Raw genomic sequence first — 144,179 nt, forward strand, 5'->3', positions numbered from 1 at the left:
CGACTGATTCACAGAATCAGTTACGCATAGATATTCCTAAGACCTGGCAGGTGTAATTGTTTTACACTGCCGGATCTTAGGATACAGTACCGCGGCCGCAGCTGGGAGGAGTTTGTGTCGTAATCCAGCGTCGGGTATGCAAATGAGGAGTTACGTCGATCCTCAAAGCTTTTTCGAGTTCGATACGTCGACCGCTACGTTAGTTTCCCGTCGCTTAGTTACACTTTTGTGAGGCAGCCCTACTTTTACACAGCAGGCGTTCTGCTGTGTAAAGTATGGCCGTCCTTCCCGCGTCAAATTTTTTAATTTTACGTCGTTTGCGTAAGCCGTACGGAAATACGCTACGCGCCGCTCAAAAAATGACGTCACGTCGGGAAAAAAGCGTTGGGAGCACGCGCGATACGTCCGGCGCGGGAGCGCGCCTAATTTAAATGGGATTTGCCCCATTTGAATTGGCCCGCCTTGCGCCGGACGGATTTGAGTTACACCGCCGCAAATTTCCAGGTAAGTGTTTTGTGGATCGGTACCTAACTTAGTAAATTTGCGGCAGTGTAACTTAAATTTAAAAAGATACGTTGCGCTGCCGGGCTGTGGATCTGGCCCATAGTGTATTTTTCAGAGAATATGAATGATAACACAAAACATTTTCTTTCACTCATGGTTAGTGTTTGGCTGAAGCATTTTATTATCAATCAACTGTGTTTACTGTTTTTAAATCATAATCACAACAGAAACTACCCAAATGACCCTGATCAAAAGTTTACATACCCCAGTTCTTAATACCGTGTATTGCCCTCTTTAACATCAATGACAGCTTGAAGTCTTTTGTGGTATTTGTCGATGAGGCTCTTTATCTTCTCACATGGTAAAGCTGCCTATTTCTCTTGGCAAAAAGCCTCCAAAAAGTGTTATCATTCATATTCTCTGAAAAATGGCCAACAAAGTATAAATTCTGCCAGGGTATGTAAACTTATGAGCACAATTGTGTATATATATATATATATATACTGTATAAATATACAGTGTGTGTGTGTGTGTGTGTATGTATATGTATATATATATATGTATATATATATATATTTAAGCAATAATTTCTGACAGTTCTTGGCTGCATTTCAGCCATTGAGAACTACTGTGATAGCTGTGATTGGCTACAGCTATCACATAGTATAGGGAAGCAGGGCTTGGCCCTCTACCATGTGGTCATCATGACCTATCACAGAGATCAAAGTAGTTCTCAGTGGTTGTATGCCATGTTTAATTCTGGAAATGTGATTGCTGTGATTGGTTACAGTGATAACATGGTACCAGGGCAGAGAACCACTGTTCATTGCTCACATTGGTCACAAGATCACGCCGATCAACGCTTGTCCTGCCTAGCCATTTATATGCAGTGGCTGGATGGGTAGCATTTAAAGGGTCACTAAAGGAAAAAGTTTTTTTAGCTGAAATGACTGTTTACAGGGCATAGAGACATAATAGTTAACTGATTCCTTTTAAAAATGATTAAAAATAGATAAAAAAACAATCATATAATGTGCCTGCAGTGTAGTTTCGTTTTTGCTGTTGTTTCCTGGTTCTCTGATGTACAGAGAGCCACTAGAGGGCAGTCAGCCAATAGAGAGCAGTGATACTTTGTCTAAAACTCCTCAGCACCAATCCAGTTTCGTTTTACACACAGCTCCTTGATTAGTGACCACCGTGAGAAATCTCCCAGTACTGTGGTTATCAGGAAACAGGCAACCAGGATGTGTCCAGAACAGAGAGGATTTACAGAAACATGAAAGCAAAAACGAACAATGAGGACATGAAACCAGGACTGCAGTAAGGTAAAGGAAGCTATTTAGCTAAAAAAAAAAATTCCTTTAGTGACCCTTTAAGAAACCAAAATACACTCATAAGCATCACCTCGTAATACAGTTGCCTTCAGTTTATGTGATAACATCACTAAGCTCCACACTGGTGCATTTCGTCAAATCCCTTGTAACTTCCTCAAGGGTAACCAAAAAGGTTGGGGTGGAGTTTAGTGTTGTAATAATGTAGATGATTGAAATGCTACACAAGTGCTGTGAAGTGTAAATAAATAATCCCAGAGTATTTTTCTGATTTGGCGATGTCTACCCTAACTGCATATTTTTTTTAGGATTTTTCAGCAAATTCAGATACATATATTTTTATTGTCTTGAGTTTTATTAAAAATGTATAATACAAAAATAGAAAAAATAGCATTTCCTGACGCATTCATGGCAGCACACACTGGGTTGTGACTCCGCCCCCACAACCTGACAGGATTGGTTGGCTATAAATTTGAAGGGGAGACACCCGGCATTATTCTCTTTTTTTATCCTCACCTGACAGGACGTGGACGTACAGCTTGTCTCCTACCGCTATCGCCCCAGCAGGTTCAGCCTCTCCTGTTTGGAAGTCCCCCTTGTACAGTCTCTAATAGAGCTTTATAGGGGGAACCCCGCTCTGGTGATCTCAGGGGTTAATCCCGACACAGATTCCTGGCATATGTACAAGCTTTAAATAAGCTTAAATAGGCAAGTGTGGCTCCCTCTCTGCTTCCTGGGTGTTTCTTTCCCCGTTTTTATGCTTTCAAAATTACTCTTAGGCCCCGTACTCACGACCAAACATGTCTGCTGAAACTGGTCCGCAGGCCAGTTTCAGCAGACATGTTTGGTCGTGTGTGGGCGCGAGCGGGCCGAATTCCAGCAAACATTTGCCCGCCGGGCCTTTTCCCAGCAGACAAATATTCCTGGACTTGTTTTAAAACAGTCCGCTGGAATTCTGCCCGCTCGGACATGTACGGTCGTCAGTACAGACCTACCGTACATGTCCAGGCGCCCGCCGTCCCTCGCATGCGTCGAATGACTTCGACGCATGCGTGGAAGCATTTTAAAGGCGGGCCGCCCACGTCGCTGCGTCATTGTCGCGGCGACACCGCGTCATCGACGCGGCGACACCGCGGACACGCCCCGCGTATTGTTTACGCGCGGACTTCTGTACGATGGTGTGTACAACCATCGTACAGAAGCCCTCTGGCAGACATGTATGGTGAAAACGGTCCGACGGACCGCTTTCACCATACATGTTTGGTCGTGAGTACCCGGCCTAACTGTTCCGTTTTTATTTCCCTTTTTTTCAGTACTGTAAGCAGTGTTGTATGCCCTTTACTGTGTCCTTATTTACATTTACTGTCTTGCTCAAGTCATTGTACCTTGCCTGGGTCCTTTTCCCCCTCCAGGCAGCGGGCTCTCTGGGCCATGTAGTCCTCCATAGCCCCGCCGCGTCTCCCGGGCGTACGGCGCATGCGCGCAGCATGGTGATGACGCCGGCGGTCTCCTCGCCCTCATCCAAGATGGCGCCGGGACGCTACTGCGCATGCGCGAATGCGTCATCAGCGCCGCGACGGCGGCGCCGAATTCAAAAAGGCTCAAAATTCCTTTTCCTCCCTGAGGCTGCTGCTTTGCCCAAAACACACAGGGTTTTTTGCCCAGGTACTTATTTGCCTCTCCCCTTCTAGGCTCTCCTTTCTTTTTTTCATTATTCTTTATTTTTAACCATCTTCTGCTCCCTTCCAGCTATCCACAATCTGCTGTTTTCCTGTACTTCCATGGAGCCCACTGCCCTCGCAGACCACTACCAGCAAACAAGGTATGGAGGCCATCATGTTTAGGTAAGTAGAGAAGAGACAAAAAAGAGAGCCGGCCGCTAAACACTGCCTTTTTGTTGCAGTCCCATCAGGCCAAGAGACGCAAGCCCACGGCGCAGGGAGAGGTCCAGGCATGCATCAAGCAGGAGGTCCCGTAAAAGTCGGTCAAGATCTTCCTCCCGCTACCATCGATCCAGGCATAGCCGATCACGCCGCAGCCGCTCCCGTCATAGCCGGTCTCATCACAGACGGTCTCCCTCATTTCACCGCCAGCATTACCATACCCGTCCTGCAGCAAACGCTTGCTGGGTGTGCGGTGCTACTGCTTTGCCAGGAAAGCTAGCATGTCGTACTTGCTTCAATGAAGCAACCAGAGAAAAGGAGACGTACGCCAGGATGGCCACAAATCTCTCTTCCCAACACCACATAGAGGAGCCTGCACTGGAACCAATCTGGACCGCAGATCCTCTGGCCTGTGATGAGCCCACCCCAGGCACTTCATCCGCCTCTGGCCCATATGCCCAGTTAACGGAGGCCTTTTCCGATCATGAAGATCGAGAGCTCGTGTCTGGTTTTGACTTTGGCCTGGTCGAACCTTTTGCCCGCTCGGTTAAGGAGACGATTGGTTGGGAAGAACCCGTGACGGAGCCACTGAAGGTTGGGAAATACTTCCCCGAGTTAAGGAGGGATCCCGAACTGTTTTCCTTCATTGAGGAATTGGAAGACCTCATTAAGGAGGAGTGGGAAAAACTGGACAAGCGGCCCGGTCTGTCAAATAAACTGGCTAAATTGTACCCTCTGAAAGATTCTAAGATCGCTCCCCTCATTAATGCTCCCGTGGTGGACTCGTCTCTTATGCGGCTCGCGAGGCACGTCACTCTGCCAATTGAGGACGCAGTCTCGTTCTCGACCGCAAGATCGACCTGGAGTTGAAGAAGGCATACTCCACGGCAGGGGGAGCATGTAGACCAGCTATTGCCACAGCGGCGGTCGCTAAGGCCATTTCCGTATGGGCAGCCAGCGCTGAGAAGGCTTTACTAGAAGGTACTGACCGGGGGGACGTAATTTCCTCCTTGCAGGAGATCAGGCTAGCCGGTGACTTCGTGGCAGGGGCCTCGGTGGACGTCATTCGTTCTTTGGCCAGGTCCATGTTAGCCTCAGTTATGGCCCGTAGAGCCTTATGGTTGAAGCCTTGGGTCGCTGACACGGCTTCCAAATCCAACTGGTGTAAGATTCCGTATGATGGCTCAAACCTGTTTGGCACGAAATTGGATTCGGCAATCTCCAAAGTCACTGGGGGGAAGTCCAGGCTTATTCCCTCCGACAGGAGGCCCAAGCCGCAGAAAGGTCCTGCCTTCAGGCGTAATTTACCTGAGAGGTACAGGGAAGCCAGATCCTATCGCCCCGGGAAGGAGTTCAGAAGGGATTGGAGACCTACTCGCCCTCCCTTTTCGAGGGGCCAGAAGCCCAAGGCCATTTCTGCAGGGGACCAGCAAAAGTCCTTTTGAAGTATCGCCTGCCCACCCAGCTCAGGTGGGCGCCAGGCTCAGCAGTTTTGCACAAATATGGTCGGAACACATAAAAGACCCATGGACTCTTTCTACAATAAAACATGGTCACAAATGGAACTTTATGGGGGCATTGCCTCACGCTACCTTCCAACCCACCAAAATACCGTCTTCCCTAGACAAAAGGAAACTACTCATTCAATACATCCTAGAGCTACTTCAGAAGGGAGCTATCGTGGAGGTTCCTTCGCACCAAAGGGGCAGGGGGTTTTATTCCCCTCTCTTTTTGGTGCGGAAGAAATCAGGGGATCCACGGCCCGTACTGGACCTCAAGCGGCTCAAAAAAAGGATTCAAATAGAGGCTTTCAAAATGGAGAGTCTCCAATCCATCCTCCTGGCAGTGAATCTCGGGGATTGGATGCTGTCGGTAGACCTGTCAGACGCCTACCTTCATGTGCCAATTCACCCCGCATTCCAGAAGTTTCTGCGCTTCTCCATCGGCCAACATCACTTCCAGTTCCGATGTCTGCCATTCGGGATCTCTTCAGCTCCCAGGACATTCACAAAGGTCCTTCTCCCCCTCATAGCGTTTCTCAGGGAGAAGGGGTTGCGGGTACATCATTACCTGGACGATATCCTGCTCTTAGCAGCAAATCGGGAGACTCTAATCCTCCAGCGGGAGATTCTAATCTCGACCCTCCAAAAGTTTGGCTGGTTAATCAACTGGCGGAAGAGCAGCCTGCAGCCATCACAGTCTATGGTATTCCTGGGGGCAGAATTGGACACAAAGCAGAACAGAGTACAACTGCCTTTAGAGAAAGTGGAACCCTTAATACGGAGTGTACGGATTCTATTGTCCTCCAGTCTCACGTCTTCCAGATCCTGCCTCAGTATACTGGGCTCAATGTCATCAACCATACCCATGGTACAATGGTCCCAATGGCACATGAGAACCCTGCAGAACACCTTCCTCAGACAATGGGACGGAGCCTCAATGCACCAACCCATCAGCATCCCCAGCCATGTAAGGCACTCTCTGTTGTGGTGGACTTACCCTCCCAACCTCAGGAGATTCAGGCCCATAGCTCCTCCAAAGCCGGAGATAGTGACATCAGACGCCAGCGAGAGAGGTTGGGGGGCTCATTACCTGGATCAGACAGCCAAGGGTCACTGGCACTTCCCTGCTCGAGGGACGGTCTCGAATATACTGGAGCTCCGAGTGGCATTCCAGGCCCTCTTAGCCTTTACACCTCTGCTACAAGGGAAGAGCGTCCTAATTCGGATGGACAACAGGGTGGCGGTGGCCTACATCCAGAGACAGGGCGGTACCCGGAGCCACACTCTTCTAGAGGAAGTTCGTCCCATAATGGAATGGTCCCAGGTACATCTTCTAGACCTAAAAGCAGTCTATGTTCCAGCAGCACAGAACACGCTAGCCGACTTCCTGAGCAGGGAACTGCTATCCAACAACGAGTGGTCTCTGAATCTCCGGGAGTTCTCCGTTCTGACGGAGGCATGGGGGGTTCCGGAGATAGACCTGGCAGCAACACCAGCAAATGCCAATTGCTCAAGGTTCCTTTCCAGAGTACCCTTTCCGACAGCGGAGGGGACAGATTGCCTTCTTCACCCATGGGACTTCAATCTGGGATACATCTTTCCCCCGACTCCTCTAATAGCGAGGTTTCTATCCCGACTCCGAAGGGCATCGGCCACAGTAATCACGGTAGTACCATTCTGGCCAAGGAGGCCGTGGTTTACGACGCTCCTACAGCTCAATACCCGACCCCCAATCCACCTACCAGTGACACCGGATCTCCTACACCAAGGTCGGTTTCTCCATCCAGCCCCAGACAGGCTCCACCTGACAGCCTGGAGGTTGAGAGGGCTAGACTAAGAGAACAGGGATGTTCCCAAGCGGTTATAACAACTTTAATGCAAGCCAGGAAGTCCTCCACAAACACCATTTACACCAGGGTTTGGGAAAGATTCGCCCAGTTGGCGCAACTCAAAGGTTGGAATCCCATCTCGCCCGATCCTTACCAGATCCTGGAATTCCTGCAAACGGGAATTGACAAGGGCCTAAATTCAAGCACCCTAAAGGTACAGATCTCTGCTCTGTCTGCCAAAACTGGCATCAGGTGGGCCTTGCATCCCTTGATCATCCAGTTCATAAAAGCATGCATGAAGATCAGGCCGCCCAGAAGACCATCCTTCCCGGCCTGGGATCTTTCGGTGGTCCTCGAGGCGTTTTCCAAACCACCATTCTTCCCGCTTAATTCGATTTCTCTATGGGATCTGACCTTGAAGTTATCCTTCCTCATTGCCATTACCTCGGCAAGGAGAGTTTCGGAGCTGCAAGCTCTCATGTCTAAGGAGCCATACCTGGTTTTTCAACCCGACAGGGTGATACTGAGACCTTCAGATCGTTTCCTTCCCAAAGTTACTTCGGCCTTCCACTACAGCCAGGACATCGTCTTACCATGCCTTTCGGACGACAGTGGCGAACCTCATGCCTTGGACATTAAGTCTACAATTGCCAAATATCTGTCGGCTACTACCCATCTTCGGTCAACAGACGCCCTCTTGATTATACCTCATGGGGCCAGGCGAGGCCAGGCGGCCACTTCCCGCACCATCGCCTCTTGGTTAGTCAAGGCTATTGAAAAAGCGTATTCCACTCAGCAACTGGAGATCCCGGAAGGCGTCAGGGCACACTCAACCAGGGCAGTGGCAACCTCTTGGGCAGCATATTGTGGTGTTTCTTCGGAAACTATATGCAGAGCAGCAACCTGGTCTTCCAGGCATACCTTTATCTCCCACTACAGGGTGGACGCCGCTCTCTTGGCTACAGCCGAATTTGGCAGATCTGTCATCAGGGCTAATTCTTCTGCTCTCTAGGGAATAAAATACTTTTGCATTGAACCCTCCCGACTGGCGAGTTATTTCCCAGTGTGTGCTGCCATGAATGCGTCAGGAAAATGGAAAATTGTATACTTACCTTTCCGTAATTTTCCTTTCCTGACGCATCTTCATGGCAGCACGCAGCTGCCCACCCTACTGTTCAATGATGATATTTAGGGAGAATAATGCCAGTGTGTGCTGCCATGAAGATGCGTCAGGAAAGGAAAATTACGGAAAGGTAAGTATACAATTTTCCATTTTTCTGTAATTTTGCCAATGTAATGTTTCCATTGTTTGCGCCCCTTCATAAATTTACTCCAAAATATTATCAATAAACTTGGCTGATTAAAATGATATCAAATTCTTGCAACTTTTACGTAATGTAGCAGAATGGTAACGATCAAAGTAATTGTATGCATTTTACTTTAGAGAGCTTTGCATTCAATGTATGTAAAAAAAATGGTGGGTTCAATTCACAAAATGTTATCTGCCACTTTAAGATCGGTGTAAAAGTAACTTATAGCATATATATTTTTTTGCAATTCATAAAAAACCGCATGTGCTATTTTTGAAGTGATGGGACCCGACGGTGCCCTTAACAACCATTGAATAGCTAGTTATTAAGGCGCTGGCACTCACTGGCATCCTTAACAACCAGAGAGTAGCTGTTTGTTAAAGAGCCGGCGTCTTTAACATTTTTGGCTCATCTGCTGTCACTGGGATTCCCAGCTGACCGCAGAATGTAAACAAAAGAACAGCCTGAATTAAAAAAACAGAGTGGGGTCCTCTCCCAATACATACCTGACCCTTTAAGTCTGGTTTTGATTTTGGGGGGAACCTCATGCCAAAAAAAAAAATGTCATGAGGTCCCCCTAAAATCACTGCCAGACCCTTATCTGAGCATGCAGTCCAGCAGGCCAGGAAAGGGTACGAATGAGCAGAAGCACTGAACCATACCAGGACACATGCCCTCAACATGGTGGGTACTCTCCCCCTAAAAGCACATTGTCCTATTGAACACTCTTTGAAACCATCAGAAGCCTGTGAGCTAATTGTTTCAGTTCCTGGGCTTAGTGCTGGATGCTGGCTGTCACAGATGCTGGCATTTCCAACACTTACCCGCACTGGGACTTGTAGGAGATGCCGATCTCTGCCAACATTTTAAAATGGCACTGGGATTAAAAACCTGCTATCCCAGTGCTGTTTTAAAATGGCACTGGGGACTCATGTGGTTAATAAGTAGAGGTTATTCACTTGGGAAAGTGAATTTTCAAGAGAAAAAAAACGAGAAAAATAAAAAAAACGAGACGTTTGCTTAAATGTGATTGCATGATAGAGGTGAACACAGTTTCACCCTATTGACTAAGCTGAGTAAACATTCACGTTGCTAAGTGAACAGTCTCTAATTTTTTAGGATATGAGCCCTGTTGGGCTTTCTGATTAATTAAATTAAACGTAATGTCATTGTCATTTTAACACTTATGAAATGCTTGTAATTATACTTCAGTATACCATAGTAACATCTGACAAAACAATCTAAAAGCACTGAAGCAGCAGACTTTGTGAAAATTTATATTTGTGTCATTCTCAAATTTTTTGGCCACTGCTAAATTTCATCACCCTCCCAGGCACTGCAGCTCACAGTGGTGTCAATACAAAAAGCAGTGGCCAGGTACTGCAGCACATATCTTAACTTTATAGGAAATCTATGGTCACAGCAGACATTTTAATTTCAAAACACCAACACTTCAATTACATTACAAACAATAGTTATTTTTGACAATCCAATAAAAGCTTACTTGAAACACATTCTTTCATATTGTCAGCCTGTCTGCTGGTCATCTCTTTCCACAACTTCCTGGTTTCCCTGCATGCTTTGCAGCTCCTCCTCTGCTGTTTACTTTCCGTTTCTAAGGACTAAGATCCCACGGTACCTTGCTGCGATTCCTGTACTGACTTTGCCTCCTGGAACTCCTCCTCTCAGCGCCTCTGTAGTTTAGAAGGTAGGCTCTGTGAAATGTGTGACACAGCAGTGCCTACCCATAGGGCATAGTGAATACGTGTCACCGAATTCCAGGAAATAAATGTATAGGAGTCTTTACAAAGTAAATTTACAAAGTTTAAAGTGTAAGTCCAGGCAAAACCTAACTAACGCTAAACCTGATCCCTGCCACATTCTAATCTGTCCAATCCTGCAAAGCAAAAATTGCTGTACTTACCTATTCTGGAGCCAATCTGGCCTGGTTTCCAGTGGCAGAAGCTGTGCGCAGGAGAGGACCAACAGCGGCTGGGAAGTGATATCACCCATAGACATACTACGGGCATAGGCGTGCGCGGGGTGTGTGCTGGGTGTGCCTGGGCTGCTTGAGGTGCAGATTCCCCCTGCTGATATTGCACCAATGCCCACAAAAAAAAAAAAAAAAAAAGATAAAAATAATAAAAATAAAAAGCTACTGACACTGTCCACAGCCCTACTAACCTCTGCTCTACTGACAAGTCCACTGCTCTACTGACACCGTCCATGTTTTACAGTAATACATTTGGAGTGCACACTCTAATGCAATAGGCTGGAGCGCACACCTATGACTAGTTAGATATAATAGATTAGGTTTAGAATGTGGCAGAGAGCAGGTTTAGCATTAGTTGGTTTTGCCTGAACTTCCAACATTGTTCAGATTAATTTCAATCATCGTACTAGAAATAATTGAAATACAATATGGAAATGGAGATTGTATGATTTTAAATTTTGACCATAGATGCACTTTAAATGCACGCACAAATGTTACACAGAAGATTAGGCTAGTATTGTCTGTCTTTCTATTGTGAGGCCAAGCACATGACAAAACATCAATTTACAAAAGTACAAAACTAAAGGAAGTTTTTTTAATATTGTTTTTAATTTATATTTAATAGTTGAACTCCGGGCAGATATTAAATACACATTAGCACAGCTTTGTAATCATTAATACATTATTTAATGTATTTTTTAAATGCACCAGAATTTGACCTCTTGCAGTCTACTGCACAGCAGAGCTAAGAGAGAGTGAGGGAGAAGCGGCATGAGGAGCCAGTTAGGTGACTTTTAGTAAAAGGAGCATGCTGATGAGAAAAAAGAGCAAAGCGACAAACTCATTGATCTGCTTATTTTCTTTTACTTTTTTACTGTAAAATCACAAGGTGGGGATAGATAGGAGACCTGTAAGTAAAAGTAAAACTTCAGTTGAGAAACACCAGGTCCTCTCCCCTGCATGACTGTGCTGGGGCAAAGTGTTGTGTAAATCTAAGGACTGGGTGGGGAGAAATATAAATCATTTGACAGGAAAAACTCTCCTATATGTACTTTGTCTGTATTTGTCTGGAGTTTCATTTTAGGCTTGCTTAAAAAATCCTGGAAAATTGTTGAAATGCTGAATTCATATTAGAACCAGTGACAGCCAAATACCAAATTGATTACAGTGGATTAAACAGTTAAAGTTCCTGAATAAGAACGTGTGCATTCCCAATCCCAAGTACAATGGATAACATCTCATGTTTTCCTATTTATTGGTTTATTTAGCATTGACAAATTCCGCATCCATTTACAAAGCTGACCAGTTGTATAAGTCCTTACTTGGGAGCTTAGAATATACTGTCCATATGACATTTGTACGCAGGTCCTGTCATCAATGTTTTCACCCAATAGTCATGTGAATCCTGGGTGGAATTTGTATATTTTCTAATCACATCTTATGAGAATCATGGATGATAATATATATATATATATATATATATATATATATATATATATACATATTATATATATAGTGGTATACCCTTATGGTTCAGCAGCCTTATCTGCCTACTGGATGGTCAGAGCTGTGTTTAAAACACCTGTGAAATAAACATTATTATTTAGGAAACAATGACAATGTAAGTAAGATGTATATGTGTCACCTTCTTAGTGCTGGTGTCATTTGTTAAAGTACATGTGCCCCAGACAGAATACTGTCTGCATCCTCTGACCACCTCCTGTACCATGTCCACATCTTCTGACTACCTCCTGCACCATTTTCGCATCCTCTGACCACCTCCTGTACCATGTCCACATCTTCTGACTACCTCCTGCACCATTTTCGCATCCTCTGACCACCTCCTGCACCATATCCGCATCCTCTGACTACCTCCTGTATCATATCCACATCCTCTGACCACCTCCTGTACCATATCCGCATCCTCTGACCACCTCCTGTACCATGTCCACATCCTCTGACCACCTCAGTCAGACGTGTGGGGACTATGGAGAGGAAACTATAGGTTAAAACCCGAGACCCGCCAACCTGGAGCTGTCTGACTGTGTCCTGCACAGTGCACCTAAGAGGAGGGCAGTGACAGTGCTGCCAGGCCAGTCTTGGGGGGAGGGGGGCATAAGGAGAGAATGGATACAATAATGTAAGTGGACACTGAAATAAAGGTTCCCTCTTATATCAGTAACCCCCCCCCTTACCCTAGTGCAGGGGTTTTCAAACCTGTACTCAAGTATCCCCAACAGGCCATGTTTGCAGGTTTTCCTTTATCTTGTACAGGTGCTTTAAATCAGAGTCAATGGCTTGGTATTTTGGACGGCTATTTTATTTGAGAAGTTCCCAGAACATGGCCTGTTGGAGGTACTTGAGGACAGGGTTGAGAAGCACTGCCTTAGTGTATTTACTCTGCGGAAGGTGGTCTCTGGTCACCAGAGTCTCCCCCACATCAGAGTTTCTGGGGTTCCCCTTTAAATCAGAGTCTGCAGGATTCCCCCTTACAGTGCAGGGGGGGGGGGGCTCTGTGGACACTGATGTAAAGGGAGACTCTGATGTAAAATGCAATGCTGCAGACACTGATGTAAGTGGGAACTCTGATGGTCGCCAGAGCTCCCTTACAGAGTTCCCCCTTAGATTATGATCTGCAGCATTCCCCTTTACGTCAGAGTTCCCCCTTGCACTGTAAGGGAGGATCCTGCAGACTCTGATGTGTGGGGGAACTCTGTGCTGGCTGGGTTATATTAACATGACCTTCATGTAAATGGGGAAATATGTTTTTTGACTTTTGTTTAATTAAACACATTGTTAATAGCGCCAGGTACATGTTTATCATTTAAATATTGATATTTACACTGTTTAGCACTGAAAATTGAGATTTTAGGTACTTTTTTGCCAGTAAAAGATTTGTGCCGTTTGGAAATTTTGGTGTCCTCTCAGTAAATTTCACTTTAGGAGGTTGGCAACACTGCCCAGGTTCAGTGACATCCTGTCAAAGTAATGGCTGCATTGCGAGCAGCCATTAATTTAAGAACTGCTGTACTGCCTATAAGAGAAGTAAAGTAGAAGGGGGCGGGCTTGGGTGGCCATTGAGGCTGGCCGGCCAGCCGGGGGGGGGAAACCTGTCATCTGCACTGCCCATCACCTCACTTCAATGTACACAACCCGGCTCAGCCTCAGCGCCGACACATTGCTGAAAGCCAGCCAAAGGCTGTGCAGCAATGCTGGTTTCTGAAATTCCAGCCAATGAGGCTGTAGCAACGTTCCTGCATGGCATTAGCCCTCCAACTTCACGCAGTGATGTGAGAAGAAGGAGAAAAATACAGAGGAGAATAAGTGAAATAATAAAAGAGGTGAGTGGAATAAAATTAAACTCAAATAAGTAAACAAAGAAGACTGCAGCTGCTGATACAAAGGTGCTAAACCTTAAAAAATGAAGTATAGAAATAATAACAGCGCTAGCGGAAAATAGTGCCAACATATAACACAATAAAATTAATAAGGTGCTGTTCATAAAGCGCTGAGTGCTTTCAATGGTAATAGATAATGATGAATATCGGTATCCAATCGTGTTGTCTCCCCTGTCGTAGCCCCACTCACCAAAAATGATGGACCCTCAGCTTTGCAGTTCCGGGGTCAAAATAAGCTTATACGATGTATCCAAAATTCCGGAGATGCTTCCAAATACTCTCACAGTAAAAGGCAGAAGAAAGAAAAGGCACAAATGTGAAATACCGCTGGTTTAAAGGTTACTCTGCTGCTAACATGTGTAATTCATGAGACAGCTATGAAAGACAGGCATAAGCGTGTTCTGGGTTCGCATCAACAGCAAGTGTTCCACGAATACTGGAAGTAGCGTCACTGGTTAACAAAACCGGAAATACGGATTTCTGGTTTTGTTAACCAGTGACGCTACTTCCGGTATCTGTAGAACGCACGCCGTTGATCATCATTTTTGGTGAGTGGGGCTACGAGAGGGAGACCACACGATTGGATACCGATATTCATCATTATCTATTACCATTGAAAGCACTCAGCACTTTATGAACAGCACCTAATTAATTTTATTGTGTTATATGTTGGCACTATATTCCGTTAGTGCTGTTATTATTTCTATACTTCAGAGTATATTTTCAGTTACAATTGTTTTCTTTATTTATGACACCTGCCATTAAACGGAGTGTAACTTACTGCCATTCTAAAGGCGTCTGTAATGCTGGAATGCATATTTTTCTCTAAATAAAGAGTTAAAAAAAGCCATTTATACTTACAGTGAAAGTGTCATCTCTTCCGCGAGATGATAAGTGGGACAATGTCAAGTCAAGGCCACGAGTTTCTAAAGGTGGGGGGTCAAACGAAAAAGAAAAAAAAACATTTAAAATAAAACATCAGGCCCCTTACATGTGTAATGCCTGTACCCCACTGATGGCGGCCCTGAATCACAGGATGGGATGGGAAAGAAGCCTGTAAGTGAAACTGCAGCAGGGATCAGGCCACCTCTGCTATTAGACAGGACTGTGTTGTGGGAAAGAGCAATCTAAATCTCAAGAGGACTGGGTGGGCAGAAATACAAATCCTTTGGCGGGTAAATAGTTCTCTCATATGTATTTCTGTGCATTAAGCTGTTAGCCTGGAGTTCTTTAAACAAATATATTTGCCATTTCTCATACTTAGAGCAACTGCCTAGCCTACCACTTGTATTATTTAATAGCGGCTGACAAAGTATAGTATTCCATTGCACTGCTGTTAAGAAGTTTTGAAGCTTTAAGTGCAATGAGTAGTTCCAAAACTGCAAGACACATTACTGTTGATATAATTAAATATATATATTTTTTTACATTCACAATTTCACTTTTTCTCCTGTGTAAATTAATAAAATATTAACTATCATCTCCTTGTATCTATATTTTGAAACAAACAACTTAGTAACATTTTAAACAAATGTCTCAGAAATGGAGCAATAATAAAGACAGAATGGTATAACATTTACAACCAAATACAAAAAAAAGGCCTATGTTTGTTTTAGTTTACAAATGTCATTCTCTGGTATTCCATGTACATTTTATAAAACAGGATTTATTGATCAAGACACCATAAAAAAAAAAAAAGGAAAAGGGAAACATGCTCAAGATTACTATCACAGTTTTTCATTATTTGCTCTGGTTCTCTTTAGCTGTTGTTGAGGAGGAAGTAGATGATTCTCTGCCATAAGGATTACGAGATGCTGGACCACGTGTTGCTATAGAAAATAAATGAGAAAATATGAATTTCAGGCATAAAGGACACATTTTGAATTTACACATATATATATATATATATATATATATATATATATATAGACTTTGAAATCACGCTAAAGTAGCGTGATTTCAAATCTGCATTCAGTGTGAACCAAGGCTAAGTGATACAGATAAATGAATATACACTGACCTAGTTAATAGTAAGATCAACGCTAAAGTGCACATTAGAGCAACTTGTAGGAAACACTGCAATTTATTTTCATTAAAAAAAAAAAGATCACTGGAAGTAGAATTCGATTTCTCTTTTTGGGTTATTGCATTTTATCTTGTTAAATAAAGTCCATAGTAATGCTCATTTGAATATTTCCAATATTCATCAAAAAAGGAATATAGTAAGTTGTAATTGTTATGCCATTAAAAACTGCAGTGCAGCTCTTGAAGGAATCATCCACTAGAAAACTACTGATGGCTGTCATTCTCAGTGGATGACAAGTGAGCTGCTTTCAGAAGTCACTTAAAGGTGTTTATGTACAGAGTCACACATCACTATGTCTGCAGCAAGCTGTACTGTAGTATAAAATGAACAAATAAGGAATCTTACCTCGTGGCCCAAAATGTAAAAGATAGCAGTTGTTGCAATATGGCCTGTCATCATACTGAAATAAAGGCAAACATTATAATACATAGACAGAACACTCTTTACATTTTATATCAAACTGTTGTCAACTCCTACCCATAGCCTGGCCCAGATTCAGATTAATTTGTTCAAAAGAACCATAAAATGAGAATTTTTAGATATGGTCAGTCTTTGATACTGTATACTGTACACGCTCTTACTATTTTCAGAAGTTATTCTTTCTGCACTTATCGATACAGCAAAGAGACATACTGTAGTACTATGTAAAATATAATCTATATTGAGAGAAATATGGAGCTGATATTGTTGCCCCTGATTTTATTGATGCAGCATGTCAGACTATAATAAAGTCCTCAGCTTAATATTCTAGGCATGTTACATAAAAAGTGTTAAAGCTCGCGAAGGTGCATCAAAACAAAAGGTGTGCAAAGTTGTATAGTTTATTTTCTTTAAAAATAAGCCACATCTTGAGTAGATAAGTCTGTGTCCTGCCAGTATGCTGTAAAGAAGGACCCTTATTCACTGTATAGAAGGAGACCTCTGTATACCTTTTGTATTTAACACATCTAAAATGTATTTAGGTGATTTAAACTGAAAGCCATGGGATCTGCGTTGATAGCCTGGCAACTAGCATTTTCAAAACAATATCAGCAATCCATAATCGTTTACTGAAGTTTTCCTATATATTGGTATTATATTGACCTCTATATTGCAATGCAGGGAACTCATCACATGCAAACACATTGCAACAAAGGAGTTCATAAAGTGATAAGAATTCCAATGAAACCGAGGGTGCATTTAAACATTCACCGTAATGGTATGTGAATCTCAGACAAAGCCTCCACCTTTGTTCATCCAGGGAGATCACACTGCCATGTATCGGCCACCCAGGATGGGATGATCACATAATAACCCCCGAAAAGAAATAAGGCTTCCATTGTGTAAAATCTTTAGACATTTTTAATAATAAAAAATAGTTTGCAGTTTGTGAGATCATACTTTTTAGTATTTGGTTGCCACACTACGATTGGGTATCAAAATGCTAAAAGTGTGTTTACTTTTTCATAGCGATAGTTGGATGATATTATAGCTAATCTGTTGTTGCTCTGTGTGTAATAATCTATTGTCAAATTTAGAACAGCACGATTAGCTATTGAATCTCTAGTTATTTGTTTTTCATAAGTGTGGGTATTGCCCTTTTTCAAAATGGAGTATGGCCGATGTCGACTGCCCAAAGCTCAGAATGAGGTGCAGTTGCTATCTGTATTGTATCTGCACGCCACCCGTTCCCCAGGACAATGGCATTTTGTGACAAAATGCGTAAAGAGAAGCGACGTGCTGACGTCACTGCATTTGCGCAGGTCCCCGAAGGATGGGCTGCTATAGCGAGCCAGCCGGCTTAACTTTTTTAATGCGAGATTTAACCCTCTTTCTTGTAAATGCAACCTATTTTTTACTTTTAAAAACATCTAAAGATTTTACACTATGGAAGCCTTATTTATTTTCAGGTTTATTATGTGATCAGCCCTTCCCGAGTGGCAGTGTGATCTCCCTGGATTAGCAAAGGCCCTGGCTGGGTTTATAGCCACAAGTGGGAAAGACCTCCCATAATAGGAGGTCATAAGGAGCTGGTAAGCGGCCATTCATATGAGGTGAAGGCTTTTTCTGAAATTCACATACCATTCTGGTGAATTTTTAAATGCTCCGTCGGATTCATTGGATTTCTTATCACTTTATGGACTCCTTTGTTGCAATATGTTTGCATATGTTTTTTTTTCCTTCATTATTTATGTAGTAAAACTTTATTTTGGACTTGTGCTGGGTGTGACTCACAAAAAAGTTGCTGCTTTTTGAAATTCACTTATATGTTTATTTGGCACAGCTCTGTATTACCCATTATTTTTAATTCTGTCTAGGGAAGTCATGACGCTTTAGTATTTTTCTGGTTCATGAAATTAAGGGGTTTATGAAACAATTTGATTGGTTAATCGTTCTATAGTTAACATGTTTTAATCCCTTAGCTTCTTAAAAATACATTGTCATTTTTTTTACACCTGTTAAAAAATTTAGCTTTTGATGCAATACCAATCTTCTTCCCAGCATTGTCCAATAACTGTGGCTTCACTTCAAGGTTAAATTACTTTTAGTATTACAACACAATTCCCTCTGTCACCATGTCCTGGGGAGACAAATGGCCGACTTTAAATGTGCCACAAGGAAGACATACACTGAAACTTTCAATAAAACATCATAAAATGTTTTGTTTTGGAATAAATTTGTACCAATCGAGGTTGGTTTACTAAAACTGGAAAATGCAAACTCTGGTACAGATGTACATGGTAGCCAATTAGCTTCTAACGTCAGCCTGTTCAATTAAAGTGGATGTACACCGAAATTGTTTTATTCTTTGCTGTCACAATGTACAGTATAAGATTTCATATCATCTGTGCCAAGTCTTGCCACACAGAGTTAATTTAGCTCTGAGCAATCCTCTTTTATTGTTCAGTGAAATAAAACGGACTTACAGAGAAAAAACCTTAGTCCGTTCCGCTCCCTTGCTGTGAGTGACAGGTTATTTACATATCTCATGCACTAGCTTGGAGACAGGCATTGTTTTTTAATTCCCACCTACACTCCTTTTCTGAAGTCATGTGGTTACTTTTCTGGATTTTGACTGGATGTTAGTGATCATAGCAGAATTTAGTGTGAAGCCTCGTACACACGACCGAGAATCTTGTCGTAAAAGAAACGTTATTTTCCTCGACAAGGTATTTGTCAGGCTTGTCGAGAATCTTGTCAAGCTTTCTTTGCATACACACTGTCAAGACAAAATCTGGTCGTTCGCAAACGCAGTGACGTACAACACGTACGACGGCTCTATAAAGGAGAAGTTTGATTCCACTGGCACAACCCTTGGGGCTGCTTTTGCTAATCTCATGTTACTGCGTGGTAAGTATCATTTTGGTGAGAGACGATTTGCGCTTTTCAGTCTGTTACAGCGTGACAAATGTGCTATCTCCATTACGAGCGCTACCTTTATCGAAGGTGCGCTCCCGTCACATACTTTATTCTGAGTGGGTTTCTAAGCATACACACGAACGTGTTTCTCGTTGTAAACCAGCCCGACGAGATCGTCGAGAAAACCGGTCATGTGTACGAGGCCTGAGGGGAGTGTAGAGGTAGGCGGGGAGTCCACCCACAGGGCTCCAGACAACAGACCCACCCACAGAATCTGCAGTTTTTCAGTTCTTTCAGTGGGGAGACATTTGACAGGTAAGGATAAATGCAGGAGGCATGTATATCCTTATAGATCAGCACTATGGAAGTAGTTTAGAAAGGATGAGAGTGGGTTTACATCCACTTTAAGCTTTGACAATAAAACCTGGAAGCTGATTGGCTTCTATGCAGAGCTGCACCAGATTTTGCACACTCCAGTTTTAGTAAATCAACCCACATAGAGGTTAATTTACTAAAACAGGAAAGTGTAAACTGTGGTGCAGATGTTTATGGTAGCCAATCAGCTTCCAGTTTTTATTGACAAAGCTTAATAAAACAAGCTGAAGTTAGAAGCTGAGGATTTGAGTGAGTGAGTGAGTGAAAAACACATGCAAACTGAATCGCCTCATGGCGCTTGGTATCCATTCCCTACTATCTTTTGCCTTCAGAATAAAAAACAAACCACATTTTTTTTATTCATGTCCACTGAACGACTTAACGGTCATTACATGATGGCACTATCGTTTGCGCTCACGACCGAACGTTCGTTTTTCGAAAGTTTGTTCGGACGATTTTTCGTAGAGTGTATGGCCAGCATTAGAGACAAATATGTAGCTTTGTTTAGGTGGAACAAGCCTATCCATTAGATGCTTTCAGAAGGGCAAATTGGGGACCATAGCCAATTTCCACTTGAGCACTATCGCCTTCCTGGAAAAAAAAAATAAGAAACCCAATAGAGTACACATAGCCCTATTAACGGCCAAAGAGTCAACTAAACCCATCAGACTGAAGAAGCAAGGTTACTGGAAAATGCATTGATCCACTACGCCATTTTGGTAGCTCCATTCATGCACCAATTTAGCATGATCACATACATGTATGACAGCTACGTCTTTGTGACTTTTATGATGTTTTAACTATGTAATAAAGATGCTGAATAGGTTTTATTGAAAGTTTCAGAGCATGCCCTTCTTATGGCACATTTAAAGTCCCACTTATGATTTCCCTCTCCCCAGGACATGGAGACTGGATGTACACATCACTACTGTACTCTGCTACTGGATTGAAGCCAAGGGAGAGTAATTCAGATCTTCCAGCAGCGCTAATTAGACCTCAAATGTCAAAAAAACAAACAAAAACACCATGTGCAGGGAGTTGGAGGGGGAAGGGTTAGTAAGTTTTAACTATGATTGGAATTGGGCTTTATTGACTGTTTAAATTCAGCTTGCTGTTGAAATTAATTTGTCTGGTTTTCAACTAGGATCATAGATAGTTGCTAATAAACACAGTTCTGAATGTCCAAATGTACTTTATCAGATCAACAATGACTGTAATTTGTTACTACCATGGTTACCAACCACCTATATATTTGCTATATGCTACAATTTGCAGCATATACACATAATAGCTATCAGGGAAACTATGGCATTTTAATTATCAAAAACTTTCATGAAATACATATGTGGTTATCTCCTGAATAGAATTATCATCACGGGTTTGGTGACTTACCTCAGCATGCTGCCCTGCAGTAAGTTGTCTTTTACACTGAAAGCATTTAAGGCAAAGGGGATGGTAATCTTTTCCTAAAGAGCGCTTTCTTTCAGCTAATAGGGAAGAGATTCGAAGATGTAAGAAGTGTATGAAACCACAATAAAGACTAAGCTGTGCTCATAGTTAAAGAGAAACATTGCATTTTCCTATTCATTGCAAAAATGACAGTATCTGCACAGAGCCCACCCCCCTCAGCCATGTATACTTACCCAATCCCTCACGACCTCCCACCACAGTTCCTGTTTGAACTGGTGTTACAGTGTCAGGGCTGGCTCCTGCTACTTTTTCGAGCAGCTGTTTTCTTTCAGTGCTCAAAAGCTGCCTCATTAATCCAGCCTAGTGCTAGACCCTTTTTACTATTTAAACAGCTTAGCTCATTTCCTCCTTGCCCTTGCGTGGTCTATGAGCTCTAAGTACATCCCTTCCAGTGTTCCTGTGTATTACTCAGCCTGGCTGACTTCCCTTTGGTATGCGGGAGGCACCAGTAACGGCACACAGACTGAGGCAACAGCACATAATTGCCATAGCTTCAGTTTGCTTTAGTGCGCATGTGCCAATGACATCTGCACATGCAGGGGACAGGGGATATCTCCTAAACAGTGCAGGTTTAGGAGATATCCTCGTTAGCTACAGGTAAGCCTTATCATAGGCTTACCTGTATCATAAAGTGATTGTAAAGAGTTTACAACCACTTTAACCACTTCATTACTGGGCACTTAAACCCCCTTCCTGCCCAGACCAATTTTCAGCTTTCAGCGCTGACACATTTTGAATGACAATTGCGCGGTCATACAACACTGTACCCAAATTATATTTTTTATCATTTTTCCCCACAAATAGAGATTTATTTTGGTGGTATTTGATCACCTCTGCGGTTTTTATTTTTTGCACTATAAACAAAAAAGACACAAAATGTTGAAAAAAACACTTTTACTTTTTGTTATAATAATATCCCAATTTTTTTTTTTAATTTTCCTCAGTTTAGGCCGATACATATTCTTCTACATATTTTTGGATAAAAAAAAATCGCAATAAGCGTTTATTGATTGGTTTGCGCAAAAGTTATAGCGCCTACAAAATAGGGGATAGATTTATGAATTTATTTTTATTTTTATTTTTTTACTAGTAATGGCGGCGATCTGTGATTTTTGTCGGGCCTGCGATATTGCGGCGTACACCATTTTGACACCATTTGACACCATTTTGGAACCATTTTTGGAACCATTCACATTTACACAGCAAACAGTGCTATAGTAATGCACTGATTACTATATAAATGTGACTGGCAGGAAAGAGGTTAACACTAGGGGGCGAGGAAGGGGTTAAATGTATTCCCTGGGAGTGATTCTTACTGTGGGGGGAGGGGACTGACTGGGGGAGGTGACCGATCTGTGTCCCTATGTACAAGGGACACAGCATCGGTCTCCTCTCTTCCTGACAGGACGTGGAGCTCTGTGTTTACACACAGAGCTCCACGTCCCTGCTCTGTCACTGCCGATCGCGGGCACCTGGCGGACATCGCGGCCACCAGGCACGCGCATCAGCATCTCAGCGATGCGCTGGGCACAGTTTTTCCCCGCTGCACGCCCCGAGCGGCGTGCGCGGGGAATGCAAATAAAAGGACGTCCAGGGACGTCCACCCGGCAGTTGAGAGCCGCGCTGTGGACGTCTTTCGTCTACAGCGCTGGTCTCAAGTGGTTAAAGGTGTGATTTTTAACTGTACTTTCTGGCTGGTTTATGGTTCCTGAAATTATGCAGGAGCCATGAATTCAGAAGATGCAAGCAATCCAACTTGTAATATTTTTTCCAGATTGGACGAGCAGGACCACTGCATTGATCAGTTTGCCATAGCGCTACAGACCAGACCAAATTACATTCATATTGGAGAATAGAGCAAATATATCAGTATTAAAATATTACAAAAATTCCAACATGTCCAAGGCATCACATAAAGTCAAGCCAAAGCAAATTCTGAAATTTCCTTTCTTCTTTTTGTTACACATATCTAGCTAGATTCATGAAGACTTACGAGGGGCGTATCAGTAGATACGCCGTCGTAAGTCCGAATCCGTGCCATCGTATATTTAAGCATATGCTCAAACTGAGATACGCTTAAATGTTGCTGAGATACGACCGGCGTAAGTCTCCTACGCCGTCCTATCTTAGCTGTCTATTTACGCTGGCCGCTAGGGGCGTGTACGCTGATTTACGCCTAGAATATGTAAATCAGCAAGATACGCCTATTCACGAACGTACGCTCGCCCGTGGCAGTAAAGATACGCCGTTTACGTAAGGCGTTTTCAGGCGTAAAGATAAACCACCAAAAAGATGGCGCAGCCAATGTTAAGTATGGACGTCGGACAGCCGTTGAATTTTTCACATTTTACGTCGTTTGCGTAAGTCGTCCGTGAATGGGGCTGGGCGTAAGTTACGTTCACATCGAAAGCATTGACTTTTTGCGATGTGATTTGGAGCATGCGCACTGGGATATGTCCACGGACGGCGCATGCACCATTTGTTTGAAGCGTCATTTACGTGAGGTCACTATTAATTTACATAAAACACACCCACCACTTCCATATTTGAATTAGGCAGGCTTACGCTGGCCAATTTACGCTAAGCCGCCGCAACTTATGGAGCAAGTGCTTTGTGAATACTGCACTTGCCCATCTAAATTGTGGCCGTGTAGCGTAAATAACATACACTACGCCCGCAGAAAGTTAAGCCGCCGTACGTGAATCTAGCCAATCATCTATACAACATAACAAGCATTATACACCTCTACAAATGACAAGAACAGACACATAAACAAACAAACAAAAAAAAAGAAAAATGCATTTTCAACCCACTAATCCAGTATTCACACAATGTAGTAAGCTATATACCTGTGTCTATGAAGAAAATTCACACCTTTCTTATCTAGCCACTGGTATGGCAATCCATCCCCATTTTCCTTCAGAATACATACTTACTATCGCAAACCAAAATTGATCCCACTACAAAGAACCAACAGAGGCTAATGAAGATGGGGTCAACCCCAGGGCAGATAACCACGTTTTTCACAGTTTATTTAAATTACTAGGTATGCCCCTATTACAATAGATTTGTTGTTCCTTCAGAAAGTTATCATTTACTTGAAGACACCATTCCTCAAATGAGGGTATACTCGGAGACATCCATTTTAAGGCAATTAACTTATGTGCAATTAACAATAATCTACTAATGGCTAACTAAATCGCAATGGGAAAAAAAATCTTCATCGAGATAACCCAATAAGCAGATCCATATTAAGTATAAAAGTATAAAAAACCTAATTAATTGTAGTCACCACCTCTCGCCAGTATCTAATCAGTTCAGGACACTTCCACAGCACATGTATTAGATCAGCTGGAGATTTTTGGCCATGTGGACAATCCAAGGTATCCTGCCCCACTTAAAAAGCTTTACTGGTGTTTTATATACCCTGTATATTTTGAATAATTAAAAACAAACATTATGCAGGTGATAATGAAACTAAAGGCACCCTTTTCAAAATGATTTGCCAGACATAACCTGAAATATCCCCTAGGTCTATCTCCCACCCTTTTCTACCCAGGTTAGCACAATTATATTGAAATGACCTCATAAGTTGGCCGTATAAAGATGAGATAAGGCCTTTTTTCTCTGTCGACACTGCTAAAGAAGTTAAGAGTGGCATCGACCTTATCACTATCTTTTCCCCTTTAAACTGAGACTGTACCGCATGATGTAATTGTAGAAATGTAAAAAAAAATATGATGAGGCAGTTAATAAAATTCTAGAAGATCCTGAAAGGAGCACAGAACTTTATGTGAATACAGCTGGGCCATATACTGAAACCCCTGGGAACACCAACGCTTGAATCCCTCCAATTTACATAGTTCTTTATAATGCCTATTCCCCCAAAGTGGTGAATACTGCGAAGCCCCTTCAAATTTCATTATACACCTCATTTCCTGTCAGACACTATCCGTAAGTGCAAATGTTGGACCTTTACAGGTATAAGCAAAAGCTCCTGATTCCAGCTGAGTCAGAAGATTTTTAACAAGAACAATGACTTAACAATAGGGCCTGTATAGGATCTTCCCAATTCACAACTCCCCAACCAGCAAAATGCTGAAGTTGGGAGGCTAGGAAATATAGTCTCGGCTGGGGCACCACCAATCCGCCCCATCCCTAGCTGGCTGGAGAATTGATAGATTAATCATATGATTTTTCTTTTCCATAAAAGCCTTCGAAATAATGATTTTTATTTTTTTGAGCCATTTAAGAGATATCCATATCGGCAAGTTATGAAGGACGTACACATTTTAGAATGGGGTGATGCCATGGTTCAATCCCCCACACATGACACTGTTTGGCCTGGTGATTGGCCACTCAGGGCCACTAAATCAATTATTAACAGGACTTGCCATGTAAATCGCAAAAGGAAGGGACAATGGGTCATAAAGCAAACATATACAGCAAGAAAATGTTGGCCTGTTCCCCATATATCCATATATCCTTCACGTTAAACACCAATCTTTATTGACAGGCCAGGGCAAGGGGTGGGCAGGAAGGGAAGCTGTCATGGGCACAGCAGTATACTATATAGATGGGGCACTGTGTGGTGAGTTAATTATGATAAAAAGCTGATAGAAGTAGTGACAGCTGCATCACTACTCATGTCATCCCAGCACTGGGAGCAGCGAGGAGAGAAGGAGAGAGCCAGGAAGAGGTGAGGGTTGTGTTCTCTCTCCCCCGCCTCTCTCCTGACAGTGCAATGCTCCAGCATCGGCAGAGATATGTACATTATACATGAGAGCTGTTCTGACAGGAGGGAGGAGAGAGAGAGCGAGAGAGAGAGAGAGAACACAACCTGCACCACCCAGTTCAAGAAGAGGCAAGGAGAGGGGGAGAGAGCCGGAATGAGGCAGGGGAAGACTTCTCTCTCCCTCCAGGTCCTCCCTCCGGTCAATGCATAGTTCCTGTATTCCTGTACACACAGCTGCAGGCTTCTGAATATGAGAATGCTGTCAGATCAGGACAGTGCCAGGTTTGCTAACCAATCCACCCACATCTTTCTTCTAACATCTTACACTCCCTGCCACCTACTTCCCATATTGGCAGCAGAAATTGAAGGTAGGGGCAGGTAAGCAAACCCTTTAAAGTCCAGATCTGTCAGTGCACTTGTATCAACAAACAGCCAATACTATCCTCTGGGGATTACTGGTATGAATGGCTGTGAGTATCCTCAGACCCATTGGTTATGTTTGAATGGGTTTAAATGTAAACAAAAGAAAAAGATGGGAATGGTGCGATTATTCAATAATGTGCCATAAAGTAATATACTCAAAGAAAAAATATGATGAGTATCCAAACATACAAATTAATAAATAAATGTGAATAAAGTCCAACTAAAGCCCAATGGTAAGGGTTTGTTCATATAAAGGCAAAAATCTCATAGAGATAACTTGATAGAAGAAAAAAACAGATAAAACATCTATCCAAGCATCGACTGTTAAATTTATGAATTGGCCGCTCACCTCCAACAATGACCCAAGGGTCAAACAAGGCTCATCAGATAGTCAGATAAGGAATCCTGCTGATGGATCTGTAAAGGCATCCAGGTTCTAGGCGAAGACAAATAACTACGTCCAAAACTTGGCATTAAAACATCTTGTGTAATTCCACATATAGAGGAAACAGCTCACTCAAAGGAATGGCACTTCTTGTATAAATTCCTGAGGAAGTCACGTGACCAGTGATGCAACACGTTGGGGGGAGCCTTTATTTTTATTTTATTTTCACTATATTCACTGGAGGTTGATGGTTTATATTTACTTAAAAATTAGAACATTGTAGCGTGCAAATTTTTCTCTTATAAAGGTAAAAAAAAGCCGTCTATATCAATGTAGAAAGCTGAACTGAGGACAATTGTGACTGACCACTGTACTCACATCAGAGATCAGAACTATGAATGGATTTGCTTACAAACATAAATCCATTCATTAATATTAAAAAAAGGAATTATATAAACATAGGCATAAAATAGCTTTTGTGACTTTTAGGGTGCGTTCACAGCAGCAGCTGCATTACGGCACAGTGGCTGGTGTGCGTTGGGATGACAACAGTGGCAATTTGACAATTGTGGTCCATCACACTGTTCACTTTTTCAAAACAAACTTTACTGAAATGTCACACAGTGTACAAATCTCCCAAATACCCTGGATTGGGTGGGACCATCCCTAAATTTCATTTAAATCCTGCCAATCCATGCTTAATCACTGAGCCGTTCCAGCAATCGCCTCCTATCTTCTGTGTCTCCCCTACAGCTGCGCTTGTCACAGGTAGATACAGGGGAAACAATGGTTGTTTATTCTGGGGAGGGGGCAGGTAGTAAAGAGCCGTCACAGGGAGTAGGGAGGTGGGGCTGTAATTGAGAGTGATTGACTTTGTACAAGGGAGGGGATGGGGCGCTAAAGGCTGGCACAAAAGTGGGGGCAGGGCTGCAAGCTAATCATATCCCCAGCTCCTACTCACCATGCCGTCCTATAGCACCCACCCCCTCCCTGACATAAACCAGCAGTGTTTCCTCTGTAGCTGCCTGTAACAAACACAGCTGTAGGAAAGACACAGAGAGAGGATTAACTTATGTCTGTTCTTCTCCCTGGGACTCTTTGCAGTACTCGAGGTAGTGTAACTTTGGTTCTTCCCCCCCTTATCCCTTTTCCTGGTCCAATGGGTGGGGCTATGAGTAGGTCTGCCTACTGGACCAGGGAAAAGGAGAAAGCGGAGAAGAGTTGAAGCTGCAGTATCCTGAGTAGAGTCCAGGAAGACAGAGAACAGAAGTAAACAGTGGTGCAGAGGTGAGACAGATTGCTACTTATTCCTGCACACTGTATCACTGCTGACCCTTGACCTCTGCCTCACTTAGCACTGAACTTTGAACTAAGATTTAGTACTGACCTCTGAGCTCCACCTCACTTAGCACTGACCTCTGAACTCCGCCTCACTTAGCACTGACCTCTGAACTTTACCTCACTTAGTACTAACCCCTAACCTCTGCTTCACTTGTTAACACTGACCTCTGAACTCTGCCTCACTTAGCTATGACCTTTGCCTCACTTAGTAATGACCCCTTAACTCTGCCTCACTTAGAACTGACCTCTTAACTCAGCCTCACTTAGCTCTGACCCCTAACCTCTGCCTCATTTAGTACTGACCTCTGAACTCTGCATCACCTAGCACTGACCTTTGAACTCTGTAGTAAGTGACGCAGCTCTCAGAAGTTACTCAGGGGTCAGTAGTAATTGAAGAAGAGTTCCAGGGTTAGTAGTAATTAATGGAAAGTTCAGAGGCAAGTAGTAATTGATAATCAGGTTGGCTTTCAGATTAATGCAGTGCAGTTTTCCTGCACCATGGGTGCAGCACAGTGTACCCGTGGTTTTTATGTAGGTTAGCTGCACTTTTGCAATAGACTTCTATTATGTCCCATGGTTTTAATGTACTTTCTGAAAGCGCAAAGCGCTTTAATTTTTTTGTTTCACAAAACACACCAAAACCATGCGACATAATAAAAAAACATAATATAAGTCAAACTGTAGCAAACAAACATAAACTGCACTGCACCCATGGTGCGGGAAAAACCACACCTCATCAGTGTGAAAGCGCCCTACTGGGGGATAAGGAGAACCAAAAGCATATTTTTTGGTTACAGGAAGGTTTTTGTTTTATTTAACCATGTCCAATTAAGCACCTCCCACTGTAAACACAATTTGGCCACACCCACCATCCATCGCAGCTTTGAGCTTTGGTGTACATACCCTAATGCAACAGGCTGCGCACGCCTATGGTAGGCTACATGGGGAAGTGACACACAAGATATTTAGGTTATTGTTAGAAAGGAGCCAGTAATAATGTGCAGGCTACATGGGGAAGTAATAACCAAGATACTTAGCTTATTGTTAGACAAAAAACAGAAATATTCCGTAGGCTACATGGGTTAAGTGGTACCCAAGACACAAAGCTTATTGTTAGACAGAAGCTAGTAATAATGTGTAGGCCGTATCGGAAAGTGACACCCAAGATACTTAGCTTATTGTTAGACAGGAGCCAGTAGCAATGTTGGGACAGGAGGAGAACATGGCTCGGTAAGTATTTATGTTTGGAGGGGATATTTTATGTATAGAAATTGTCACTTTGCCCTGAATGGCTGTATAGCCTCAAACTACTCATATGATGGTGGCAGATAATAAAAAAAAACACTATGGGGCAGATCCACAGAGATCTGCACCGGCGCAGCGTATGGGAGATACGCTACGCCACTGTAACTTACTTTGCCAGACTTCAAATACACAAATTTTTCGCGCCGTAAGTTACGGCGGCGTAGTTTATCTCTGGCGGCGGAATTCAAATCGGCGATTAGGGGGCGTGTTTCATTTAAATGAAGCGTGTCCCCGTGCCGAATGAACTGCGCATGCGCCGTCCCTAAATTTCCCGCCATGCATTGCGCTAAATGACGTCGCAAGGACATCATTTTTTTAAACTTAGACGTGAATTACGTCCATCCCGATTCACGGATGACTTACGCAAAAAAATAAATAAAATTCAAAATAAACGCGGGAACGACTGCCATACTTAACATGGCAAGTCTAACTATGATGCCAGCTTAAAAATTGAGGCTGAACTGGTATGAGACTACTCTCATGAAAGAGATATGTGCTCTGAGGGCTAGGGGGAGGGGCCCATGGTGAGCCCCCCCTCCTTATCTGGGAGGAGTAAACCTTGACCCTGACCTATCAGCACAGGTCTGCCGGTCCACATGTGTGGGTGTGTGTGTGTGTACATGTGTATATATATTCCCACAAACACCACGGCGAGGGAGCACTGCAGACCACTTAGCTCTGAAGAAAGGGGTACGCCCCTGAAACGCGTCAGCTGTAATATTGACTGTTGGTTCAAACGATTATTCGTGTTCCACTGATGTTGCTGGACATCTGCTGTACTCATTTTAAAGCCTGATTTTAACTCCAATTTTGTGAGTATAACTATTGATTTTAATATTTGAATAAATACATTTTATCAGTATCAAACTAGGTCGGTGCACCCTCCGCTCTTTTTTTTCTTTTTTTTTTCTCTTTTATAAGTCTAACTATACGCCGCAAAATAGCAGCTTTAACTATACACCGGAAAAAGCCGACTAGAGACGAAGTAAGAGAATGCGACGGCCGCGCGTACGTTCGTGGTTCGTCGGAAATAGCTAATTTGCATACTCAACGCGGAAAACGACGCAAACTCCACCCAGCGGACGCTGAAGTATTGCATCTAAGATCCAAAGGCGTACGAAGCCGTACGCCTGTCGGATCTAACCCAGATGCCTTCGTATCTTTGTTTGAGGATTCAAACTAAAGATACGATGCAGGAAATTTGAAAGTACGCCGGCGTATCAGTAGTACTCTCTCTGTGGATCTGCCCCTCTACTTCCAAATACAGGGAGTGTACATATGTATTTAAACTGATTTACTAGAGGATTTGAAAATGTTGCACAATAAAATGTGTGAATTTTCACTGCAAATATCCAATCATATGAAAAAAAAGCTCTATTTACTTACTGTGTTTGCACAGAAATAGATATAGATATTGGAAGTGAATCTACATGGATTTTATTGTTTGAACATTCTCAACCCTTTACTAAATTAGTCTCATTGCATAAAAATATTTCATATTGGTAAAATAAACCTTTATTAATCTCTTCCTGTCGATGGTATATAGCACAGTCACCGGTGGGCACCGTTAACCTCCCGATGCATTCTTGTGATTGAAGAATTTCCAATTATGTGACTGCTGACAGTCAATCATAGTGGTCACATGACTTGAATGTCCCCCAGCATTTAGAAGCTCTTAAAGGGCTGGGAGGCAGCAGTGGGAAGAGGTTAATAGTAATAGGTTAATAGTAATACAAAGTCTGCCATTGCTGATTACTAGGGATGAGCTGAACACCCCCCCATTCGGTTCGCACCAGAACCTTCGAACGGACTGACCGTTCGCGCGAACATTTAGAACCCCATTGACGTCTATGGGACTCGAACGTTCGAATTCAAAAGTGCTAATTTTAAAGCCTAAGGCCCCGTACACACGACCTAGTTTCTCGGCAGAATTCAGCCAGAAACTCGATCGGAGCCGAGAAACCCGGTCGTGTGTACACTTTTGGCCGAGGAAACTGACGAGGAACTCGTCGAGCCAAATGGAGAACATGTTCTCTATTTCCTCGTTAGTCAATGAGGAAACTTGGCTCGCCGAGATCCTCGGCGGCTTCACAAGGAACTCGACGAGCAAAACAATGTGTTTTGCCCGTCGAGTTTCTCGGACGTGTGTACGGGGCCTTATATGCAAGTTATTGTCGGAAAGCAGGTTTGAGAACCGGGTCTTGCCCCAGGGAACATGTATCATGTATCAAAAACGGTCGTTTTTTCTGGAGCAGTGATTTTAATGATGCTTAATGTGAAAAAAAAATAAAATGAAAAATTCCTTTAAATATCATACCTGCTGGGTGTCTATAGTATGCCTGTGAAGTGGCACATGTTTAGAACTGTCCCTGCACAAAATGAGATTACTATAAGAAAAAAGTAATTTAAAACTGCTTGCGGCTTAAATGTAATGTCTGGTCCCTGCAATAATTTTTTCCTATATTTAATTGTTATTTACATAAATATGTATTGTATTTAATACATCGATCACCCAATACTTCTTTTGTTTTTGACGGTTTCATAGTGCTCTGACTTTTTTGATTCTTTTATCATCTCTTGATTTTTACCTGTGACCATACATGTGTGATCGGCTGAGTTTTCGGCACTTCACTCATTGTATCCACAGTTAACCGGCACATACATGTTTCCATCTCTTACATCTGAATTCTTGTCATATGTGTATTCATAAAGATGGTCTCTAGCGAGCATACGTACTGGGGCATTATTGTCACTTGCAAGTGACTAACCAATACTCTTTTTTACATATTGGCGATGACATGCACATTCATATTAAGCTTTGGCTAGATTTCTTCATATACATTCTTATACTTTCATATGTGCATTGCTTTCACTCTTAAGAGATCTCTCCCATATATTAATATCGTTTTTTTATTCGATCAATGTATTTAATTTTTACGACAGGGGGTGAGCGGTGGGGGGTGGGGTGTGGGCGGCAGTGGATGTACATCATGATATGCACGTCTATATTTGCATTTTCGTTTTGTGCATCTTTTTGCCTCCCCATCTCGTTTTTTCCATCGCTCATTTCTTCTCTCCTTTTCTACATTTACATACATATATATTAGCTATCCACACATATTTAAACACACATATTTTGTCACTTAAAGGTTCACACTTTGCGACATTATTATTTTTTCTAGTGAACAGATACATTAATTATTTTTTCACCTTCATCACTTTTTACATCATTTTCGTCCATCACACATTGTATGCTTCTTCACAGAGATCTACACGTCTACTTCCAGATTTATTTAAATGTATTTTGTCACAACGTTTTACAGGACGAAATTCATTACACACACATATATAATAAATAATAATAATGTTTGATTCATCACTGATTTGTGTTATAAATGACACTCTTCGTTTGTTTCACACCTATACTAATTCTATGTATGTATACCAGGTTCATTAGATTTTATTTAAGTCCTATTTTTATTGATCTTTTACTTTTACTTTTACCATTGCTTGATTTAATATGTGTTTCTTTCAATGGGTGTGATTTATTCGTTCGACCTTCTCCCGCAGGTGATTGCCATCTTCAAAATTAGCGATAGCCAATCACAGGCGGGGCGGACCGCACAATGTTTTTAGAGTGACTTATATATTTGAAATGTATTCATTTTGTTTTTAGCTATGACTAAGCATTGAACTTCAATGCGAAACGTGTCAGCTTTATACCCCACTGCTTGCTGTGTTTTGTAGTGCCTTTTCCTTTTTTACCATTAAAGGCCACCTTTTTAAGGTTTATTGGTGTTTTTTTCAAGTTTTTGTCCCTGCAATATGGATGAAAATCATTGAGAAAAATAGCATGGGTTTCCCCCAATTCCCCCCAGGTCATTACAAGCCCCTTTGGCCCTATATACTTTGAACAGCAGTATATAGGCAGTGCAAACAAGACAGGGACTGTAGGTTTGTTGTTAAGTAGAATCTGTTTGTAATTGTGAACTGGTACTTTTTGAAAGTGTATCTCCAGCCATAAAATGTATTATTAAGCTTTTCTGAAAACATAGAGAAGGGTTATCACCCCTGTAACATTTGTTTTGCTGTCTGTGTGCATCTGTTCAGAAGATTGCAATTCACTTTCTGTCCCAATGACAAATGATTTTTTGAAAATTTGTTTTTTTTTAGTGAAACAAGGATTGGTGATAAAGCATCAGTGGACAGAAGACACCTCTTATAGAAGAGAATTTCCCTTCCTAGGGGTAGATTTCCTCTCACTTTATGTTGTCTCCTTCCGTTTGCAAGTAGGAGTCGTTTGTAAGTTGGATGTTTGAAAGTAGAGGCCTGCCGTATATACTCTGCATAAATTTGGGCCCTAAGTGTTGGAGTTGCCACAACACTGTAAGCCCTCACAGTTAGTCTTGGTGGGCGCTGGAACGCCCTGCTGTGTGAACTATTATATCAAGAACTGTAATTACATGTCATTGTTGAACAGTGGTAGAAAAATTGTGCCTTTGGTGCTGGCGCTGGTGCCACAACACTGTAAGTCCTCACAGTTACTCTTGGTGGGCGCAGGAATGGGCCCTGCTGTGAAATATTAGATCAAGAATCGTAATTACATACCCCTTTTGAACAGGGGCAGAAAAATTGGGCCTTTGTTGGTGGTGGTGGTGGTGCTGGTGCCACAACTCTGTAAGCCCTTACAGTTACTCTTGGTGGGCACAGGAATGGGCCCTGCTGTGAAATATTAGATCAAGAATTGTAATTATATGCCCCTGTTGAACAGGGGCAAAAAAATGGGTCTTTGTTGGTGGTGGTGGTGGTGCTGGTACCACAACACTGCAACCCCTCACAGATACTCTAGTTGGAGCACAGGAATGAGCCCGCTGCAAAGTATTGCATCACAAATTGTAATTACACGTCCCTGTTAAACAGGGGCAGAAAAATTGGGACTTAGGCTCTGGTGCCACAACACTGCAACCCCTCACAGATACTCTAGTTGGAGCGCAGGAATGAGCCCGCTGCAAAGTATTGCATCAAAAATTGTAATTACACGCCCCTGTTAAACAGGGGCAGAAAAATTGGGACTTAGGCTCTGGTGCTGGTGCCACAACACTGCAACCCCTCACAGATACTCTAGTTGGAGCACAGAAATGAGCCGCTGCAAAGTATTGCGTCAAAAATTGTAATTACATGCCCCTGTTAAACAGGGGCAGAAAAATGGTATGAGTGCAGAAATGAGCCCGCTGCAAAGTATTGCATCAAAAATTGTAATTACACTGGTGCCCAGAACCAAAAATGTTCTTACAAGCTATCAGCATTATCATTGAGGAGGAAAAGGATAGTCACTCAGCATAACAGGATAGTCACTCAGCATCAGCATAGGCAGTCTTGAAGGGATCTGACATTTAAAAAAAAAATATTCAGTTACATCAGCATCAGGTGCTTGGTAGCTGGTGGTGATCCAAGCCTGATTCATTTTTATGAAGGTCAGTCGATCGACCGAGTCGGTGGAGAGGCGCACCCTGTGATCGTTTACAAAGCCTCCAGCAGAATTGAATGTGCGTACTGAAAGAACGCTGGATGCAGGACAAGCCAATAGCTCAATTGCATACTGTGCAAGCTCTGGCCAGTGATCCATCCTCAAGACCCAGTAAGCCAGAGGATTTTCGGTGGGAAAGGTGTCCAAGTCTGATCTTGCCCCTAGGTATTCCCGCACCATGTAAAACAGACGCTGGCGATGGTTGCTGACCTTGGGGCTGCGGACTAAAAAATTGTCTGAACGCATCGCTCAGATGGCCACCTTCTCCACCGCTCCTTCTGTGACTGACCGAAGCCTCAGCAACACGTTCTCCAGGACCAGGATTTAGTAACCTCCCAGTATGGGAATGCGTTGCACAGACCTTTCTGCAAGGCCTCCCGAAGATGTTTCATCTTCTGCTCCCTCTGTGCCGGCAAGATAAGGTCTGCAACCTTAATCTTGTAACGTGGATCAAGGAGGGTTGCCGGCCAGTAATGATCCCTATCCTTATTAGCACGAATACAAGGATCCTTCCGCAGGCTTTGCATGATCAGGGAGGCCATGCAACGTAGGTTTGCTGAGGCATTCGGTGCAGAGTCCTCTGGGTCACTGAGGATGACATGATCCGCAGCCACCTCGTCCCAGCCACGTACAAGTCCATGGGTTCCTTGGGACTGTAATTGATCCCTTGAAGATTGCTGCTGATGCTGAGTGCTAGGCTCCACCTCCATTCTGACACAATCCTCCTCCTCCTCGTCCTCTTCCTGTGTGAAAGGCGGGCAAGCAGGAACACTGTCTGGATAAAGGGGGCCTTGAGAGGTAAGGAAGTCCTCCCTCTGTTCTGCCTCAAGGGCCCTGTCCATTATTCCACGCAGCATGTGCTCCAACAGGTGAATAAGAGGGACAGTCTCACTGATGCATGCATGGTCACTGCTCACCATCCTCGTGGCCTCCTCAAATAGTGACAGGACAGTGCATGCATCCTTGATCATGGCCCACTGGCGTGGGGAAAAAACCCAAGCTCCCCTGACCCTGTCCTGCTGCCATATTGGCACAGTTACTCATTGATGGCCCTCTGTTGCATGTGCAGCCGCTGCAGCATGGCCAGCGTAGAGTTCCACCTGGTGGGCAAGTCACAGATTAGGCGGTTCTTTGGCAGGTTGTATTCCTTTTGGAGGTCTGCCAGTCTAGCACTGGCATTATATGACCATCGGATATGCACACAGACTTTCCTGGCCTGCTTCAGGACATCCTGTAAGCCTGGGTACCTGCCCAAGAACCGCTGCACCACCAAGTTAAGGACATGAGCAAAACAGGGCACATGGGTCAGTTGTCCCTGTCGCAGGGTGGAGAGGAGGTTGGTGCCATTGTCGCAAACCACCATTCCTGGCTTAAGCTGGCGTGGCATCAACCACCTCTGAGCCTGCTCCTGCAGAGCTGACAGAACCTCTGGCCCAGTGTGGCTCCTGTCCCCCAAGCACACCAGCTCAAGCACCGCATGGCATCTCTTTGGCTGCATTCCTGCGTAGCCCCTTGAACGCCTACGGAGCACCGCTAGTCCTGAGGACACATCAGCACAGGAAGAGGCTAAAGAGGAAGAAGAAGAGCAGGGGGTGGAGGAGAGAGGTGTGTCACAACCAGTAGTAGCATTTTGGAGGCGTGGTGGCCGAACAACCTCCAACACTACTGTACCTTGTCCTGCGTCCTTCCCAGCTGCCAGCAGAGTCACCCAATGCGTCGTGAAAGATGGGCAACGTCCCTGTCCATGCCTGATGGACCATGAGTCCGCGGTAATATGCACCTTACCACTGACCGCCCTGTCCAGCGAGGCATGGACATTGCCTTCCACATGACGGTAGAGAGCCAGAATCACCTTCCGTGAGAAAAAGTGGCGTTTGGGAACTTGCCACTGAGGTACCGCACATTCCACAAACTCACTGAAGGGGGCAGAATCTACCAACTGAAAAGGCAGCAGTTGAAGTGCTAGCAATTTAGCTAAGCTAGCATTCAACCGCTGGGCATGTGGATGGCTGGGAGAGAACTTCTTTCGGCGCTGCAGCAGCTGGGGCAGGGAAATTTGCCTGGTACAATCTGCCATCGGTGTACCGATAGTAGATTGCCCGCAAGTACTTGGCTGTGACACACCTAATTCTACACCTTCAGTCCTATCAGGGCAGGCTTCAGAGAGGACTGAGAGTATAGTGGGGTTGGAGATCCCAGCTGATGAGGAGCAAGGGGAGGTCCGCTTTGTTCTTTGGTGTGGGTCTTTGAGGTACGCTTGCCAACGAACTGCATGGCAGGTCGACATATGTCTGGTCAAGCATGTGGTGCCCAAGCGGGTGATGTTTTGGCCACGCGAGATACGCTTGAGACATATGTTGCAAATATCAGCGGTGCGATCTGATGCACTTGTCTCAAAAAAGGCCCACACCAAAGAACTTTTGGAATAACGCTGAGAGACAGCAGCTCCCTGCAAATGCGTAGGTCTGCGTTGTGATGCAGTCGGTGTGCTGCCCTTAAGCTGGCCCCTGGAGGGCATCCTGCCTCGTTGGTGCCTGTGTCTCCTCCTTCCCCTCCTCCTCCCCCTCCTCCTCCTCCCCTCTCCTATCAGGCACCCACGCGGAGCCAGTGACCTCATCATCCCCTCCTTCCTCATCACTGTAGAATACCTGGCAGTATGCTGCAGCTGGGGGAACATGACTGCCAGATTGCTGTCCTTCTTGGGCACCCCCTCTATCTGGGCTCACGAAACTGCCTTCCTCTAGCTGTGTACCATCATCGGAGCCTTTAAAACGCTGCACATCCTCATGCAGCATGTACCCAACACTGTGGTCAAACAGTTCGGGGGACTCCTCAGGAGGACATGGTGGAGCTAGGGAAGGAGTGACTGATGCCATTGAGCAGAGGGAAAAGGCCACCATGGCAGCTGCTTTGCCAGACAAAGTAGCCTGAGCCTGGGTGAGAGAGGATAAGGAGGATGAGGACAGCTTGGTCATCCACTCTACCAAGTCTTCGGCATGTTGCGGCTCAACGCGGCCAGCTGCCGAAAAAAGGATGAGCGTGTCCCACGGCCACGTGCTGATGAGGATGCACCGTGTCCACGACCAGTACTGTTGCCTCTAGATGCAGAGCCTGCTTGCCCTCTTTTATCGGCTTGTGACTCTCTGCCTCTACTTGTTGTCCTTCCAGGCATACTAATGGCCTGCACACTGCAGAGGACCACGTAGCTTTAGGTGCACACTGCAGAGGACACAGGCAGTACACACACCACGTAGCTTTAGGTGCAAACTGCAGAGGACACAGGCAGTACACACCATGTAGCTTTAGGTGCAAACTGCATAGGACACGGGCAGTACACACCACGTAGCTTTAGGTGCACACTGCAGCAGACACAGGCACACTGCTGCCACATATATTGATCGATATGTCCTTTCCATCTACCTTGATGTAAGTGTTTCCTAACTTTTATTAAAACTCAGTGCCTATGGTATTACACTATGTGCGCCTTTTCTCCTTCACACATTGACTGTATGGGTTTGACCGTCTGAGAATTACCATCTTCAAGTACCTGTCATCCTCCTTTTGTTTGGTGGTTTGCCATTAGAAGATCTGGTCTTGCGGTGCCAACAGTCTACATATTCACTCTGTTTTATTGACCCTCTGGGCGTATGCTCATCTGGGTTCAATATATTCGGTAAGCCTCTGCTGTATTGGTGGCGGGTTCATCACCTGTGTGTATCACGCTCAAGATTGAATCACTGTTGATTTGGGACAAAACTCTCAGTTTTGACAGCAATCAAGTTTTCACATTTCACACATGGACTCTCTTTGTTTATTTTCTGTTCACATATCAGTTATTTAATTGTAATGGGTACCAGGTTACCATTTTTTCACATTCAGCGCTACTTATTGTATGTTTTTGTCTGTAATTTTTCCACTGTTTACTGTTTTTTGTAGCTGCTCACAGTATATGTTTTGATAGCGCGGAATTATTTTGGTTAGTACACACCACGTAGCTTTAGGTGCAAACTGCAGAGGACACAGGCAGTACACACCACGTAGCTTTAAGTGCAAACTGCAGAGGACACTGGCAGTACACACCACGTACCTTTAGGTGCACACTGCAGCGGACACAGGCAGTACACACCACGTAGCTTTAGGTGCACACTGCAGAGGACACGGGCAGTACACACCACGTAGCTTTAGGTGCAAACTGTAGAGGACACGGGCAGTACACACACCACGTAGCTTTATGTGCAAACTGCAGAGGACACAGGCAGTACACACCACGTAGCTTTAGGTGCAAACTGCAGAGGACACAGGCAGTACACCACGTGAGAATACTGCAGCTAGCACAATCACCTGCCTGCCAGTAAATTAGAAAGAGCAGATCTAGCTATACTATACAGTGTATAAATGTATATACAACACCTGGGATGCATACATATCCTCTACACACTGTAACTTTAACTGACTTTTTGTTTTTAATCCACACAGGACCCCATGGAGCCCCATGCTTCTGCCTGTTCTTCTCTTAGCATACTTAGTCACTGCATATAAACATTTGTTGGTAAGGTCCTTTTAGTTCATTTAATTGTTATGTGTTCACGAGTAGGGATGAGCCGAACACCCCCCCGTTCGGTTCGCACCAGAACCTTCGAACGGACCGACCGTTCGCGCAAACATTTAGAACCCCATTGACGTCTATGGGACTCAAACGTTCAAATTCAAAAGTGCTCATTTTAAAGCCTTATATGCAAGTTATTGTCGTAAAACGTGTTTGAGAACCCGGGTCTTGCCTCAGGGAACATGTATCAATGGAAAAAAAAGTTTTAAAAACGGTCGTTTTTTCTGGACAGTGATTTTAATGATGCTTAAAGTGAACAAAAAAAAGAAAAAGTCCTTTAAATATTGTACCTGCTGGGTGTCTATAGTATGCCTGTGAAGTGGCATGTGTTTAGAACTGTCCCTGCACAAAATGAGATTATTATAAGAAAAAAGTAATTTAAAACTGCTTGTAGCTTTAATGTAATGTCTGGTCTCTGCAATATGGATGAAAATAATTGAGAAAAATAGCACAGACACAGACAGTACACACACCACGTAGCTTTAGGTGCACAATGCAGAGGACACAGGCAGTACACACACCACGTAGCTTTAGGTGCACACTGCAGAGGACACAGGCAGTACACACACCACATAGCTTTAGGTGCACACTGCAGAGGACATGGGCAGTACACACACCACGTAGCTTTAGGTGCACACTGCAGAGGACACGGGCAGTACACACACCACGTAGCTTTAGGTGCACTCTGCAGAGGACACAGGCAGCACACACCACTTAGCTTTAGGTGCACACTGCAGAGGACACAGGCAGTACACACCACGTAGCTTTAGGTGCACACTGCAGAGGACACGGGCAGTACACACCACGTAGCTTTAGGTGCACACTGCAGCAGACACAGGCACACTGCTGCCACATATATTGATCGATATGTCCTTTCCATCTACCTTGATGTAACAGTGTATAAATATATATATATATATATTTACAACACCTGGGATGCATATATATCCTCTACACACTGTAACTTTAACTGACTAGCCTGCCTGCCTGCTCTATCTACCTACAAAAAATTACACTCTTTCTCTGTCTTCTCTCTCTCACTGCAACACACTACACAAGGCCGACCTGCAGGCGGCCTTTTATAGTGTGGGGTGTGTACTAAAATGCCTGAGCCATAATAGGCCAAAGCCACCCTGGCTTTGGCCAATTATGGCTCTCCGTTTTTTGCAAGCTGTGATTGGCCAAGCATGCGGGTCATAGTGCATGCTTGGCCAATTATCAGCCAGCAATGCACTGCGATGCCGCAGTGAATTATGGGCCGTGACATTTGTCACAAACGGCCTAAAACGTTCGGAATTCGACGAGCGATCGAACATACGATGTTCGAGTCAAACGTGAGTTTGACTCGAATACGAAGCTCATCCCTTTTCACGAGTTAGCTAAAATTTGTAGAAGATTAATATGGCTCGAAAGTACAGCATCTAGTGCAGAGATCACATTGCCATTGTTTCTGTAAAATGTATGCCAAACTTTTTGCTTCCACCTCTACTGAATTCTTCATAATGAAAAATAAAAATCCATAGAGCGGTGTTTGCTTGCAAAGACACAATATGCAGGCCTTGTGGTTTAAATGTAGACTTCTAACCACTTAAGAGATTTAGGAAAGCATTTCATAATTTCACTCTCCAACTCCTACTAAAAAACGGTAACATAAGATATTTCTGCATGAATTGTCGTACATTGTTGCTAGCATAATTAATAGTTTCCATGTGCTGTGGATTGTAGTCTTGTAAATTAACGTGTGGGCTCAGCAGGCAGAAGTCTCAGGCAGAGATTTTTAATGTATGTGACTACAATTAGCTAATCGGCTAATCAGTTAGGTTAGAAGGTTTTCTTTATTTTTACCTTTCAATAAAATTGTATTTAAATTTCCTGTTTACAATATAGGAAGAGAGTCACAATGGCCAGAATCAACATAAAAGCTTGTGCATAGGTTGTGCATCTAATACAGGTGCAGAACATAAAAAATTAAGATAAATCAATGAGATCCAAAAAGTTCAGTAATTGCAATTTTTCTTAAAAAAACATAATCATGGATATCCTGAGTAGTGATGGGCGAATGTGCTTGGATTAACTTTTCAGGCACATTCTGCATGAACATGTCCAAATACCTGCAAATTGCAAACCTCAGTAACCACTTCAGCCCCGGAAAAATTGGCTGCTCAATGACCAGGCCATTTTTTGTGATTCGGCACTGCGTCGCTTTTACTGACAATTGTCGTGAGACGCTGTACCCAAACAAAATTGACGTCTCTTTTTTCCCATAAATAGAGCTTTCTTTTGGTGGTATTTAATCATCTCTGCGATTTAATTTTTTGCACTATAAACAAAAAAAAGAGCGACAATTTTGAAAAAAAACACAATATTTTGTACTTTTTCCTATAATAAATATCCCCATTTTTTTTAAAAAAAGCTACCGGTAATTTTTTTCTCAGTTTAGGCTGATATGTATTCTTCTGCATATTTTTGGTAATAAAAATCGCAATAAGCGTATGTTGATTGGTTTGCGCAAAAGTTATAGTGTCTACAAAATAGGGGATAGATTTATAGCATTTTTACTATTATATATATATTTTTACTAGTAATGGCAGCGATCTGCGATTTTTATTGGGACTGCGACATTATGGACACTTTTGACACATTTTTGTGACCATTGGCATTTATACAGTGATCACTGCTATATATATATATATATATATATATATATATATATATATATATATATATATATATATATATATATATATATATATATATATATTATATATATACTGATTACTGTAAAAATGTCACTGGCAGGGAAGTTGTTAACACTAGAGAGCAATCAATGGGTTAATTGTGTTCCCTGGTGTGTTTCTAATTGAAGGGGGATGAATGGGACTGACCTAGAGGAAATAACAGATTGTGGTTTCTAGCTATTAGGAACTCATGATCTGTCATTCCTCAAAGAACAGAACAGGGATTGGGACTTGTCCCTGTTCTGCCTCTCGTGCCTGCAATCGCTCAGGGCTGGCAGTTATCACGACCACTAGTCACGAGCACCGCCACCCCCGGGATGCGACTGCTATCCCGCTTAAAGGGACTGACGTACAGGTTAAAGTCAATAGATGTAAAATCTTGAAAATCAATTCTCTCCATTTTCAAGACTAATAGACATTGTCAAGCAAAGGAAGGACGCTAGGCACTGCCATGGCAAAGCAACTGCATGCCATATGCCAAGCAAAAAAAAAAAAAAAAAAACTTTTATTTAAATGCTGTCTTTTAATAAGGCTTAAAGTGAAACAATAACAATTTACAATTTCTTCAAAAAGCATGCTTGGGGGGTGCCTTAAAGACAGCATTACCACAGTACACACCCCGCATTTAGGCTGTAACATGTTTCCAAGCAACCCCTTCCCCCTCCCCGTGACGGTGTGCAGATCCCTGTGAATGAATTACAAGTGTTGTGTGCTTACCCTGGCAGAAGGTCTTAGTTCTCAATGGAATATAAGTGCAGTAATCAGCATACTCATCAGCACACTCATAGGGAGGTATTTACGAAAGGGAAATCCACTTTGTACTACAAGTGCACTTGGAAGTGCAGTCACTGTAAATCTGAGGGGCAGATCTGAAATGAGTGGAAGCTCTCCTGATTTTATTATCCAATCATGTGTAAGCTAAAATGCTGTTTTTTTATTTTCCTTGCATATCCCCCTTGGATCTAAAGCAACTGCACTTCCAACTGTATTTTCAGTGCACTTGTAGTGCAAAGTGGGTTTGCCTTTAGTAAATCAACCCCATAGTTTGTTGACACTTCATCCAGCTCTGCAACTGAAAGCCCATACAGAGGTATGGCAAAGAGATGTAGCAAGAGTTTGCAGGAGCCTGACATTGCACCCTCAATCTACTGATCATGGGTGCAATGCTATGCAGGCTCCTGTAAAAAAAAAAAATCTGCAAAAGAATTTAGCCTTAAAAAAATTTCTATAAGGTGGCACCTCTGTAAGATGTACTAAAGCAAAGTTGAAATCTAAAAATAAAAAAATACCATTTGTTGCTAAATGACATTTCCCAGCCTGGCTTCTTTCTATTTGTAAACATTTTTATTTTAAGGATAATAAGCAAGGCATTGTCAAACCAATGGCATAGAGAGCTAGGTCCTGTCATGGGGTTCCAATTAGTTTTTGTTGAAAAAACGTTTATTGGGGGGCAGCTCCTTTAATAAGGCTTCAAGGGCAACATTAAACTTACCGTATTTGCCGGCATATAAGATGACTAGGCAAATAAGACGACCCCCTAATTTTCCATCTAAAATTTTGGTTTTGGGATATACTCGCCGTATAAGACGACCCCCTTCCTACTAGTCTGTCTGGAAGCTGAGGGGTAGCCAGAACAACCGCTGACAGGAACATGCTTTTTTCAGCTTTTTAAAATCTCACTGTGCCCATTACATGCCTCACTGTGCCATCAACATGCCTCACTGTGCCATCAACATGCCTCACTGTGCCATCCCATGTCTCACTGTGCCACCCCATGCCTCACTGTGCCACCCCATGCCTCACTGTGCCACCCCATGCCTCACTGTGCCACCCCATGCCTCACTGTGCCATACCTTTAGTCCTGTACTGCGGGCATCCATTATTCAAAATCTGCGCCTCCTCCTCATGCTGTTCCGTGATAGGCGCCTGTGTTCCGCCTATTACGGAGGTCCTCTCATCCGAAGCTGAGGATGAGAAGACATTCATGATTGGCGGAACACCGAACAGAGGCTCTGCTGGAAAACCAAGTGTTCCGCCTATCACGGAACACCACAAGGAAGAGGCGCGGCTTTTGAATAATGAATGCCCGAGGTCTGGTACCGGCGTATAAGAGGACCCCCAGGTTTTGAGGCAAGTTTTTAAGCCCAAAAAGTCGTCTTATACACCGGAAAATACGGTATGTAATTTCTTTAAATAACATGCTTGGGGGATGCTGTAAACCTACACCTAAACTGACATTATGTGCTAAGTGACATTTACAAAGAAAATAATACCATTTAAATTGTCGCTAAATGACATTTGCCAGCCTCTTCATTCTGTTTGTAAACAAAGTAGCCAGTACCCCCAGACTACCAGGGACATACCAGGACTACCCCTAAAAAAACATTCCAGGCTCCTTTTCTTGATGAGGGTCTGGTATAGTTTTGAAGGGGGACCCTATGAAAGAAAAAAATATTTAAAAAAGTTGTGGTGTCCCCTCCGAAATCCATTCTGGAAATAGAAAATGGGGGGAGGAGGGTCAGCAAGTGTGCACTCCTTGTTCCTAGAGACAGATTTCATTGTTTTTATTTTCTTCTAAATGCAAATGTTTGCTCAATGTGTAGATTCATTCTCATTATTTGTTCTGACGACCAGTGTCAACTAGACAGAAAGAGATACGAAATCCAAAAATTTGGAGCTGTCACCAGAAATTGAATATTAAAATGGAGACACTTGCTCTAAAGATGACTATATATGAAAAGAATTCCCTCACTTTGTGGAACTTTCCTCTCAATTTCTTTCCGCACAAAGAAATAAAAAAGACAAATATATTTATTACTCTGATTGCATTATAATAGTAAATGTGGAAGCTTTTATTGGGGTTTGAAGGATTATTTCACCTTTTAAAAAAAATGAAAAGATGAACTAACACCCAACCCCAGGTTCCCGCTGTACTTGAGCTGCCAGTTCCCCTGAAGCTTGTGTAGCAGTCCAGGGATTTCTGCACGATTTTCAGGATGGATCAGAGCGATTCTCTGTGCTGGAACTGGGGGGGGGGGGAGGGTTTGGGTGATACTTCACTTTTATTTTTTTTTCTGGAGTTCTTATCCATCTTTAACAGTTTCCTTATAACAACTTATAGCTCTAGTAAATGAAAACTAATTAAAATCTTCAAGTATTGTGTAAAAAAAATACATACCCAATAGAGGAGGCAGGGTAGGCTTGTCATGCCAACCGTGCAACCAAGTAGCTAGTTTGATAAAGGTTAACCCCTTTATGATGCACCACCACATATGTATAGCAGCAAAAAGATGGGCTTTAACACCCACACAGTACACAGCTGCTGTTTATGTGCTGAGTGTGCACTCATTGTACTCTCGTCAGAAAGACAGAGCTTTACAGGCAGGCTGGTTTCTGATCATGTGACCAGTGTGATTGTGGTCACATGATTGTTGATCCTTCCTCTGTCATTCTAAACTATTTAAAGGATGACTCACCCTATAATCTTTATGAAATATCAACACAACACCTTTAGAGGGAGGGTTCAGAAACCAGGGTCCTCCTATTGGTTTCATTTTTAATGGTTTGGTATTTTATTTGGGGGTGGCGGGTACTCAAATAAGGGCATGTTGCATTTTCTTCTAAGGTCTGTGTTAATGAATCATTCATTGGAATAAACAATCCCATGACAAAAAAAAAAAAATTTTGATTAGTAAATAGTTATAAACATGTACAAATCTACTAATGCTGCTATTACCATCATTTACTAAATTCATGTTGCATGGAATGTGGTGTACTGTTGAAATATGAATCTGAGTAGTTCCAGTGAATATGTTGTCAACCTGGAGTGTGCGTTAAAATTTTCTAGACACCGTCACACCAACTGTCAATTTAATGATATCCATCAAAACCCAAGAGAAATATTGGTTTATCTAGCAATCCAAAAGGTTACAAAAACTTGATTGTGAGTCCCCACTTGGGAACCTGATTCAAAGGCTTTGCACTTCTGCCTAAGGTACATATAGAAACTATAATCATAACAAAAAAAAATATTATTCACATTTCCCCAAAGCCACAATGATGAGCAGAAAATTGAAGTAAAATATTCACTCTTATGTCAGCAATTATGCAGTCTGCTCTACATTCTCTTAACTGAATATGCTAGTTAAATAGGCACTCGCTGATGTGCTTCTTACCCACAGGAGTCCTTCTATCAATTAAGTCAAATGCTTTAAAGTATTCAAGATAGAACTTTGGGAAACATGTGTCTGAAGTAGAACATGATCACACAGCATTTAAAGTCATGACCCCAGCAAATAATTGAAATGCTAAAAAAGAAAGAGAAATCATTCAACTTAAACATAGAACTCCATGTCTTTCTTATGCTTACATTTGACACAAAAAAATATTCAGATTGTACAAAGGGTATTAATATGTACGTGGGGATCTTTAGTGGTGCATAACTAGAGCAGCAAATATTTTTTATAGAAATCCATTGAATTCATTTTAAAGCTGTCTTTATATAGAAAACGAGTTGAAAGTCAATTAAATGATCCTTTATGTTGTAAGCATTAAGCAAGAAAAATGTATATATACGTCCCAAAATCCAACCCAAGGCAGCCCAAAGATGCATTTGCTTTTTCATTTAGAGAAGTATGGCATTCTCTTTTTTTTGCTAATCATCCTTAAAGTTATACTAAAGCTTTGCATTTTTTTAAATAACAAACATGTCATACTTACCTCCACTGTGCGGTTCGTTTTTCACAGAGTTGCACTGATCCTCCTGTTTCGCGTCTCCTCCCCGCAATAGCTAACCCCCTCTGGGAAGCTCTCTCCCGAGGGGGTTACCTTGCGGGCACGCTCCCGTGTTATACACTCGGTGTACATAGCCGCCGAGTGTATGATTCGGCACCACCACCCTGCTGGCGCTTCATTGGATTCGATTGACAGCAGCAGGAGCCAATGGATGTGCTGCTACCAATCTATCCAATCAACGCCGAGACTCAGTGGAGAAGAGGACACCGGGGATGCGTACAGCAGGTGAACAGGCTCAGGTAAGTAAAATGGGGGGGCTGGGGGGGCCTGTGTTTGCCAGGTGTTTTTTCACAAACACAAACCTTTACAACCCCTTTAACCAAGGTGGATGCAGCATCAGTCCAATGCTGCATCTGTCCCCCGGCAGCTCTAACACTGAGATCTGAGTGTTCAAACACCGCTAATCACTCGGTTCTCACAGCTACGTCAGTCACTGGCTCTCTGCTCTGCCCCCCTGCGCGCACTGGAGCACTGGGCTGTAGAAGGGGGAGGGGATAACTCAGGCTCTCAGCGGCTCACTGAAAGGCTGAGCCCGGTGCTGGTTCAGGCATGTGGGTGGATCCTGACCATATGGACCGGCTCTGTGACGTCAGCCGACAGCAGGCTTCAGCCTGAAAACGAGTCATAGGCATGCAGAACAAACTGCACTCCTGTGATCCACAGGAGAAGTGCAGCCAAATGACCTTTGGCTGTACTTCTTCTTTAACCAGTGTGTTGAGTGGAAACCTGACTAAATTCCCCACACTAAACAATCAATCTACCGATTAAATTCTATACACCTGTTCTCTACACCCATTCGCCCATTGGATTTTCTCCACTCAATCAGCACTGCAAGCTATAGCCTGCAAAGTTGATCAGTGTATTCTGATGACAGGGAAGTCTCCCCGCTGTCAAAATACACTATCCCAGCGGAGAGACTTCCCTACCATCAGAATACACTGATCAACGTTACAGGTTTTAGCCTGCAGTGCTGACTGAGTGGGGAAAATACGATGGGGCGGTTGCACAGAAGTAATTTAGTAGATCTACTTTGCAGTGCTAATATAGATGGCATATGTAATCGAGCAGTAATATACAAACTTCACAACTGAAAATCAATGTGTAATGTATGTATTTGTGTAGTATGTAGAATGTTCACCCAGAGTGAAGGTATATTGCAGTCTACAATCAAAATTGAGATGCATTGAGATGAAATTGAGATGCATAATGGGCATAATGAGCCTTATGACTCAGTATTTAGGTTATCATTCTAATTTATCTGTAGTAAACCAACGAAACCACAAGCATCAATGAAAAATGGATGGTGGTTATAACCTTTTCCTACTCCTATCCAAAACTGAAAAATGTTAGCTTAATTTTTTCTTTAAAAAAATATTGTAGGATACATTTTGTTTCCTCCAAATGTGTATGCAATCCATTTACAATTTGAATATATGACACTTATTTAACAATGAAACATGCAAAGAGTGCAAAAGAGTGGGAACTGATATCATCTCACTACAGTAAATTATAATCTGGTTGATGGGGGTTATTACGCTATGCACATAAACTTTGTGTTTTTCACTTAAATAAGTTGAAGAGAATGTCTTTATGCAAAATGCATGTCAATAGCACAGCTCTCACAGCAATATACTTTAAGAAACAACAGTATACTAAGAGAAAAAGAACTACTGATGTTTCATGACAGCAAGAGCATAAGGCAAGCCATAACATAGCATCTCTGAAAACTGTCATATGAGCTAAAGGAGAGACTGTCTCCAATTACACTTGATAAATGTCACATAAAATCAACAAGGCATGTAATGCAGTGTACGAAAAAATACCATTATGCTGCAATGCAGTTTTGTAAATCTAAACACAAGGACAATCCCAAAGGACAAATATGTTCAGGCAGTATTATGAGTACATCTGTAGTCTGTCATACAACCTTGTTATGCGAAGCACTGAATATTCAGGTACTCTCTGTGCTACACTGCTTTTATTCCAATTACATTAGATTTATGTGTTTTTGTATTATCATGAATATCACATTACTTCATTTACACATAAATGATCTGTGTTGGTTGCTCCCTCTACCTGGATGAACAGTTTTTTAATGCACAGCAAAAAAATGATTTGGTTGTTCTGCATTTCCTTTTATCAACACCTTGTTTTTTCCACTTCTTTTAAAGTGCTATGTCATGTGCTTCAGAAAGAATATATATGTGTATTACGTGCTTTCTCCTCAGTTGTGGTTTCATTAATGTTTTGTTAGGGTTGCATAATACTTTTGGATTGTGTAGTGCATGTTTACTTTTAAGCTGGGAGTACTGCCACCCATTCAACTATATTATTTTCCCTAGTGAGCTCCTTATTACTGAATGCAATAAGGCGCATGGGCAGAACAACATTTAGTTGAATTTCTCAATAAATTTAGGTAAAGGGTCTTTTGTCAAATTCTTGTGTATTGTTATCTGAAAGGAGTCGTCTTGCCTCCATCAGATAATCAGTTTTATTTTGTACGCTAAAAGAATCCAAAAGAAAAACACTGCGCTAGATATAAATGTGAAATTAAACACCAAAATATGTGTAAATTAAATTAATAGCTGCCAGTACCAAAATTTGGGATTACAAAAAATTCTAGAACATAAGTAATAAACAGTACAGCGTTCAAATAAACAAAGAAGTGAAAAAAAAGATATAAATAAATTGATCTTAACATTATAACTGTGATGTCAAATGAATACTGAGAAATATATTTTCCAGTTACAAAAAATGCCTTGTGAAAAAACAGTTTGAGTGACACAAAAACATATAAAGAAAAACATGTGTATAAATAAAGTCCCACTGCATGGAATTAACAAATGAAACACAAGAAAAATCAGTCCTTAAATGGTTAGTCCGTGTTGGTGCCTAAAAGGAAAGTTTAGGATAGAGCAAACTTCATCCACCAGGAAGGCACCCAGAAGTGGTAATGCAGTCTCCTTACCCTAACTGACCACTGTTACAGCGGTCTCAGCAAACGTGGGGATTTTAGGTCTCCCTCCGGACCCTCTGTGGAGTATCTGGGATGGTATCTGTTATCTGCACTATGGAATGAAACTATGGAATGAAACTGGAGATACACATCTCCAGTTTCATTCCATAGTGCAGATAACAGATACCATCCCAGATACTCCACAGAGGGTCTGGAGGGAGACCTAAAATCCCCAAGTTTTATTTTGTAGCACTATTCCTCCACCCTTATCGGCTGATCTGATAATGATATCAGGGTTAGGACTCTGAGACTTAAGGACTAACTGTTCCAAGGAACTGAGGTCATTCATAAAGTGGTGAGACCTAAAAGATTCAGATACGCAGAGGTCTGTGAGTTTTTTAAAAAACTACCTGATAAAAGGTAGATAGGTAGGGACCGTTAGACTGGGTAGTGTTAAAAATTGATTTTGGTCTGAACGATGTGTGTACAATGGATGGGGTAGATTGGGAATATTGGAACCAGACTATCAAATCGTCTTCTTCATCTGCATTCCATAGATCACAAAGATCTTGAATGGCTTGTTGGTCCGCAGAGGTATCTATAGGGCATGATGAGTCATTTGGAGGGGTAAATTCCTTGCTAGTAGTTTTATTTGCCTTCATATTGAAGTGCCTTTTAAGAGTTAGACTGCGAATACATTTAAACATAGTAAAATAATTAGGGAAAGTGGTAGGGGCAAAATTAGGACCTCTAGATAGTAATGATGTTTCTTGGATATTTAGTTTGAGAGTGGAGCGGTTGTAGATTTTTACAGTTTCCGCAACTTGTCCGTGCAGGATGTATCTAGATTTATGTTTTCCCCCCTCTCCTGCCTATTCTACAAGTTTTCTTTTTGTTTTGGCTAGTGAGGGGCTGAGTAGGGGGGGTCTGCACTAAAAAAGATGCAGGAATAAGTAACAGGGAGCCTCCAAAAGTTACTATAGATATATCAGGAGAAACTGGTCTCATCTGGGCATGGTCATGAGAACACAATAGAGATGCACTGCAATGATCAACATGATCCACTGAATCAACAACATGGGGCACTTTGGGTGGTCTTCATCCCAGGTGGGTAAATAATGTACCCAAAAGCCAATTTCACCGTCTGAGACTTAATTGCACAAGGTTGGATGATTATACATCTCAATGTAATGCACTTAAGAAAAAGTTCCTTAATAAAGGTCTCCAACCAATCTCATTGAAGATGCATGCACATCTTATCAAAAAGAAAGTTTGTCCATTTAAAAAAAAACAGAGCTCAGAACCAATAACTCGATATATCACACAATATCATGCCAGTCATTAAAAAAATGTTGAATATTTTTAAAAAACACTGGTCCATTCTCACTTAAGATCCGCACTTGTCCAAGTCCTTATCTGAAATACCAACATTTTGTTGAAGGGCACCAAATATGAAGAGCAAGACTGCTCCTAGCAAAACTAAATCCCAGGGTAACAATAAAAACCATGGCCCAGATTCTCGTAGAATTGCGCAAAACTGTGTGGGCGTAACCTCATTTACGTTACACCGCCGCAAGTTTTACAGGCAAGTGCTTTATTCACAAAGCACCTGCGTGTAAAGTTGCGGCGGCGTAGCGTAAATCACCCGGTGCAAGCCCGCCTAATTCAAATTAGGCTGGTAGGGGGCGTGTAGTATTTAAATTAAGCACGTTCCTGCGCCGAACGTACTGCGCATGCACCATCCGTAAAATATCCCAGGGTGCATTGCTCCAAATGATGTCGCAAGGACATCATTGGTTTCGACGTGAACGTAAATGGCGTCCAGCCCCATTCACGGACGACTTACGCAAACGACGTAAATTTTAAAATTTCGACGCGGGAACGACGGCCATACTTAACATTGGTTGCCCCTCATATAGCAGGGGCAACTTGACGCCGGGAAAACCTAACATAAACGTTGTAACTTCACTGCGTCGACCACGCGTACGTTTGGGAATTCGCGTATCTAGCTAATTTGCATACTCAACGGGGAAAACGACGGAGGCGACACCTAGCGGACAAAAAAAAAATTGCATTTAAGATCCGACGGCGTAAGAGCCTTATGCCTGTCGGATCTAATGGATATCTATGCGTAACTGATTCTAAGAATCAGTTGCATAGGTACGACGGCCCAGATTAGGACTAACGACGGCATACATGGCGTTGCACCGTCGTAAGCCCTTTGAGAATCTGGGCCCATATGCTTAAACAGCTTACACTAGTTCCACTCATAGGGATGTTTTGTTGTAAAAAAGCTTTACGCCTTTATGACTTACTCACATGTCACTCATGGTAAAAAAACATTCAGAACTATTGGTAAGACTTTCGCCCTAAGTTCATTTTACAATTGCTCTACTACATATGTAGTATACTGTATATCTTGTCCCTGTGGACTCGTATATGTTGGTAGAACAATTAGGGCCCTACGTGCCCAATTTGGAGAGCACCGTCGTGCTGTCCAGGCTGGTAACCCTAAATATAGTGTTGTGCGTCGCTTTGCTGCACACCATCAAAAAGAGATCGCTGATCTCCATGTCTGGATCATTAAATCCATAGCCGATAAATATACTCCAGCAGAGAGATTTCAATGCCTTTGTAAACAAGAGACCTTCTGGATCAATTCTTTAAATACTATGACGTCCCATGGCCTAAACGAGGAAATAGAAATTAACACAGTAATTTAATAATTAAAGTAATACTGTCTGCCGTATATATAAAAATTCTCAATATATTACTTGCAATGTTTTCAGGAGCTTTTATTGACATATCTTCTTTGAAGTTCCACACATATATACTTTTATGTGGGTGGTAAGTAGGGATGAGCGTCGAGTTCGAGTCGAACCCATGTTCGACTCGAACATCGTCTGTTCGGCCGTTCGCCAAATTTCGAACATTATGGGCCGTTTGCACCAAATTTGAGTGACGCGTCATGGCCCATAATTAACTGCGGCATCGCAGTGCATTGCTGGCTGATGATTGGCCAAGCATGCACTATGACCCGCATGCTTGGCCAATCACAGCGCAGTAAGAAAAGGGTGGCTTTGGCCAATTATGTCTCAGGGGGTATAGTACACGCCCCACACTATATAAGGCTGCCTGCGTGGCGGCCTTGTGTAGTGTGTTGTGGCAGTTGATGAAACACAGAGAGAGAGACAGTGTCATTTCAATTGAGTTAGATAGAGCAGACAGGCGAGTCAGTTAGCTGCAGTTACAGTGTGTAGAGGATATATATGCATCCCAGGTGTTGTATATATATTTATACATTGTATTCAGTTTAGCTAGATCCGTTCCTGTATTCTCTTCCTAATATACTGACAGGCAGGCAGGTGAATGTGCTAGCTGCAGTATTTTCACTTAGTGAATACAATGAATACAATTGCTGGTGGTCTCATGCTAATACCACAAGCAGGGATCTGCAAGTATTTTCATTTAGTGTAAAGCTACCTGAATACAATTTCTGGTGTTCTCATACTAAGACCACAGGCAGGGAGCTCCAAGTATTGTCAGTTAGTGTACTGTGTCCTTTGCACAGTGTGCACCTAAAGCTACCTGAATACAATTGCTGATGTTCTCATACTAATACCACAGGCAGGGATCTGCAAGTATTTTCACTTAGTGTACTGTGTCCTTTGCACATTGTGCACCTAAAGCTACCTGAATACAATTGCTGGTGTTCTCATACTAATACCACAGGAAGGGATCTGCAAGTATTTTCACTTAGTGTACTGTGTCCTTTGCACAGTGTGCACCTAAAACTACCAGAATACAATTGCTGGTGTTCTCATACTAATACCACAGGCAGGGAGCTGCAAGTATTTTCACTTAGTGTACTGTGTCCTCTGCACAGTGTGCACCTAAGGCCCCGTACTCACGACCAAACATGTCTGTTGAAACTGGTCGGCAGACCAATTTCAGCAGACATGTTCCCTCGTGTGTACAGCCGCGCGGACAGGATTCCAGCAAACAATTGTCTGACAGACCGTTTCTGAGCAGACAACTGTTTCCCGGACTTGCTTTAAAACAGTCCGCTGGAAACCTGTCCGCCCGGACATGTACGGTCGTCTGTACAGACCTACCGTACATGTCCTGCCGCCCGCCATCCCTCGCATGCGTCGAATGACTTCGACGCATGCGTGGAAGCATTTTCAAGGCAGGCCGCCCACGCCGGCGCGTCATTGTCGCGGCGACACCGCGTCATCGACGCGTCGACACCGCGGACACGCCCCGCGTATTGTTTACGCGCGGTCTTCTGTTCGATGGTGTGTATAGCCATCGAACAGAAGTCCCCGGGCAGTCCCCGGCCAGACATGTCCGATGGAAACGGTCTGCAGACCGTTTTCATCAGACATGTCCTGCCGTGAGTACTCGGCCTTAAGCTACCTGAAGACAATTGTTCTCTTACTAATAATACTACAGGCAGGCAGTTGATTCTGCTAGCTGCAGTATAATTAGTATATATATATATATATATATATATATATATATATACATCCCATATTTTTGCAGCCACATCTCCCTGCAGGCCATTAGTATGTCTAGAAGGACAACAAGGAGAGGCAGAGAGTCACAAGCCGATAAAAGAGGGCAAGCAGGCTCTGCGTCTAGAGGCAACAGTGCTGGTCATGGACACAGTGCATCCTCATCAGCACGTGGCCGTGGGACACGCTTGTTCTTTTTTTTCGGAAGCTGGTCGTGTTGAGCCGCAACATGCCGAAGACTTGGTAGAGTGGATGATCAAGCCGTCCTCATCCTCTCTCACCCAGGCTCAGGGTACTTTGTCTGGCAAAGCAGCTGCCAACGCGGCCTCTTCCCTCGGCTCAATGGCATCAGTCACTTCTTCCCTAGCCCCACTATGTCCTCCTGAGTCCCCCGAACTGCTTGACCACAGTGTTGGGTACATGCTTTAAGAGGATGCGCAGTGTTTTGAAGGCTCCGATAATGGTACCCAGCTAGAGGAAGGCAGTAACGTGAGCCCAGAGAGAGGGGGTGCCCAAGAAGGACAGTAATCTGGCAGTCATGTTCCCCCAGCTGCAGCATACTGCCAGGTTTGTTCCAGTGATGAGGAGAGAGGGGATGATAAGGTCACTGACTTCATGTGGGTGCCTGATAGGAGGGAGGAGGAGGAGGAGGCACATCTCCAACAAGGCAGGAGCCGAGGGAGAGGACGTCAGGATCCTAGGTGAATCCGAAGGCAGATTTCGTGGGACGGCATAGCAACAGGCATTTCCAGGTGAGTAAAAATGTTATTTATTTTTTTCTTGTTTAGGTATAATGTGCACTATAAAGGATGGAAACTCCACTTTAAATACTACACTGAGTCTGGCGCACCTTGTTCTTGTTCTATTTTGTTTTCCAGAGTTGTGCTTCTACTCCCAAGGCTGCTGCCACCAGTGTACACCTATATTGACTATATTTTCACCGTACATGTCTGCCCGGGGATTTCTGTACGATGGCTGTACTAACCATCATACAGAAATCCGCGCGTAAACAATACGTGGGGGCGTGTCCACGGTGTCGCAGCGACGATGACGCGGCGACGTGGGCGGGCCTGCCAGTTAAATGCTTCCACGCATTCGTCAAAGTCATTCGACGCATGCGAGGGATGGCGGGTGCTCGGACATGTACGGTAGGTCTGTACAGACGACCGAACATGTCCGAGCGGGCAGGATTCCAGCGGACTGTTTTAAAACAAGTCCAGGAATATTTGTCCGCTGGGAAAAGGCCCGGCGGGCAAATGTTTGCTGGAATCCTGCACGCTCGGGCCTACACACGACCGAATATGTCTGCTGAAACTGGCCCGCGGACCAGTTTCAGCAGACATGTTTGGTCGTGTGTACGGGGCCTTAAACTTACGACGGGCTTAGATTCCGAGTTACGTTGGCGTATTTACTGATACGCCGGCGTAACTCTTTGTGAATCCAGCCCAATGCCTTTTATTTATTGGACTTTCTAACATTAATAGAGACATTGCTTGGTTGGTTCTTGCGCCATCTCCCCTTGTTTTCTCATTTTGTTTATTGACTGTGGTGAAAATCATGTGCAAGATAAGAAAAACCTAACAACCAGACACGCCTCTTGTTATCTCTTCAGCCATTAGACAGTCTTTGATATAATTTGCGAGCATGTGTGCTTGAGTTACATTATCCCAACATTCCTCTGTAAAATCTACCTACTAGCATTTTTTTAAATGTTTAAGTCAGTTCAAATTTAATAATATGACTGGTGCTACTTTTAGTTAATTAGTATATAAATTTTTGTAAATTTTGGACAATTTTTGTGCTTTTACCCTTTGTCTTCATGGTGGCCAACACAACAAGTAGGGATGAAGACTGAAAAAACTTTTCTTGTTAAACCTCAGTAAGCATATATTTGTAACTTTCAATCCTCTTATTTGCTTTGTTTCCCTTCTCAGGACTCTCTCTAGCTCCAGCACATCCTTCCTGAGGATTGGTGACCAGAACTGGACAACATATTCTAGGTGTGGCCAGACCAGAGTATTGTAAATTGGTAGAATTATAGTTTTATCTCTTGAGTAAATACCCTTTTTAATGCATGTTAAGAAGTTGCTAGCTTTGATTGCTGCAGCTTAGCACTGCATACTATTACTGAGCCTTGGTCTACTAGGACCTCCAGATCCCTTTTCTTGATTTCCTCCCCCTAGCAAGTAACTTGCATTCCGATTTTTAGCCCTCAAATGCATTACCTTACATTTTTCAACATTAAGCATAATTTGCTATGTAGCTGCCCACCCCTCTATTTTATTCATAGATCAGCCATTCTCAGCCATGGTTTGGTGGAACAAACAATTGGGTGATATGGCGCACTCTAGTTATGATTTAATGATGAAAGGTGAAAATATGGGAAGGGGAGGGAGAACGGGATGATAGTAATGGTATTATTCAAATAGTTCTGTGTAAGGTAAAAGGATAACTGTTCAAAGTAGGCAGCCAGAAGTAAAAGAACTCTGTAATGGAAGAAGGGGAGAGAGAACAGCGCCCTCTAAGTGCAGTGATTATTTATAAATAAGACACAATAGAAATTATTGCACTCACAGGATTGTAGTGGAAACAGGCATTGTAAAGATCATCTGCTCTGACTTCTGGGTGCAAAGAGAAGGAGAAGGTGCGTCCGGCGTCACTGTTGTGGACGGTAGTCCGCAGTCGGGTCTGTCCTCCGGGAACAAAGCTGGAGACGATGCTTCTGGCTGGATGGAACACGATCAGCGGTGCACAGTGGACGGCTTTACTTCCGGGTCTGGTCACTTGCGAGTCGGGTCAGCGGGGTGGTGCTAGCTTTCAGAGTATTCTTACTCTTTCTTCAGGCGTTGGATGCACCCAGAAGTCGGAGCGGATGATCTTTACAATGCCTGTTTCCACTACAATCCTGTGAGTGCAATCATTTCTATTGTGTCTTATATATAAATAATCACTGCACTTAGAGGGCGCTGTTCTCTCTCCCCTTCTTCCATTACATGGTTTGGTGGAAATCTGGGGCTCTTCCAGAGATTGCTGGGGGTTCCTTGAGCTGCGACTAATTGATCTTCCATTTGATGGTGGCTGCATAGTTCCATGCTACTTGACAAGGCCAGCTTCATGGCACCAACTGATCGTTTTCAAAGTCTGTAAGGACTAGTTTACACTTGCTTCAAAAAATGGCTTTGAACACGCTTTGTTAAAGCTCTCTGAACGCCAGACAAAGCTCCTGTTGCTAAATAAATTGGTTAGATTACAGTCCTGTTTACATCTTGCTTTTGCTTGGTGCTTCGATGAGGGTTTGGTGGAGCTTCGATGGAGCTTCAAAGGGGCTTCAATGAGCCTTTGGTGGGGCTTTGGTGGGGCTTTAGTGGGACTTCGGTGAGTCTTCAGTGGGGCTTCAAATTAGCTTTTGCATAGACTTCTTTGGAGGCTTTGAAGATGCTTTGAAGCACCACTAAAGCTACATGGGGTATCATTTTTGAAGCAAAGGACTGTAAGCTAATGCTTTTATTTAGTGACAGGAGCTTTGACTAATGTTCAGAGAGCTTTAACAAAGCCTGTCCAAAGCCCTGTTTTGAAGCAAGTGTAAACTAGCCGTTAATGTGTGTTGAAGCCGAAGCAAGTTTAAATGAGCCCTAAGGGTAGCAAATCTGATCATCACTATAACAGGCATTTTTCCCTTTGGCCACAAATGTAAGGGACATTTGTTCCACTGACCCTCAATGAGTTGGTTTTAGCAGAGGTTCCTCAAGACCTAAAAAGTATTTCAAGGGTTCCTCTGGAGTAAATAGTTTTATAACGGCTGCCTTAGATATTTAAAGTGGACCAAGGCCATTATATAATAGATAATTTTACATCTACTTTGCCATCAATATTCCATTAAATCCAAACCTACAAAGCTAATTTAATCCCATATATTCATTACCTGCTCCATTGCTTTGCTTTATATACAGATGTTATCTTTCACACAACATTGTCTGCACCCCACTACTTCTAAATGCTACTCTTGTCACAGCATCCGTGCTTTTATTTCATTGTCTACCTCAAGAATCACTATATTTAAAATGAACAATGTTTATTGTGTACTTAAAATTGCACATGCATGTATGGAAATTGAGGCAATTGACATTTTTTCAACAGTGCTGTGCAGCCCATTGTTCTTTCATAGTTTAGTGACATCAAAATGATAGCTGTTCTATAGCTTTATTAAGCCACACATCATCTGCTTAAATGAGTACATTTATCCCCAATGTATCACATTCATTTGGAATATCTTGTGATTCAATAATCTCCTCAAATGTTTGCATGTATCCATCTTGTAATTTCTGCTCACTTTCTGTTTCTTCCGTAATTGCCCTATTATGATAACTCCAAGCCTTTTATCATTACAATGCTAGCTGAATCTTTGCTCAGACACTAGTGTTATGCTTCCACACTCATTCTTTACACTATTATAATGTCTTCACCTTTGCTCCAGTCATACCGAACAAAGAAACTTGTTAGGATAAGTATAAATGAATTGCATTTGCTTATTACTTTTTGAATGCAAGTGCCAAGGCTGCCATCTTTAGCATTTTAAACATGGTGAGTCACCAACCTGGAAATGTATATTGGTTGCAGAACAGAGGAAAAGAGAACAGCCCCGGAGCCCGTACCTTCAAAAAAAAATGCCCCCAATGGCAGATCCAACATTTCTGTTAGGTTGCCTCTAAATCTCAACATTCATACTGCTGCAGGAGAAATCTGGCTTTATGTGAACAAATCTGACTTATATTCCGATGGAGAAACCTTATCAGTCTGGACAAGAAATTGACGTATGAGAAATACAAGCATATGTACAACCATCATACCATCATATCTGCAATTCTGTCTATTTGATATCCAAAAGAATTTTTTTTTTTTAAAGAAAAAATGTTTTCCATACACTAACTGGATATTGATGCATTACATATAAAATGACCTGGCATATCTAAAAATAGGTAGAAGTATGGGCATTACTTTCTTTTGCTAATATTATTATAGGATTTTTCTTAGTATCATGGGCATAACAAGAAAATATTGTTACTACAAAGCTTTGTAATCCCTAACATGTTATATTTTAACCGACAGCCCAATGGCTCCATATCTAAAGACTGCGAGAATGCTGGCAATATTATATTTGCATCTTTTCAACATTGAGTGTATGTTATTTTTTCTTTAAACCAGTCCCCAGTTGGGCCTTCTTTAATATTTATGTTGCTGTTCCATACCCAAACCTTATGATTAGGACCCTGTTTTATTTCTATATATGCTTTTTCATTATATTTGCAAGGATACTGTCATGCTTACACCTAATGCAGGTGGTCAAACACTATAGCTGGCTTTAGTCCTTTTCACCTATAGCAGCCCCTTTCCCATAAGACAAGCAGCCCTACTGGTACTTGGTTTCCCCCAGGACTTATACACAATGCTATGGTGCCTGGCTACCCTGCCCAGGGAAGGCGCAAACTGAGCACATAAAATGGGTACTTGCAGTGGGCAGACGGGCAGAGTGGTTCAATGACAGTCCAGGTACAAGGCAGGCAAGGTTCAGAACAGTCAGGGTCAAATCCATAGTCAAAAGGCAGACAGAGTTTAGAGATTAGTCAATGCCTGATCCAAGGTCAAAAACAGTCTTGGCTGGCTTAAATTAGGTTTGGTCTCCATCCAGAGACTGACTACATCAATCACCTTGCAGGTGGAATGACAGACAGGGAGAATGTATCACAGCCAAAATCAAAATGCTGGAATGAAACCAGCAGCTATCAAGGATCTGGAGCACTACACTGCCCTGACAGATACCTTATCCACAGCATCAGTTGGTGCTGTATAACTACCAGCATCCTTTAAAACCACATTGAGAATATATTCCAATTAGGGTTTTGTTTTAAAGCTGTCAGTCCAGTATGCTATCGTTTTCAAACAAGGTAAGCCACCAGCATCCATAACCAGACATGTTCAAAGCTTTTCTTTTGCTTAGGGCTGCACATTGTAGATCTGTACCCCTGAATATAAGCCTGATGAAGGGATTTTAGGCCAATGCTGCCACACTGTTGTACCAGTACATCAGTGCAATAGCATCTATTACATATAACTCTGCTGTTCTGCTTGTATTCTGAAGAAGTATATGGAAACTAAGAAACCATTCAGAATTTTTATAAAGCTGTCTGATTTTGGAGGGCTCAATGCTAACAAAAGCCCTTAATAATTTAAATTTTCCAAGCAAAAAACCTGGCTATAGAAAATCTGGCTACCCCCTACTTACCTTATGTAGCCTAACCTAAGCCAAAAATACATAACAGCAAAAACCATAACACACAACCCTAATGACCAATTTGATGCTATTAATATTACTTGTTGTGTTTTTCTTTATATCAATTTTTATTTTCCTTGAAAAAAACCTAGCTATAAACCTTGGAAAATCTCTGAATATTTTATTTTAGCTAAATGTGTCATTTGTACTTGGTGCTCTGGTGTGTAAGTAAATAGACTCGTGAAACATTAACTGTTTACACAAGAGATTGCAACCTGCATGGCATTGCCTTAAATCAATCCTTATTTCTTTCAGCACTATGTTGAGGCAGATAAAGTAAAACAGCACAGCATGGCAGATGAAACCAATTTAAAGAATTTTTCCTTCCACAACACGATTTAATATGATTTGTATTGTTGATATGGCTTTTTCATTCTAACACAAACAACATTTCTATAATCTTGCTCTGGAAATGTAGAACATGTATAAAACAAGACAGAAATGCTTCTGCTAAATGTCTTATTTAGCCTCCCTGTTGACATGGCATTGCCTGCAATTGAACTTTGTGGGTTTAGAGTCAGTTATCATTATCTAGAAGAACCCCTTGGCTGAATGGAAATTGATTTCTTTGAGCTTTTTATATAGGTCTGAGCTCATCTGTGAAGACATTTAGTGTTCTCATGTTTTCTCTTGATTTTTTTCTAGTGTATGAATCAGATCTTGAATGCCTACGTTTTATTTACACACTGCATTCTGGGTACCATACAAGTAGCCAAATGGATGTCCATTTTGAGAATTTCTGCAAACGAAAACAATCAGATTGCACCAGAGCAGCACCTAATTATAGGCACAGAGGGCCAGATTCACGTAGAATCGCGGCGGCGTAACGTATCGTAGATACGTTACACCGCCGCAAGTTTTCATCGCAAGTGCCTGATTCACTTGCATGAAAACTTACGCCGGCGGCCTCCGGCGTAAGCCCACGTAATTCAAAGGGGCGTGTGCCATTTAAATTAGGCGCGCTCCCGCGCCGGACCTACTGTGCATGCTCCGTTTTGAAAAACCGTCGTGGATCGCCGTAACTACTAATTTGCATACCCGACGCTGGTTTACGACGCAAACTCCCCCCAGCGGCGGCCGAGGTATTGCATCCTAAGATCCGACAGTATAATTCAATTACACCTGTCGGATCTTAGGGCTAACTATGCGTAACTGATTCTATGAATCAGTCGCATAGTTAGGAAGACACTAAAACAGAGATACGACGGCATATCAGGAGATACGCCGTCGTATCTCTTTTGTGAATCTGGGCCAGAGATACATGGTGGATTCTATTCATAGACATCAAATGTAACAGGTAGGGGAAATCAGGCAAATGATTGGACAGAGAGTAGTTTAACTTGAAGTTTACTACACAGGTGCAATGTATTATTAAAAATAAGATCAGATTCAAAATGGCAAAAGGGTGTGTATACAATACAGAACAGAACATATTAAACTGATTATAAAGCTATACAAACAGGAGATCATAATGTCTCTGTGACTGAATAAGAGCATTAGGGTACAGTACAGCCCTTAAAATGCTCTGTAACCACATATACTAGAGCATGGGTGCTCAACCTGTGGCTCTCCAGCTGTTGCGGAACTACAATTCCCATGAGGCATTGCAAGCCGCTGACAGGTACAAGCATGTGTTCCAAAGGCTGAGGCATTATGGGAATTGTAGTTTTGCAACAGCTGGAGAGCCACAGGTTGAGCACCCATGTACTAGAGCATGGATATGCAATTAGCGGACCTCCAGCTGTTGCAGAACTACAAATCCCATGAGGCATAGCAAGACTGTCAGCCACAAGCATGACACCCAGAGGCGGAGGCATGATGGGAATTGTAGTTTTGCAACAGCTGGAGGTCCGCTAATTGCATATCCCTAGAGAATGACCATTACTTAACCACTTCAAGCCTGAACACTTTCACCCCCTTCCAGTTTAGGTAATTTTTCAGCTTTCAGCCCCGCCATATTTTGAATGGCAATTACCCAGTCATGCAACACTATACCCAAATTACAGAGCTTTCTTTTGCTGTTTTTCAATCACCACTGGGTTTTTAACTTTTTGCTATATAAATGAAAAATAAACAATTTGAAAAAAAAAAAAAAAAAACATGTTTTTCTTAGTTTCTGTTTTAAAATGTTTGCAAATAAATGCTCTTCCTTTATATATTTAGGTCAACATATATTCTGCTACATTTGTTTGGGTAAATTAACCCAAATCTGTGTATATTATTTTATTCTGTGTAAAAGTTATATTGTCTACAAACTATGGTGCAGTATATACAGGTCATTCTCAAAAAATTAGCATATTGTGATAAAGTTCATTATTTTCTGTAATGTACTGATAAACATTAGACTTTCATATATTTTAGATTCATTACACACAACTGAAGTAGTTCAAGCCTTTTATTGTTTTAATATTGATGATTTTGGCATACAGCTCATGAAAACCCCAAATTCCTACCTCAAAAAATTAGCATATCATGAAAAGGTTCTCTAAACAAGCTCTTAACCTAATCATCTGAATCAACTAATTAACTCTAAACACCTGCAAAAGATTCCTGAGGCTTTTAAAAACTCCCAGCCTGGTTCATTACTAGTGTTGCTCACGAATATTCGTATTGCGAATATTCGGCTCGAATATGGCATATTCGAGTATTCGCGATATATTTCGAATTTCGCTGTGAATATTCGCTATTCCGAATATTCAAATTTTTTCAATTTTATTTTTAGAACAGATCACATCCTAGAGATCTCCATCGACGTCTAAAAGCATTGCTGGTATGATTAGAGACCTTGGGCCGAGTAGCTGAAGCGATCACTTTATCTTGCCGAAAAATCGCAATGCGATTATTCGGCAATCGGAATATCGCGCGATTATTTTCTCCGCCCTTCTTTTGCATCAGAGCCAATCAGAGTTCTCCTACCACAGTTGTCGAAATTCCGCAATAAATATTGCATTCGCATTTTGCGAAATTTCGATAAAATATCACGAATATTCTGAGCCAATCAGAGGGCTCCTACCGCAGTTGTCGAAATTCCGCAATAAATATCGCATTCACATTTTGCGAAATTTCGATAAAATATCACGAATATTCTGAGCCAATCAGAGGGCTCCTACCGCAGTTGTCGAAATTTCGCAATTATTTTTGCATTCGCAATAGCGAAATTTCGCAATAGTGAAATTTCGCAATAGTGAAATTTCGCAAACATTTCATTTCGATAAAATATCACGAATATTCGAATTTAGCGAATATTTCTCGAATATTCGGCTATATATTCGTGATATATCGCGAAATCGAATATGGCGTATTCTGCTCAACACTATTCATTACTCCAAACCGCAATCATGGGTAAGACTGCCGACCTGACTGCTGTCCAGAAGGCCATCATTGACACCCTCAAGCAAGAGGGTAAGACACAGAAAGAAATTTCTGAACGAATAGGCTGTTCCCAGAGTGCTGTATCAAGGCACCTCAGTGGGAAGTCTGTGGGAAGGAAAAAGTGTGGCAGAAAACGCTGCACAACGAGAAGAGGTGACCAGACCCTGAGGAAGATTGTGGAGAAGGACCGATTCCAGACCTTGGGGGACCTGCGGAAGCAGTCTCACACACAGCATGGGCATTCTGTTAGAATACATTGTTCATGTATGTTGTGCAACAACTACATTAACCAGTTGAGTGTTTAAGTTTGTAGTTGCTCTATGGTAAACTCTATGGGCCAGATCCACGAAAGAATTCCGCCGGCGTATCTCTTGATGCGCCGCGTAATTTCAAATTTTGCGCGTCGTATCTTTGTTTTGTATCTACAAAACAAGATGTGACTGCATCTTGGATCGATCCGACAGGCATACGTCTTAGTACGCCGTCGGATCGTAGATGCATTTTTTCCGCCGGCCGATAGGTGGCGTTTCCGTCGAATTCTGCGCCAAGTATGCAAATTAGCTAGTTACGGCGATCCACGAACGTACGTGCGGCCGGCGCATTTTTTTACGTCGTTTGCGTTCGGCTTTTTCCGGCGTATAGTTAAACCTGCTATTATGAGGCGTACTCAATGTTAAGTATGGCCGCCGTTCCCGCCTCGCATTTTAAATTTTTTAGTTGTTTGCGTAAGCCGTTCGCGAATAGGGATTTGCGTAGAATGACGTCACCATCTTAAACATTGGCTTGTTCCGGTTTCTTTTCGAGCAAGCGCACTGGGATACCCCCACGGACGGCGCATGCGCCGTTAAAAAAAAACGTTGTTTACGTCGGGTCACAACGTATTTACATAAAACACGCCCCCATTACATCCATTTGAAATCCCCGCCCTTACGCCGGCAAAGATACACTACGCCGCAGTAACTTAAGGCGCAAATTCTTTGAGGATTCGAAAAATAAAAAAGTTACGGCGGCGTAGTGTATCTTAGATACGCTGCGCCCGGCGGAGAGATGCGCGGAGGTACGTGGATCTGCCCCTATGTATTTTCTCTGCATAATAAAGTACCTGTTTCCTGTCTACAGTTTAGCAGAAAAGTCCATGGGGATTGTGCACTGTCTGTCTGTTCTGTAGGGCTGTATAAGAATTTCTAACCATTTATTGGCCCAGGCATAGCCCAGACACCCATCCAGGGACCCAGTCATAGCCTGCTACAGCAAAACAAGTGCAAGATACAGCAACAGAAAGAACACTAAAACAGAATAAAAAAATGGCCAGTAACACAGCTGCAACAAAGCTTGAATTTGCAAATCTAACAAACCAGAACTACCAGTCTTGGAAATTCAAGAAGAAAATGCTGCTAATAATAGAAGGTACATGGAAATGTATAAATTAAATCAGGCCAGAACACCCTTCAAAAATAGGTGTAGAATACGTATCGGCCTAAACTGAGGGGTATTTTTTGGGGGTATTTATTATAGCAAAAAGTAAAAAATATAGATTTTTTTTTCACAATTGTCGCTCTATTTTTGTTTTTAGTGCAAAAAATAAAAAAAAGGATGCCAATTTTGTTTGGGAGCCACATCGCACGACCGCGCAATTGTCAGTTAAAATGACGCAGTGCCGAATTGCAAAAACCGGCCAGGTCCTTTACCTGCATAATGGTCCGGGTCTTAAGTGGTTAACCCCTTCCCGACCGCCGCATGTACATATACGTCGGCAGAATGGCACGTACAGGCACATTGGCGTACCTGTACGTCCCTGCCTTTCCGCGGGTCGGGGGTCCGATCGGGACCCCCCCCCCGCGACATGCGGCGGTCGGGTTCCCGCGGGGAGCGATCCGGGACGACGGCGCGGCTATTTGTTTATAGCCGCTCCGTCGCGATCGATCCGCGGAGCTGAAGAACGGGAAGAGCCGTATGTAAACACGGCTTCCCCGTGCTTCACTATGGCGGCGCATCGATCGAGTGATCCCTTTTATAAGGGAGACTCGATCGATGATGTCAGTCCTACAGCCCCACCCCCCTACAGTTGTAAACACACACTAAGTGAACCCTAAATGTTACAGCGCCCCCTGTGTTTAACTCCCAAACTGCAACTGTCATTTTCACAATAAACAATGCAATTTAAATGCATTTTTTGCTGTGAAAATTACAATTGTCCCAAAAATGTGTCAAAATTGTCCGAAGTGTCCGCCATAATGTCGCAGTCATGAAAAAAATCGCTGATCGCCGCCATTTGTAGTAAAAAAAAAAAAATGCAATAAAACTATCCCCTATTTTGTAAACGCTATAAATTTTGCGCAAACCAACCGATAAACGATTATTGCGATTTTTTTTACCAAAAATCGGTAGAAGAATACGTATCGGCCTAAACTGAGGAAAAAACAAATTTATATATGTTTTTGGGGGATATTTATAATAGCAAAAAGTAAAAAATATTGTTTTTTTTTCAAAATTGTCGCTCTATTTTTGTTTATAGCGCAAAAACTAAAAACCGCAGATGTGATCAAATACCACCAAAAGAAAGCTCTATTTGTGGGGAAAAAAGGACGCCAATTTTGTTTGGGAGCCACGTCGCACGACCGCGCAATTGTCTGTTAAGGCGACGCAGTCCCGAACTGTAAAAACACCTTGGGTCTTTAGGCAGCATATTGGTCCGGTCCTTAAGAGAGAAATCCTATTTGTTTATATTTATTTCAATTAGTGATCTTCTGGAATGATAATTTTATTTTTGTTGTTGTCATGGACAGCATTCTGCCCCTACTAGGGTCAAACTCACTAACCAGGATTTGGTTATAGCCAGGGCCATCTTAATTGCATCATGGGCCCCTGGGCAAAGTAATGCTATGGGGCCCCTACAAGCTTGCCCCAATTTACGCACCTACTCTCAGGAATGAAAGTACAATATTTCTACTTTACATCGTGTCACTTACTACTGTCCCCTGCCACCAGATTCAGCGTCTCACTTGCCATCCGTCACCTGCCACCAGATTCAGCGTGTGACTTTCCACCCGTCCCCTGCCACCAAAATCAGTGTGTCACTTGCCACCCATCCCCTGCCACCAGATTCAGCGTGTCACTTGCCACCCATCCCCTGCCACCAGATTCAGCGTGTCACTTTCCACCCGCCCCCTGACACCAGATTCAGCGTGTCACTTGCCACCGGCAGGGGGACTGGGCAATGGCAGGGGGACTGGGCGACGGCAGGGGGACTGGGCAAACAGAGGGCTGGGTGACAGCAGGCAGATTACTGGTAGAAATTGGTTTGAAAACTTACAATGAGGACAGTGCTAGAGGAAAAAACAGATACCATCTTGATCTTTGTCAGCTAACAGAACTTTTTTACTTCTATGTAAAAGTCTAAAGATAGAAGTAATAAAGCTGACAAAGCTCGAGATGGTATCTGGTTTCTCCTGTAGCACTGTCCTTAGTGTAAGAAATCGAGCAGAGCAGTTCGTTTTAAACCCAATTTCTCTCAGTCCAGTGGCTGAATAAAAAAAAAAAAAACAGCAATTTTAGAGCCTTTTTTTTTTAATCTGCAAATTGCTTTGCCCAGAAGAACCGTGCGATAATCCCTGAGGCCGGCCGCTCCACCCCCCAGTGACAGGCGGGACCACCCCTTGGCTGGCCACACATCCTCACTAGTCCCGACCAGTGACAATGAAGGAGACGGGCCAGCTCCTCTGCATCAATCAAAGCCCTGATCCGCCCAACAGCTCTGCAGCTAGGGGAGCCGGGGGAGGGATCTGTCAGTGTACTGTATGTGATAGTTCCCTCCCCACGCCCCTATGCGAACCCCAGCAGCATACATTCCCTCTCCACCTCCGGTGCACACACTCCTGCAGGTAGCGTCGCGCCGGCCCTGGCCCCTGGATAGGACCCTAGGTGAACGTGGGGCCCCAGGGCTGTGCCCAGGGGTGCCCGCTCAGAAAGACGGCCCTGGTTATAGCAGCTGGGGCAAATGGTGATGAAAGCCACAGGAAAGACACAGACAGTTTAGTGTGTAAGAGCTTTTAGAAGGGCCAAGGCACAGGATTTAAGGAGCTGCCTTGGCCCCACCAAGGCTCCTACTGGCGGAGATGGGTTTGGCAGCTCCCAAGTTGTGGCCCTCACCTAAGCAAGAAGGTTACTGGAGAGTATGATGAGGCAGGGGTGAGTTTTTTTTAGCACAAGGAACACAGGATTTAAGTCAAGTGCTGGCTGCAGTGCATGGAGTCACTGGAGCAGAACATAGGCAAGAGTGCACATGGTCACTGGGAGAGGGTACAGGATGGAGTGCACAGGGTCACACTGGAAGCAGTTTAGCATGCACAGGAACACACAAAATCACAGAGAGCAGACTAGGGTACTGTAGTTCACAAAAGGTCATAGGAAGCATGTTGCAAGCTGGAGTACACAGAGCTAAACTACAGCAGGTTGTAGGTAGAAATGCATAAGATCACTGAAGGAGAGAGCAAGCTGAGCACACATGGTCACACTGGCGCTAGACACTGGGAACACTAAATATTGCAAAGATTACCCTAGGAGACACTGGGGATCACTAGAGGAGTCAATTGGGAACACAGAGGGTCTGACTGCTTGTGTGTTGATTTGTTGCTTGAATGCCAAGTAAAACATGTATTAGCCCTTTAGCACAGCGCCCCCTCTGTGATTGGCTATGGAGCTAGTGGAAGCAAGAAGCCAGTGGCTGCACACAAAGAGAAAAACTCGGAGCTAGAACATGGGACAGGTGAGTGTGACAGTCATCTTTTTTCCTTTGTTAAGATGAGGAAATGTGTCACCAAGGATGATGGACAGTGAGACATCTCCCTGTCTTCGAACTTGTTAGGACCCATCATAATAACTTTTATGGTTTGGCTGATATGAAGTAATGATATGTGCATGGTTAACACCATTTTATTCTCACAGAAATATATAGTATAGTATAGTGTTGGAAGAATTTGTTATCTCTGAATCAGGAAGGCATCGCTAAAATTAGTAATTAATGTGGCCATGCTTTAGATGTCGTATGTTCAACTAGTGGATACTGGGGACATTCCAGATGTGCATTTCAGACTTTTAGTGATATTAGAGTAAAATAATTATTTTATATATCACATTCATATAATATTTTTTTTCGAGAATACGACTGGAATGACAAAAAGGCATCCTACTGAATATAAAGGACAATTCTCTGTAATGAGCAACATCAGAGCATTCTTAAGTAGGTCATGTTGCAGGAGAAAAGGTGCCAAGTGCCAACTGCTAAGCTGTTAACTCTACTTTAAGTGTAAACTACTTCCTGTAATAAAGGTGGCTATATATGGTCTTTAGGCACAATATTACAAACTAGCTTTGTTAGACACTTGCTGACACATGCTTTTTTCTCAGTACTATTGTATGTTTATCAATTTTCTGTTTGTCTATTTTTTATTTATCAATCTAACCATATATATTTCAAGCCTGTATTACAGAAAACCATTTTAAAAGTTATGGATTTTATGTCAATACATAGCCTTCTCTTCTTCCCCATTTATGGTAGAGCAAAAACCTATTTTGTAACCTTCCTATGCGAAAGATAGAGAGATCAGTGACATGAGATGATTGTAGTTTAAACCTAGATGTTGGTAAAGGGTTATTTCATCACTTAGCATTCCCATTGCCGCAATAGGACACTGCATATAGAACTATAAAATGTTGGTTCATTTTTGTGCTGAGATAATTACAGATTTAATAGTTCAGTTTCAAAGGTATTATACTAGTTTTTTTTTAATCTTTTTTTTTTTTTTTTTAAACAATCTGAATGTTCGGTGTATTTATCAGGGGGTTAAAAAGGATAAGAATAGAACATATTTTTCAAATGTTTTGCTTCCTGAAATACTTTGGGTAATGATAGAGTGTGAATACAGAAAATTAATCTCGAGTGACATGTTTCACTACCTGGTCGTGTATGCTGTAAGAAATGTGTGAACCAGCTGAATGTAGTTTGGTGCTCTGTAGTTGCCAAGAAAATTCTCAACAATATCCTTATATGCTTTCCAGGTCATTTTCTCTGGTCTTACTAGCAGATCTTCAAACTGATTTTTATTGTTGACCAATTTGTGGACCAACACAAATGCATTCCTTAATCTTGGCATAAATCGTTCTTGGCAATATCTGCCTCAAATAACAAAAACCTTCACCTTTCTTGTTTATCACTAATTTTTCATCAGTGTGAAGTTTATATGAAGTGGAGGCAAACATATATGTTTGTCGGGGGAACAAAGGGTTGATGTGCTAATTTTTTCTGTCCTGGAACACCATTTCTTTGTAATGTAATGTGACTCTTTTGCACAGCTTTCCCATTTGCATATCTGATCTGCATTTCAAGCAGCAGATCCATTACTTTGAGATCTTCACATTTATTTCAGGTGTATTTGATGTACTAGATGTGGTTCAACGAAGGTTCCATGTTTTTGTATGTTTTTTTCATGTGTGCAGCATCGCCAACAGGCATTGAAGGGTATACATTGCTCGTAATAAGACAACCTTGAGGCTTAACACTGATGATTTACTAAAGAGATTATTGTAGTGGGTCATGCTCGCAACCCAAAGTTGTGAACAAACTGTCTAAATCAGTACAGAAAGCAAAGTTGTCAACCTGTGCAAAGAAATGTGTTCATCTTGGTGGCATCAAAAGACAGAAATTGTAGTACCTGGTGATAGAAAACACCGTCTTTGCAGTCTTAAACCCCAGTAGTTCTGCTTTTGGCTATGACAAACCTAAGTCACAAACCAGGAAATTTAATTTTGACAGTGTTATGAAATGAGATCTCTTGATCATTGTCACTTTTCTTTCCTGGCTGGTGCATTGCAGCCTCATCATCATTTGTTTAATCTAAGCTACTTTTCTGGTGACTCCAGGACTGGCAGATTATCATCAGATAGCACTGGTCTCATAGCTGAATGCAGATTGGGGTGTTCAATTGATTACTAATTTTATCAGAGGAACCAGCAAGATTAGTCAGACAAAAATTACAGCCTATCACATGATCATTCTGTTGCATCATTGGGGCAGAAATGGCATTGACCTCAGAATTCCTCTGAGCCAAGATCTAAGATCAACAGCAAATCTTGCACATCAAATGTGAGGAGCCCAGGTCTTGTCTTGATCACTAGACATGTGCAATTCATTTCGGTCCGAGTGTAAATTCTGACAAAATTTGGGTTATGGGATGTACCTGAATCTCAGAATAAAATAGTAATGAATTTAGTTGAAAATAATTTTGCTTATATGTTGTCTAACAAATTCCAAATTTTCTGAATAATCCAAATTCATGCTGTCAGTGTCGGTGATGTCACAAGGGGGTTGACATCATCAAGTGACGCTGCCCCTTACCTTATTAAGAAATGTCTGACGAAGTAGCAGGTAGTCAGCAGGGAGCCTTTGACAAGGACAGAGTTTTTTTTCTTCTTCTTTTTTTCGGATCCGGCAGTGCGTCAGTGTGTCAGGCGGCGTGATTACAGATAGATCAGGGACATTGTTTTTGATTTTTTTCGTAAAGGAATTGTCAAAAACGTGTGTCTTTATTCATTTTTTACACTTTCTTAGTAAATGGGTAGGGGTACTATGAACCTCATACTCATTCACATGGGGGGGCCCAGATCAGGGGGCTACTTGTTAAAGGGGGCTTCCAGATTCCGATAAGCACCCTGCCCACAGACCCCCACAACCACAGCCCTAATATGGTTCAGAAGGGGGGGCGCTCACCCACATCCCCTTTCCTGTCCTCCTAAGCTGCATGCTCAAATAAACGTATGGATTTTGGGGGGGACCCCACGCCATTTAAAAAAATAATAATTGGCGTAGGTTTCCCCTTAGAATCCAGACCGGAAGGACCTGCATGGATTGGGGGAGACCTCCCACCACATACTGCACTTGCAGAGTGGTTCAGCCCTGCAGCAGAGGTGAGTAGAGTGAGGGGATTATTTCTTGGGAAGCAAAGGAGAACAGGTAGGGTGAAGAGGTACAGAGGGAAGGGATCACCATGGGTAGAAAGATAAGCAAAGGTTAGGGTTTGAAATCAAAGGTGAGCATAGGGGGCATGTAGAGGCAATCAGAGAGGGGGGTTTGAGGTGCAGAGGTGAGCAGAGGAGGTGTTTGAGGTGCAGAGTTGAATGAGAAGGAGGGCAGTGGTAGTGTGTCCATAAAGCCCCCTCTCTCCTGCCACCTCTCTCTCACCATAGATAGATTCATGCATTGCACGAATATATCTATGGTCACCGCTGCAACCCCCTATTCATGTGCCTGACACCTTTCCGGCGCCGGGCACCTGAATTATAGCTGGACACTCGCTGTTCACTCAGCTTTGTGTTAGGAAAGAGAATATTCATTCGCTTTCCTAACACTGAACCGCCTATCAGCCAATCAGGTGCTCGGGTCTGTTACCTCTCACCTGATTGGCTGAAACGACAGGTGCTGTGATTGGATGCCGCCTATCATGTGTCCAATCATAGCAGAGGATGGGAAGAGAGAATGGGAGAAGACATTGAGGAGCATGGGGGGCATCGCCGTGACCCGCTGCCCTACCGAGACAAGGTAAGTGGGATGCACAGTGGCAGCATTTGATGGGAACAGTAACGGCAATTGATGGGCACTCTGGCAGCAGTTGATGGGCACAGTAGCAGCAGTTGATGGGCACAGTGGCGGCAATTGATGGGCACAGTGTCAGCAATTGATGGGCACAGTGTCAGCAATTAATGGGCAGACTGACAGTAATTGATGAGCACACTGGCAGCAATTTATGGGCACAGTAGCGGCAATTGATTGGCACACTGGCAGAAATTGATGGGCACAGTGTCAGCAATTGATGGGTACAGTAGCTGCGTTTGATGGCACAGTGGCGGCAATTTATGGGCACAGTGGCTGCATTTGATGGGCACAGTGGCTGCATTTGATGGGCACAGTGGCTGTGTTTGATGGGCATAGTGGCTGCGTTTGATGACACAGTGGCGGCAATTGATGGGCACAGTAGCTGCGTTTGACGGGCACAGTGGCTCCAATTGATAGTTACATAGTTAGTCAGGTTGAAAAAAGACACAAGTCCATCCAGTTCAACCACAAAAAACAAAATAAAAAAACACAGTAAAATCCTATACACCCAACTCCATACCCACAGTTGATCCAGAGGAAGGCAAAAAACCCCAGCGGAGCATGATCCAATTTGCTACAGCAGGGGAAAAAATTCCTTCCTGATCCCCCGAGAGGCAATCGGATTTACCCTGGATAGTTGAATACCTATAAATCTTAGTACTCAGTTATATTCTGTACATTTAGGAAAGAATCCAGACCTTTCTTAAAGCAATCTACTGAGCTGGCCAGAACCACCTCTGGAGGGAGTCTGTTCCACATTTTCACAGCTCTTACTGTGAAAAAACCTTTCCGTATTTGGAGGTGAAATCTCTTTTCCTCTAGACGTAAAGAGTGCCCCCTTGTCCTCAGTGATGACCGTAAAGTGAATAACTCAACACCAAGTTCACTGTATGGACCTCTTATATATTTGTACATGTTGATCATATCCCCCCTTATTCTCCTCTTCTCAAGAGTGAATAAATTTAGTTCCTCTAATCTTTCCTCATAGCTGAGCTCCTCCATGCCTCTTATCAGTTTGGTTGCTCTTCTCTGCACTTTCTCCAGTTCTCCTATATCCTTTTTGAGAACTGGTGCCCAAAACTGAACTGCATATTCCAGATGAGGTCTTACTAATGATTTGTACAGGGGCAAAATTATATCTCTGTCTCTGGAGTCCATACCTCTCTTAATACAAGAAAGGACTTTGCTCGCTTTGGAAACCGCAGCTTGGCATTGCATGCCATTATTGAGCTTATGATCAACTAAAACCCCCAGATCCTTCTCCACTACAGACCCCCCCAGTTGTACTCCCCCTAGTATGTATGATGCATGCATATTCTTAGCCCCCAAGTGCATAACTTTACATTTATCTACATTAAACCTCATCTGCCACTTAGTCGCCCAATCAGACAGAGCATTGAGGTCGGCTTGTAAATTGGAGACATCCTGTAAGGACGTTATTCCACTGCATAGCTTGGTGTCATCTGCAAAGACAGAAATGTTACTTTTGATCTCAGACCCAATATCATTTATAAATATATTGAAAAGTAAGGGTCCCAGCACTGAACCTTGGGGTACACCACTCATAACATTGGACCATTCAGAGTAAGAATCATTAACCACGACTCTCTGAATTCTGTCTTTCAGCCAGTTTTCTATCCATTTACAAACTGATATATCCAATCCTGTAGACCTTACCTTACACATGAGCCGTGTGTGCGGAACTGTATCGAACGCTTTTGCAAAATCCAAATATATCACGTCCACAGCCACGCCTCTGTCCAGGGTTTTACTTACCTCTTCATAAAAGGAAATCAGGTTTGTCTGACAACTTCTGTCTTTCATGAATCCATGTTGTCTGCTGCTTAAATAGTTTTTTTCCAGCAAGAACTCATCCATGTGGTCTTTTATTAAACGTTCCAGTATCTTCCCAACTATAGAAGTTAAACTAACAGGTCTATAGTTACTTGGTAAAGACTTTGTTCCCTTTTTAAATATGGGCACCACATTGGCCCTGCGCCAATCCAGTGGTACTATTCCTGTCTTTAATGAGTCCCTAAATATTAGATACAGTGGCTTTGAAATGACAGAGCTCAACTCACCTAGGATCCGTGGGTGGATGCCATCAGGTCCAGGTGCTTTATCCACCTTTATTCTGTCTAAATATTTCTGGACCATATCACTTTTGAGCCATTGTGGATTTGGGGCTGTGTCACTCAAAACATTTAATAAATTTGCCTTCTCTTTGTCCCCAGTCACCCACTCTAGATTATTTTGTAAGGGGCCTACATGCTCAGACTTCACCTTTTTACTATTAATATATTTAAAGAATTTTTTGGGGTTTGTCCTACTATCTTTTGCAATATGTCGTTCGTTTTAAATTTTTGCATCCTTGATTTCCTTTTTGCATATCCTGTTATATTCTTTGTAACATTTAAACAACACTAGTGTTCCTTCATTTTTATATTTTTTAAAAGCTACTTTCTTATTGTTTATAGCTTTTTTAACTTTGACCGTGAGCCACATAGGTTTTATTTTTAGCCTTTTAAACTTATTGCCCATGGGAACATACTTTGCAGTGAGGTTCCACACAGTCTTTTTGAAGAATTCCCATTTCTGTTCTGTGTTCATCTGTGCCAATAGTCCCTCCCAGTCCAAGTCCTGGAGAGCAGCCCTCATCCTTGGAAAATTTGCTCTCTTAAAATTTAGTGTTTTAATATTTCCTGTATGTATTTCTTGCTTATAGTTAACATTAAATGAAATTATGTTATGATCACTGCTACCCAGGTGTTCCTTTATCTGAACATTAGTAATAAGCTCTGCATGGTTTGAAATTATCAGGTCCAACAGGGCATCATTCCTAGTTGGGGCCTCAATAAACTGCACCATAAAATTGTCCTGCAATAGGTTTTTAAATTTTTGTCCTTTAACTGTCCCAGAAGTGCCATTAATCCAGTCAATTTCTGGGTAGTTAAAATCCCCCATTATTATCACCGTCCCAGACCTTGCAGCCCTTTCCATCTGTGCAAGGAGCTGAGTCTCCACCTCCTCATTAACATTGGGTGGTTTATAACAAACTCCAATGATTAATTTTGAACTACGCACATCTGTATGCAGTTCCACCCATAATGCTTCAGCCTCATCACACTCTCCATCAACCAGGTTCTCTTTCACGCTTGCTTTGAGGTCACTTCTCACATAGAGACAGACCCCTCCACCTTTCCTTTTTACCCTGTCTTTCCGAAAGAGAGCATAGCCAGGAATATTAATAGCCCAGTCATGTGAGGATTGAAGCCAAGTTTCAGCAATACCGATTACATCATAGCTCTCCTCATGCATCAGAGCTTCCAGCTCACCTGTTTTGCTTGGCAGACTTCTGGCATTGGTGAACAAACACTTAAATGTATTGTTACATTTTTCTCTGGTGTTTTTCATATAATTTATAGTAGTACAAATGGCACTATTATTTCCAATGGCTGTTTGCAACATGGGAACTTTCTTGTCACCTGCCATAACCCTCCCCCCATCTATCCCCATTCCACTCTCCATTAATGTCTGACCACTAACTGACCTGTCTGCTCGATGTAATTCTAATTCACCCTCCCCCCTCAATCCTAGTTTAAATACTCCTCCAGCATTCCCATAAACCTCTCCCCCAGCACAGCAGACCCCCTTCCATTCAAGTGCAAACCGTCTTTAGCATATAGGCTGCACCCCAATGAAAAGTCAGCCCAGTGCTCTGATGTTTTCTTTCAGTTTGTTTTTGCCCCCCCAACAAAAATTTGAGCACCAGCCGCCACAGGAGAGGTTGGAGTGCAGAAGTTAGCAGATTTGGGGGACAGAGGTTAACAGGTGATGAGTAGGGATGATATTCAAGTTCGAGTCGAACATCGTCTGTTCGAACGTTCACCGAATTTCGAACATTATGGGCCGTTCGCGCCAAATTCGAGTGGCACATCACGGCCCATAATTCACTGGGGCATCACAGTGCATTGCTGGCTGATGATTGGCCAAGCAAAGCAAAGATAGACATAATTGGCCAAAGCCAGGGTGGCTTTGGCCAATTATGTCTCTGGGAGTTTAGTACACGCCCCACACTATATAAGGCCGCCTGCGTGGCGACCATGTGTAGTGTGTTGCAGCGGTGGTGGTGAACGGCAATCAGAGAGAGAGAGTCAGTTAGCTGCAGTTACAGTGTGTAGAGGATATATATGCATCCCAGGTGTTGTATATATATTTATACACTGTATTCAGTTTAGCTAGATCTGTTCCTGTATTCTCTTCCTAATATAATGACAGGCAGGCAGGTGATTACTAATACCACAGGCAGGGATCTGCAAGTATTTTCACTTAGTGTACTGTGACCTCTGCACAGTGTGCACCTAAAGCTACCTGAATACAGTTGCTAGTGTTCTCATACTAATACCACATGCAGGGATCTGCAAGTATTGTCAGTTAGTGTACTGTGTCCTATGCACAGTGTGCACCTAAAGCTACCTGAATACAGTTGCTAGTGTTCTCATACTAATACCACATGCAGGGATCTGCAAGTATTTTCAGTTAGTGTACTGTGTCCTTTGCACAGTGTGCAACTAAAGCTAACTGAAGACAATTGCTGGTGTTCTCTTACTAATAATACTACAGGCAGGCAGTTGATTCTGCTAGCTGCAGTATAATCAGTATATATATATATATACTGTATATATATATATACATCCCAGCTTTGTGCAGCTACATCTCCCTGCAGGCCATTAGTATGTTTGGAAGGACAACAAGAAGAGGCAGACAGTCAGGAGCCGATAAAAGAGGGCAAGCAGGCTCTGCGTCTAGAGGCAACAGTGCTGGTTTTGGACACGGTGCATTCTCATCAGCACGTGGCCGTGGGATACGCTTGTCCTTTTTTTTTTGGCACCTGGCCGTGTTGAGCCGCAAAATCCCGAAGACTTGGTAGAGTGGATGGCCAAGCCATCCTCATCCTGCTAATCCTCCCTAACACAGGCTCAGGGTACTTTGTATGGTAAATCTGCTTCCAACACGCCCTCTTCCCTCTGCTCAATGGCATCAGTCACTCCTTCCCTAGCCCCACCATGAAAGAAGAGGTCTCCTGCGAATCAACAAATAGTCCAGAGAACCAATATGTTAAATTTGTTAAAATGCTGCTCAAATCTATAAAGTGTACAAATCCACAAAAAAATTGAATAAAGAAAAAAGTGTGATGAGCGCAACCTCTAAAAACACTCTGGATGAGATATAAGGGTCAACGCTATAATCCAAATAAATATATGTGAGTACCTATTAAATAATGTGCAAAAGTGCAATGTGTTCCGGGACCCGAAACCCACTAAACCTCCTAAAGTGTGTCACATGGGGGTGTCTATTACACAAACCCAGTGCTGACAATATAAGAAAAACAATAGCAATCATAAACAAACTTGGACACCTTTTCCACCGAAAATCCTCTGGGTTACTGGGTCTTGAGGATGGATCACTGGCCAGAGCTTGCACAGTATGCAATTAAGCTACTGGCCTGTCCTGCATCCAGCGTTCTTTTGGAACGCACATTCAGTACAGCTGGAGGCTTTGTAACCGATCACAGGGTGCATCTGTCCACTGACTTGGTCGATCGAATGACCTTCATAAAAATGAATCAGTCTTGGATCACCACCAGCTACCAAGTACCTGATGCTGATGTAACCGAATATTTTTTTTTTAAATGTCAGATCCCTTCAAGACTGCCTATGCTGATGCTGAATGACTATCCTGTTATGCTGAGTGACTATCCTCTTCCTCCTCAATGATCATGCTGATAGGTTGTAAGAACATTTTTGGTTCTGGGTACCGCCACCAGTGCCTAAGGCCCAATTTTTCTGCCCCTGTTTAACAGGGGCGTGTAATTAAAATTTTTGATGCAATACTTTGCAGCAGGGCTCATTCCTGCGCTCCAACTAGAGTATCTGTGAGGGGTTGCAGTGTTATGGCACCACCACCAGTGCCTAAGACCCAATTTTTCTGCCCCTGTTTAACAGGGGTGTGTAATTACAAATTTTGATGCAATACTTTGCAGCAGGGCTTATTCCTGTGCTCCAACTAGAGTATCTGTGAGGGGTTGCTGTGTTGTGGCACCAGTGCCTAAGGCTCAATTTTTCTGCCCCTGTTCAACAATGGCATGTAATTACAATTCTTGATCTAATATTTCACAGCAGGGCCCATTCCTGCGCCCACCAAGATTAACTGTAAGGACTTACAGTGTTGTGGCACCAGCACCACCACCACCAAAGGCCCAATTTTTATACCACTGTTCAATAATGGCATGTAATTACAATTCTTGATGTAATAGTTCACAGCAGGGCGTCCCAGCGCCCACCAAGACTAACTGTGAGGGCTTACAGTGCTGTGGCAACACCAACACCTAAGGCCCAAATTTCTGCAGAGTATATAGGGCAGGCCCCTACTTTTAAACATCAAACTTACAAACGACTCCTACATGCAAACGGAAGGAGACAACAAGAAGTGAGAGGAAATCTACCCCTAGGAAGGGAAATTCTCTCCTGTAAGAGTTAATATGGGAAAAAGGTGTCTCCTCTCCACTGACACTTTATCACCAATCCTTGTTTCACTAAAAACCCAACATTTTCAAAAAAACATTTGTCATTGGGACAGAAAGTGAGGTAAAATCTTCAGAACAGGTGCACAGACAGCAACATGTTACAAGGGTGATAACCCTTCCCTATGTTTTCCAAAAAGCTTAAAAATAGATTTTTTGGCTGGAGCTACACTTTAAAAATGTACCAGTTCAAAATTAAAAACAGATTCTACTTAACAACAAACCTATAGTCCCTGTCTTGTTTGCACTGCCTGTATACTGCTGTTCAGAGTATATAGGGCTTGGGGGCCCCACGCCTTTCCTTTTTTTTATTTGGGTGCAGGGTTCCTGTTAAGACACAAAGGGGCTGGTAATGACCTGGGGGGGGGGGGGGGGGAGAGACCCATGCCATTTTTCTCAATGATTTTCATCTATATTGCAGGGACCAGACATTACATATAGGGGCAGATCCTCAAAGAAATTACGCCGGCGTATCTGTTGATACGCCGCGTAATTTCAAATTTTGCGCGTCGTATCTTTGTTTTGGTATCCACCAAACAAGATACGACGGCATCTGTGTTAGATGCGACAGGTGTACGGATCTAAGATGCAATTTTCCGGCGGCCGCTGGGTGGCGTTCACGTCGTAATCCGCGGCGAGTATGCAAATTAGCTATTTCCGACGATCCACGAACGTACGAGTGGCCGTCGCATTCTTTTACGTCGTTTCCGTGTGGCTTTTTCCGGCATATAGTTAAAGCTGCTATCTGGTGGCGTACTCAATGTTAAGTATGGCCGTCGTTCCCGCGTATAATTTTGAAATGTTTACGTCGTTTGCGTAAGTCGTCCGTGAATGGGGCTGGACGCCATTTACGTTCACGTTGAAAACAATGACGTCCTTGCGACGTCATTTGGAGCAATGCACCCTGGAAGTTTTGACGGACGGGGCATGCGCAGTTCGTTCGGCGCGGGGACGCGCTTCATTTAAATGTAACACGCCCCCTACTCTATGCATTTGAATTCCGCGCCCTTACGCCGTGAGAGATACACTACGCCGCCGTAACTTACGGCGCAAATTCTTTCTGGATTCAAACCAAAGCCAGGTAAGTTACGGCGGCGTAGCGTATCTCAGATACGCTGCGCCGGTGCAGATCTTTGTGGATCTGCCCCTAAAGCCGCAAGCAGTTTTAAATTACTTTTTTTCCTATAGAAATGTCATTTTGTGCAGGGACAGTAGTTCTAAACATGAGAAACACGTGCCACTTCACAGGCATACTATAAACACCCATCAGGTTCGATATTTAAAGGCATATTTCACTTTTTTTTCCACTTTAAGCATCTTTAAAAGCAGTTTTTAAAACTTTTTTTTGCATTGATACATGTCCCCTAGGGCAGGACCCGGGTTTATAGACCCTTTTTAGGACAATAACTTGCATATTAGCCTTTAAAATTAGCACTTTTGATTTTGAGTCCCATAGACTTTAATGGGGTTCTAAAGTTCGCACAATTTTTCGGTCCATTTGCAGGTTCTGGTGAGAACTGAACCGGTGGGTTTTCGGCTCATCCCTAATGATGAGTTAGAGGGGCAGAGTTGTACTGAGAGGGAGATAAGAATGCAGAGATAACAGAGATATGGGGGGTTACTGTAAATACACCTGTTACATCGCTGGTCGTTATAAATGTCTCAATTATATTGGTGGTTGATATAAATACTTCTGTTGGGTTGAAGTCAGTGTAAATGTCCCAGTTACAATGGGGATCAGTGTAGGGTGCCCCCTTACATTGGTTGTCAGTGTAGAAATATTCTGTTATATTTTATAAAATATTTTAGTACACCATTTGGTTCAGAATATTTTTTTCTTGTCTTCCTCCTCTAAAACCTAGGTGCATCTTATTGTCAGGTGTGACTTATTGTCAGGTGTGACTTATGGAGCCAAAAATACGGTAGTAACATAAGGAATCTATCCAAAATGAAACAAAACAAAAATTTTCGTTCTGTACACTTCAATTGATCACCAAACTTACAACCAATGTACAACCAAAGTACAGTTCATACACAGTGCATATTTGCTTACATGTGTAGTTGCCATACATGTAGAAGAATGTATCACAGCTGTTCCAACATTGGCAAGACTTTTCTGTTGTCACAAATCCTATATCTAGTCTGTAACTATATACTTTTTTGTTATGTAAATTATATGTACATAGACCATGCTATGCCTTGAAACTATTACATCAAAATACATAGAAATTGATATCAATGAAATGAACAGCATCTGTGCCATGCCAGCTGCCTTTCCAGGCAGCATCCATCCAGTATAAGCATACATAGGCGTGCCCAAACTGTACCAGCTCCACATGCATGAGCTACACAAAGGGGTTCATTTACTAAAACTGGAGAGTGAAAAATCAGCTTCCAGTTTTTTTTTGTCAAGGCTTAAACAAACAAACTGAAGTTAGAAGCTGATTGGCTACCATGCACAGGTGTACCACAATTTGCAAACACAAATTAAACCTAAAATATACATTATATAAGAATAAATTGAAAAAAAAAACCCCTGAAGATTTGTATAAAACAGTACTGATACAATACATTAAATTACTGGTTATTTTTGTGATACGCAGCCAAAAATCTTTAAAACGGAAATGAACCCATTGATTTCAAAATCTGAAAAACAGTTAACATTCTTGGCATGCCGGAAATGCTAGCTATCATTTTGGTTGTGCTCTCAACCAAACTGTCAAACCATCCAATGGCTGGTGTCATAACGGATCACATGTGCAGCAACATGGCAGTTGCAGATTAAACAGAGGCCAAGATGGCAGCTTCCTTGGCTGAAAATGATAGGAGTGTTTACTCCCACTTTAAGACAGCCAAAAATGTTCAGGAAGCAACATGCATGTATTGTCCAGTGATAGTAATGTATAATATAGTGCAGCCAAAACCTTCACTTGATAGTACTTGACAGCTGAATGATATTGCAGCAACTTTATATTTGGGCAAATGTCGAACAACACATTGCTAGTCTAAAATATTTTCTGAAGGATTTAATTTATATAAATGAGCATATGCAAAATCAATGTATTCACTTATGGCAAGTTTTTTTTCTGGGTGATACATACATATATGTGAGATGCTCTACAGACCTGCTTTATAGGGCCTTTCACATACAGAAACCATAATTTGGACGAAGTAGAAATAATACTAAAGGTTGGTGGTACCCCTGTTCAGGAACAATTCACTATTAAATAGGCAGGTATTAAGGACCTATTAACTTTAGGTTATAGTATTAATTTTTAATACCTTTAGTATTTACTTAGGATGAGATTCAGGTTCGCTGTTGCCATGGGTTCAAACAAAATTCTACACATTCATGGTTTGTGGACCCAGAAAGTTAATGTAGGAAATAGCTGGGTCAAACGATAATACTGTATAATAAAATGTTACCATATTTCGCTGATTGGCTTTTGTCATGGCAGGGCATGGCTGATAAAGCCTTCCTCTTTGTCTTCTTCCTCTTCGCTTGCACAAAGCAGCCAGTTGCTTGTCACTGCTGCTAATAATCCCCTTCTTCCTCCTTTTTTGCTAATCCCACCACAACCTTAAAAACTGACAATGAGGAGTGTGCAGAATTATTTGACCACACAGTCAATGACTTGGTGCAGGAGGATGACCTTGGTCATGTGCAAGTATTCCTAATGACAGATATTGAGGCTGAGTTAGGTGGCTCCAAGACCATAGATGGAGGGGTTAGCAAACAGGAAGAATTTGGAGGCAGCAATGTTTCAGCAACTGCAGTTTACTGCAAAGTGGGCTCCAGCAATGAAGAGGGGGTGAATGGTGAGGTAGCAGACCATCCATGCATGTTACTGATTGAAGAGGAGGAAAATTCTGATGGAAAGGCAGAGCAGCAGTAAAGGCGGATTTTGTCCAGGGACAGTGGCAGTTTTCAGAGGACTGGATGGGACAGCCATCCTAATCTGTTTGGAAGCACTTCCCCACAGGTACAGGCCACTTCTATCCACAGGTCCTTTTTTAACATACATAGTGTTGACTGCATTGTTGTGGTCTGAAGTCTCTGCCTGTATATCAACTGTGGTAAATATACCAGCCATTTGTGTACTAAATGCCAGAGAAAGCACAGCCTCCTGTACTACAGAGCTTAGTGGGAGCAGCACCCTAATGAGAAAAGTCAGCAGCAAAAGGCAGGCACACCCCCTTCACCTCATTCCTTACAGCTTCTGCTTCCTCCACAGGATTCTCCTGCAGCACATACTGCAATATCAGATTCCTCAAATGTGGAAGATGCCTAACAAGGGGTTTTAGAGGCTTGGGATATGCCACATCAAGTGTAGAAAAGGGTCACAGGGCTATACTGAGTTGAGCCAAGCAAAGCCTTCAGCTTCTTCAGGATTCTCCTCTACCCACTTCTCCATCTCCAGCAGTATCCTTCCAGAGCTGCTGCAGTAAAGGAAAAATACTGTATGTCACCAAATCAGCCACATGCCCAGCATCTTTATACCAGCTTGGAATGCACTGGAACTCAATGTTGGCCATTGATATGAGGAAAGACGGGATGGACAGCCGCACTCCAAAAAAAACATAAGGTTGTCTTTATTGTAAAAAATCGATAAAAAATGCACTACAAAACAAGCAGAACACAGGGAAAACAGCCTACGCGTTTCACACTCCGATTAGTGCTTAGCCATGACTAAGCACCTATCGGAGTGTGAAACGCGTAGGGTGTTTTCCCTGTGTTCTGCTTGTTTTGTAGTGCATTTTTTTACAATAAATACAACCTTATGTTTTTTTTGGAGTGCGGCTGTCCACCCCGTCTTTCCTCATATCAATTGCTTCGTGCATTGCCAGCACCCTTGATTTCCTGAATCGTTGCTGTTTTTCCCAACACACCCAACTGGAGCGGTTACTCCCTTCGTCAAAGTTGGCCATGCTGCAGAGGCTGCACCAGCATGCTGTGCCAAAAATTTAGGGGAAGAGAGCACATCAGTCCGGAGGATAGGCGGAGGCGGGACCAGCCCCGCCGTGATCGTGGATAGGCCAGCCTCGCCCCGCCATGATCACGGATTGGCCAGCCCCGCCGTGATCACGGATAGGCCAGCAACACTGTAATAGCCCCGCCCCGCCGCCGTACATGACCATTCACAGGGCACCAGCCAGGGACACAGGAAGTAAACAGGGGGACGGATCTGGCAGTGACACACACTGCCTGGCATCCCCCTGAATGTTGCTCCCGGTGCGACGGCGCTCCCCACGTACAAGTACTCGCACAAATGCTCGGTATCGGTCCCCATACCGATACTATTAGGAGTTAGGAATTTATATGATCTAGATTATGTGTATTATTTCTACAAGTTCAATAGATCAATCGTGGTTATCTGTTTATATATGACCTACTAGTTAGTTATATTTATTGTGATAGACAGTAACACTGGGTTTGATTATTTATCTGCAAGCGTTTGAGCATTGGAGATTGGGCGTGGACACCCTTGGTGAAATTGAGCGGGTCTCTGTTGACACAGGATATTCATATCTGTGTTACGGGGACGGCTCCTTGGATGTTACTTCCGGTGTCCTACGCTTATGATCTCGGATGTTCTTGGCTTTTTTTCGTTTATGTAAATGCAGCTCACTGTTATTGGTTGCCGTAATATGAGAGAGAGGCTTGGTTGCCTCTCCTTGGTTATATTAAGGTGAACATTCAGTGCGTCGCCCGTGCCCTTTGAAAACGTCATTTATGACGAAACATGTCAGGGCGGAGCCACGCACTGACGTCACCGCGTTAATGTGACCCCGGAACCACGGGTGTGCGTGTTTTTTTGGTTGTTTTTCAATTTAACTTTTGCCGGTAATTTTAAACTGTTTAGTGTACATGCTACACTTTTAATAAACCCATCCTTATGGTACTTCACCATGTTGAGCCTCCATTTGTCTCCCTCTGCGAGCTTTGCGAGATATTGAGTTCAGAGTGAACCGCTCGGAGGAGTCTGTCATTTATACTGACGGGGTGAGGACACGCTGTGAGCCGAGGAGCTGCATCCCTGCCTGATCTCCCATAGAGGATCGTAAGGTTTATGTGCCTGTTTGACCCCATCTAACAGGGGGTCCTACGTTTCTGGTAAGAGTACCCATTTATCCCTCTTCTGGTGATCCTGAAGTTTTTCCCTTCTTCAATCCATTCCTTCTGAACCGGTGGTGGACTGCAACTTTTTCGTTCCTATTTAATTTCTGGATTATTTGGAATTGGACTTTATTTATTTATGTTTTGCTTTTCACGAATTCGATCAATCTTTATTTGGTGTTTCCTTTATGCTGGACATACGTTTTTGGACTATTTATATCCATTAAAATTATTTTTGTTTACAGCACTTCTTCACTTTAGTTTGTATAACGTATATGAATTTATGTATGAATACTTATTTAATTTAATATAATTAATCTTCTATATACATAATTTAATTCACACTTTTACATTTTTACTTTACACACATATTAATCAGGTTGTGTTTATTATTCCGCGCAACCCTTTTCTCTTTTATTCTCCTATATCACACGTTTTTAGGTGTTGCTCCTTTACCACCATTTATTCATCAATTTTTTCATATCTTTTCAATTTTTTCTTAGCGCGATATAATTTTCCCTTGGTAGACTGGGAACATATCATGTTTGGTGCTGTTCAAGAAGGCTTTTCTCATCTGTTGGTAGTGTTTGGTATTGCAGTCTTTTAACTTCATCATTATGGAAGCTTCCACTTAAAGCGGGGGTTCACCCTAAAAACTAATTTCTAATATTAGAGCCAGCATACTAAGGACATTTACTTTCGGCAGGTCATTTTTTTTTCTCCGTACATACCTTTATTTTCTGATTTTGACCAGGGCTTCCGCGTTCTGATGACTACGGGACTGGGCATTCCTATCCCTGCCTCAGGGTTCCGATGACTGCGGGACTGGGCGTTCCTATCCTTCGGTTCGATGATTGAGCTGCGATTCGGCACTATACGGCGCCTGCGCTCGCCGTGTAGAGCTGACTGCGCAGGCGTCGTATAGTGCCGACTCGCAGCTCAGCTATTTCCGGAAATCTGGTGACGCGCGTTGTGCGACAGGGGACCTGTTTCACAAGTCGTCAATCATCGAACCGAAGGATAGGAACACCCAGTCACGCAGTCATCGGAACCCAGAAGCCCTGGACAAAATCAGAATATAAATGTATGTACGGAGAAAAAAAAATTACCTGCCGAAAGTAAATGTCCTTAGTATGCTTAGTATGCTAGATGTAATGTTAAAACATTTTTTTGGGGGTGAACCCCCTCTTTAACCTGTTAACAAGTTTGGGTGCTGTTAAAAAGAGGGCTTTTTTCATTTATTGATAATGTTTTGTATTGCAGTCTTTTAACTTTATCGTTATAAAAGCTTCTACTTATCCTGTTAACAAGTTTGGGTGCTGTTCAAGAGTTTTTTTCTCATTTGTTGGTAATGTTTGGCATTGCAGCCTTTTAACTTCATCGTTATTAAAGCTTCCACTTAACTTGTTACCAGTACCTATAGCTAATTTATTTTTAAAAAGAGAGCAAATTTAGTATAGTGGAGCTATAATTTCTCATTGACAAAAAAAGCTTGTCTAGTTTTTATAGCTAGTTATACCTAATCAAGGGAAATGTACATTCCTTCTTCTCATAGTTACACCATTCTCCGTTAATTAATACATATATGTAAATAATAGGATGCTTAATAGGAATAATAGGATGCTTAGTATTGCCCAGTTTACCTTACCTAAAGTACAGGGGCTGACTGACCATTCGGGCACCCGGGCACTGCCCGAGGGCCCCATGCCACTAGGTGGCCCCATCAGGGTTGCCAGCCTCAGTAAAACCAGGGACAGTATGTAAAAATCTATGTTTTTTTACATCTGTCCCTGAAATGTCCCTTACCGATATCCTTTTGGTACAAATTTACCAAGATTATAGCTGCCCCGCCTCTCCAGTACCTTTTCAGTGTGTGTATGTGTATTCTTTGTGTATGTATAATGTGTGTGTATACTGTGTATGCATACTGTATGTGTGTATACTGTGTGGCCTCATAATCTATTGCCTGGGGGCCCCATAATGTCCTATTGCCTGGGGGCCCCATAATGTCCTATTGCCTAGGGGCCCCATAATCTCCTATTGCCAGGGGGCCCCATAATCGCCTATTGCCCAAGGGCCCCATAATCTACTATTGCCCGGAGGCCCCATGAGTTGTCAGTCCGCCCCTGCTAAAGTAACAATATACACAGTACTCAAAGTAAAAAACTACAGTATAAAGTATTTTTCATTAAATTAAACATCAAGCACAGTATGCACAGTATGCATGAAATGCATTTGGTTTTCACAATCCACCCAGTGATAAAAGATTATAGTCTAAAGAAAGTATTGTAGCTGACAAAACTACACAGAGAAGAAACAGACAAAATAACTTACCAAAATAAACAGGTTTGCCGCATATTGGACAATAAGAAATCATCTTATTCCAAGATCAGTATTTAATACACAGAGGAAGCTTCACTGCAACTGACAGTAGCTGCTATTTCATGTGCTCTGCTATTGCAGCAGGATGTTGTGGTATGTAAATTAGATGCTTTGATATAGTTTCAAGGCAATTTTTCTTGAGGAAGATAACTATAAAGAAACATCTTTTAAAAATTCATTTCTCTCCCGTGCAAAATATTCTTATTTTATAAGGCATTGTAACTGAAATAACTTACCAATTTAGGTATTTTAGTAGGTAAAAGTTTTATGTGTAACTATCTTTTTATTATTATACTAAAGGTATGTTTATGCAATAACTTGAATGTATTCATTTTAAAACAAGGAACCATTGAAATCACTAAATATAATCTGATGACTCTTTACCTTCCTTTGCAATTGAAGATCAGTTTATGTTCAAACTGGCAAGTTTCAAGCTCTGAAGGATATTTTTTAACGCAAACAGTAGCTTGCAGAGGATAGTACCCAATCAGAAATAACTTTTCACTCAGAGATGTCTGCATTATCTCATCTGGAGGCGGATCTCACACACATCTCAGGTTCCCTCCCCACCATTAAACTGTTGAACACCCTGTGGTCATACACTAGATCTCTATTGAAGGTTAGGGGGATATGCCCATTCACCCCAATATGGTGCAACAAAAACTTTGCTGAACTTCTTAAACTTCAGGATTTCCGTTCTTGGGAACTGTCAGGCATACATTACGTGGTTCAGCTGTTCAGGGGTACAGTATTTAAGTCTTTCACAGACCTCAGAGAGAAAATTCTCTCTACATAGGTCCCACTTCTACAGTTATTTACAGTTGAGGCATGCCATACAGGCCGAGTCTAGATTGTCACCGGTTGTGCTGTCAACGCACCCTCTGATGTCGGAGGTATTTTTGGCAAGGGACAAGAAAGGCATGATATCTAGTATATATGGTAAACTACTTAGCATCACACATGATGCCTCCTCACTCCCGTGCAGAAAGGGATGGGAGAAAGACTTGGGTACTATTGATGGTGAAACATGGAAATTGTGCCTTACCTCAGCCCCATTGGTGTCGATATCTGCGTCTCGCCGACTCTCCCATTTATTTTTACTCCATAGGGTCTACAGGACCCCGGTCTGCCTACATAGGTGGGGGCGTCGAGATTCTCCACTCTGTCCAAAATGCTGCATACATGAAGGGGACCTACTGCATATGTGGAAATGCCCAAAATTATTCCGCTATTGGAACTATGTTCTCACTACCATTTCTCAGGCTTATCAACTACCGATTCCAAAAGATCCCGTTGTCTGTCTGCTCGGGGCACTGGAGGTACCCTCGCTCTCGCCTAACAGACATAAAGCAATAATCCATTTGTTATATACTGCCAGGAAGGCGATTGCGAGGCTTTGAATATCTCCTAGGGTGCCGACGGGTAGGCAATGGGTGGATGATGTCAATAAATTATTGATCAATGAAAAAATTACATATCAACATAGGAATGTGCTGAAAAAGTTTTACTCGATGTGGCAACCATGGCTTAATGTTCCTGGCCTGGGTCCCTCACAACTGGTTGCAGACAGACTGTTGCAAATGTGAGACACTGTTACCCTGGGAAGTAAGGATATTTGATCTATTTGGGGTAAAAATGTTGTTAGTTCTTATGAAAGTGATGGTGGACTGTCCTTTCCCCCCTCTATCTATCTTTCTATCCTTCTCCCCCCTCACCCTTACTCTCTCTCTCTCTCTTTCTTTCTCTCTCCTTCTTCTTTCACTTCCTCTTCTTTATACTTTTAGGCTCTCTCTATCTAGGCGGTAGTTTCAATTCCAATGCTAAACTACCCACGTTGGGGTATGATTCTCAGAAAAGATTAATATTGTCTATGTATATTATGTGGTACTGTACATTGCAATATAATGCTCTTTGATTGTTGATTGTGGACATCCCTTGTACACTGGAGAATTCATTACGAATGTAGGTTGTACCACTTGTTTCATTATCCATGCCTAGGACCTTTTGTATTATAATCTTATTGCAAATGTACACTTCTTCATGTGACAGTTTATGTTATGTTATATTGTCTTTTTTCAATAAACGAATTTTGATAAAAAAAAAAAGAAATAACTTTTCACTTTACCACTTAAGTCCCGGACCAATATGCAGGTTAAGGACCTGGCCCCTTTTTGCGATTTCGGCACTGAGTCGCTTTAACTGACAATTGCACGGTCGTGCGACGTGGCTCCCAAAAAAAACTGGCGTCCTTTTTTTCCCACAAATAGAGCTTTCTTTTGGTGGTATTTGATCACCTCTGTGGTTTTTATTTTTTGCGCTATAAACAAAAATAGATCGATAATTTTGAAAAAAATTCAATATTTTTTACTTTTTGCTCTAATATCCCCCAAAAATATATAAAACCTTTTTTTTCCCCTCAGTTTAGGCCAATACGTATTATTCTACTTATTTTTGGTAAATAAAATCGCAATAAGCGTTTATTAATTGGTTTGCGCAAAAGTTATAGCGTTTACTAGTTTTACTAGTTTTACTAGTAATTGCGGCGATCAGTGATTTTTTTTGTGACTGCGACATTATGGCGGACACTTTTGACACATTTTTGGGACCATTGTCATTTTCACAGCAAAAAGTGCTATAAAAATGCACTGATTACTGGGAAAATGACAATGGCAGTGAATGGGGTTAACCACTAGGGGCGCTAAGGGGTTAAGTGTGCCCTAAGGGAGTGATTCTTACTGTAGGGGGGTGTGGCTGGAAGTGTGACGTCACTAATTGTCGTTCCCTATAAGGGAACAGACCATCAGTGACAAGCCACAGAGAAGAACGGGAAATGTGTGTTTACACTCACCTCTCCCCGTTCTTCTGCTCCTATGACCTGATCGCGGGACACCGGAGTCGTGGACCGGGTCGCGCGTACGCTGCGGGCGACCCATGGCTGGGCACTTAAAGGGCAACATACCTGCACGTGTCATTCTGACGACGTATAACGGCGTTACAAAATAGCAAGGCAGGGGGCGCTATACTAACTGTGAATACATAACATAAATAATAAACAGTTATAATAAATAGATACCAACAATGCAAAAGCGGCTAATCACCACCTGTAAAAGGAGTGGTTGAGTGAGTGAGTGACAGCATCAACTTACGGTCTGCTGGTTCTCTGACGCCAGAGGTGGAACGCACGCCAGCTTCCCCAGCGAGGACCCATCTTTTCTATTTGACCTAAAGCCGTACAGCCTCAGTGCCGGGACGTGGGCACTTTCCAAGTAAGGAGCCACTCGGCACTGTGTTATTTTAAGTTTTTTAAATAAACAATATCATGCTATGGCGGCCTCTTCTTTCTTTCTTTTTTGTCCTGTAGTGACAACAAAGCCTAAATTGACCTTTTTTCTAGCGAATAAGGTCAACGACATCTGGTAAGGTGCCATCCTTATTAGCACAATTGTGGTGTACCTTAAGTGGTGAAGGTGGAAACCATTTCTCTATTCGCTCAACACATATAGAAGAATATCTGAGCACTACTATGCACTTTTTATGGACTTTTTTCACTGTTATACTGTAACAGACTCATATATGTTTTGGTTCATGCATGTTCCGTTGTGACATATTTATAGGCAACCACTCACTTTACAGGTGGTGATTAGCCACTTTTGCATTGTTGGTATCTATTTATTTTAATTGTTTATTATTTATGTTATGTATTCACAGTTAGTATAGCGCCCCCTGCCTTGCTATTTTGTATACATCTCCAGCTCACTGGAAATTTTGGGGAGCAGCTTTTTTTGATTAATTTAATTTATTCACTTAATCACATTTAAATTATATTTTATTTGGCGCGAGATCCTTTTTCCTTGTATAACGACGTTAGGCTGTCCTTAAGTGGTACTTCTGAAAGCTGAAATGTGTTTGGTTGTCAGTTTGTGTGTGTGTCCAATTCCTCTAAAACATTGCACTCACCATTATTACATCATATTTAAGAGATAAACAAGAAAGTTCCCATTACATAATTGGGTGCGTAGCCCTTTTTTCCCCAGTTCCATTATCATACATTCATATTAAGTTACCATATAATTTTTTTTTTTTTTTTTTTTTTATTTAGTGAAAGGACATGGTTCAAGAACAGACATCTGAATATATACAGTTTGGTGCATTATACATCACAGCAAATAGACGCTACATAAAATGTCACATCACAGCATCAAACTTATGGTATGTTGATCTGCAACCTGGGGTGTCTCGTGTGTTCCCTAGCAGGGGTGAAATCGGTAGTACCTTGGAACCGGGTCTACTCAAGATGGGTCATTACCATAATATCAATCCGTTCTGACAAAATAGGGTCTTGGACCAGTCCAGATCAGTTTTTAGTTTTAAATAGTAGAAAAGTAGCTTGGAGCCAGCAAGCACCGGTCCAGGACCAGAAGGAAAAAAAAAAAAAGAACAAATTAAACTAAACAGGAAAAGAAAGGGTTGATAAGGGATGGGGAGAGAGGGGGGAATAGGAATGGGAGGGGGGTTGTGAATGTGGAGGTGTACCTTGTGCGAACTCGCAGAACGCAGAGGTGGCATGGAGAAGCTCCATGTTGCCTCCTGGGGATAACCAGTAGGGCCTGTGTTTGACAGTATGAACTTTAGTTGGCGGGGTCACAGTCAAGGAGGGCTCTACTCTCATCAGAAACTATAAAAATGTTCCAGGTCTGAGTGGCCTGGTACGGTTCAGGAGGGGGGGCGCTCTCTCGTACCCCCTCTTTTCCTGCGGCCTGCCTGGTTGCGTGCTCGGATAAGGGTCTGGTATGAATTTTTGGGGGGAACCCCACGCCATTTTTTTTATTTGGCGCAGGGTTCCCCTTAATATCCATACCAGACCTGAAGGGCCTGGTAATGGAATTTGGGGGACCCCCACACTTTTTTTTGGTTAGGGGTTCCCCTCAATATTCATTCCAGACCCAAAAGTTCTGGTAATGGACTGGGAGGGGGGGCCCATGTCGTTTTTTTAAAATGACTTTTATCTGTATTGCCGAGACCCGACAATTCATTATAGCCGTGTGTAGTTTTAAATTACTTTTTTTCCTTTAGAAATGTAATTTTGTGTAGGGACTTTTATAAACACGGGAAACAAGGGCTACTTTACAGGCATACTATCCCCTCAGGTACAAAATTTAAAGGAATATAATACTTTAAGCATTATTAACCACTTCCATACTGGGCCTTTCCACCCCCTTCCTGCCCAGCCCAATTTCAGTTTTTAGCGCTGTCACACTTTGAATGAGAATTGTGCGGTCGTGCAACGTTGTACGAAAATACATTTTGAACAATCCCCTCCCCCCCCTGCAAATAGAGCTTTCTTTTGGTGGTATTTGATCACCTCTGCGTTTTTTATTTTTTGCACTATAAACAAAAGAAGAGCGACTGATTTTGCTTTAATAAATATCCCAATTTTTTTAAAGAAACTTTTTTTTTCCTCAGTTTAGGCCGATTTCTTCTACATATTTTTGGTAAAAAAAATTGCAATAAGCCTATATTAATTGGTTTGCGCAAAAGTTATAGCATCTACAAAATAGGGGATAGATTTATGTAATTTTTCTATTTACTACTAATGGCGGCGATCTGCGATTTTTATCATGACTGTGACATTGCGGCGGACATATCAGACACTTTTCACACTATTTTGGGACCATTCACAATCATACAGAGATCAGTGCTATAAAAATGCATTGATTACTGTATAAATGTGACTGGCAGGGAAGGGACTAACACTAGGGTGCGATCAAGGGGTTAATTGTTTGTCCTTGTCCTAGGGAGTGCTTCTAACTGTAGGGGAAGGGGACTGATGAGAGGAGGAAACCGATCATTGTTCCTATATACAAGGAACATACGATCAGTTCTCCTCTCCCTTGACAGGACGTGGAGCTCTGTGATGACCAATTGCGGTGATGGCCACCGGGCACGCGCATTGAGTACACTGTGATGCGACGAGCATGCGCTCGCTAGAATGCCGGGAAAACAAAGACGTCATATGAGGGTGCCTGCCGCCAACATTTTACTATACGGCGGTAGGCAAGTGGTTAAAATCACTGCTCCCGAAAAAACGTCATTTTTGATTTTTTTTTTGTCCCCCTGGGGCAGAACCCGGGCCCCCAAACACTTTTTATGACAATAACTTGCCTATTAGCCTTTAAAATTACCACTTTTGACTTTTCATGTTCGTGTCCCATAGACTTTAACAGTGTTAGCTTGGTAGCGGGGTGTGTGACCCCTTGGATGGGTTCACCACACACTGAATTTATACAGACTGGCAGTCGAAGACGGTTGAAAACAAAGTTTTTGGTTTATTTTTCCATCTTGCTGGAAAACAATTGCAAGCATCCAAACAGCATAAACAAAATCAAACATAAAATAAACCCTAGCCACTCTGGGCGTCTACCTTCCACACATGAACCTATCTATGGAGTCTGACTCAGCCTAGCGCTGGGCAGACAGTGCTGGTCGTACAGCTCAAAACAATAGTCTTTTAATTTTTATCACACAGAAAAATCACTCCTCTCCTCACCTCCTCAGAAGACTTTCAGTGCTGCTCTCCTACTCACAAAGCCTTGGGAATGAAGCAGCCAATTAGTGGTAATCCTTTGGACTACTTATAGAGGCCTTAATTGCCTCATTTTGAGCAGCTGAAGTTTTTCAACGGCCTCAAACCTTTCCTGGCTACATTTTTCAGCCGACGCCTAATAACAATTAGTGTATTGTCTAACAAGGCAGAAATGTATTTCCCGTCCGTGACAACACCCACAGATTTACCTGACTTCCTGTCACATACCCCCCCTCGTGTTTCAACCCTAGGGTTGGGACACAGGTTGCCAGGCAGGCATGCACTCGGGACAACCCATCTGCATTCCCCATTTTAGCACAGGAGTGATGCGTTACCAGTTCAAGCTTTTTAATTTTCTTCTGAAGCTCATCTATCATGCTCTGTTTACTGTCCAGATCAGACTTGCTCTGTACGCTGCTCATCAAACGTTTCACCCTTTTTTTCAGTTCCTCATTTTCCTTGTTAACTTCATCTTTTTCCTTCTGTTGCTTATTAAGGGTTCTCTGCTTTGTTCGCAACTCTTGGTTTAGGTTTTCAAGGTCTTCTGTGAGGTTATTCTCTCTAGCCTTGCTAGTTTTTAGGGCCTCTTTAAGCTTTAGTTGTAGCTCATTTAAATCTTCAATCCGTGCCTTTAAATCTTTGGTCTGTGCCCTCCACTTCAATGGGGCATGATCCGTCACCAGTTCAAACTGTCTACCCACGAGGTAGTACCGGAGAGAATCCAAAGCCCATTTCACCCAGGGGATTTGTATTTGTGTCATTATCTCTTGTTTTATTAAATTGATCACAAACAGCAAATTATCATATTCAGTATTCAGGCCCCACAGCTTCACTTTATTGGCTTCATACTGGGCTTTCTTTTTTTGACGGCAAGCTCTGGAAGCCAGCTTGTTTTTCTCCATACGAGATCGCGGCCTGGCAGTGACAGAAAGCTCCAATATGGGTGTTAGGTCACTGATTACTTTATTCAGTTTACGCAGTTCACCACCAATCTGCAGAAGTTTTCTTGGATTTGGAGTCAGGTCTTCCACATCTGTCCTGTGAGATTTCTTCAGAGTGTACTTGTCGTGATGCAGACCATTCTTCTGGTACATATTACTGGGAAGCGTGTCTCTGTCCCATTCAGACGGTCTCAGCATCCCTTCATGTTGAGAAGGCATTAATTCCTCTCTATATTCCCAGAAATACCTTCGCTTTCCTCTTTTCCTCGATGACACAGCAGTTATTTCTTTCAAATTTTCAACAGAATCATTTTCATAACCTGGCTCTGAGAAGGTATCACTGATATCATGTTTATCATCTTCATTGGCCCAGATTCAGGTACGACTTGCGCGGGAGCAAGTGTGATTTGCGCCGCGCAAGTACGGATTTGCTCCCAGGCAAATTTGCGGGTGACCGAGAAAGCAAGCTAAGCCTGAAATGTGCCATTTTTGCACGGAGGCAGGGTAAATTTTGCTCAGGGAGCAACTTGCGCTCTCATGGTTTTCCCTCAGCAAATATGCAAATGAGGAACTGCCACTGATTCATAAACTTGCGCGTGTGAGGAGCATTTTGCTCCCAAAGCGTGCAAGCTATTTGGCCGGGGCAAATTTGCACTTCATAAAAGCAGGGGCAAGTTAGCAACAGATGGCCACAGGTCAGCTGGAGAGCAACTACAGCAGCACCAAGACGGACGAGCTGAACAAGCAGAGCACCCACACTTTCTGGATCTCACATCTGTGTGCCAACATGCCAGGGGCAGCTACAAAATAAAAAAAAGCTCATAATCTGAGCATCAATAAAAAAAAAAAACTCAAAATCTGAGCATAACCAAAAAAACAAGCTCATAATCTGAGCCACCAAAAAAAAAAATGGTCATACATTTTTTTTTTCTTTTGGACATCCTTGGCCCAAGGGTGCCCCGGCTCTGGCTCCTCAGACGCCGTGGTGGAGCATGGGGTGGGGATGGAGGGGGGGGAGCATCAACCCCTACTTCATCTCTCCTGGCAGGTGGTGCCTGCAAGCCCTCCATGGCGTTGGCCAGGCGGTTGAGGACGGTGTTGGTCTGTCCCAACATCCTCATCTGCCATGTGGTGGTGATCCTCAACTGCCGTTGGGTAAGTCTCCCCTCCTCCCGCACAGCAGCAGTGTTGGCCTCCACCGCACCTGCCAACCTGCTCACCTCCGAAGTTAATAATGCAGTGGCATCCTGCTGTTCAACCAGACAGGTCACAATGGCTGCGCAGTTACCACTAACATCCTCCAGGGTCTCATTCTGTCGGTCCCCCCGGTCAGCATGGTGGGTGAGGGCCTGCTGGACAGAGGAGGAGGAGGATGCCAGGCTGTCCGCCACCCGCCTCAGGTCTCCCACCATCTCCCCTATATGGTGGGTCTGCCGGGCCTGCTCCTCCTGCAGACCCTCACGGAGGCTGGAGGGTACACCCCTAGTTTTAGAAAGAGCCTTCCTTGGAGGAGAGGCTGGGGCACGAACTGAGGGAGCAGAAGGGGAGGGGGTCACACAGGAGGGGGGACACTGGAGGGGGGGACACTGGAGGGAGGGACACTGGAGGGAGGGACACTGGAGGGGCTTGCCCTGGAGGGGGATGATGTTATGGTCGGGGGGTGGTGGGTCGGTCAGGGATGGTGGGATCCTCCTGGAGGGACACTGCTTCCTCCAAATTGAGGATAACGGCCTCCTCCACCACGTCCTCCTCCCTAGATGGACTCTGGCCGATATCCTCCTCCACCAACATGCCCAGGATCTGCAGATGGCCTGACTGCACCCCATGATGTTCTGGGGATGGCGTGGGTCGCCCTACAGCCGACGACGGCCCAGCCTCATCATCAACATCTGTGGATGACACAAAACAAAAATGTTGCTGGAGCAACACACTTATCATATGTTCCCTTCTACCCCCTCCCATGATACACAGCAGATATGAGAAACAAAAACTTGTTACATGTTCCCTTCTACCCCCTCATATGTTCACTTCTACCCCCTCCCATGATACACAGCAGATATGAGAAACAAAAAACTTGTTACATGTTCCCTTCTACCCCCTCATATGTTCACTTCTACCCCCTCCCATGATACACAGCAGATATGAGAAACAAAAAACTTGTTACATGTTCCCTTCTACCCCCTCCCATGATACACAGCAAATATGAGAAAAAAAAAACGTACCAGTCCCCAAGTCCCCAACAGTGGAGTCATAGCCTGGCAGTCCCTCCACCTGCTCCAGCGCTAGACTCTGAGAGATGACCTCCTCCTCCGGATTGAGTCGCACAGAACAGGCTGGTCCTCCTCCGGTGCCCCTGCTGTGCTTTTTAATGAGGACAATTTTGTCCCGGACACGACGCCGCATGTCCGTGAACTTTTTCTGGATGTCCATCCAAGTCCGGTCCTCAAAGCCCAGGGCATTGATGTCTAAGGTTATCGCCTCAAATATTGCCCTCCTTTGGGCTACGGTAGTATTTTGGCGTTCAGCGCCATACAGAACAGCAGTATGGCGTGTCAGTGCCTCCAGCATGATCTCCATCTCCGCTGCCACAAAATTAGCCTTCCTCTTTTTTTTTTGGCTGGGATGTGCCATCTCGCAGCAAAGGGCAAAATTACCTTGCTCAGGATGTAATTTTGCACAGGACCTGCGCAGGTCTGCCCCTATTTATTTGCTCAGTGCAAGCAGGTGGGCAAAATTTGCCCTGAAAATAGGCGCAAACCACTGCTGAGTGGAAAAAAGATCATTTGCATAGGGCACACCCACTTTCACTTGCGCTGCCTTACGCCCTGATTTTTGCCTTACAAAGGAGCAAGTTAGCAGACAAAAGGAATCCTGAATCTTTCCAATTTGCCCCAGCGCAGAGCAAATCAGCTGCTCTTCACATGTGCAACTAATGGGCAAATCTACCTGAATCTGGGCCCCTGTCTTCTTCTTCCTCTGAGTCACTGGATCCTCCTTTCACAGGTGTATCATCATCACCACTGCCCTTTTGTCTGGTTGGCTCATCATCTGAATCACTGGCAATGTGCTTTTGAGCATCTTCATTTTCAGAGTCACTAGCATTACGATTATTGCTACCATTTTCTACATCGCTGGATGTTCGCTCCCTAGGTTCATCATCTTCTGAATCATTTGCTTCATTCTCAGATCCGCTGCCTCCTCCTTTCATGTCATCATCGCTGTTGTCATTCTCATATCGATGCACTGGACTTTCAACATCTGATCTATGTTGTCTGTTATTTCCCTCATCGTCAGAGTCACGCTCATCTTGAATTGGGGGTTGCACCACCGTCATCTGAGTGTTCGGGGCTGTAATAGTCCGTTTCCATGGCTGGGCTTCTCACACCTCCAATTGTGGCCACATTCTGCGGAGGACAGAAAAGCTTTTGAGTCTCTATGAAAGGCAAAATGGCACAGCTTCTTCGGCCTATGGAGGGCTCTTCAATTGTCCTTTCCTGCTTTTTGGCTACAGCACCACAAAAACAAGTATTTTCCTTGGCTGCATCTCGAACTACAAATGGCTTAACTTTGAATGCCTTGCTAAGAGCAGCTGCTTGATATACAGCACCCATAGCTTCTGCTTCATCTGCATTTATGTTCTTTCCCAACTCCTCCTTGCCCACTGCTTTAAGAAGCCATTCTTGAACTTTAGGTACACGAGTGGCTCCACCCACTATGATCACCTGATCAATTTCATCCATGTTCATTTCAGCACCACTCAAAGCCTTTTGCACAGGTATGGGGACTCTTTCAAATAGGTCTTCACAAAGCTCCTCACTGTTTAGCTAAGCAAGAGTGGGGGTTTTACTGATAACTTCTTCATCCTGATAGGGACTTGAAAAGTCATCAAGACGAAGATAATCCACCTCTTTTGTTCCCCATATTTCAAAACTAGTTAGCTTTGTGTACTTGGTCAGATCCTCACAATATGTGTCCCACTGCTCCCAGTGAGATGTTAAGGGTGGACTCTTTCCAAGGATACCAGTAAATGAATCAAATATTTCAAAGTCTTTGCACTCCTCCAACAACAGAAAATTCTCTGCTGGGTTTTGTTGGTATCCCAGTTCTCTGTCCCGAAAAGTTGGTTTGTTACTGGCCTGACTCCCAGCCTTGGTCTGCTGTCTCTAAAGCTGTGTCACGATGGCCTCCATTTGCTGCTGGTGTCTCTGTTCCAAGCCTGCCATGCTCTCTCGGTGAGCTGCAAGGCTCTCTTGGTGAGCCTGTTGTTGAGCTGCCATGCTCTCTTGGTGAGCCTGTTGTTGAGCTGCAAGGCTCTGTTGTTGAGCTGCAATGCTCCGCTGCAAATCTGCATTCATCTGCTGTTGATTTGCATTTGATAAAACCAGCTGTTTCAGTATCTCCTCCATTTTGGGTTTACTTTAATTGCCCGCATTCTCCACCATGTGTAAGGGGTTAGCTTGGTAGCGGGGTGTGTGACCCCTTGGATGGGTTCATCACACACTGAATTTATACAGACTGGCAGTCAAAGACAACATTTTTGGTTTATTTTTCCATCTTGCTGGAAAACAATTGCAAGCATCCAAACAGCATAAACAAAATCAAACATAAAATAAACCCTAGCCACTCTGGGCGTCTACCTTCCACACAGGAACCTATCTATGGAGTCTGACTCAGCCTAGCGCTGGGCAGACAGTGCTGGTCGTACAGCACAAAACAATAGTCTTTTGATTTTTATCACACAGAAAAATCACTCCTCTCCTCACCTCCTCAGAAGACTTTCAGTGCTGCTCTCCTACTCACAAAGCCTTAGGAATGATGCAGCCAATTAGTGATAATCCTTTGGACTACTTATAGAGGCCTTAATTGCCTCATTCTGAACAGCTGAAGTTTTTCAACGGCCTCAAACCTTTCCTGGCTACATTTTTCAGCCGACGATTAATAACAATTAGTGTATTGTCTAACAAGGCAGAAATGTATGTCCCGTCCGTGACAACACCCACAGATTTACCTGACTTCCTGTCACAGTATAAATAAATCTTATCTCAATGGGCAACAGTGCAATCAGATAACATCAAAAAAAAGTCCAATAGTAATAAAGTGCATCAAAAATCACATTGATTATAAGTCTCTTTAGATTATGTAAAAAAAAGTGCAAAAAGTAATGTGCAAAAAAATCTGAGGGGGGAAGGGAAAAAGTGTCCAAGTGCAAATCAGCAAGATGAGATATGATGATATCCTGTAGATAACCTTCCATATTCCACACCCAGTGTGATCTAGCCTCTCACCTCAAGGATAGACCACAATGAGTCTAGTCATGCATCCAAGATGTTGGATCCCGATAAGCTGTGCTGTCTTCCTCTTCAATGGAAATATCCTGGCAGGACAAGGAACCACTGCAGCCTCAAGAAAAAAATACCAATATACAACAAATATAATAGGCCAGAATGCTGAAGAAAACTGGGCACCAGTCTCTACGTGTTTCGCCGTTTACTGGCTTCCTCAGGAAACCCTATTGTATTATGGAATAGATAACAGTTATTTGCAAGATATATACAGATTCATAAGTACATACGACATAAAACATAAACACCAACATAATAGTAGCCGAGTACTCACATGAATAGTACTAAGATCCTTTGATGCTATATCCAAATGGAGGAAATTACCCAGGTCGCCTCAAAACTATGGACTAACACTGATTCGATAAAGAAAAAAAATGAATATTCTCAGACAGTGGACCCTCTTCCCACAAAACTCAAGAGTCGGGCAGCATGGGGTGTACTCTACCTATGCAAATCAGGCATGTCTATAGTAAAAAAAAAACTGTGCCGCTTTGATCAAAGTTGAAAAATGCCCTTGCTATAAGAGTATCCCAATTCTGTACCTGATAAATCCTGCCTGGAAAAATCCTAGGACATTGCTAAGGATGTTTCCAAGAAAGGTCCAGTTGTTACTGTTAACCTTCACCATCACAGCAGCAAGTTCTCAAATGCTGAGCTCAGAGGTACTGCATCAGGGGAGAGAAAGCGCATGTGAGGGTGTTTGAAGCAAATTAGGGAACTCTACCTTTTAGCTAAGGTAATGTTATTAAGCAGGGAAGTAAAATAATAATTTTAAACACTGGGAATAGAGTGTAGAATAGACACTGTTCACTATGCAAACTAAAAATTCACTTTTCAAAGTGAAAGTTCCCTTATCTCAGTAAAAAAAAAGTGAAGCTATGTTAATTTACCAACCAATTTTTTAATGTGATTGGGTATTCAAACTGAGCACTGATTTATATTATTTACTAAGCAAAAGGAACTTTTACTTTGCTAATGGACTACTCCATTTCAAACCTAATTTTCATTGCCTCTTTTGTTCTTTGATGTCTGTACACACTTTAACCACTTGACCTAGTCCTGAGCTCCGTGACCAGACCACGCCTGCGAAACCGGCGGACCCGATTGCAGCCGGTGACACGTGATCGGGTCACAGGAGCAGAAGAACGAGGAGAGGTGTGTGTAAACAAACCTTCCCCGTTCTTCTCTGTGGCTTGTCACTGAACGTCTGTTCCCTGTCATAGGGAACGACGATCAGCGACGTCACACGTCCAGCCACGCCCCCTACAGTAAAAAAAACACAATAGGACACACTTAACCCCTTTAGTGCCCCCTAGTGGTTAACCCCTTCACTGCCATTGTCATTTATACAGTAATCAGTGCATTTTTATAACACTTTTCGCTGTGAAAATTACAATGGTCCCATCACCGCTATTACCAGTAAAAAAAAAACAATAATAAAAATGCCATAAAACTATTCCCTATTTTGTAAACGCTATAACTTTTGCGCAAACCAATCAATAAACGCTTATTGCGATTTTTTTAACCAAAAATATGTAGAATTATACGTATACTCGGGGAAAAAAAAGTGTTTCTATATATTTTTGGGGGATATTTATTATAGCAAAAAGTAAAAAATATTGGATTTTTTAAAAAATTTACACTATATTTTTGTTTATAGCGCAGAAAAATAAAAACCGCAGGGGTGATCAAATACCACCAAAAGAAAGCTCTATTGGTGGGAAAAAAAGGGCGCCAATTTTGTTTGGGAGCCACGTCGCACGACCGTGCAATTGTCAGTTAAAGCGCGACAATGTCGAATCGCAAAAAGGGGCATAATGGTCCGGGTCTCAAGTGGTTAAAGTTGTCATTTTTGTCACACTTTTTTGGAAAATAGAAATCAAATAATTTTTTTTTTTTTGTTCACAATTTCTTTACATACTGTCACCAGTGCAGTACAGCCTCATCATATGACTGGTGTGGCGGTGCTCAGAGATGCTGACTGGTGTCAGTATGTTAAAAAAATAAAATTTATGTATTTAATTTTTTTAACTTTTTTTTTACATTGCTGTAACAGCTGTGATTTACTATTGTGTGCTGTGATTGGCCCACAGCTATTACATTGTACAGGGTGCTGTGATTGGCCCAGCTACCATGTGATAGCTGTGGGCCAATCACAGCATCACTATAGGAATCACAGCTGTTATGAATGTAACCCATTCATAACAGCTTTGTTGACATTGTAAACATGTGATCGCATAGTGAGGTGGCCAGGTACCGGGAGCTGTAATCCACTGTGTTCATGTACATGATCCTGCCTAGTGTTAGTGATTAAAGTATAATGTTTAAATTTGCACAATTATCTAATTGGGAGCAGCAGCTGTGTCCATGCAGCGCATGTATCCCAGTTGACATGAATAGGACTGCCTGCACAGGGATGCATGGAACACCTGTTCATCCCTATGTGGGCAAACACAGCCCTCGCTCGGGCGTGCGCTTAAAGTGGAGGTTCCACCAAAAAAACAATTTTGCTTTAACCTCCCTGGCGGTATGATTCTTTCTGAAAAAACATGCTGAAAGCGGTACAATTATTTGCAAGGAAATTTGGTGTTTTATACTGTAGGCCTGTGATTTTTAGGAATAACTCACTTAAATCTGACCAAACAAGAATCTAATAGGCATCCCGGGTATGACATTTTTTTAAAAACAAAATTTTAAATTATAATATAATAAATAATTAAAAATAATTATAGCAAGTAATAATATAATTAAAATAAAAAGTATTCAATAATGTAATCAACTCAAAATCACTGAAATTTGCTCAGTTGCAGAATTGTCGCTGTCATTATTATTTTTTTTTTATGACGAATTTCCCCGCAAATCGCTATCACACAATTCTGCAAGTGATTATAATTTATTATCGCTGTTTTCTAGCTGATCTAAAACCATTTTTGACATAAAAAGACACTTTTGGTTGCTATGGACAATCTACAGTTTTCAGGCAGAAAGAACAGTTTTTATTATATAAAATGACATGTAGGACACTGGGCAGACCACTAGGGACAAGGGGGGTGTGTTTTCTTTACATACAGTACTGTAATCTATAGTGTTTGTTTACTTTTTTGAATTTGGCGCCGATCTCCGCTCCCGTGCGTCGTAACGTCGCAGGGAACGGAGATCGGCGGCACAGGAGGACGCTGTGTGAATCGAGCGAGGTCCCGCTCTCTCACACAGCGTGGTGACATCGCTGGATCCAGGAGAAGGTAAGCCAGCGCACGCTGCAGGCTCTGCATATCTACCCCGAGCGTGACTCGGGGTTACCGATTTTGGTAGAAAAAATCAACCCCGAGTCACGCTCGGGGATACCGCCAGGAGGGTTAAACTGTAGCTTACGACTAAAAAAGAAAAAAAAAAAATGTTTTTTTTTACTCATCTGGAAATGTTGCTATGCGGTCCCACGAAATCTGCCTTTGAAACCACCTAGGATTCTGACATCACCTCCCTCTAATGCTCCTGGGAAATGTGTGTCATCATTTTCCAGGATGCAGTGCGCTGTCCAATTATCACTCCCCATCCAAGACTTCCAGGAAGTAAGTGCCTGTAGGCTTCACAATACCCACAAGCAAAATGACAACGGTGTAGATATAGTTTTATAAACTATCTTTTTTGAATATCTATGCGGATCGGCAGCGGATTGTAAAATAGTAAGTGACCGGATTTATATTATAAAAACGCAGGATGAAAGGACATGCTAATTGTGGTTGGAACTCTGCTTTAAGTGAATGAGACCCTATAGTTACCTACGTGGTTAACTGCATCTATGATTTGTTGGTGTAGTTGTCATTTTTTATGGCAGGCTAAAGTTCCAGACAATGGGAATGTCTCAGCCTCTCATCAAACCATAAAACTTGCATACACTAAGATAATTTTGTTCAACATTTTTCATTTTAACCACTTAACCCCCGGACCATATTGTTGGTCAAAGACCAGAGCACTTTTTGCGATTCGGCACTGCCTTGCTTTAACAGACAATTGCGCGGTCGTGCAACATGGCTCCCAAACAAAATTGGCGTCCTTTTTTCCCCACATCAGAGCTTTCTTTTGGTGGTATTTGATCGCCTCTGTGGTTTTTAGTTTTTGCGCTATAAACAAAAATAGAGTGACAATTTTGAAAAAAATTTGCTATAATAAATATCCCCCAAAAATATATAAAAAAACATTTGTTTTCCTCAGTTTAGGCCGATACTATTCTTCTACATATTTTTCGTAAAAAAAAATTGCAATAAGCCTCTATTGATTGGTTTGCGCAAAAGTTATAGCGTTTACTAAATATGGGGTATTTTTATGGCATTTTTAATAATATTTTTTTTTACTAGTAATGGCGGCGATCAGTGATTTTTTTCGGTACTGCGACATTATGGCTGACACTTCGGACACTTCCGACCTGCCGCCGTAGAACTGCGGCGGCTGGTCGGCAAGCAGTTAATAACATTCATTTGATTTTGTAATCGTAAGTGGGGTCGAATCGAAAATTCAACCATAGTTATAAGCAGGGCTTTTTTTCTTAGTAAATAGGTGCAGGAACTCAGCCATCTCCCTTGTCCCCATCCTGCACAGGGAGATCTGCTCAACAAATAAGATCTGTGGGAACCATTGGGAGACAAGCTGTACTTGTAAACACAGAAGCCGGACTTCTGTGTTTACAAGTGCTAGTGATGAGCAGGGAGCAGAGGGTCTGAGCCAGAGGTGGTGGAACTAAGTTTCACCAAGTTGCAGCTGAAAAAAAGTTCTGGGGACAAGAAAATTCAAAGAAGCAGGTTAGGAAGTTCTTCTACATCAAATTTCTAACAGTGTATATGGATTTCATTTGAGTTATTACATTCCTTCAAAAATCTAATGTTGAAAGCAAATGATATTTTGAAGTACTTTTGAATGACATTGAATGTACTACATGTTTTCTTAAAAATGTTTATATGAATGTTCTTACAAATATCCATATGAACATTCATTTGACTACTACTGTATGGCCTGTTTAATTCTACTGCAAGCCAACTTCTCCCTGAAATGGGCTTCAAAAAATTTAGAATGACAATTTTTGTGTCTTTAAAAACAGGAAAATGTATAGAAAATAATACATGTTTTATCTACAGTAACACAATGTTTAAACCAACACTGATCAAAGTGATAAAAAAGTTTTAATTTTTTTATTTTGTCAATGGAATGCATAGTAATAATACCTTGTTTGTCCTGAAAAAAAACCCAATATATTAATTACTTTGTTATCTTTCTAAAAGAAGTATTAAACCCAAAACCAAAATCTAATAGATTGCAGCTCTAATAATTGCCAAATGTAATAGAAGCCTACCTTCAGCTCACACTTTATAGGAAGTTACAGCAAACAGTTTTTTAAAGGTTTTGCATGAATAAATAAAAGATGATAATTTTAATCACCCATGCCAGTTGTGGTTTGTCTCATCCATGTAACCTGATACATTCTGCTGGAGAGCGTGTGCATTTGAAAGCAACAGACTTGCTTGCTGGATCACCAGATACAAATAAAAGAAAGAAAGCCATCACATCTAAGAATTGGTAAATTGCAATATAATAAATTATGGATTTAAGACTGCTTTAAATAATAACAACGTTATCACAGAATAAACAGCAGACATTTAAAAAATTGCTTAGGTCCATACGTCATGTTCAGAAATGGGACCTGAAGAGGTTAGAGATCCTTATAGAAGTATAGAAACAAACCTGCTGATCTGTCAGAAAAGCACTCAGCTTGTAAATCTGTTTGTAAGCTGACAACTCATAGTGAGGTTAATATACTAAGGGCCCTTTCACACGTACGGACAGTATGTCCATATTTTATCCATCCGTTTTTGGATGAAATACAGACATATATGTATCCCTAAGGGATAGCGGGTGTCAGCGGATAAACATCGGTCATCGGTCCCCACTATGGTCCAATCCTATTTTTCCATCCGTCTGCAGAGCGGATCGGATGAACCCGGACAGACGGTCCGTGTTCATCCGATCCCTCCATAGGGGAGTGCAGAGATCTGACAGGGCGGCCCCTGCAGATAAGAAAGGTACGAATCCTCACGGGAGCCATACGTGGGAAAGGGCCCTAAGGATAAATAGGCTGTTCACTTTGCAAAGGGAATTTTTCCCAGAGCTTAGTAAATGTGGTATAATTTCACTTTGCAAAGAATACCCAACCCCTTGCAAGGGGGAAAAAAAGCAGTAGTTTTGCTTGCACATGTATTGGTGATGAGCTTTGTTTCATCCACTAAGCTCTGGAGTAATTTCCCTTGCAAAATGCAACTCCCCTTACAAACTGAACAGTCTACCTGCCTTTAGTAAATCAACCATAGATAACATAGTCAGTGTGTGCATGTACAGTATATACTGTATATATACAATACTGTATATTGTGACATGCTGGAGGTTCTTAGCTCAATTATAGCGCCAAAACAGTTTACTGCACACCAGATATCGTTTTCAGGGCTTTCCTGACCACTTTTATTACAAAAAAGTTCCAGAAAACACAAAATATGAGTTTTCCCTCACAGGGGTTTTTCATCTTTCATCAAAACATACGAGAATTCAGCCTCCTGTGACAGCATTACTGCTCTGATTAGTACTGTAGTGGTCCTCCTGACCGTCAAACACATCCCAGTGTTCATGCACAGACTCTGTACCTCAGCTCTGCATCTTTCCTCACAGCTCCATAGGTGCTCTGTCCCTGCTGGACTCTCTTAGGCTTGGGCCTTGGTCTGTCCCAACCTGGACAGCATGACGCATAGCAGCACCTTTCACGGCTCCCTCTACATACTGACCTCCTTGGGTGGGGATCTGAGCTCTAACTCTGGCTCTCCTATGAAGCTAGCACACACCCATACCTACCAGCTTTTTGAGATGGGAGCAAGGGGCACCTATTAGAAAAACATAGCATAGGACACACTCCCCGCCACACCCCCTTAATCGAGAATTATACAAAAAAAATGATTAGTGAAGCCCACAAGTGCTCTTTTTTACCACTACTATTCTTTTATACTGGCTTTTAAAATTTACAAATGCAGCAATTTAGAAATTAAATGACATTAATCCCATGACTAAGGGGCAGATCCACAGAGATCTGCACCGGCGCAACGTATGGGAGATACGCTACGCCGCTGTAACTTACTTTTTTAAAGTTCGAATCCACAAAGAATTTGCGCCGTAAGTTACGGCGGCGTAGTCTATCTCTCGCGGCGTAAGGGCGCCTAATTCAAATCGGCGAGTAGGGGGCGTATTTCATTTAAATGAAGCGCGTCCCCGCGCCGAATGAACTGCGCATGCGCCGTCCCTAAATTTCCCGCCATGCATTGCGCTAAATGACCTCACAAGGACGTCGTATTTTTTAACATAGACGTGAATTACGTCGATCCCGATTCACGGACGACTTACGCAAAAAAAAAAATTTCAAAATAAACGCAGGAACGAAGGCCATACTTAACATGGCAGGTCTAACTATACGCGATGAAATACCAGCTTTAACTATACGCCAGAAAAAGCTGACTAGAGACGACGTAAAAGAATGCGACGGCCAAGCGTACGTTCGTGGATCGTCGGAAATAGCTAATTTGCATACTCGATGCGGAAAACGACGAGTATGCCCCCTATTGAAAACACTGCCTGTGGAAGAGACTTCCATATCCTTGCCGCTCTTACAGTAAAGAACCCTCTATGCAGTTTAAGGTTAAACCTCTTTTCTTCTAATTTTAATAAGTGACCACGTGTCTTGTTAAACTCCCTTCCACGGAAACGTTTTTCCCTATTGTGGGGTCACCAGTATGTTATTTGTAAATTTAAATCATATCCCCCCTCAAGCGTCTCTTCTCCAGAGAGAATAAGTTCAGTGCTCACAATCTTTCTTTATAACTAATAACCTACAGTTAGAACACAATGCAGGGAATACATTTAACCCCTTCCTCACCCCCTAGTGTTAACCCCTTCAATGCAAGTCACATTTATACAGTAATTAGTGCATATTTATAGCACTGATCGCAGTATAAATGTGAATGGCGCCAAAAATGTGTCAAAAGTGTCCGATGTGTCCGCCATAACGTCGCAGTCCCAATAAAAATCGCAGATCGCTGCCATTTCTAGTAAAAAAATAAAATAATAAAAAATAATAATTCTGTCCCCTATTTTGTAGGCGCTATAACTTTTGCGCAAACCAGTCGCTTATTGCGTTTTTTTTTTTTTTTTACCAAAAATATGTAGAAGAATACGTATCGGCCTAAACTGAGAAAAAAAATAGTTTTTGTTTTTTTAAATTGGGATATTTATTATAGCAACAAGTAAAAAATATTGTATTTTTTTCAAAATTGTCGCCCTTTTTTGTTTAAAGCGCAAAAAATAAAAAACGCACATGCGATCAAATACCACCAAAAGAAAGCTCTATTTGTGGGGAAAAAAGGACGTCAATTTTGTTTGGGAGCCACGTCGCACGACCGCGCCATAACCAGCCATAAAAATAGATTTTATGGCTGGAGCTACACTTTAAAGAAGTACCAGTTCAAAATTACAACCAGATTCTACTTAACAACAAACCTACAGTTCCTGTCTTGTTTGTACCACCTGAATACTGCTGTTCAAAGTATATAGGGCCAAAGGGGCTGGTAATGACCTGAGGGGAGGGGGGCGGGGAAACCCATGCTATTTTTCTCAATGATTTTCATCCATATTGCAGGGACCAGACATTACATTAAAGCCGCAAACAGTTTTAAATTACTTTTTTCTTATAGTAATCTCATTTTGTGCAGGGACAGTTCTAAACACGAGAAACACGTGCCACTTCACAGGCATACTATAGACACCCAGCAGGTACGATATTTAAAGGAATTTTTTTTTTAAAATGTTTTCACTTTAAGCATCATTAAAATCACTGCTCCAGAAAAAACGATACATTGATACATGTTCCCTGGGGCAAGACCCGGGTTCTCAAACCCGTTTTATGACAATAACATGCATATTAGGCTTTAAAATTAGCACTTTTTAATTTGAACGTTCGAGTCCCATAGACTTCAATGGGCTTCTAAATGTTCGCGCAAACGTTCAGTCCATTCAAAGGTTCTGGTGCGAACCGAACAGGGGGGTGTTCGGCTCATCCCTAGTCCTACAGTTCCAGGAAAATTTTTACTTATGTTGTGTAATGATGATTCTGTATCATCAGTATATATATTAGAGGTAGAGTAGTCCCGATACCACTTTTTTGAGACCGAGTACAAGTACCGATACTTTTTTTCAAGTACTCGCCGATACTGAATACCAATACTTTTTTTTTATGTCATGTGACAGTATTTTTTTATTTATCGGCTATTCAAAAATGTCGCTGGGTGGCGCCATTACGTATCTGTGCATGCGCCGCCCGAGCTCGGGAAAGCTTGTATCCGCTCGGCTGGGCGGCGCATGCACAGATACGTAATGGCGCCACCTGGCGCCATTTTTGAATAGCCGATCGAGTCAGGAGGACTCAGGAGGGACACTTTGGCAGTGATACTTGCCATAGGCAGAGGCAGAGGACGGAGCCGTGACAGCCCAGCAGCCATCATTTTTACGGGCACCCGATGCCCATATCGGCTATTTTTAAGCTGTTTCGGCATGTCACCAAAACAGCTGTTTTCGGCCGATATGTATCAGTGCCGATATATCGGTGCATCCCTAATATATATATATCTTCTTTCATAAGAGTCTCATGCTATCTCATGATGTTGTGTTAAGTTTCGCCTTTTATTATTAAGAATGTAAACTAGACCTTAAAACCTCAAATGAAATGAAATATTCGTGAATGCTAGCTCATTGTACACGTATTCTTTTGAAACATGGCAATTCACCCTTTAATACGAAAGCTTATTTTGCAGCAAATACGCATAATGGATCACACAAAAGAGCAATAGAAGTGCTTAAAATTATTAGGCCACCTATTTTCTTCTTTGAGTCGTGATGTGGTCTAAACATTTGAGAAAAAAAGAAAGTAGCAAATGTCACCATGGTGCTAAATTTTGCTTCAAAGAAGTTCAAATGTTCTGCTTTTAGAAGTTTCCCTAATTTACTTTCTTATATACTTTACTTTGTGTTGCTCAGGAGTTTGTAAAAAAAATGCCAACTATTAACACAGCTGTTAGCCACTTTGGCAGGCTGTCAAAGTTAGGCTGTCTTTAAAACATATAGATCAAACCACGTACAAAACATATGCAACTGAGACACTTAAAATGCATTTCAGTAATGCTTGCTCTGCCATATAATTGCTTCCATACACAATGAACAAACTAAAATCAGGAGCTGTGCTGTGAGAAAAAAAGTTTCAGAGTTTATTACAGCTAAATAGAAACACACACAGGGATAAATGAAAGGAAATATGTATTATTCTGTGGCTCTATTCAATAGAAATTAAAGGCCGCTTAAAAAGCATTTATCTCAGCGCCAATTCTGATGAATGTCTCTTTGACATAAAATGTTGTCCGGAATTAGAAAAAAATACTTTCAAATCCAGCTGTTTGTAGGATAGACACACACTGGAAATGAAGTAAAGTGCTCTGAGGTATTTGAAGAACAGGGAAGTAGATGCCATGAAGCTTCTCGGTAGACTAATCCTATCATCTATTTTGTAAACAAGGACATTTTTCTTTGTTCTGAAAACATTAACTGCCAGAAATCATTATACATGAAATGCTGTAAGTTTACAGGGGTCTCCAACTGATGGTCCTCCAGCTGTTACGAAACTACAAATCCCATCATGCCCCATGGGAGTCATGCATGTAACTGTCAGCCTTGCAATGCCTCATGGGACTTGTTGTTTCACAACAGCTGGAGAGCCAACAGTTTGAGAACCCTTGCTGTAAAACATCCATTAGGTTTAAAGTGACCACACAAGTACAGATCTGTAGAGGAAAGTAGTTTTAGACCTCTGTTGTTGATAGTTGGGGGTATTTTCTATATGAATTAATGAATCAGTTGAAGATTGGGCTGCTTACCACCATGTACTGGCAACTTTAGTTTTTATTCTTTACAGTATAAAGGGCCATTTGGTTCTTGCTTTGTGAAAAATTTGTGAGCATCACAGCATCTGGTTGCCAAATCTATAGAACATTTATTTAGGATGTTCCCAGATGACTCCCCCACTCCATCCAAGATAGATTTAAGCACTTAGGGCTCATTTACACTTGCTTCAGCTTCAACAAAGCTTCAAAATGGCTTTAACAAGGCTTCGAACACGCTTTGTTAAAGCTGTCTGAACGCTAGTCAAAGCTCCTGTCACTAAATAAATTGGTTAGCTTACAGTCCTATTTATACCTGCTTTTGCTTTGCTTTGCTTCAAAAATTATACCTCACGTAGCTTCAGTGGTGCTTCAAAGCATCTTCAAAGGCTCCATTGAAGCCCACCGAACCCTTTTTGAAGCCCCATTGAAGCCTCACCGAAGCCCCCCGAAGCCCTATCGAAACTCCACCAAAGCCTCATCAAAGCACCAAGCAAAAGCAGGTTTAGACAGGACTGTGAGCTAACCATTATATTTAGTGACAGGAGCTTTAACAAAGCTTGTCCAAAGCCATGTTTTAAAGCAAGTTTAAACTAGCCCTTAGGCCTGGTTCACACTGGTACGGTTTGAGATGCGATTTGAGATGTCAAATCGTCAATTGTCGGCAATGGCACCGTCCTAATCGGTGTGACGCCGCATTTGCGGCGCTGCACCGATTTCAAAAAGTAGTTCCTGTACTACTTTTTGCGATTTCAGGCCGCGATTTACATTGACATCTGTGCAGAAACCTGCACAGATGTCTCTGAAATCACGGTCGAAATCGGGACTGCCAGCGGGAGTGAAATCATGCGAGTTCAGCTGAACTTGCACTGCTTCACTCCCGCAGCCCAGTGTGAACCTGGGCTTAAAGTGGGAGTAAACTCCCATACATGAACTGTGCCTATAGGTAAGGTAAGCCTATAATAAGGCTTACCTATAGGTACTGTAAATATCTCCTAAATCTGCACCGTGTAGAAGATATTTACTTTACATGCAGCCGGTGATACCACTGGTGCATGTGCTCTGAAGCAACGGCCACCCGGGCCGTTGCTTCAGATTCCTGGGCTGTAAACGGTGGCTCCTGTGCGATGCATAATAGCACATTAAAACTTTGCCGGCGATTATCGCTTTAAATTAAATAGAAAAAAATATATTAATGCAGCTGATAATAATCACTTAGGGGTAACAGACATGGATTGTTTTTTTCATTCAGCCTATGGGCTGATTGAAAACAAAAGTCTACCAGATTCCTCCAACCATGCTATACAACACAGATGGATGAATCTCCCACTGCAGCTATTTTATTTTGACAGCTGATGACCACTGTTACTGGGACTTAATGTGAAGGAAGATCCAACATTTTGAAGAGGATCCTTGTCCCAGTGACAAGAGAGGTTTTGTCCCACATTGGAGACAGTTACTGTTGTGTCTACATCTGTCACTTACTGTTGTGTCTACACCTGAAAGAGGTTTTAACCATTCTTTTCTCTATCTAAAATAAAAAAAATGTTTTTGCTAAACATGAACAATGTTTGGTTAAAGTCTAAAGGCATGTAATGCCTTATGCATTGTTTCCAGACCCTTTGGAATTTTTGCAAAGTCATGTAATATTGCTGAAGTACCGAGATATCTTAAATTATTGTTCTGTTGGGATAGCCAATTTCATGCTTTTGCTAAAGTTTGCTTGGTACCTGTAAAGACGAAAATTACAAGTTTAATTCGAAAGTAGGGAATCCTTCTGGTTTAAAACATTTCCAGATTCAACTGGTAAAGTCCAACAGCATCTAATTTTAGGGCAGCCCCACCAAACATGTAGGAGTGTGCCAGTGTCACTGCATCCTCAGAAACAGTAGGAAGAAGCCCTAAGAACAAATCTGCATAACCTCTAGGCCACCATACACCAGTGCATTAACATTTTATAGTTGGTAGTAGGCCATGGTGTTGCAGATTTGAATCCACTCTTGTGGGCTCTGGTGTTTGTTGAGGTCTCTTTCCCTGTATTTTACATAGGGTAGGGGGATTGGGCTTTGGACTTCCAGTAAGGACAGGTAAGGACTCGTCGCCATAATATAGAGGAGGAGGAAGAGGTTTGTTTAGTTTACAAAGATACCTGGAAACAATACTGTAATTAGCCCATAAAATTTCTAGCATGTTTAACAGATTTGTATTGCACTTTGTATTTTTATTTATATGCATTTATTGTTTTATTTCAATTTATTTGTACATTTACCAGGCGAAGAAGTCCATAGTTAGGGTTTAAATACACTTTAAAGTGGTCAAAGAGGCTAACTAGAAATATTCTTAAGGCCATACCTTGATAATTTCATTCTGATCAGCCAGAGGGCTGCTCGAAAAAACTGCACAGATTTCCCCATCCACACAAGCAAGGAGCTATTGTATTATAACAGCTGGGACTCCTCCACTGTCAGAATATACTGACAACATTTTTCCAACAAGCCCGTTCATGAGATGTCAACCATTAGATTGACTTCTCATGAATGGGAATGGCCATGGATATATCAAAATGTTGCTGATCTCTGTTGAACTGGATGGATTTGAATCCATCTATAACTAGATTTTAAAATGCTACCCCTTTTTCCTACCTAGATTATACAAAAAAGATCTGTGTAAATACCTTTTTTCAATACAACCCAGTTAGTCACGTAATCCAGTAGCTCCTGCTCCCCTGCATAAATAAGGAGGAGCTTGACAATGGCTCTGAAATCCCAGAGCTGTGATTTTACCTTCTGGCTCCCATTGCCCCTCCTTTGTAAGAGTTCCATACTCTCCTTTGCAGCAGCCCCTCTATAATACAGGGGAGCCGGAGCTGCTTGATTTTATACTGGGTATGCAGGATTTATAGAAGAAGGGGTATGCAGTATTTTTAGGAATACCTATAGTTAGCCTTATCTTCCACTTTAAGCACAGTGAAATTAATAAAGATGACCAAATGCCAGAATTTACAGCCATTCAACACATCTTACAGATGATTTACATAAAATTGTAATAAATGTGTGTTCAAGGAAATAAGGAAGCATGTTTTTTCTTAGAAGCCATTCTACATTTATTAAAATATTCATCCATCCAGGTCTCTTAAAAAAAATACTCATGCTTCCAATCTGTCACTATGTCCTAAAGACAATGGAGAAAAGCATACAGCAATAGAGATTGTAATTTGTTGCACTCTCACCCCAGTGGCCACAGTTGAAGTACAACATCAGTGAAGCAGTAGATTTTAGTACTATGGGCATAGGTCAGGGCTACATGGAGCTACAGCATTGTCCTATATTCAAGGCCTAATGCTGCCAATGCCAGTATTGGTAATCACAGACCCAATCCCCTATGTCCAATGTCAATAAATCCCTCTACAAGATAAGCAGAATGAAAAAATAAAATAGAGCAAATAAGCACTGCATTTTACTGATAGCCATAAAAATATTTGCTCATGTAAATGGTTTGTCTTTTCTCAGATCTCTTGTTTTCACATAAAGTGTTGTATTCCCTAAAATGAAGTGTTGCCATATTTAATCAGTACCATTTGCAAGATTAATGAGATAAGAGGCATAAGCTTAACACACGGCAGTTATGCCTGATCTCTTTCAGATTGTCATCTCCCATTTTCACCACATCCTTTTATTTGGAGAGTATAAAACAAGTTACATTGTTCCCAGGCAGAGCATTTTTAAATTAAGTCTTTGAGGAAAGTAGATCATTCAGATACCTCGTTGATGTGAATAATAGCTTCTAGTGAATTGCATATTCAGTCTTTTAACATAAATTTCATCAGCTTTTACACTGGATGTTTCTCTTGGAAACATAATAAACCCATTTACTATTATTTTGACCTCAATGGTCAGCAGTGTACTGAATTCCATGTAACTCAGTCACACTACAGAAGTGATTGTCTGCTTTCTAGCAGGAACATGCAGGATAAACCACAAGTGGAAAGACATTCCATTATAATAAAACTTGAGTAACAAAGGGAAATCTTTGGTTTCATAGTATTGCTCATAAAGGTTAGAAAGCAGTAAGAGATACATATCACATGAAAGCCAGATATATCATTTATCATATTTTTGAATAGACATGATAGTACAAAAGCAGGTTGTTGTCCAGTACCTAGAAACATATACTGCAGATGTTTGGTTGGCATGAGATGAAATTACATTTTTTTTTGCACATGTTGTATAGAGAATGACAGTAATATAATTAACCCAATTTATACCCCAGAACCCAGACTCAAACTGTTGCCTGTAGAAATGTGTGGAGAATGCAGGGGAGGACCTTGACTACTGAAAGCACAATAAAGTGGCAGTAAATGAGAGAACAGAACAAAAGTTTCATTAGCTGGATCTATGAACCTCAAAACTAAGGACTTTTAGATGTGTATTAGTACCACTGGATTGTAGTCAACAAGTAGTTTTCTGTAGAGACTACATAATTAGAAGTTATCTTAACTGAAAACTATCCGTAGAAGCAAAATGAAACTTATGTCCCCGTACACACGATTGGAAATTCCGACAGCAAAAGTCTGATGTGAGCTTTTGAACGGAAATACACCGTGTGTATGCTCCATCTGACTTTTGCTGTCAGAATTTTGGCCAACAAAAGATTGAGAGCTGGTTCTCAAATTTTCCGATCGTCTGTAGCAATTCCGATGCGTAAAATTCTGACACATGCTTGGAAGCATTGAACTTAATTTTCTCGGCTCGTTGTTGTGTTGTACCTCACCGCGTTCTTGACGGTTGAAAGTTGAGAGAACTTTTGTGTGACCATGTGTATGCAAGCCAAGCTTGAGCGGAATTCCGTCGGAAAAAACATCCAAGGTTTTTCCAACAGAAAATCCGATCGTGTGTACACGGCATAAGAATGTCGACCAAACTCACCTTTTCCAGCAAGTTTGGCCCTCCCTTCCCACCTCATGGACCTCCTTCTTGGTAAGCAAGGCTGTTAATCACATACGGACCCCTAAGGAAGCATAGGAAGTAGGAATATGTTTGATGGAAATTATCATTTCAGTTGTCCATTTGTCTCTTTCTAATGATACTTTTAATGTGTAGTTTTTGCTGAAATTAAACTCTGCTTATATGGTTTTCATAATAATTTCATGATTACTTTAAATTTCCCAGCTGGGGTGTAAAGTTTACTCTTAAGCTAGAGCTGGAAGATCAAACTGTCTTTAGGTAGATTCAAACTCTCTTAAAAAACGAATTTCAAAATGTCAGATAATATTTAACATGTTATTCCAAGGTCATTTTAAATCTTTTGAAATATTCAGATTTTATCAAAATAACCCAGCGTGATCCTATCAAGAAGGACCTTGTTTAGGTACTTCCTGTCTTAAGCCCCGTACACACAATCGGAATTTCCGATGGAAAAAGACTGACTTTTTCCATCAGAAATTTCGACCGTGTATGCCCCATTAGACTTTTTTCATTGGAAATTCCATAGAATTCCATTGGAGTTTAGACAGAGAACATGTTCTCTTTTACTACGATTTTACTACGATTATCACATTCCGATTTTGGCCGGACAAAAGTCCGACTGTGTGTACGGGGCAATAGGGTAACAATTCTATACCATGTCTCCCAATTATGCTCTTGTGTTGTCACCCTGCCTTCAGGCGGAGACTAGAAGTGGTTGACACATTTAATACACAATAAACAACATACGTTTTGTTTTTATCTCCTATTTTTTATGTACCCTCATCGCAAATACTTTTAAAAAGGATTTCACATGCAGAAAAATCAGGATTTTCCCAGTTATTACATAAACACCATAATACTCACCAAAATATTAATTTATTTTTCAAGGCTTATACAAAAACAAGTGCACTTCTATATCATTCATAAAACCCTCTTGCTTATAGGTACATAAACAGTATGTATGCTATATTGACTAATGTTAGGCTGTGGGCTGTGGACAATGTGGGCAATTTTCTTGTACAAATTTCTTTAGATTTACCAAAACTGTATAATATGAGGTCAAATCTAAACACTTTCAATTTGTATGCAATCAGGTAGGCCCTTGCACTTCATTTTTGAAGGCAATTCTAAAAGAAATTGAATAAGAAATGTGTATAATGTATAACCTGTTTTATACTGTATACCTAAAGAAGTATGGACTTGGAAAAACACAAACATACTGTACATATTCACTTCAATGCTGCAGCATTAGTGTGATGCTGTAATACCATTTTTTCTCAGAAAATAGGTGCAGGAACTCAACCGTGACCCCCCACCCCCCCCCCCCCCCCCCCCCCACACACACACATATTCCAAACTGCATATAATAGTGGGTGTGGACAAACTTCACTAACAGTGGGAGGGTCTTAAAGAAGCATTAAATACCAGGAGTGCATTATGTACTGAGTGCATATTTGGGGGGGGGGGGTTGTTACACATAGAGTCCAATGTTCAGGGGTGCAATATGTACATAGTGCAGAGTTCAGGGGTGCGCTGCATACAGAGTGCAGGATTCAGGGGTGTGCAACACAAAGGGCACACAGTTCAGCCTTTCCTTTGACTTCCAACAACTGCTTATCCATGCATTCCCCCTCCACATCTCATTTGCACATCCTCTTCAGCTCTGACCTTTGCATGGAATCCCCCCTCCACTGCCCCGATTTTCTCCCCCTCCTTCCTTCTGTAACAGCACTAGTATGTTGATAGGCACCAGACATTACAAACAATAGCAATTGTGTTTAGATGAAACATAAGCAACAGTTCTTCATATAGCACTACACGTGACAGAATAGGTACTTATCCGTTTGCAGGCTTCTGCGCAGGTAATAGGGATTCCGTGGTAAGGATATTCAGCAAGGAAGGCCCAAGGTTGTCCCCAGCAATAGCTCTCTGTTGTAGCAGGTGTAACAGCACCAAAGTAGTAGTTGTTGCCTGGAGCGGTGTTGCAGCATAGGGAGCGATGCAGTCCAGTGAATACTGGTAGCTTTAATAGTGGATGCCTCCAGGATGGCAGGAAAGGCTGGTAGCCTAGCCGGCTACGGCCGACAATAATAGAATAGGGAATGTCTGTTTGATGAATGCCTTTATAGGCAAGTGGACAGCTGGAGTGCATAGCACTGATTCAAAATGACCGCCGTGGATAGTGGCGCACTTCCGTGTTCCAGGCTGCAACGCATCATGGTGCCGGGCGATGATGTCATCGCACGAGCGCCGTATGCGCTCCAGCATGGAACGCATTATGGCGCTGAAAGCGCCAGGTACTATAAAAAGTAACAGGCGTGCGGAGCGCCTGTTACAGTACCCCCCTCTTAAGAGATACCCTCTGGGGATCTCAAGTGGAGGCCCACCAAGGCAAATGGTTTTCAGCAATAATTTTTTTTTATACCAAATCTGAAAAAACTTTGCGAAACCCCCCAAAAAAAGTTAATCTTGCCTTTTTGGAAAAACAAACAAGGGTAAAGGGAAAGAAATAATGGTCTGTTCAAGACACAATTTTCTGGAGCTTGGCGTAGAGGAATAAGCTCTGAATCTTGCAAGTAGTCATCCGACATTTTTCCGATGTTGCAATAGTTCAACTGAGCAATACAGAATGTACTCAAGACACACCACTACGCACAAATCCAGAAAATCTTTTGAGAAAGGCTTTGAACAACTTCTGAAGTGTTGTACGGTCCCAATGTCCATTCCTTCCTCAAAAGGGGGTAGACTCAATACTTGAGGTGTGTGGACTGGTGCTGTGGAAAATGATGAAGATTCAGATCGTCTCTCTCTTAACCTACGATCTATTGTGATCGAACGTTGTATGATGTCATTAAGAGTAGGAGAGAGATCTGACCTGGCCAACTCATCCTTGAGTGGTTCGGAATATTAGTTGTTGCTACAACTTCTATATTTACTACGTGTACTCTCAAAGTACCTATGCTATAATTGCTATTCCAGATGCAATTACTAGTTGTCGATACAACGCCTATTTACTACATGCTGACATAAGTACTACTTGTATTTTGGCCCATGCCCTAAAGTTGCGGAACATGTTCGCCTAAACTTCTATGCTAAGGGTTGACGTATTTCATACCTTCTCCCTTAGTCGTATAATGCAATATAATTAGCGTATAACTGTGCACTACAATCTTTTAGTACATACTATTATTTTAAACGCTAAGCTGGTCGCATGTTGTAATGTGTCAATTCTTAGTAGCTCAACGCCTTTCTTTATGTGACACAGAGATGATGTATAGATCCCCCAAACTCCTGTTGCGAGAAATGACGGATGGGGACCAATACTGAGTTGTCGCATAGAGAATCGCATTGAAATCCTTGCTACCGCAGTTGTGGTTCATCCCGTTTCCCTAGTGGTGTTACACCTTCAAAGCTCCACATTTTCCACATGTCTTACTTTTACTGCTTTATAGTTGAAACGCCCAACCGCCTCTAGTACCTCCCCGTACACTGTAGGTGGCTCTGTCTCTCACTCTTGCAGGGAGATCATCCAGTTGGGGTGTAGGCATCCACACTGCACCCCGGGCACCTTCATCTTCCTTGTCCCCATTCTGCACTCAGTGGGAGCTATTCAGGAGGTCAGATTTGTGGGAGCTGTTGGGAGACAAGCTGTCACTTGTAAACACAGAAGCCGGACTTCTGTGTTTACAAGTGAAAATGGTGAGCAGAGGGCCTGAGCGAGAGTGGTGGAACTGAGTTCCACCAAGTTCCAGCTGAAAAAAAGCCCTGTGTAATACAAATGAAAGTAAGGCACTTGACACCACACAACTCCAATACACAATTATTATAATGTAAATGTGCTCAAAATAGTGTAGCTTTCCTTCTAAGTGTAATACTAAACTTATCAAGAATTATATTGAAATAAGTAAGGTGCTTCACCCTTATCATATAGCATTTATTGAAACAATTGATAGTGAAAAAGCAGAAAAAAATGCACTAATGTTCTCTACTGCCAATACTAGGCACCAATATAGACAGCCTTTCTGTTATTTAGAGGAGCGCCGTCGCTCCTGTGGACTCTCATACGGCAAAATGCATTGAGGCAGGACTTTGGCTGTCACTTCCAGCATCTGGTGATGTCACATCCGGGTCATATCTTCCAGTTTTTGGAATGCATACCGGCGGTCCCCGAGTTACAAACATCTGAATTACAACTGACTCATACTGACAAATGGAGGGAGACAACAGGAAGTAAGAAGAAATCTACCTCTATGAAGGGAAACTGACTCCTGTAAGAATTATCATGGGAAAAAGGTGTCTCCATTGAAGCTTTATCACCAAGGCTTGTTTCCACAACAACACAAAATTTCCAAGATCCAATTGTCACATGGACAGAAAGTGGGGTGAAATCTTCAGAACAGGGGCACAGATAGCAAAACAAATGTTAGGGGTGTTAACCCTTCCTTATGCTATCCACAAAAAAAAATGTAAAATATTTTTTGGCTGGAGTTACACTTAAAAAATGTACCTGTTCCAACTTACATACTAATTCAACTTAAGAACAAACCTAAAGATCTTGTTTGTAACCCAAGAACTGACTGTACTGGCTCCGGTGGAAGTGGCAGCGCTCCTCTGAATAACGGAAAGGCTGTCTATATTGGTTCCTAGTATTGTTGGTGTATTTAAATCTGACAATGCTGCTGTCTGCTGTGCCCCCTGTGCTTCTTCATCCAGAGTGGGGGGGAACTCTAATACAGCAAGAGTGTTACATGCCAGATCACCAGGTAAAAACAGAGGGCAAAGAAGCCTAAAAAAAGAAAATTCAGGCAGCCACCAAACCTAATGATTGGTAGGCTGCAAAATATAAAAAAAATTACACTAAGGTCAGGTTCAAATCTTTGCATTTTATGAGCATTTTCTAATGCATAAAAAAATCATCTGTCGCAAAAATATATTGAGTCCAATGGGGGTTCACAGCTGCAAGCTGTGGTGTTATAAATGAGGCACAATGTACAATTTAATGTCATATGCCTGTTATGGCCCATTGAAGATTTTTTTTGGGGATGAGCACAGGGCAGCTTGTCATTCTATGGTTACAAGTGCCTCCTCTGGATTTCTGCCATGTGCTCAGCCACAATAAATACTGCAACAGTTACTGTGGCAGCTGCAAACAGCAGTGTAAAACAGCCAAGCTTTCCCAACTCCAGACTAGTGTTGCTCATGAATATTCGCATTGCGAATATTCGACTCGAATATAGCATATTCGAGAAATCGCGCTATATTTTGAATTTCGCGGTGAATATTCGCAATTCCGAATATTCGCATTTTTTCAATTTGATTTTTAAAACAGATCACATCCTATCGACGTCTAAAAGCATTGCTGGTATGATTAGAGACCCTGGGCCGAGTAGCTAAGCTGAGGCGATCCTTTTATGTTGCCAAATTGAAAAAAAAAAAATTGCGATTTTTCGCTATTGCGAATGCGAAAATGATTGCGAATTTTCGATAACTGTGGTAGGAGAACTCTGATTGTCTCTGATGCAAAAGGGGGGGGGCTTTGTGTATGTGTATGTTATGAATATTTGTATGTTTGATATTATTATTTTTTGTAAGAAGGAAAAAATTGCGCATACCTTAAAAAAGGGGAGAATACAGCAGCAACTCAAAAATGTTATACAACATAAATTAATACAAGACAGAAAATGGAGTCGCTCTACAAGAATAAAAAATATGTCTAGTGACAAGACATGTGGGCAAATTATAAAATAAGCAAGCGCAAATAACTTGTGAAATACACAGTGAAACAAATATATAAAGAAATATAGTCCCAATAATAGAAAAATAATCTTTCATAAAAATGTCTTTGATATGTGAAGTGAAAAAAAGTCCAAAGCATGCAGCATGAACGTGTTCAATCTTCAAGGTGTTTGATTGACAAATGGCTGTGACAGATGGATAGAGTAAAGAATCACCACCAATGCAAAACACTTTTTATTTTGTATTGTAAAATATCACGAATATTCTGAGCCAATCAGAGTGCTCCTTCCGCATTTGCCGAATATTCGCAATTATTTTGTATTGTAAAATATCAAGAATATTCTGAGCCAATCAGAGTGCTCCTTCCGCATTTGCCGAATATTCGCAATTATTTTGTATTGTAAAATATCACGAATATTCTGAGCCAATCAGAGTGCTCCTACAGCATTTGTCGAAATTGCGCAATAAATATCGCATTCGCATGTTGCGATATTTCGATAAAATATCACGAATATTCTGAGCCAATCAGAGCGCTCCTCCAGCATTTCTCGAAATTGCGCAATAAATATCGCATTCGCATGTTGCGATATTTCAATAAAATATCACGAATATTCTGAGCCAATCAGAGTGCTCCTACCGCAGTTATCAAAAAATCGCAATTATTTTCGCATTCGCAATAGCGAAAAATCGCAATCATTTAATTTCGATAAAATATCACGAATATTCGAATTTAGCGAATATATCTCGAATATTCGAATATATATTCGAGATATATCGCGAAATCGAATATGGCATATTCTGCTCAACACTACTCCAGACACAGAAAGCCAAGAAGCACATTCCCTCATGATGTCACTACAGGAAAAGCATCCTCATTGGCTAAAACTAAGAATGCACAACTCATCAGAACACATGTAAAATACGCTTAAATGTAGAAAAATAAGCATTAAAAAAATGTAAGGAAACATTTTTGACAGCGGAAATGGATAGATGTGAACAGAGCCTAAAATATATATAAATACTTGATAATTTGAAAGTGGTATAAAAGCTTTGTTTTTTTAAATACCAAACATGTTATACTTACCTGCTCTGTGCAGTGGCTTTGACCAGAGTAGCTTCAATCCTCTTCTTTTTGGGTCCCTCGTAGGTGTTCCTGGATCCCCCCCCCACTGAGCAGTGCCCCCAAAGAAAGCCGATGCTGCATGCTTGCTTCCGAGCCACTGCTCTGTGCGTTTATAAGACCCATAGAGCCATGGTTCGGCCCTGCCCCCCACTCTCTCCTCATTGGCTCACTGGCTGTGATTGATAGCAGTGTTAGCCAATGGGCTCCCGCTGCTGTCTCAGCCAATGAGGAGGGAGAGCCCGGGAACATTGCTGGATTGGAGGGAGCTCAGGTAAGGATTTGGGGGGCTGGGTGGGGGGGCGCTGCACACAGAAGGTTTTTTACCTTCATGCATAGAATGCATGAAGGTAAAAAACCTGCGGCCTTTAGAACCACTTGAACAATTTAGAGCCATAATCTGAAGAATTCAATATTGTTAAAGTATAAAGGCATTTAAGATATGGATAGAGTAGGAAGCTCTTTGTCAAGTTTTAATCACAGTCTGTATTACAGAATGTACCCATGCTGGGGGGATTAACCTCTATATTTGTCCTTGTGGCTTTTGCCACAAAGACAGAAAGTGAGGAGAAATCCAATTTTGGAATTGTCACTAGATCAAGAGGTCCTTACCACAAAAACTCCACATTTTCCTGTCACGACTCTCAGGTGTCAGTATGGGAATTCCCTATATTTTGGCAACATTTCCTCTCAATTCCAGTTGTGTCTAGACATGTGTGTTTCATTTTGTTACGAATCAAAATTCGGACTAAATTCTTGTTATTTGGAGATTCAGTTGTATCTGAATTTTTGAATCACAATAATGAGTAATGAGTTTCAACGAATCCAAAATAAATGATAATGAAACAAATTATTTAAATTAGAAAATGAATATGAAAATGAATTTGAATACGAAATGGAAACATATTGCAATAAATACAGTAAAGTTAAAATGATGATTCTTACTTAGACTCAGGGGTCAAGTCTCGGGGAAAAAAGTGTGGGAACTAGCACCCAAGATCCACTCCCCCAGCAAAAAAAAAAAATTATACGCTCATAGGCATAATTACTAAACCGCATATTTTTTTGCGGAGGTCTGCCGCGAGTTATTGCGGGATTTAGAAAGAAGCAAGTTCTTTCTAAATCCCGCGATAACTCGCGGCAGACCTCCACAATGTCTCCTGGGAACAATGACAAAAGCTCCCAGGAGACATTGTGGCATCGAGGAAGTGACAGAATACCCGCACACTACATGATGAATCCATATACAGGAAGCGGTCAGTAACATAAAGGATTACTAAGGTTCGCCTGCCCCTGACAGTGACGCGAGCTGGGCATCGCCACTTAGTGAAGGATTGGCTCAGGCTGCTCTAGTCCTGCAAAGGGAACTGAGTTCCTGCTTGAGGACTTGAGCCCTGCTTAGACTGCTTTATAGAATAGAACATACTATAATTGAAGTAAAAGAATAGAATAAAATAGACTAGAACAAAATAAAAGAATAGAAAAGAGTAGAATAAAAAAGAGTAGAATAGAATTAAAGGGTTTGTAAACCCTGAAGGCATTATGCATTAATGTGAAAAACCTTCTGACCTTCTGTAGTGCAGCAGCCCCCCAGAGCCCCCCTTTTACTTACCTGAACCCAATAGTTCCAGTGACGGGGCGAGCACAGCAGCTCCAGCCGCTATCTCGGGTCCTCATTGGATAGATTGATAGCAGCAGGAGCCATTGACTTCCACTGCTGTCAATCAAATCCAGTGACATGGGATCCGGGGGGCGGTGCCGAGTCCTGCTGCCTGTGTTGATGGATGCAGTTGGACTCATCAGGAAAGCCCACACAAGTGCCCCCTTGGAAAGTGGCTCTCCATGGGGGCACTCAAGAAGAGGAGCAGCCAAGAGCGTGGCTGGGGGACCCCAGAAGAGGAGGATTTGGCACGCTCTGTGGAAAGCCCTTGCACAGAGGAGTCAAGTATAACATGTTTGTTATTTAAAAAAAAAATAACCTTTACAACCCATTTAAATAGAAAATAATTTCTAATTTCAAAAGATGGCTATATTTGTTCTATTTTACTCCAATGTAATCAGTTTTTTTTTCTATTCAAATGTAAACGTTTTTTTTTTCTACTCTATTTTTTTCTATTGTATTCTTTTATTTTTTGTTTTTCCATTATATCCCTTTATTTTCTATTCTATTGTATTCCATTTTATCCTATTCTATTTAAAACGAAAAAAGTTTTGGTTTCACATGAACTTTAATGTTAATCTGTGATGTGAGACATGGGGCTGCCATTGTTGATCTCTGTGTGAAACTGTTAATTGCCTGGTTGGTATGCTGTCCTTCTGGTTTCATAGCTTACGCACTGAACTGGAAAAAGAGCAGGCATGAAAATGAAAAATTCAGATATTTTCTTATCTGCATTAGGGATGAGCCGACCCCCCCCCCATTCGTTTCGCACCAGAACCTTCGAACGGACCGAACGTTCGCATGAACTTTTAGAACCCCATTAAAGTCTATGGGACTCGAACGTTCGAATTCAAAAGTGCTAATTTTAAAGCCTAATATGCAAGTTATTGTCTTAATCGGGTTTGAGAACCCGGGTCTTGCCCCAGGGAACATATATCAAAGGAAAAAAAAGTTTTAAAAATGGTCGTTTCTTCTGGAGCAGTGATTTTAATGATGCTTAAAGTGAAAAAAAAATTGAAAATTCCTTTAAATATCGTACCTGCTGGGTGTTACTGTAAGATAAAAGTCATTTAAAACTGCTTGCGGCTTTAATGTAATGTCTGGTCCCTGCAATATGGGTGAAAATCATTGGGAAAAATAGCATGGGTTCCCCCCCTCCTCCCCCCAGGTCATTACAAGCCCCTTTGGCCCTATATACTTTGAACAGCAGTAGACAGGGACTGTAGGTTTGTTGTTAAGTAGAATCTGTTTGTAATTTTGAACTGGTACTTTTTTAAAGTGTAGCTCCAGCCATAAAATCTATTTTTTAAGCTTTTTGGAAAACATAGAGAAGGGTTATCACCCCTGTAACATTTGTTTTGCTGTCTGTGCGCATCTGTTCCAATGACAAATGATTTTTTGAAAATTTGTTTTTATTTGGTGCCCCTCGGCCTCCTGACTGTTTTTTAAAGGTTCAACTTCACATCTATGCGATGCATCAGAGTATGTGCCTTGCTGCAGAACAGCCTATTAATTTGAGTATAAACTGCCTGCCATTCCCTCAATAGCACCAAAGTGCATGGGCCTTTTTTTAATTTTATTTTTTAATGCTGCTGCACCAAAATGCATGGTGCTTTTGTTAGCATGCATTTTTATTTTTGTGATTTTTTTTTATTTACACACAAAGCACTTATGCCGACGTATCTCGAGATACGCCGTGTAAGTGCAAATATGCCCCGTCGTATCTATGCGCCGTGCTCACAAACTGAGATACGCCTAAAAATAGGCTTCATCCGACCGACGTAACTTGCCTACGCTGGCGTATCGTGGGCGCATATTTACGCTGGACACAAGGGGCACTCCCATTGATTTTCCTATTCAAATATGGAAATGAGGGAGATACGTCGATTCACGAACGTACTTGCGCCCGGCGCATAATATACGCGGTTTGCGTAAGTCGTACGTCTGGCGTAAAGTTATTCCCCATATAGGAGGCGCAACCCATGCAAAGGTATGGACCAGGGAACACAAGCCGTCGTATCTTATGTCGTTTACGTTGTACGTGAATATGACTAGGCGTAGGTTACGTTCACGTCATAGGCAGTGATCCGTCGTATCTTAGGGAGTAGTTCCGACGTAATTCTGAGCATGCGCACTGGGATGCGTCCACAGGACGGCGCATGCGCCGTTCATTATTTGTATCATTATGGCGCTCGGCCCATCATTTGCATGGGGTCACGCCTCATTTGCATGGCTCACGCCCACTTCCACTTACGACAACTTACGCATAGGAAACCCAGCGCAGATTTGGCAGCACTGGCTTTGTGAATCCAGTGCTTGCCTCTCTGCGCTACGTCTGCGTAGCGTATATGAGATACGCTACGGCGGCATAAATATGCGCCGATGTATGTGAATCCGGGCCATAATAATATATAAATATATATATATATATATATATATATAATGGGCCAGATTCAGGTAGCTTGGCGCATCTTTGTGCCGGCGTAGCGCATCTCATATGCGCTACGCCGACGTAACTCTGAGAGGCAAGAGCAGTATTCACAAAGCACTCGCTCCCTACGTTGCGCCAGCGTAACGTAAATTGTCCGGCGTAAGCCCGCCTAATTCAAAGTAGGAAGGTAGTAGGCGTGATACAATTAAATTAACCGTGACCCCATGCAAATGAAGGGCCGAACAAATGGCTGTTCCGACGTCCATACCCTAACATGACTTACACCTGCTTTATGAGGCTTAGGCCTAGTACATACGAGAGGATCGATCCGCGGAAACGGTCCGGAGGTCCGTTTCCGCGGATAAATCCTCTGGCGGATTTTGATCTCATGGTTGTACTAACCATGAAATCAAAATCCCAGCGGAATTCCCTCCGCGGTGACGTGTCGCGCCGTCGCCGCGATGATGACGCGGCGACGTGCGCGACACTGTAATCGAATCATTACGACGCATGCGAGGGATGGATTCGGTTGGATTGATCCGGTGAGTCTGTACAGACCATCGGATCAATCCGCTGGACTGGATTCCAGCGGATCGATTTCTTAGCATGTTAAGAAATTTTGATCCGCTGGAAATCCATCGCCGGGAAAAATATCCGCTGGATCGTACACACCAGGGGATCTATCCGCTGAAACCGGTCCGCGGATAAATTCCAGCGGATAGATCATCTCGTGTGTACGGGGCCTTAACGTTACGCCGGACGTACGCCTTACGTAAACGGCTTAGATTACAGCGACGGGCGTAAGTACGTTCGTGAATCGTCGTATCTCGCTCATTTACATATTCGACGCATAAATCAATGGAAGCGCCCCTTGCGGCCAGCGTAAATATGCACACAAGATACAACGGCGTAAGAAACTTACGTTGGTCGTATGAAGCCAAAATTCAGGCGTATCTTGCTTGCAGAATCAGGCGCATAGATAAGACGGTGCATCCGTGCAATTTAGCGGCGTATCAGTAGATACGTCGGCGTAAGTGCTTTCTGAATCCGGGCCAATGTGTGTGTAAATAAAATAAAAATCACAAAAATGCATGCTAACAAGTACCATGCATTTTTTTGAGAATCATGATCTTCATTCTGAGCAAAAGAATCGTGATTCTCATTTTTCCCAGAATCGTGCAGCCCTTTAGGAATTAATATGAGAAACACAAACAAATTTATTGACGTAGCTTTAGGTGAACACTGTACAGAGGACACAGACAGTATGCCACGTGAAAATACTGCAGCTAGCACAATCACCTGCCTGCCTGTCAGTAATTTAAGAAGAGCGGATCTAGCTAAACTCAATACAGTGTATAAATATATATACAAAACCTGGGATGCATATATATCCTCTCCACACTGGAACTCTAACTGACTAGCCTGCCTGCCTGCTCTATCTAACTCCAGAAAATGACACTCTCTCTCTCTCTCTGTCTCTCTCTGTAAACCACCAACACACTACACAAGGCCGACTTTCAGGCAGCATTATATAGTGTGGGGCATGTACTAAACCCCGTGAGCCATAATTGGCCAAAGCCACCCTGGCTTTGGTCAATTATGGCTCTCCATTTTTTGCAAGCTGTGATTGACCAAGCATGCGGGTCATAGTGCATGCTTGGCCAATCATCAGCCAGCAATGCACTGCAATGCGATGCTGCTGCTGGGAAGAAGCTGGATGCATTGCTTGAAAGCAGAAAGGGTCTGGAAGAGGACCAAAGGAGGGCTGGAGCTCTCGAGCTCTCCTGCAGCTTCAGGAGAGGTGCAATGGCCACCTGTGCTCTAGCAAGACCAAAATTACAGCAAGAGCTCTGCAAATCACAGTGACCCCTGTGGTGGGATGACTATTGCACAACATAACTGAACTAAAACTTGCAGCAGACTTGCAGAATGTTTTCAAAGTAAGTTGATCTGGAGTAATGCAATGCGGACTTGCTGCAATTGTGCGACACACATCTGAAGCCTGGCATGTCTAGCAATAGCTTGCAGCTCAATTGCTTGCTATCTGGGTAGATATGAGTATAATATAGCAATTGTAGCTGCTTTTTATTTTTACAGGCTGCTTGGGTATCTATTATTTTCTGAATTGCCCAAACTGGCATTGGGCTTGAGGCTAGGTTCACACTTGTACACTGCAGAAGCAGGCACAAAATCGCACGTGTTCCCACAGTGCACAAAAAAACAACATCCCTTTTGCAGGCACGAGTCAGTGCCATTAATTCTTATTTGCATTCTAACACACCTTGTTAATGCATGCATTTCCCTGTGTGCCAAAATGCATGGCAACAAAGTACCATGCATTTCAGTGTAACACTAGTTTAAAAAAAAAGGGTCTTGCACATATTTTGCCCGATTTTTTGCATATAGGGCAGCCCATTGAAATGAATAGGCTGCCCTAAACATGACTCTTGAAATTGTGCAAAAACGCACTGCACATGTGCCATCTCACCTACATAGGTGTGAACTAGTGCTGGATTATCAAGTAGGCATCGGCCTATGGGTCCCATGCCAACCAATCAAAATAATATTGGATTTTATTTTAAAAGAAAATCACACTGAAGTAATGTACCCAATAAAAACTATGGGCCAGATACACTCGGGTATAGTCGGCCAGTCTCGGCTCCTTCCGCGCTCACGTCCTGGACGTACAGGACGTCAGCACGAGAGTTGCCGAGCCTGCCCGACAATACACGAGTGTACTGCGCTCTGTATATGTCGGCGCAGTATTCAAACTCGGTGCGGGAAACGAGCGGGGAGGACGCGAGGACGCCGCAGAAGGACCCCGGACCCGACGAAGAGGACACCCAAAGCCACAGACGGACGACGGACCCGACGAGGCCGCTGATGGACGCCGCGCAAGACACCAAAACTGTAAGTACAAAAAAACTTTTTTCCACAGGATTCGGGGCTACTTTAGGGGTGCGCGGTATACCGCGATAAATACGGTAATTGGTAAGCTACAATATAATAAATGTTTGTTTTTGGGTGTAATAGTGCTTTAAGGTTTATAAAACAGTTCAAATGGCATCCATGATAACAGTATGTTAAAGTAAAAAAACAAAAAACGAGTTCAGCTGTAAATAGCATACCAGTCACCAGTGTTGTATGTATCAGTATTTATGATAATATTTAAATCATTACAATAATAATTCACTCCTCAGGGTGCTAGCAACAAATTAAAGTGTTTTAAATACATATGAGCACTATTGTATGACTGTAGAGCTCATGCAGCGCATTGCCATTAAAATGTCATCAAAAGAAATTATATTTGTTTTTTAAAACTTGTCAGCTTTATTGACTGAACAAATAATGATGTTAAATTAATTGGCTAAGTAAAATAAAAAAGAACCATTAATATATTTTCAGTATTAAAATATGTGCGCTCCTTTCCTGATTGAAATATGAATTAGCTTTTTAAATTTCAGGAGAAGAGATTTAAAAAAAAAAAAAAGTTGCATATGCTAAACTCTTAAAGGCCAAGTTCACCTTTAAAAAATAAATAAATAATAAATTCACATATTTTTGCAGGTAAAAAAAAAAAAACTGCATTTATTATTATGTATTTTTTTAATAAAAGTTGTTGTCCATTATAATTTCGATTGCTTTAGGTATTACACCACGATCGAGTATTGGCATTTTTGCCCTCCACCAAGATGGCGTCCACGGTACCTTGCTCACACCTCATGGTGAGGTCTGAGCGTATATGAAGGATGAGTCACCGCTACGCCCTATCCCATTGACAATGTCCAATGACGAAACGCGTCTGGAAGGACGTGCGGTGACATCTTCGCGTTCTGGAGGAAGGGCTCCGCTCCATGTGTTCGCCGGCCGGCAACAAACTAATTTTAAACGCTCGTTTTGTACTTTAACAATGTGAGTACCTTTTTTATATTCTTTTGGTTTTAATAAATCTTTCCTGGCGGAATTACACTATGTCCTGCTATTTTTATATATGACCGTATGGTGGTGTGCCGTTACGTCTGCGGGAACAAGTGGCAGATTCGTATACAGGGAGTGGGTTGTCTCCCCAAAGGCTGTGGCTAGGTCATAGCCGACTGCCTTCTATTCCAGTATATCTGGTAAGCGGCTTGAGATTATGGTGGTGGGCTCTCACTGAAGACTGAAGTGTTTCACGGTGGTGATAGAAGTTTCTCATGTGTAGCAGCTCCATGCAATAGTGTGAAGGATAGAGACTCTCTCCCCATAACAGAGTTCTTATTGAGGAATAACAACAATATATAAATATATGGACTATTGTTCACACTGAGTCCGGGTTAAAGGCGCAGCTTTAAACTTCCTTTTTTCTTTATAATTTCTTCCAGTGCTTCTGCACAAAAGCTGCTGCCTCCCTATTGATTTTGAGTTGGGGTGATTTCTGGTCATCACCAACCACTAAATTCTGTGACAAGCGCAATTTTTTCTGTTTTATTATTATGCAGATCAGCAGATCACAGCTGCAATGTCAGGCTCCAGCACAGTCTTCCTCTAGTTTTGTGCCCGTATCCCTGTACAGGCTTTGTGTTACAAAGCTAAAGAAAGACTGAATGAACTAGAAGCGTGTTGAACTGTGTCACCAGGGTGGCAGATGGTAATTGTGGTTTGAATGATGCAGCTGTTTTGGTCGAGCCCCGCACACCCGCAATTTTTTCATAAAGAGAGGATCCCGATCTGCTATCACAGTGAGGGGAGCGCTGTCAGCGGGAGGTTGGTGCATAGGAGCATGTTACATTTTACACCCTAAATATGGGTGTAACATGTAACATGCAAGACAAAACCAGAGAAAATTTCCAGCTCAACTCACCCACAAGTCTGATTACCAACCAAATTAACCTGTCCAACAGTATGGCTGGTGAATTGAGCTGGGGATTTTCTCTGGATTTGTCTTTCATATGTTTGACCTTACATGTTTTTTTTGTTACTTGTGTAAATATTGGTGAGGGGACGCACTGGGCACGTTTGCTGCCATTGTGCTTTGTGCTGGGTGTCCAATATGCCCCTGTGCCTTTAAGGAGGATTGGGCTACCTGCCCTTTATCTATCCATTAGTATGCATGTGCTCCCATTCTGGAAACTCTTATAAATGTAAAAGGGTCAGGACTGCAAGTAATACAGTGCGCCGTGAAGAGGCCTTGCAGCTTACGCATGCATTTTTAAATGTGTGCTAACTAAACCGCTGTTTTTAACACATACTGTTGGACAGGATAGTTTGGTTGGTAAGCAGTCTGGTCGGTGAGTTGAGCTGGGAATTTTCTCTGGTTTTGTCTTTCATGCGTTTGCTCCTCCATGTGCTACATTCTTTGAAGGCAGGCTATAGGTGGGGGTAGGGACCATCTCTTTGTTACTGGTGTAAATATTGGTAAGGGGACGCACTGGGCACCTTTGCTGCCATTGTGCTTTGTGCTGGGTGTTCAATATGCCCCTGTGCCTTTAAGGAGGATTGGGCTACCACCACCCCCTTATGTATCTATTCTCAATCCTGGAAGACGTCATCTATGACAAAAACGCGTAGGGAGGATCAACGCACGGACATCACCAATCCCACACATGCTCTAGAAGAACAGCTTTGTTTGTGTAGCGGCCGATGCACTTTAAACAAAAGGTGCAATATACTAGCGATAATTGTAAGTGCATTCTTTTACATTTTAGTAAACAATTTAAGGATCTTACACTATGTGGAGCACTTTTTTCTTTGAGAAATCATCATAGTCTTTGGTGCAAAGGAGTGATCCCGTGCAGGAGACTATCTGGATCAGGAGAAAGGCCTAGGCTAGGTTAAAGCCACAAGCGCATTAGATCCCTTGTAACGAGGGATCATTTGAAGTTGGTAAGCGAGCAATTCTGCTGATGGGTGAAGTCACTGAATTTTAAGGATCACTAGGGTGGTGGATGTTGTAGAGTGATCCTAGGATTCATATATCACATTACTTGTGGACTATTTAACTACTTGCATCACATTTGTTTATGTTTATATTTGTTTAGTGCGACCTATATGTTTTTTATTTTTATTTCTATTTTTATATCCATTAGTATGCATATGCTCCCATTGTGGAGACTTTTATAAATTCCGAAGGGTTAGGACTGCAAGTAATGCAGGGTGCCGTGAAGAGGTCTTGCAGCTTATGCATGCATTTGCAAATGTGTGCAAACTAAACCCCTGTTTTTAATGCATACATAGTTACATAGTTACATAGTTGGTAAGTCCATCAAGTCCAACCTGTGTGTGTGTGCTTTTATGTCAATATTAGATTGTATATCCCTGTATGTTGTGGTTGTTTAGTTACCTATCTAATAGTTTTTTTAAATGATCTATGCTCACTGCTGAAACCACAGCTTGTGGAAGACAATTCAACATTATTACTGCTCTTACTGTAAAGAACTCTCTATTCTGTTTCCGGTTAAACTGATTTTCTTCTAATTTTAGTGAATGGCCACAAGTCTTTTTAAATGCCCTTTTGTGGTAAAGTTTTATCCCTATTGTGGTGTCACCAGTACGATATATGTACATTTAAATCATATCCCCTCAGAAGCATCTCTTCTCCAGAGAGATTAGGTTTAGTGCTTGTAATCTTTCCTCATAACTATGATCCACCAGTCCCTTTACTAGCTTTTTTGCCCTTCTATGTACTCTCTCCACTTCCAGCACATCCTTGCTGAGGACTGGAGCCCAGAACTGGACGGCAAACTCCATGTGTGTCCAGACCAGAGTCTTGTAAAGTGGGAGAATTATTATTTTATCTCTGGAATGAATTCCCTTTTTGATGCATGCCAATATTCTATTGGCTTTGCTTGCAGCAGCTTGGCATTGCATGCAGTTGCTGAGCCTGTCGTCTACTAGGACCCCCAGGTCTTTTTCCATTCTAGATGGGATCACATGCACCACAAAACCCAAACATGCATAGAGAAATGAAAACACCACAAACCAAATATACTTATAATTTTTTTTATTAATTCCACACATAACCAAAAAACATAAGTGATACATATATTTACCATCATATATATATATATTGCCATATTCAGCCCAGCCACTAAGACTTGAGCTGATCCATCATTAATCATGAAAACTTATCTTACATCTCCCCTCTGGCAACCTCTACCAGAGTGAGCCACCACATGATTTGGCCACGACGGGAGGGGGGGGGTAGGGCGGGGAGCGCTTCCTGCTGTGTCCGTTTGAATAGCTGGCATTGACCCAGGCTGAACCAGTCTCTTAAATAGGCTAAGACCTGCTTTCCAGAACTTTCTTAAAGGTCACCTGACTATTACTGTCCAATACCTATTTGACCTCTCAACCCTCCTAGCTTTACCTTAGACACCTGACCTACCTGACCACTCCTCTATCCCAGCTGTTCTCCCTCCAGAACCTTCACCTGTAATTAACCTCAAATAATCCACTGACCTCTCCAGCCCCGCTGACACCTGACCTGGCTTACCCAATCACTAAATAAAACTATAAAACCCCCTTTTTAGACCATACTCTTGCTGCTGCAGTGATCCCATGAAAAAAGGAACAGCTACCCCTTTTCCTTCCCCATTCCCCCAGAGGTTCTCCCCCTAGTGAGTAGATTGCAATCATGTTTTTGTCACCTAAATGCATTATTTTACATTTTTCCACATTAAACCTCATTTGCCATGTAGTTGCCTGCTCCATTAAGTTGTTCAGATCTTCTTGCAAGGTTTCCACATCCTGCGGAGAAGCTATTGCCCTTCTTAGCTTATTATTGTCTGCAAATACTGAGATTGAGCTGTTTATCCCATCCTCCAGGTCATTTATGAATACATTAAATATAATTGGTTCCAGGACAGAACCCTGAAGGACCCCACTTTCCACATTGAACCATTGCGAGTATTCCCCATTTATAACTACCCTCTAAACTCGCCCTTGTAGCCAGTTTTCAATCCAGGTATTTACCCTTTGGTCCATGCCAAAAGACCTTAGCTTGTATAATAAACGTTTGTGGGGAACTGTATCAAATGCTATTGCAAAATCCAGATGCACTAAGTCTATGGGCCTTCCTTCATCTAGATGGCAGCTCACCTCCTCATGGAAGGTTAGTAGATTTGTTTGGCAAGAATGATTTTTCATGAATCCATGCTGATTCCTGCTAATGGTACCTTTTTCATTACTAAAATCTTGTATATACAGGTAGTCCTCTATCATCCCTTCAAAGAGCTTGCATACTATTGATGTTAGGCTAACTGGTCTGTAGTACCCAGGGATATATCTTGGTCTTTTTTAAAGATTGGTGCTCCTCATAGAAGGTTAGTAGATTTGTTTGGCAAGAACGATTTTTCACGAATCCATGCTGATTACTGCTAATGATACCGTGTTCATTAGTAAAATCTTGTATATACTGTAGTTCCTTATCATTGCTTCAAAGAGCTTTCATACTATTGATGTTAAGCTAACTGTTCTGTAGTTCCCAGGGATATATCTTGGTCCTTTTTTAAAGATTGGTGCTACATTGGCTGGGATTCTCTTTTTCTACTTCTTCCTTCTGTTTTTTTTTTTAACGCAGCCCCACAGAGACAGGAAAAAACCCCACAAATCATTGCATCTCTGTAATCAATACATTATTAACCACTTGACCTTTGGAAGATTTACCCCCCTTTATGACCAGGCCATTTTTATGATACGGAACTGAGTTACATGAACTGACAATTACACAGTCATGTAATTTAGTACCCAAATAAAATGTCCTTTCTTCCTACAAATAGAGATTTCTTTTGGTGGTATTTTGAGTGTGAAAACACAATATTTTTTACTTTCTGCTATAAAATATACCCAATAAAAAATGTAAAAAATCGAATTTCTTTATAAATTTAGGCCAATATGTATTCTGCTACATGTTTTTGGTGAAAATAAAAATCCCAATAAGCGTTTATAGATTGATTTGCGCAAAAGTTATAGGCCAGATTCTCAAAGGACTTACGACGGCGCAGCGCCACGTACGCCGTCGTAAGTCCTAATCTGACCCATCGTATCTATGCGACTGATTCTTAGAATCAGTTACGCATAGATATCCATTAGATCCGACGGGCGTAAGTCTCTTACGCCGTCGGATCTAAACTGCATTTTTTTTTGACTGCTAGGTGGCGCTTCCGTCGAATTCCGCGCCGAGTATGCAAATTAGCTAGACACGCGAATTCCCGAACGTACGCGCGGCCGACGCAGTAAAGTTACGACGTTTATGTTAGGCTTTTCCCGGCGTATAGTTGCCCCTGCTATATGGTGGCATAAGTGCGGCGCATCAATGTTAAGTATCGCCGTCGTTCCCACGTCGAAATTTGAAAAAGTTACGTCGTTTGCGTAAGTCGTCCGTGAATGGGTGAATTTTTTGAAAATTCCAGAGTTTTGCTTTAATATCATATGAACATTATCCTTCACCTTTCACTGTCTAGTCACAGGGAGGGGGTGGGAGGAGACCGGCAAGTGAAAGTGAAACTGCAGCAGAGAAAGTTCAGGTGCCCTCTCCTGCTAAACAGTGCTGTGGGTCAGAGCTGTGTGCTGCAAATTTCACAACTGGGTGAACACACAGATATTTCAATCCTTTGGCCATAGGCCACTAAAAAATCTCTCATATACTGTATATATGTTTTTCAATCTGTGTATTTAGCTGTGTGTTTCGAGTTCAATTTACATTTTACAATGATTACAAATTTTGGACGTAAGAACATTTACAAACCAGAGCAGTTTCTTTAAGATTCTTAGCTCCTCTATGCAGAAGAAAGAGTTGTCGAATCAGACATTTCTGTAACCTTGTTCTTAGAAATGGCAAACCACAAAAATATATGCGGTCTACAATATATCTCTGTCCAAATAGCATAATGGTGCAAACTAAAACTTGACATTTGCATAAAAGATGTACCGTAGTTGAGGCAATATTTTCATATTTTGTGGTAAGTATGTATGTGTTTCACTTGTTACATTAAAATAGTCAATAGTTTCCTGCATGACCTGTCCTGAGCTGGAGTTGATTTGTGAGCTGATGATTTGTTAAAGCATGATCATACAGAACGGTAGTAACTGATGGTACAAAAAAAAAAGTAGAGGCAGTCACATTGAGGAATCTCAACAGCAATTACATTTAAATGGGACTATAATGATCCTAGAGTCACCTCAGAAACAGCACATCTATTCATAACAGAATACAATATTTAATAACAGTTTACCACTTACCTTTGGGTAATCAGCCAAGTAAAGCATTTTTTAATGCATTTTTGTAGTATCATCTACAATTATATGTTTTAGTTCAGTATTTTAGAAGAGGCATCTAAAGCTCTTTCAATATACAGTGTAGCTGTGCCACCGTAGGGTCGCTGCGTATTCTAGTTCCGCACATCACCATGCTTGACCAGACTCTCATTTCCGACACACTTTGCCAGTCAATGAACAGTCCTTTAGCTTGTTTTTTTGTTGTTGTTTTTTATGTAGGGGATTAAACCTGGATGGAGAAAAGGGACATGGGATGCCCAAATAATTCTGTCTTACTCCTGCTCCTGTTCCAGGACACCTCTCAATGACCATTTGGAGAGAGGCTCCCTCCCAGCTCCCGAGCTCCAGACCTGAGGTCAACCCCCAGAAAGGGGGTTCCCTCAAGGGCCTCCACAGCCTAACACTCCATCATCCAGTTCTTCCACTCAACAACTCCAACTCCCAGCAGGCTGACCATGAGTATATATAGGAGACCTGCCCCCTGCCAATCCAAGTTGGGGATTGGTCAGGGCTCCAAGATACACTCCATGCCACTCCAATCCTCTGTCATGCCTCTTTTCCAGAACCCTCTAGAAACAGAGGATGCACCAGAGAAAAGTACATGTCAGTCACCTACTGCTACATTTAAAACCACTCCCCAGCCCCTCAGATCAAAAACAAACTAAATGTACCTGCACTAGCTGTAACAAAAACACACTACTCTAGCAACCTACCTACTTAAGGTAGAGGGTGCTACAATAGTATTTAATGCTTAAAATACTATTTCTTGTTTTAGTTTCTTTACTATTTCTTTTTATAAAAGGTATTGAATGGTTTTAGTTACTTTGGGGGTAAGATGCTTTCCTCCCCAACTCTTTTTTTTATCTGGAACTGAACCCAATGATTTAGCAATTTAAAAAAAACTGTTACATTCACGGCATGTGTTGTGAATGTAGCTGTCACAATTGATGTGCTCTCAACCAAACCAAACCATTATATGGCTGCTGGCATAACTGATCACATGTGTGCATCATGGCAGTTGAAGATCAAACAGAGGCCAAGGTGGCAGCTTCCTTTGCTGAAAAGAATAGGAGAGTTAAGTTCTGCTTTAATATAATTTATTATTTTCTGTCATATGGAATAATGTTAACAACTCCTCTCAACTTTCTACTTCCCCTTCATCAACCCTCCCCCTCCCTAATCCTTGTGTCTCCTAAAGGGTCCAGCACCTGCCGCACAATAAGGAGGATACATATCTGTCCTCCAAGACGCATTCCTTCTGGCCAATACATTTTCCCCCTCATTTTCCCCCTCAGAGAAGGTGGAGGCAACATTGGAGCCATAAAAATTGACCCAGAAAAGAACCTCAGCATTCTAATGAAGCTTCCTGGGTCTAGGCTGAATCATAACATGTAAATCTCGAAGGGACCAGGATCCACCAGGTTATCCAGCATTGGTCCCTATATTATTCTGCATTAGTGTTAAAGGAGCATGGATGGAAACCAGCTGGAAATTCTTTGTCAAAATATTGGCACGACTGTAAGGCCCATTTCCATTCAGTCACTGTGTAATATGTGCTGCTAATTCCTGACTAAAAAAAGTCCAGATAATACTCCTTTCTATGGATGTCCTGAGATAGAACAGTTCCAAGTTTATATGAAAAGAGAAGGGTTCATGGGTCCCTGCACTGGAAGAGTGGCCACATCCCTGGTAGTTAGAAAAGAAAAACGAAATACCCCCAGATGGGACTTTGAAGGTCAGACTCCAGTAAAAAGTAAATACGTTTTATTAAATGGGTTAAACCAAGATGGGTTGACATTTGTTCACAGAGACAGTCTGGACATTGGATTACATAAATCTTCTGAAACAAACAATGAAATAAACATACAAATGAGTGACACCAGGGACGTGGTGTGTCCCGTGTGTGAAAACCAAAAGAAAAAGGAACCAAATAAACCCAGTGACATAAACATACAAAATTGATTAAAAACACTCTATTGGGAGCAATGGAGATTTGCCCGACGAGTTTCTGGTCTAATGATTAGACAAGAGACCTTCATCAGCTGTATAGTAGTCCGTATTTATATTGTTATTAAAATGCCTATTTTTTGGTATAGAAATGAACGTACCGTTTGTAACAAACAAAGAATTGGAAAGTGAACCCTTATGTTGTTGTGGGTTCTCAATACCCCCAAGATGCAGTTTTGGGGTCCTTTTGGTCCTGGGGGGGGGGAAAAGAAGAAGGAGGAGTGGCTCCGACTAGCCTCAAACACAGGATGTCCTGTTGGAGTTGGGAGAGACAAGGACGGAAAAAGAAAAAAGAGGGAGAAAAGGCAAAGAAAAAGAAAAAAAGAAAAAGAGGAGAAAGAGAAAAGGAACAAACGAGAAAAGAGGAAGAAAAGGAAAGAAAACAAATATTAAGAAAAGGAATGATACGTTGCAGCTGATCTAATAAAGGTATGCCTTATCAGTTATACCAATGTTCATGTTGCAAATGATGGTGGTCATATTTACCCAAACTGGGATGTTTAGTAGGCAAGGTGCAGCAGGTCAGTGAATCCACTGAGTCCAATGCGGACAATCCTTGTGACAATGCTCGGGGGAATCCCGGGCTAGTATGTGCAGAGGGGGCCTGTTGCCGAGTGCCTGGTGGAAAAACATGTATAAATTTAGGGCACGATAGACGCGTTGTACATTGGAGGGTGTATGTACACAGTGTGCAATGTCCAGCATTCCACTGCAAAGTTTAGAGCATAAGTGGCACTCACCGTTTGTTTGTGGCTTTTGATCCCAGTAGCGTTAATCCCTATCAGTCTCAGGGTGCTTAAAGTGCTGATCCGACATGCCTCTATTTATATGGGTCATCTATCAAAGAACTGGGCGGGCCGTGGGCGTATACGGTGCCTCCCAGTGACGTTTCCTTTGTTTATTAGTTGGAAAGCCAAAACTCATGTGTGTAGAGGAGGGGCGGGAAATGCCGTGGGCGTGAGATTACGCCTCTTAATGGGGATGGACGCTCTCTTGTAGGCATAGTCTCATCCCCTTTGTCATGACGCTGAGGCGCCACTGGTCACGTGACCCGGCGTCTATGTGCGACGAGGAGGCAGAGGCTGGGTGGACGCGGCGATACGTCACCTAAACGGACCGCCCTACAGTTGTGGCGTTTGTCGAGTGCTGTCAGCAGAGAGTGTCAAACCGCACCCCCTACGTGAAGATAGGGTATTTGCATGCATTGCTGGCTGGCGGGATCGTGAATGGATCGAAGGTGGTGCATATGAGATAAAAGAAAAAAGAAAAGGAGATCGAAGTGCAGAGTAGAAAGAGGGAGCCACCACATCCAAGTCAGGGCCAAAAATCAAGTTACAGATCACGGTGTAGCAATCGGTCATTGTAGAGTCTTAGTATGCAAAACTTTATAAAAATGAAAAAATATGAAATTAAAAGAATTGCATTTTGCAATTATAGCACAAGGACTATGTTGACAGTAGGCATAAAAATAGAATAAATAAATAAAGAGCATCAGATGAGTTCAAAATTACACTAATATGAGAAAGCAGCACAACACATTGTTTCTAGGAGGTAATATTCAGGCAGTTGGTACATCCTGATTGGATATTATACCCAAAGATGGGATAGTAGGGAAGAAAAAGGGGGGGGGAAGAGAGAGAGAGAGAAGGAAGGAATACACTTGACGTCTATATCCTATGAATTTAGGATATTTAGGGGGAAAGCTATCTTGGAAGGTTCTTTTGTGGGGTATGCTATCCCTCCCCCTCCCAGACACCAGATTTATAGCCTTCGAGAAAAGGTCAGTAGCTAACGTTGTTGTTCAGGCCCGGAGAGGAGGTGGCATTTAAGGCCACTATCCAGCGGGTTTCCCTCTGTAGTAGTAATTTATCCCAGTCACCACCTCTCGGGTTCGGGTGTATTCGATCGAGTGCTAGAAAGGTGATTCTGGGAAAAATCCCCTGATGTACATCTCTTGTGTGTCTTCCCAAAGGAAGATCAGGGTTAGAGGTTTTCATGCTGTGCACGTGCCTGCTTATTCTTTTTTTCCATACCAATTTAGTTTTTCCCACATAAAAACATCCACATGAACATATCATGAGCTACACAATCCCCGCGGTACTACAATTCGCGAAGTGTCTGGGTTTGTAAATTTGACCGTTTGGGAGGTGTGCATTCTTACAGATGTTTATATATTGACATTGCGGGCATCCACCGCATGTGAAGGTGCCCCACTGTTTGCAAGGATCCCCCCTAAAGGTCCCTGTATATTCACTGGTGACCAGTATGTCTTTCAAAGACCTGGTTCTTCTGTACGTGATAAGGGGGCGATCAGAGACAAATTGGCCCATAGTGGGATCAATTTGGAGGATATGCCAATTTTTTTCAATGATTCTTTTAATTGATTTGTGCTGTTTTTTGTACGTCGTGATTATCCTTGTAGGTGTCCGTGGGTTCTTTCGATCCTGTGTCGCCTCTTTGGTGCGAAAGAGGATGCTCGCTCTGGGTTGGCTTTTTGCTCTTTTAAACGCCTTTTTTAGGCATGTGAGGGAGTAGCCTCGTTTTAGGAGTCTCGCTTTTAGTTTGTTTGCCTCCATCAGAAATGCTGATTCCTCCGAGCAGTTTCTCCTTATGCGGAGATATTGTGAATACGGTATTGACCGGATTAATGGTGTTGGGTGGAAACTTTCTGCTTGTAGTATGGTGTTTCCAGCTGTTTCTTTTCGGAAAAGAGAGCTCAATAGGTGTCCATCCTTTTTTTTTGAGATGGTGACGTCTAAAAATGTGATTGTATTTTCACTGCATATTTTTGTGAATTTTAGATTGAAGTCGTTCACACCCATATCTTTCATACAAAGTTCGAGATCATCTCTTGTTCCATCCCAGACCATAAAAATATCGTCAATAAATCGATGCCAGATCAAAATATTGGCTGCATGGGGCCTGTCTCCCTCAGTGTTTAGGAAGAGGTTCTCCCACTCCCCCAGATACAGGTTGGCATACGATGGGGCACAACAGGTCCCCATCGCTACCCCCTGTATCTGGAGGAAGTGGGAGCCATCAAAAGTGAAGGCATTGTGGTGGAGGATAAAGTCCAGAGCTTGGACGATGAACCTATGTAGTGGTTTATCATCTCTGTGTGACTGACTAATGAAATGTTCGATCACCTGCAGCCCTTTCTGGTGAGGTATAGAGCTATAGAGCGCCTCTACATCCACAGTTACCAGAAGCGCATCATTCGGCACAACCAGATTCTCAAGATTCTGGAGTAAGTGTGTGGTGTCTCTGATGTAGGAGGGTAGGTTCATCACCAAAGGCCGAAGCTGCTCATCAAGGAACTGGCTCAGACGTTCGGTGATGCACCCACGTCCCGAGATGATAGATCTTCCCGGGGGATTCAGTTGGTCTTTGTGTACTTTCGGCAGACTGTAAAAAGTTGGAATTCTTGCATGATCTGTTCTTATGAACTCCCACGTCTGTTGTGTGATTACATTTTCAACATATGCTTCATCCACCAATTTAAAGAATTCCGTGTCATATTTTTCAATGATGGATCTGGGTATAGATCTGTACCACTCTGCGTTGGATAGTATATTTCGACACATTGTCTGGTAGAACTCATTGCTCATTATCACGATGTTTCCCCCTTTGTCCGAGGGTTTAAGGGTAAGTTCCAAGTTTATATTGGAGGCGTCTGTCTGAATGAAAAATGATATTGACCATTTGGGAGATTCTAGGACATGATGTTGGCACAGTGCTGACATGAGCTCCAGGAAGCTTTTTCAGCATTTGCATTCCTCTTGACTTTGACCAGCTTCCAACCCTTGGTCAGATTGGTCAGCAGCACCACCGGGGTGGCAAAATTAGGCAAAATTAGGAAAAGGAAAGAAAAGGATGGCGCCAACAAATGAATCCTTGTGTGTGTGTGTATGTATATATGTAGCAGCTGCCTCTTTAATTGTAACTAAAACACTTATATACCATTAAACTAAATTCAAATACACATCAATCAGTAAATAATTGAAAAAATGATTTGTGCACATATATAATCAATTAGTGAAAATACAAATTATACCATATATGTATCCACAATCTCCTACATATGGATGATACAAGTAGAATAAAAATGGTCCTTAAAGGGTAAGTTCACCTTTACAGAAAAATCTGTAAGGTGAATTTACACAGGCAATCGCCCATTCTGAGCCCCGGTATAGCCGCCTCACGGCTACAGTCAAACGCAAAGCAAGTGTCCATATCAAGTAAAGACAACTCAAAGCCTTCCTGTTGAGTTAACATAGTCTCGTTAACATAACAGAAATTAGCTTGCTCCAGCCATGGAAGCTTCAAGGTAACAAAATCCAAATCACTGAGGCACCACA

General features: G+C 42.3%; 1 protein-coding gene across 1 annotated transcript; it reads right to left on the reverse strand.

Annotated features, from left to right (window-relative positions):
- Window positions 1-15,168: 15,168 nt before the first annotated feature.
- On the reverse strand, window positions 15,169-87,845 carry LOC120946892 (cysteine-rich protein 1-like). The gene is made up of 4 exons (XM_040361718.1): window positions 87,730-87,845; window positions 20,943-21,037; window positions 16,182-16,236; window positions 15,169-15,579 (listed from the first exon to the last, which is right to left on the reverse strand). Exons 1-4 carry the CDS (start codon window positions 87,770-87,772, stop codon window positions 15,491-15,493), a joined length of 282 nt encoding a protein of 93 aa, XP_040217652.1. The 5' UTR covers window positions 87,773-87,845; the 3' UTR covers window positions 15,169-15,490.
- Window positions 87,846-144,179: the final 56,334 nt, after the last annotated feature.

This window comes from Rana temporaria, chromosome 1, assembly GCF_905171775.1.
Source record: "Rana temporaria chromosome 1, aRanTem1.1, whole genome shotgun sequence".
Classification (NCBI taxonomy): domain Eukaryota; kingdom Metazoa; phylum Chordata; class Amphibia; order Anura; family Ranidae; genus Rana; species Rana temporaria.

Excerpts from the sequence above, each read along its gene's own strand:
- LOC120946892 (XM_040361718.1), bottom strand. The coding sequence starts at position 87,772 with ATGATTTCTTATTGTCCAATATGCGGCAAACCTGTTTATTTTG. Across the intron at positions 21,038-87,729 it reads CGGCAAACCTGTTTATTTTG|CTGAAAGAAAGCGCTCTTTA; the intron begins GTAAGTTATTTT and ends CTTCCCTATTAG. Across the intron at positions 15,580-16,181 it reads TTTACATTTTGGGCCACGAG|CAACACGTGGTCCAGCATCT; the intron begins GTAAGATTCCTT and ends TATTTTCTATAG.